This window comes from Chelmon rostratus, chromosome 8, assembly GCF_017976325.1.
Source record: "Chelmon rostratus isolate fCheRos1 chromosome 8, fCheRos1.pri, whole genome shotgun sequence".
Taxonomy (NCBI): Eukaryota; Metazoa; Chordata; class Actinopteri; order Chaetodontiformes; family Chaetodontidae; genus Chelmon; species Chelmon rostratus.
The window spans coordinates 17,954,772-18,098,950 of NC_055665.1; the positions used below are offsets into that span (position 1 = coordinate 17,954,772).

Here is a 144,179-nt window from a genome sequence, read left to right on the forward strand (position 1 = left end):
TATTTGGTGTTCATGAAGCAATTCAATGGACTACACTTAAATGATGTATTCAGTCACTCTAGTGCACAGGGATGAAACCAGTGACATTATGAACAGATTAAACAGGGATGAATATTTGGCTATGGCTGCTAAAAAATGTCCAAAAAACATTCTCTTCAGAGACTTAATGATGACCTTCTGCCACCTTAAAGACCACAAACAGGATGAACCAGTTTGGACTGGTTTGACAGCGGCAGTTACTCTGCATTCGTGTGTCGAAAGAAAACAAGCGGTTAATGTTTTCATAAGAAAAGGAATGATGCTCACCAAAGAGGAGCTAAAAATGTCGCATAAATCAATGATGACTGGATGATGCTAAAATGTGTCTGTCTAATCACTTTTCATTTTTCGAGCTGAAAAAAGTTACATTTATCCAATTTACTCACCCGAATGCACCTGTAATTTGACCATTGCTCCGACATAAAATACAGTAAGATTATGCACAGATTCGGTTTTCTCTGCAGTCTCTTCATCTGCATTTCGAGAATAGTGTGTCTACTGCACATCAGTACAGTATAACAGTGGATCTTCTTGAAGAACAGAAGAATGATCTTCACGCTTATGGATGGAGGAATAGGAGGAAGGTATTGAGGTATGAGATGCTCCCATCCAGCAGCCTGAGAGAATGGAGCTGTGGGGTAGGAGGGGTTTGAGTGTGTGTGTGTGTGTGTGTGTGTGTGTGTTGGGGAAAGGGATGACAGGGTAACAAGGATGTCTTAATTCCTTGACAAAAACATACACACAGATTAATGAAGCCTTGGGTGATTCTGAAGAAGGGGAAAGATTGCTTATCGATCCATATCAAAATTTTCATGCTAATCCCAGCCAGGAGACAGAGTGTCTGGTATCAGAGTTAATAATCTGATTTCTAGGCTGTCCGGGACAATTCCAGCCAACGTGAGGGCCTAATCACAGCGCCGTCTTCCCATCTGAGAGCAGCTGCCTCGGCCCTGCAGCACGTCAACCCCCTTACCCCGCAACCCCCATCACCCCCCTCCCCCTGGGCCTCTGGCCCCTGCCACCGACTCGGACAGTGATGGAGCATATGATAGAAACATGTTGACAAATTAAATTTTTTAAATTTCAGCGCAGATTTGCAGCAGAGAGATTGGTTGGTGACGGTGGTGCTGCTAAGTGCTGGAGAAGCAGTGCTGACCTTCATCTGGGAGCGTGCTCATGGGATTCCTCCCAGTGTTGTTTGACCGGGAGACAAATCCCGTGCCTGCAGATCTGAGGTTGTATCTGGGTGAGGTCCACTTTGGACTCGGCTAGCTGGCTCAGCTGTTTTGCAATTTTAAAACAACAACCAAAAGTTCCTGGAAAACCTGCAAACCTTCAATTTTTAAACACAGACCCAGACATACCTAAAAAGCACAGTACCTCAGTCTCCATCTGAATGCACGTTGTGTAAATACCTCCTGCTTTACTCTCAACATCTCAGATTTTGCGCCCCGCTCATAGTGGCCGCCTGCTGCAACAAGGCGCTTGAGGAAGACGGCGTGGGGCACCCTGAGGAGAGCCAGCTGATGTGTCTTAGTTAGGCTAATATCCTCGCCTCACATTTTTCTCTATTAAATCTTAATCACAGACGTGTCGAGTGTCACTTGACATTTGCATTTTGCCAGGCGGAGCCGCGATGCACACGGCGCTCAGAGGTTCGACAGCTTCCTTCCACTGAGCGCTTTGTTCAATCACCGGCTCTCATCTTCAGCAGGGTCACGGCAGCAGATTGGTGATGATGAAAACTGTGCATATTCCTTTGTGGGCGTGCTACGTTTTGTTTTCCACAGAAGAGAAAGACTAGTGGAACATTTTAAACTAATAAACCACACAAGGTCACGCACGAACACTCGTGCAATACACCAGATCAGGCCGTCATGCACCTAAACTTGAGCTTTACATTAGAACAAATGCTATACTGTTGCCAGCTGCAGCAAATGAAAACGTGAGGCACAAGAACAGAGAGAAATGACAAGGACATGTGAAAAGAAGCACTCGACTCTGCTTTAACTTCTCTCAATAATCAATCTCCTCATCTTGATGTTTACAAAAAAGAGTCAATAAGTGGAGAGGGAGCTTTGTGATTGGCTTTGATTTCTACTTCCAGTCCAAATAAGACATTATTGTCTCTGTCTCTCTCTCAATATGACTCCGATGACAGCGGACGTGACGAAGGCCATCCACATTGATTAAACGCATTCCTTTACTGGCGTCAAAGGCTTTCTGTGACAGACGGTATCATAAGACCCACCAGAGTATTGTGTCGGTGGCACCAACTGGAAGCAGGTTTGTCAGGCCAAAACAACTTGGATGTAAGATGTTACGCCAAAGGTTACCATAAAGGAGCGCTCACTGTCTGCTGCTCAGAACAAGTTCAGAATTGTCACCTTACCACCAGAAGTGTCCAAGCTTAATTTAGGAAATTGGCCTAAATCAATTGTGTTTTAATTAGTGAGGCTGAGGCACTATCTGGGATAACTGGGATTATTTCGTCATAAAAAAAGAAGCGTAGCTCTAATGTAGCTTTAAAATTGTGTGATAGGAATAGTTTGACATTTTGGGAAATGTGCTTGTTTGTTGTCTTGAGGAGAGTTAGATGAGTAGATTGATACCACTCTATGACCTGTATGGTAAATATGGAACTACAGCCAGCAGGTGGTTACCTTATCTTAGCATAAAGACAGGAAAGAAGGAGAACCAGCTAACCTGGCTCAGTCCAAAAGTAACAAAAAGCAGCACCTGTAAAGCTACTTAACACTTGATATCTCATTTGTTTAATGTGCACAAAAACCAATGTGTAAAAATAGCTATTCTTGGCCAGGCTTCCTGCAGTCTTGCCATCACCATATGACAACAGAGCCTGCTGGCATTTTTACATTTCGCATTCTGTGCACATCAAACAAATGAGATATCTTGTTTTCATAATTTTGCTTCAGACATGGTGGGAGATTTTGTAACCTTTGGTCAGGCTGTTAAGACAGGATGACTGCTTCCCCTTGTGTGCTGTCTTAATGCTAATCTAAGCCAACATGCTTCTGGTTCTGGTGAGATATTTTTACCGTCCAGACATGAGAGTGCTATTGATCTTCTCATCTAACTCTCGGCAAGAAAACAAACGTTTCCCAAAATGTTGAACAATCCCTTTAAGTGACTAATGAATAATGATTGACAAGGCGAGGATCTCACCTACTACAATACGTGCCTAAATGCCTGTTATGATTCAAAAACAGTCCACCGCAAAGTCCAATTAGCCAGTGGATGTGGTTTTATTATGGGCGTGTGTGTGTGTGCATGGATGTGTGTCTGAACAACTGTGTGAGTGTGTGTCTGTGGTGTGAATAGCCTCTTGCAGTGCCTGCCAGTAAGAGCAATAATTTGACAGTAATGTTGCCAATAAACAAACAAAACCCGGCCTTTCTCATAATCTGTATCTGTTTGGGAGAGCATAATGATGTGCTAGCGTGGCCCGGTTTTCCATTGTGCTGCAGCCTTGTCATGGTGGCTCAGGGGAAGACTTATCCATATGAGAGGCTTAGGGAAGCCTGTTCAGATCCGCCAGGATTAGGCCCAGGCTAATACACTGGGTCAACAGCATGGTTCTCCTAATGAGACAGGTGTACAGTACTTACGACTGTCTCTCCACGTAGCGGAGGCTCAAACAAAAGCTGATATCATCCCTCCCGGCTTAGCCCGACTCATATGATATCCCCCAGTAGTAAATACTGTCGCTGTATCAACCTTAACGCAGACATCCAGCAAGCTCAGAGGTGATCTGGGCTGCACGGCATGCTGGGGGATTGGGATGCCAATGGCCATTTTTCCAAATAAGAATCATCATTTTGGGAGGATTTAAAATGCCTTTGTCTCTTTTGAAGCCAGATAAACACAATATCCAACAGTCACAGCTGCAGGTAGGGAAGAACTGGGAACACTGGGTAATACTCTGTGGTACTACAATGCAGTGGTTACTGAAGCAATGTACTAATACTGCAAGTAAGAGTCCAGCATTCAACTCTGACAGAAGTAAAAGCAATGGTGTCATCAGCAAAATTAACTTAAAATATAAGTACAAAGATCAAATATAAAGGAAAGATATTCTCAACCTAGTGGTCCGGCCCCATCTGAAGGATCACGCGATAAATCTGGGGGGTCACGAGATGATTACTGGACTAACAAAGAAGAAAAAGAAAGTTCTGATGCACAAACGTCCAGAAAGTTGTTTATTTTCTTTTCTTTTTGTTGTTCTTTGGTCAGATGTTGGATAATTTGGTGAAACTAGCAACTCGTATACCATCTGACACACGACAATGTGCCTGCACAGACACTTCTTTTCAATCAGGGGTCACAAGCCAAAACAGCTGGTTTAACATAAACCTGCAATAACCTTTTTCCCCTCATCACCTTTTAAGTTGAGACAGAGAATTTAGCAAAAAGTTGCTTCTTTACAAATCCAGCAGTTACAGAATAAAAGTCCAATACTGACTCTTTCAGCTCTGTTTTTGGTCGCCACCAACTTCTGAGAAAACTGTCTGGCTCTTTAGCATCGAAATGCTCCACTGTGTTCACCAGCTAGTTGCTAACAGCATCTCTCTGCTGTTTAGGGCTAAGCAAGTTGAACCAACACAGTGAAGTTATGGGCCAGACAGCTAAACACTGAGCTCCGTAAAGCTGAGCCGAGCAGCGTATCTTGTGATTGTAAAAATATCATCTATCACTGCTTTAACAATGTGTTGTATTTTACAAGCTTGTCATAAGTGTTTATTTGCCATTGAAATGTATCAGTCTAAATAAAAACTGATGATATGCAAGTACTAAACTCTAGTACTCTGAAGCATAAGTACTTCTATTTTGACTGTAGGTACTTTGTTACTTTCTGCTACTGCTACATTTACAAAAATGTGTATTTATTTCAAAGTCTAAATCAAATGTATAAGGTTTCATGTTTAGGGCCATTCAGGGCAAGCAAAAATCAAACTGAATTTTGGTTCATCTTCCAGTTAGTGGTTAGTGGCACATTTGAGCCGATAGCTAACACCGATAACACACTTTCAATTTGCACTCCTCTCCATCGTGGATTCAGGGTAATTAATCCACGATCACATGATTCGTTTTGTGTATGGTTGCTTGGATACAAGAAGGGGCTCATCTCACCGCCTCCCCCTTGCAAATCCTCTGTCATGCTGTGATTTGTGTAGCGGAGACGAGACAGTCACCCATATTCAAAAACTGATGGCTTTCACCGCCACCAGGTATTTGATCCTCGTGAGTTGCGTTTTTTCCCACTTTTCTTCACCCCTTTTCATGAACATTGCTCACAAACCATGCATCAAGCCCCCTCTGTTGCCTTCAACACTCCCCTCCCTCCCACCCTGCAACCCCCTCCACCCCTCCTCCCCCACGCTTGTCAAAACATTTGTGAAATCCTATTTTCCTTTAATAAAGTATAGTTCTGTCCTGCAGATGTATGCTTGGATAACATGTCATACTCTGTCTTTGTTGAGACTGGCGCCCCGCTGATGTTCTTAGGCAGTGAGAAAATTGCCTTATTGAAACACGTTGCTTGGAGTGACTATAATGCCACACTGAGGGCCGGCATTATGCACATGACATATTCAGGACCTCGGAGTGGAAAAACTATGAATATAAAGTAATCACTGAAGGCACCTACATGTTTCTCTACCATGATAGCTTTGCTTTTCCTCTAACCTTTGTCAAATATGATGATTTCATGATTTTAGACAAAGCCGTCTGATCCAAGCTGGCTGCTTCCACAATGAATTCTCTCTTGCACCTTTGTGAGGGCCTCTCTCGCTCTCTTTCTCACACACACACACTCACACACTTTATGGCTGTGTGGAAGTAATGAAAATGATAAAGATTATGAGATACACCCCTCATAAATCAATATATTCCTAATTATTAGAAACACCCACTCTCAAAAAAATTGATCTCATGTTGTGCATGGGCTTGAAAATAATGCTGCTATGTCGCAGGCAGTACAAACACTTTGAGTTTAATGGGCCAGGCTGCGTGTGTGTGTGTCTGTGTGTGTGTATGTTTGTTTATATGTGCGTGTGTGTGTGTGAGAGAGAGAGAGAGAGAGACAGAATGTTCTGGGGAGCTGTGTAAACAGAAATACTAAGCTACCCCAAGAGTGCACTTTCTCTGTGAAGTTAAGAGCCGGGTACACATGTTTATTACAATTTCAAACAAAATGCAAATGCCATTAAACAAATGGGGTTGAGGCAAATTAGCCAGGAATTTAATATTCGCGGAGTCTATGATATAGGACATCTTGTTACGAGACAGTGGTCTGAAGTATCAGTCGTGAGCCGAGCCTTTCATCCAGCCGGCTCTCTTGAGGATATTTGTAATTAGCATCATTTGCCTAATACTTCAGGTTAATTAGAATATTTAATTGAATAGCTCTAATCTTCGGAGATGACTATATTATAATCAAATTAGCACCACCACTAGGCTGGCTATTGAACGTGGCAGACTGCCTGGCTCCTGGTCTCTTATCTGCTCCATCTCCATAGAGCATTCTCACATACTTAATGGTCCATTTGAACTATGCTATCAACATTTGATTATTCCTGAACAACAAAGGCAGCCACACAACCAGTAGGCATAAAAGAAGAGATGATAAAGAAAAGCGCTATGGCTCCCATATGGCAGGTTGGGGAGAGCGCTCGCTCTGTGCGAGGCAGCCGAGCCAGGCAGCGGGGCCTGCGAGGCCATCAGGGAGAGGAGCCGACTCAACTCTTACACTCCTCCATCCACCCCTCATCTACTGAGCCAAGTGTTTGCCAAGATAAGCAGATGAGGAGACATATGCTTGAGAGGCTTCTGGAGAACTATTGAGAGAGTTTTAGTAGTCGAACCAGATGAAAGGAGGTCTGTAACCCCGGTGGTATTCACGCTGCTGCATACTGTAACCCTGTCATTCTATTACATACCTTTATTGAGCGTGGATGAGTCGCAGACGTGCATCAATTACCTTCAAATGTGCGACGGCGTTCTATTTTGAATAAGGAAGGTTTCATTATGAAAAATGCACTTAAGCTCCATTATGGAATGAAATCAGTCGTCCTGGCTTTATTGAACTCAAACAGTCTTATGCTCATACACAACGATCTGTCTCGCTGAGAGAAAAACAAACTACTGAAAAGCTAAATATTACAGTGCGTTCAATTGCAACAAACAGATGGCAGCTAAATTAAAAGAAATTACATATACATTATCTTCGCTTTATGGCTTCGCTCTAATTGAGGCGATAATAACTCCTACCTTTCTACTCTATAATGAAGTGAATTCATTCATTTAGGGTGGAACGTGTTGAAATTGTACTTGCCAGTATTTTGTGTTTCGCGTCTCAAGTGATAATTTTTGACAGTGCCATATGTTTCACTGGCAATATTTCTTCTTGGTTGAGTTTTATTACATAATTTTATTTGTCCCTGCGCTGATTTCTTTATATATCCGCAAATGAACTCTTGTTGCAAATAGGTAGCCATATGCCACGAGGATGCAGAGTAGAGGGTAAAAAATATTCCTTAGGCTTTCTGCTAATTTGTTTTCTCGGCTCTGCCTCGTTGTATTGCAGCTGATTGTGCACTGTGGCTATATTAAAATGACAATGAATAAATGTATCATTAATTCAACCCCGCCTTCAGTGGATTCATTGGACGTTGCCACTAGGAGGAATGAAAACATAATTGTGTCCTCTGCCCTTTCGGTTCCGCACGTTGGAGTGAAAAGACAAAAAGCAGCACAGCAGGTCGTCAGGGCACCTTTTATATGGGAAGACAGGAGATCGTTGCTTCTGTGCAACCGTGGACTCATCTATTAAATAACTTTTTTTTAAGTGCACTTTTACACGACTTTCACTCATGTAATGATGTTTTTGTGCTTTTCATGCTGACTTCTGTTTGTCTTGCTTACATGCTTTCTGCCTTTCCTGTTTGCTTTTTATATGTTTCTTCTTTTCCTTTGCAAAGTACTTGTTTTTTGGAAATGTATCACTTACCAGCACTTTTCACCATTCTTGATGTGGTTATTATTACTATAATAAAGATGATTGCTTCTTCCGAGGGACTGATGCCTCCTTGTTTCCATCTGCCTCCGCACCAAAGGACAATGTCAGGCACTGACTGTCACCCTCATTGTTGAATATGGGATAAAGACTAATTATATGTGTCTGTGGGTGTCATGTTGCTGAGGGGTTAGTGGTGCTGACATCACCCCCCGTGGTGGCAGAGGACAGGCTGATGCGTCTTCGGGAGCAGAGGGTTCAGCTCTGTAAAGCAGGCCCAACGTTTCTCGCCGCGGTTTCCGAGTCGGACCCCCTGGGTTTTAAATTGCCACATAACCGATGCGGCGTCGAGAGGTAAATGTTGTCTAAGCAGCACTCACGCGTTTCAATCCATAATGCTGTCATTTTGGAAACAATGGCACCATGATTGGCATATCTCTCCAGCCTTGGAGAGGACAGTGTATGACTGGCTCCGCAGCTCATCAGTGGAGGCAGTCAATTAAATCATTTACAAATGCTCCATTAAGGTGTCTGTAATAGGCGGCTTTGGGCACTAAAATTGTATTTTTGCCACTATTTCTGAAAAGCAATCAATTCTTATTAGGTGTTTGGGGACAAAAAGCAACAAGGCCTCTGATGGTTGGCAGCACCTTTCAAGTTGTTTCCGAAGACACTCGCCATGTTGTTGATACTGTAAAGCTCCTCGTGCACACTTTGACAAATTTTCACAACATTTTATTCCCCGCCTCAGGCGGAAATGAAACAAACACGCACACACATATGCTGAGTGTACTTCCTTAACTATACTACATAATTAGAAGGTTCAACATGTTTGTCCAAGGCTTTCAGGGTTGTGATCATTCCCACAAAAATCCCATGTTCTCATAAACATTTCAATTTTAGAATATATTTGGGTGATTAAAGATGATTAAAGTCAACCCAATTATATGAAATACTTAATTATGTCAAACTAGTAACAGTTTTATTTGGGAAGTGCGGTATGGTTAGTTGACATGCTTGGATTAAAAGTAGTTCAAAGGGTGCAAGTCTTGATGCCACATGCTTTGATATTAAATACTACACAGTGCAAAAGACTGGAAGATCTGACTAGATCCCTTCAAACTCAATTACTTCACACAAGAAATATTACATAAAACTAGAAAAGAGCAAACGCACTTTGAGCTGCTGTGCACATTTGTGTCAAATGGCTAAACAGATGCAAAAGTATAATCTGTTTGAAAAGAAAAAAAAACCTTAAAATGACGATGGTTGACTGGACCTCCTGTTGGCTGAAAACAGAACAGAATTCAAACCTTCTGCAACAAAAGTACACATGCCTCAGTGTGAGTATGGACTTGAAACTTCCTCTAAAAATGCATTTAAAACTCCTGCATTTCTACAGGGAGCGGCAGTGAGAAAGAAACCTCTGTGATCTATATTAGGATTGTTTAAAAAAGCCTGCACCGGCCTACTCCGTGATGTCCGAAGCAGTCAGACCCCAGTGTATGGTCAGAGGCGGTTTGATGCTGGGTTTGATGGAGTATGTCAGTCCAATCAGCCCAACTTCCAGAGTCTGATTGGGTCTGCCAGCCAGCGAGGCAGCCCTGATATTAGCTCCACAGCCAGCTGACAGCCGGCATAGAGAGCAGCTCATACGACAAACAGCAGCGGAGCCGGCACACTGAAGGGCCACACTTTGTCTGGATGAGTGTGAAAGATAGTGGATGCAAAGAGGGGCAAGTGGTTTTCAAGTGCCAAATGTCGCAAGAGTGATCAGAAAGAAATACTACACCCGACAAATTTTTGTTTTACGGATGTGCGATACTGAAACGTGTACACTTTAGCCCTCATATTTGGCTGAGATTAGCTTTAATTCATCATTGCTTGGACCCCAGTGACAGATGCGTTGAAAAGAGCACACACACAAAAACAAGCAAAATCAGTGTTTTGTTTATTAAAATACATTTTGCTTTATTTCTTGTGACCTTACCAGAATCCAGCATATAAAAGTATTAAAGCAGTAACCCTTCCCTTCGCCACAAACTGGACTTTTACATTTAATGAATGTGACAGGACAGAAATGAACATGCAGCTTTATTACACACGCCTGTGTGCTGCCATAAAGCTCCAACGACAGATATTCAAATAGACGCGTGTGAAGCATAAAGGTGAAAACCCAATGTTAAGTATGTTTTTGCAGGTTTGGAAGGGCATCTGGGGTCTCCAGGAGCCAGGAGTTAAACTCAGCTCCATGTAAACGTTCACAAGAGTTATGGCATCTGGGATTTTGGCTTGCGCAAAGTGGGTGATGGGCTGAAACAGGGCGCTGAGTTTGGTTTGTCTCTTGCAGGCATGTGGGAGTCTTAAAGGGTCTGCAAAAGTTCTGGGGAAATTTTCTCTAAGGTTTATGAGCCATAGCAGATGAGTAGATGACCCAAGTTAATTATTATTGAATTTGTTTTCCCTGCTCCACTGATACTTACCTCTATACTGATGCAACAATGACAGTGGGTACTCTCATTAAAGCGAAGGATGAGGCTTGTCTGAGAGAATCGTGCATCTTCTCAGGGGAAAATTTCACTGCCACTCTGAACCTGTTAAGCTTCAGCACTCAGTCAGCTCAGTTTTTACGCCACATCGTTTTCCCAGAACGATATCAATATGAGTATTCAATGTGATAATAGCTTAAAGGACAAAAACAGAAACGGCATTGCTCAGTGGTTCCCTGGCACAAAAACACTTTGCTTTTCTATTTCAGACCATTTTGAAGTGCCTGTAAACAAGCGAGCTGACAGCGCTGACATGACAGCAGAGCATATAAGCAATGAGTAAAAGATGAGGCAAATTACTTCAATCAAATGCATAATCTCGAAATTAGATGGTGAGGCATGTAAAACAATAGAACAACATTACTGACAGGGTTAGGGGCAGACTTGCCTTCTGTTCCGTCTTATAAACTGTCATGATATGCAGGGAACTCTTCTCTCCTGTCATGATTGAATACAAAACAGACGAAACACATGCCATCTGTAGCTTGTCACGCTGGAGTTCACCAACTTAGCTGAAGCTGTTGTGTGCTCAGATGTGAGTTTTATGATTTAACAAGGCTAACATTGCTTTTTAATGTGACTTGGCTGGGAACATCTCTGTTGGATGCAGTTTAATCTTTCATAATTTGAAATAGTCTAATAAAGAAAAAGACTGAAATCTACCTGCCCACTGCAGGCACAGGTGTAACCTGTATCCTTTTGGACACAGACTCAGTCAAAAACATCTTATGTATTTATTACCACGTCAGCTCCATTGAGCTGCACTGATAGCCACCACCCTGATGAACTTTTTGCACTACTTAACTTATTGTTCAGTCTTTTGTTCTTTTTTGTCTTTTGTCTTCGTTGAGCTCGATATCCGTTTTTCCTACGCAAGTACATACATTGGTGCTGCAAAAAAGTCTAATTTCTTCTATGTGCACAGATACTTGCCAATAAAGCTGATTCTGATTCTAATTCTGATTATTTTTTTGCAAATATATACATTTAGTGATCCACCAATTGACAACACTCTGACAAAAACAGGCTTGTTACTTTGGCAAAGGTCCAGACTATCCAATGCAGTGAAACTCCAAAACACATTAATAATCCACAGAAAGATATTTTATCATTTCAGATTAGCTGGCAGACACACCCTCCTCAAGTGAGGGCCCTGTATACTTTGTCCCCTTTACCCCCCCAGTCCTATGCCCCTATGTCCTCTAGCTCTGCTCACTTATAGATATATACAGTAGATGACACATGCAGCTTTTGATATGTGTTCCTGCTGCCTCTTGCAGCAGGTTCTGACCTGTTCAAATTTTAGAAAATGCCAGACTGCTGCTGCTTTTGGATATTCTAACAAAATAAATGCGTAAATCAAACATCAGGGAAAAACATCTCACTGATGCAAAGTTATTCTAAAATATTGTACTGGTACAGATATGTTGGATTTGATATGTCACAATATGTTATCCTAATTTGAGGCTAACATGACTGTCCTGATAATAAGTTATGGTAGCTTATGTCTTATCATGTCATTATCATATCTAGTATTTTGGTTTGAAAACACACGATTTTAATTCAATCAAGTATCCTATAGCATAAATACATAAATACAATTCAGTGAGTTATGATGATTCTGTTCCCAAGGAATTGGTGTTGGATGTATGGACTCTACGCAGCCTGGGATTTTAAAGTGCATGATAGACAACAACTACCAAGTAGAAGAGTGATGTGCCATTGATTCACCACAAACAGGTGGCTATACATTACATGATGGTACAAAACAGTGCTAAGTAAAAAACTCTGTCATGAAGTAATGACACATTCAGAGTACCACCGTAAAATGCACCACCTCACGTTAGGGAACACAAAAATACTAATATGTACATAATAAAGATATATTGCTCAGGACATGTCTGATTTATCAACTGAGAATCGTCAGTGCAGGATTTCTGCAGGGAAATGCCTGAAGGTATGAAAATGAGACACGGGACCTCCCTGACAGAAAAGGATGACAGGGCATCCTGTTCACTGAGCGGCACTGAATCACTGTCATCCTCAAGAGGTCGAACGAAAGCAGGAAAGAATTGTTTCACCCTCGCTGTCATCATGGCTACGTTACAGTTGAGGAGAAGGCTGAAAAAAAGCCCAACCCGACCAACCAACCTAGTCTGGCTCGGCGACGACACTTGTAGCATGCTTAGCGCCAAGACACATAAACCACTGCCGGTGTGGGTCAACCATGATGGCCAAGTGGGAGCAGGAAAAGCAGACTGGTGCAGTCTTCTCATGAAGCCAGAGAAAGTTGTGTTCTAGTCTGCTGATGCTGAGGAGAAGCAGTTATAGAAAGGTTTGGACACTTCCTTTTATGCGGGAGTAGCCCAAGGAGAATTGAATAAACTCTCACTGACTAAACATTACAAACATGCAAAATTACAATATGAAAAAAAGTCAATACTTCAGATAGAATCCATTGATTTAAATGAAAATACATTGTTTTGGTCAGTCAGTCTGACTGCTGAGAAACAGACAGCTAACATCCAAGCATCGTTTTTTCCTGTTCTGTCTTTGCTCTGGGACAATATGCCGGAGCGTTCGTCATTGGTTATCAGGGGATGATATATAGTCTAGCCTGCAGAGAAACATGTGTTGTGCTTTAATCTAGAGTGCATAGGCCAGTATTCATGATCAGCAGCTGGAGAAAATCACAGGAGACGAAGAGTCCACCGTGGAGAAAGGAGGCATGCCTGCCTGCCTGGCAGATGCTGGTTCTTGTTATCAGCCCTCTCTCCACCTTATTTATGTGGTGACTTACAACCGACTCTTTTCCCCCTCGCACACTGCTCCTCTGCCCACACAGACACATTTTCAGATGAATAAATGCCTGTTTTGCTGCTCTCGTTGCCCACAGATATAGCAATCAAGAGCACGTTCTGGTATTTTACCAACAAAAACAGCAAAGATTTTCTGATGATTTAGGAAATGCACAATCCTCAAAATGAGGCGCGTTAAAATAAGATCTGTGAACAGACAGAAGCTAAGATGGGTTGCAAAAACCATGTGTTCTTGTGGCAAACCTGTAAAAACCTGTAAAAGAGCACACAGCCATGCTAGTTACTCTGTGAGGCTGCAGTTAGGCACAGCTTTGAGCTAAACGCTAACGTCAGAGTGTCAATGGGCTCACAATGGAAATGTTTACATGCTGATGTTTCGCGGGTAACGTCTGTCACGGTCACCATCTTAGCTTAGCCGGTTAATACGAAACACAAAGTGCAGCTTAAGCTGATGGTTTAGTCTGGCAGGTATGTGGTCACAAACTGAAGACACCGCCGTCCCTCGAGCCACAACGCTGGCAAGCTAAAGCGTCGCTACGCCGATGGATATCAAGCGTGGTGCAGGAGCATCGCTGAAATGACTGAAACTCATTTTTTTAAGCGATGTTTCAGCTGTTATTATAACGTGTTTAGAAAATCCTCCCACAAGTGCAGGGAGACTTGTAGTTGTTTCACGCAATTCCATTATCTTTAACATCTCCGACAGTCTCAGACGCAGGAAAACATCTGCACAAGCCTCCCATCCATATATTAGCTCCTCTTTTATGCCCCCGTTTCACACTGCTGCTCTCTTATTGACAAGCCCCTACTGTGATATTTATGTCACATATTTAATATGGACATGGGAATGATTATCAAATCCATAGTTGCCAAGAGTGTCCGATCGGCCTTAAATAATGGATGAGCGAGGATGCGACTCAATTTGTGAGGCCGCACGAAAAGACAGGGCAAGCGCAGCCATCGACCTCTCCGCCCACCCCCATCGCTTTCTCCCCCTCCGGAACGTCATTATTCTGGTCGATCTTTTCTCCCCTCGCTTGACATCATTCAATGTAATCATCCTTCAATAAAAAACCTGCTTGTAATAAAAGGAACAACCCGGGTCAATACACAGAATATGGAGAAGGATGACCCTGCGCGAGGAGACAGCGTATAAATGGGCCTCTTTATCAAAGCGGATAGCCGCCCGGTGCCTTAACAGGAATTCGACCGTGGATGGAGTTATCATTACTGTTACCTTTTGTATCATCGCTGTTTGCGCTCTGTGAATATGAGGAAGAGTGATGGCTACATTAATGAATCAATGGGCTAATGAAGCAGCCATTGTGTTGGTTTATTGAAATACACTGAGGAAAATTGAAGACTTCTGCGGCGTCTCCGCGCTGAATGCTCTGCTGTCATATTACCGGATTGCCACGCTCACCCGTAGCAGAGGGAGGAATCAGAAGCGGTGTTCTCTAAAACACAGCGACTGGCATCCGTCATGCTGCGTACTCAGCTGCACTATGTGCAAGGAAAGAAGTGAAAGAAGTACAGAAAAGAGCAAAAAGGAAACGGAGGTCACGCTACTGTCACACGCTGTTCTTCAGCTGCACACAAGCCGGTCTGGACTGAGGATGGTTTGAGGGTCAAATTAGCTGACGGGGTAATTTTGCAAGGGCGACATGCAGAGCTGCTGATTATCCCTGAGCTAGCATCATTTTTGTTTATCAAAAAATGTTAATTGCCTGTTTTTACGAGTAGGAAAAGATTAAAAGTTAATAGGAGAGACTAAATAAACACAATGCAATTGCATGAGGCTATAGAAGATGGTAATTAATTTGTGGCCACCCCTGAGCTAATTAGCTAATATAAAGCAGGAAAAAAGAAGTTAATGAGGCTTAATGCAACTGATACACTGAAAAAGTTTAGACTAATGAATTTATGAATGCGTGAGGAAATCAACTTCATGCTCGCTCCGGTTTTCACGTTGCGAGGCACCTCCTGGAGATGGAAAAACTTAGTCGCTGTAACTTGATCACCTTCGATGTGCAATGTAAGAGTTTGGCTCGATATAAAATTTCATAGCTCTGTCTGATGCGGCGCGTGAAAACAGAGCCAGAAGTGCCGCCTCCATGCCGAGCGAGAGATGGTGGACCATGGGAGGGCCCATCCCGACGCAGCGGTGAGTTTGTTTTGTCAGTCCTCAGGGCGTAGCTGGTCTGAGGATGCAGGAGCTTGTAGATTGGGAGGTCTGGGGAGGTCAGTTTGCCTGCGGGACAGGGAGGAATGGAAAATACTATATCTGTGGGGCTCACGGTGAAGGTGGTCCAGGGGGCTATGTCACAATGTCAGCTGCTACATGCTAATCCCAGCAGCATCCAAACTACACGTCTCGTATCCTCCGCTGCGCCCTGAGTGATCGGTGCGTCCCTTCTTAGCATGCTCATCCCTGCAATATCTGTCACCCTCCTCACCTCTGATGTTCATTTTAAGAAACAGCTTATTATTTCACTTACTACTGTGCTGGCCGCAGAGGACATTACTTACACTCAACAGGGTCACAGTGGCATTTAATGTTGACACCATGGACTAAGGTTCAGGGGTAATTTGAATGAAATTATAGGGCCGTGATGAATCCTGCTAGTGAGTGGGAGCCAGAGCAGCGAGGTAATCAGGTAATTGCACCTTTCATAAATGTAATTTATCACGAAGCCAAAGGCCAGCAGTGGTAGCCGACTGGCTAGCACGCTCGCTGTCTTGCCAGACTGACCTGAGAAGCTTTCACGTGGTGACATATGTCTTTATGAGCTGTAGGGAGGCCTAATGGGTGATAAGACAGAAATACCCCCATCAAAGCATCCCTGTCATATTACATAAATCAGCCCTCTAAATGGACATCTTCCCGCACAGTTTGCTCTCCTGCTCATGGTTTATAGCGGGCGATTTGTCAATCACTTTTTGATGGAGCGGCACTGATGCTGTTAATGACATTCATATAATAGATTTACAAGTGTCAAAGAATATACTGCAGTGTCACAGATGGGGACCCGATGGATGAGCTCTACAGTACACGATCAGCACAGGCGGGGAGCATGTTGTACTTTTTATTTGAAGTTACTCAGAAAGAAATGCGCCATCAGTGCATTCACGTAACACTTTTATGTAAAGAGATTTTCACTTTACCTCGCATTCACCGGCTCACACACACACACAAAGACACACACACCGATGGCGACCAAAGCGACGTTCAACATGTGGACAGGAGGAGCTGCAGGCTGAACCACCAGCCCTGTGATTAGTGGACGGCCCGCTCACAGACAGCCCCTCATATGTTTATTTTTAGGTTAGTTGAAAGAACAGTTTGACATTTTGGGAAACGTCAAACTATTGTCGAACTATTCTCTACTCGCTTTCATGTCAAGAGTTGAGGAGATTCCACCCTACTATCCTCCCATTAGATGTGAGGCAAAAAGTAGCTGTCAAATAACAGCTCACCTCCCTCAGTAGGTCACAAAATCTGCCTAACAGCCCCTCGAAAGCTCACTTATTTCTATGTCATGTCTTCTTTCTGAATGTGTACAAAAACAAACAACCAAAAAGTTGTGGTTCATAGTTTTCTTAACCGGGCGCAGGTACTTCCTGGAGTCTCAGCTGGTTTCCTGGGAGCCTCACAGTGACGAGAGGATGGCGTGTCAGTTACTGTACTGTGTTTTACAGGACATTTTCACCTTCGAGCCGAGTTGAGCTTTCTTCATTTACAATCTTTATGCTATGCTGAGGATTGCTAATTGGAAAGCAAATAACGTGTTTCCCAAAATGTCAAAATATTGATTAACTGAAGAGTTTGGCGAGGGTTGGGGTTGCAGTCAGGCGTGGAATTTCATCATTTTAGGGGCATGGCCGCTTGGCCTGCAGCATGGCCATTTAGTTTTTATTTAGGGGAAAAAGGTCACTTGCAAGGACGTCGAGTTAAAAACGTCATTTTGATTTCACTTAAACAGTCAAATCCATAAAAACAGTAGTTCCTTTTCAATAAATGACGTAACTCTGTAAACACTCAGATTTATGTATTAATATGTTCTCTGTGGGTAAATATTCTGCAGTATAATAACATTGATAACACTAAATCAGCTCTGACGTAAACACATTGGTTTTGTGTCATTTTTTTATGAACTCACTGTAATCGTTTTAAACCATCATTTTCACTCACATGGGCAAGAGAGCAGGAAGGTACCGAAAATAACATAAGTTTTGTGTCAGTCGAACAGTAATTTATTGATGGTCCGCAAGTGAAACCCCTGTGGTTAAGAGCGAGGAAAGCTAACCGTCCTCTCGCTGCCAGCACAGGGTGAAACTGAGTAAGAGGATGCTGCTGGATCCGGAGTGAGTGTCTGTCAGACATCCAACTCAAAGCTAACTTCACTGTGGCAAATTTTTGCTTTCTAAAACAGATCTGTCAGGTCCAGGTGCACAGAAGTAGACCGAGGTCCGATATCCAGTAACATTTACTGTACTTACGTAAGCTAACCGAGCTTTAAAAAAAGCATTTGCAGTTAAAAAGATGGCATGAATGCTCATGCACATCGTGTATGATGTAACTGTAGATGGCATTCTAGTCTGTCTCATGTCAGCTGGCACATCATCGTGAAAAGTCACATGCTCACACATTTCCATGTTTGGAAATCAAGCTCATTTCAAGTAATCACCAGATAACAAGTTCCAGTGATGAAATTTGGGATTCAGCTGGTATCCTCATATTGTTTATTGCGTTGGAGAGCTGCAATGGCAATCTCAAGCGTGGTGCTCCCGGACGGACAAGCACCGCCGTCGACTTAGCTCAGCTCAGATCTATATGAAACGCTGGTATCCAGCCTGTTGAGAGGCATGTCGAAAGCTCAGTCGCAACAATTTGTCCCCTAATTTGAAACTCTACAGATACACCCAAGGCTGATTCGCACATAGCCGGACTGACAAGCAGGTACACATCATGGAAGAAGAAAAGGAGGACAAAACAAAGCAAAATGAGTAGATTCTATACGTGTGGGAGACATGATCCCTGTTTCATCCTCTGTAATAGCCTTTGGTGGATGGTCATGGAAATCACAGGAGAGAGATGACAAAGGCTTTGTTTATGGGTCAGAGACTCATTTCATAAAAGCCTCCTGCAGAAAGCTGAAACATGATAGGTCAAATACAGGTCTAAATGCCTTTTCCAGTTTTCTTATTTTCCCATTTCAACATATCCGTCTGGTGTCCGTGCTCTCTCGCCTCTGTAATGGGAAACTATTGCGGAGGCATTTCTCCGTCAGCCGGGGTCAAGGGGTCATCACTGATGTCACTCTCAAAGTAACCAGTGGCAAATAGGTCCTGACACGTGCTCTCCAATAAGAGAATGAGACTGGACAGCTCCCCTGGCTTCCCGACTGATAAGCCATAGAAAAGAATATGTGAGGCTCGGAGCATCACGGCCGCTGCCTCCGCCTTCCGAGAGACTAATACCAGCTGCTGCATTAAGGCACAAATAACAACTGGGTGATCTGAAGGAGAGGCAGGTTTTGTGTTTTTCTTTTTTTTTTTTTTTTTACCTCCCACAATGCAATATCAGTGTGACAAATTCAAAACATGGCTGTTTTTTTTTTTTAGAACTTCTCATTTTTGCTGGTCAGCTTGTGCGTGCGTCAACATCAAAAGACTTCTGCATTATTACAAGAGATGTAGTCTTACCTCTCGGTTTTGTGTTTTACTACATACAGGTGACACCTTTCCTCTTTCCTCCTCCCTCCATCTCCTTCCCATCTTCGTCTCAAGTGTTAGAGCGAAGCGAATTCCTCTTGTTCACTGTCAGATGCGTGTCGTGTAGAGTGTGATTTGCTATGCACGTCCCGGTCTAGTAGGGAATTCTACGCCTGTTTGTTCCATACAGGCGTGCAGTGCGTCGCCATGCGGCGTGACCGCTCGCTCCCTGCCCTCGCTCCCCATCTCCAGTCTCATCTGCTCCCCTGTCAGTGTGAATGCCACCGATTATGAAAAGGAAACATGGCAAGAGTTCAAATCTTAAAACCTGAATCCTCATATACACACCTGATATTTTAATGAGCGATTTGGTTTCGTTTTTTTTCCCGCCCACTGCTCCTTCCCAATCTCTGTCTCTTCTCTTCTCTCTGTCTGACTCGCCACTCCGCTAGTCAGCGAAAGGATGACTGAATGAGCAGGAGACTGGCGTTTTCTGATTGAGTTACACCCCACAAATGGAGTCAATCAAGGGACGGCTGAAAAAAAAAAATCATTTTCTGACAGATGTGTCAGGAAGATTGTCAGGCCTCCATGACAACAAATCCATAGCACTAAAAAGAAAAAAAAAGTGCAGGGGGATTGAGCGGGGGGGTTGAAGAAAAAGAGCAGAGAGTTAAGGAGAACCGAGAACCCTGACAAAGTGTAAAACAGGAATCCTCCGAGTGGATTCCCAGTCAATCAGAGCACTTACCTTTCAGCTGTCCATAACGCTATTTCATACCAATTATTACCCCCACTGAGCAGGTGACAGGCTTGTGTGGCGATGGCAGCGCCACGCGAACTCCCAGTAATCCCGAAATGACGGATTGGGAGGGAAGCCTTGCAGTGATTTGTGACAAAGTAACTGAACGTAGACTTCTGTACTTAGAAACGTGAGAGCAGTTTGTCTTCATGCTTATGGCAACACTCTCCACTTTGATTTGATGCACGGGTTTTAGTCCGCCTCGCCAATATACTCCGTCGGCTTACGGGCGCCATTCAAGTTCTAAATTGAAAAACTGCTGTAGGGTGTCCATTTAGTGCTTACTGTGTATTAATCAATAAAAGTCGTGTTTTTGTTTGTCTTCTCTTATATCATCATAATTAACAGTAGCGTCATTGATTTCACTTTGTGGCTTCTTTTAGTCCCCTGTTTTGTTGCACTTTTATTCTAACGCATTGAACTTCTCCGGCGTTGTTTCTGAAGCAGGCATATTCACAGACAGACCATAAAGATGGTCGCTTTGTTTGACTGTTACCCATAAAACCCCCAAACCCCTCTTGCTTGTATTTTTTTTTCCTGCCAAGCCCCTAAGTCTTAAAGCTTCCCGCCTGTTATATTTCCCCCACATCAATATGTCACCTAGTTCCGCCACAGCAGGATGTCAGCTTAATGCAACACCGGGGTTAAGAAAACACCGTCTTTGGCCGCTGACTGATCGCCTGTCGCCGCTCACACAAAAAGTTTAGAAATTTGATCCACCTGTCATCTTGCCCGCGATTATGAATCTCTTCCTCTCGTGGCTCCGAGGCCCATTCACATGCAGTCTAGCTTGGCCTCGCTCGGCATTAGTTCCATGGATGAGAGAGCAAACGTCAGATCGCTCTGAGAGAGAAGGAATCCAGCTCATCTTAATGTAAACAACTGGGCCCGGCAGTGAGCGCGCCCAAATGACACCAGGGTGGGTGGGACTGTCTTTTTAAAGTAAATCTTGTAATGAGATTTGACTTATAGAAGTCATACAGCACTCCTAAAAGAAAATCCCTGCATTTCCCTGAAATGCGTGACACCAGATTTAACAAATTAAGACCGAAGCATGACATGTTTTTTTTTATTTTTTATTTTTGCCTCCTCCTGCCTTTGTGTTTGTTTCCCTTTCATCCCCAGAAGACGACAGCAAACACAAGAAGAGAATACGTGTTTCTTTATCTCTAACCTCATGGTGAACTGCAGATGACCTTCTGAGTCAACTGCATTAGCTGTGGGGTGGTGGACTGAGTGTGTGTGTGTGTGTGTGTGTGTGTGTGTGTGTGTGTGTGTGCTTGGGGGGTGCGAGAAGAGAGAGAGGGAGAGACAGAGAGGGGGATTTTTCATGCTCTCCATTACAGTTGTTTAGGTTAGAGGGGTTAACTCAATGAGGCTAAGTAAGTTTGAACTGTGAATCACATCAGCAGACTTGCACATTCACTTATGCACAATTGCAAATGTACAAGGTAATCACGTTACCTCTGCCGTGCCCTTATAGAAAATTCAGGCTGATATTAAGAGGTCCTTAATTTACCAGGCTGCTTTTTAAAACCCCTTGTTATTAAGGCTCAGGCTTCAGGGAGAGTCTTCATGACAGTAGTTACTGATGGAGGGGCTTCACTTCACCCACCGACATTGTCCGAGCTGGTGTGGGGATTCGAGCTCGCGACCGTGCAACCTTAAAGCCATTTGTGTAACCTGCTTTCCACAAACTGCCAAAGAAAATTCATTGTTTTCAGATAGCTTTTCCTTCCCTTTCTTTCTTTTCCCAGATAGAGCCCGAGACTGATTTATTATAGATTTTCTGTGTTCTGATTGTTTTGCTGAGAAGCAGGATGGTAAGATAGGACTTCCAGCTGCTCTGGATGCTTGGGAGTCCTGGGAGTCCTGGCCCGGCTGCCCTCCCGGCTGGCCCAGCCAAGTGGGCATGCGCTGTTGTGGCCCGCGGCGGGGGGTTGATGGGGCTGCAGAGGCTGGGCCAGAGAGGCCACAGATGCCTTAAATGACTTGCCATGATGGGATAGCAGAGGGGCAGGAGCATGGTTCGCAAGTAAATCATAACAGTTTTTCAGCGGTATGTGTCATGAATGTTGTCGGAGTCTGAAACAAAACAAAAGAAAAGCAACAACCAAACAGTGTCGACGTGACGGGAGGGTCACACTTGTGAGTTGCACAATATTTGGCAGTAAGTGTAAGTCTTTCTGTACCCCTTCACACCTGCATTCCCATAAATGTGAGTAAAAATTTTAAGCTTTTAAAAACTGGATTTTGTTCTTTTACTACTGTCAAATACATGAATATTTGGTCTGCCCAGTTAAACAGGTGCTGAAAGGAGATCCATCCCTTTCTCCTGGACTCCTTCCCTTTGAACCAGGATGATCCCAGTTAGTCTTGGCTGACTGTCTCAAACAAAGACGCCCCAGGAAGGGCTTCCAACCTGCACTTGAAGCAAGCACCCATGATACCAGAGCACCAGAAGGGCCCCCATTAGATGGTAATTCATGTGGAAGCTGTGGGACCCCAATATCATTATCGAGGAACCGACCTGCCAGCTTTTTGTTGTGCCTCAGTCTGGTGTGATGACTCTGAGGGAAACAAATCTGGATTTTTCATGTCTAAAATGGAACTATTTGTTCTTTCCTATTTTAAATAGGAACTTTTGTATGTTTTAAATGTAAAATATAGATTGAACCTCCAAAGCAAATAACATGCTGTAAATGCAAAGCAGATCATTTCAGGAGTAATTTATTTTCCTCATCCTTTACATCCTAATCATGGCTTTTTTTTTTTTTTTTTTTTGATGTGCAACACTGGTCCATCAAGTTTTATGGTAATCTTTTTAAACCACAATCAATCCCACTCGGCCCCATTTACATAGCTCAGACTGCACCGTACACATGTGGTATTAATGCAAGCTTTATAAACGGTGGCTTTGTCTGCACAAGTGAATTGACTTGACAAAGTTTTATGCTGTGACATACACTTCAATAGATAGATCATAGTAACACCTGTGACTGGTAGCGCATTCACGTACATTTAAAAACAACAGTTCATCTGTGCACACCGGTACAGAAAAACTGACAGATATGCACCGTTTTCTGACCTTCTGCATGCTCCTCCACTTACAAACACTCTCCTGTGACAGCGCTCAAGCACAGCAGCGCACACAGTGAAACGCAGGAAAAATGTAGGTGATCAGGTGGGGCCCGGGGAGGGAGAGAGACAGAGAGAGAGAGAGAGAGAAAAAAAGCCAAACTAGTCCCTTTAACTTTTTAAAGACTTTTCAGCATTTGTTCTGCACACTTACCTACGCAAACTCCAAGGGGCCACAGTGACTGGGGTCCCATTTCAGGCCCAGCGTGGAGCCGGAGAGCTCCTCAGCTGTAAAATGAGAGCGCCGGAGCGCAGTGTGAAAATGGATTAGCCTCGCTGAGATAAGGGGAGCCCTCAGCGAGCCATGCACGCCTTCAATGGGGAAAAAGAACTGCTGTACAAATTGTTTTTGGTACATTAAGTACCTGTTACTTTATTTCACAGATGGAAAACAATAACACAGGCTCTGGGGTTGGAACCACCGCTGCACTGAGGAATGTGAGAGGTTTAGCCCACCTAGCGCCCTCGGAGTTTGCCCCTTTTTCTTAATATGCAAAGTGATTTTCGTAAGGACTTCTGACTGAAGGAATTCAACGGATTGACAAACATAACATATGATGATAAATGACAAAGTGCCACGTCGGCAGCCAAGAGGCTACTGAGGGAAATCATACTGAATATCAATGTTAATAAAAAATAAAATAAAAAAAAGGCTGAATGTTCCCACTCAGCAAACAGGGCAGGGATTTTTCATTAATAGGCCCGCTGCTGCACCAGGGCCCCCCAAATTAAATGAGTGTGTCAGATCCTGGATGATTTATACATTTGGACTGATCTAACAGCTCTGTGGAACAGCTATGACACCCTGACAAGCCAACAATGGATATGAAAAATGAGCCAATACCAAAGCACTAAATCTGAGACTTTCAAAGCCAAACGCACACATACAATCGAAACCCTCTAACATACTCGCAAGTATAATGAAAATAAAGTGGGGAAAAAAATCCCCATAAGATTCTCTGCACAATTTTAGCTAAATCATTCAGTGTTTATATGAATGGAGTGATGGAGACAAATTGGTCCGAGTGGAGAGTGGCAGTACTTTGCTTTTCTGATGTCTTTTTGTGGCTGCACAGCGAGCACATCACTTTACAGCTAAATGAGATATCAGGCCTATTGCTGAGCTTTGACTCAATAGGAACATGTCAAATCAGGTTAGCGCTATAGGTGCTTTTCAAAATGCCTCAATTCTCCTTGCGTTTCTATCAAATTTGAAATAGGTATGCAATTTATTGTTTATTTTTCCCCTCCTTCTTTTCTTTCTGGTAGGTTTATTCAAAGAAAATGCTGAACGCTGCTCAGCGGCAGCAGAAACCAACCTTTCTCCAGTGACCAGAGCGGTGGCAAAAGCCGTGTTTATAATTATGTTGTGTGGAGGGCTAGTGGCCTTACTCACTTGTTAGATGAAGTGATAAAAACCAACATGATGGACTAAAGCATTTTTGCTTTTCTTAGTATTGTCCTTTTACCCCCTCATTCTCTGTCTGATGAAAAACTGCACTTGGTGTTCCTCAGAGCTCAGCAGATTTAGAGGAAACAATTACCAGTCCAGTGATCTCTGCTTCTCCAGTCCCGCCGATAAACACCCAGCGCCCTGAGGTATGGTCTGAAAATGATACAGTTTTAAACGGGTTAAATTTCATTGTTTCCTCCAACCCCCCCCCCCCACCCCCACCCTCTCTCCCTCTGAGGTTTTATTTCACAAAAGTGTGGACGCATTTTTTTGTTGATGGGGGCAAAAAAAGAGAGAAACAATAAAGAATATGAAAGGCCCATCTTCACAGAACATTAGACATCGCAAAACAACCCAGAGCCACGATCGGATATATCAAAACTGACAAGTAAAAGTTGATTGCTGAGTGTCTATTGATTGAGCTATATATCACTGGGAGAGCACAGCCTCATAGTTGTCTTCACAGTGCACCAAAACCTGCTGCAGAGCCACAGTTAATGGAGATGGTCAGTGTAAATACACAAAAATAGTCCGTATGCTGCACTCGGTAACTTTTATTATTATTCATGCGTATAACAAGTAAAGGCTGATGTGTCACCGCTGAGAATGATGGTATCATAAGTGCTTGCACAGGTGAGCCGATGCTGGTTGTGCTATGCAGGTCAAAATATTGTATTTAAGTGTATCTATTCATGCAGTATACAGACGTATTTGACCAATTGGCAACATTATCTGCCATTATTCAAAATCTAAAAAAATATGACCTTATCTAATATTATTATTTTGTTCTGAACTGAAAGCATCCAGTCCAAACGATTAGGTGTTGAATTTGTAGGATATGAATTTTGCATATATATCCATACACGCTAATATACATGTACACTCTCAGTACACCTAGTTTAAACTAATACAGCTTTGCAATAAATGGTCTCTTCATGAAGGTTATCATTCACTCTTTGTTGAAACTGTGTTAGAGAGGTGTTGATTCAACTGTATGATCATTATGGAGGCTGGAGTTCTCGCAGCTGTTTAACTGTGTTGCGTCAAACTGACAGGTGTTTCGACTGTTTCGTCCACTCCTCTCATATCAGTGCTGTAAGCAGCAGATCGCTCTGTTTCAGAGAAGCTGTTTTTTGTAACGAACTCGCTAGCTGCATCTGATGTGGATGATGAGATGTTTCCGTCCAGTCTCGGTATGATGTTGATTATAATGTTGCACAATTCTGAAGTTCTGAGACGCAAGTGATCGGCTAGCAAAGTCAAGTTAGACTTTCAAAATAAAGTTTGCTGATTATTAAACAGGCGGTTAACATTGTGGAAATGGTCACACTTGAGTTAGGTTTGGGCAACTAAACTACTTGGTTAGGCTTAGAAAAACAATGGTTTGGCTTAAAACCTACGTACGTATCAACGTTCACATTTGGTTTCACGGGAGACCCAAACCCTGGTCTCCAGTGTGAAAGTCCCAACCACCCCAGCCTCCTCCCTTTATATTATATATACTATACAACTAGCCTATAATTGACATGTTGGGAGGGACAACGGGCTGTCTATAGGGGTTGGCATGGCCTCACCTGAGCTTGAAAAGAACACGTTCTCATATTGTAGTCAAATTAACAATAATAAATATGCAATGTCCAATTAGACTTTCAAAATAAAGCTTGCTGGGCAACATTTCAAGTTAGGGTAGGTTTAGAAAATGATCATGGCTTGGGTTAAAACTAAATAACACTGACTGCTGGCTTCAAGCAGGAAATGGACCCTGGCGTCCTGTGTAACAGTCCTGTGTCTGACCCATGCATCCACCTCTACCTCCTCCCTGGACTCTGTCGATCGTCGTACTACTTTGTCTGTTAGCTTATTTAGAGCACAGATATGAGAGTGGTATCAATCTTTTCATGCTGCTCTTATTGAGGAAATAAGAATATTGTCAAAAACTATGACACAAGTGCATCTTCTGAATGTTTTTCCAGCTTCTTTTTGACCATGTGACGCTTAGTTATGACAGGCACGCAGTTCCATGATCTTCTGTAATTTGTGTCTTTATCCCCCCACAAGTAAAAGAAAGGGACAGGGAAAAGAAGGGGATGAAAAATAGGAAGAACGCTGACAGCGAGTGAAACACTCGAGCTGCAGAGAAGGCAAAGAGTACCGAACACAGCACAGCCCAGGAGTGATTGAATGATCCCATTCTGGGCTCTTTGTTAGACACTAGGCAGCGATGTATGAAGATTGATACACAAGTGCTCGACTCGGTTTGCTGGATCATCAAACGGATTGATATTATACTCCAGCCGAGGATGAAGACAAAGTAAGTGTTATCATACTCAATACTGGGGCTTGTCAGAGGCGGGAAATCATCCAGTGTCACCGGTTATGGGAGCATTTCGCAGACTGTCATGAGAATTTATCTGGGAGACGTGGCGCTCTATGGCAGCCTGCAGCTGACAGCGGAGGCCCCGGCTGCACCGTAAAGATCTTAGCTAAAGATTGAATTACAGCATCGTGCTCCGGACTGCATTTATTTCCCGACTATCATGTTTGTCCCCGCAGACACTGTAAATCCCCGCTCTTCTTATCAAGTGTCCATTTATTGTCGTTCAAATGACATTATTCATGGCGATATCATTATTCAGATAACATACGCATTACAGCAAATGATTTGTTTATCTGTTGTACAACAAGGTCTTCCTGCATTACCCCAGAGGTTTCTCCAGGCTCCTCATTATTCCTCAGTCCTGGGAGCAGTCAGTGCAAAGTGCAGGTAACAGTAGATGTCTGTTTGGTGGATCTATTGAGGGTGCTACATGCCGCTTTTTAACAAGATTAAATGATCGCTGCGTTAAACATGAAACAGTGGTTTATAGCAATTGCCATTTTGTATAACATAATGGTCACTGCACTGGATTTAATGCATTTGGATTTGGTTTGGCTCAAGACAAGATCCGGGCCGTGTGTTGCGCTGACTTTTCTGGGATTCTCGTAAGTACAGGTCGTGGATTTGGTGACAGAGATGTGTTGAAAGTGAAACATAACTCCAAACAGCTTCCCTTTTCCAATAAACAAAAGAGAAAACAGAAAAGCTTCGCAAGAGGAAGCAAACACGGTTTCAAATTGAGAAGCAAGTCCGCAGGTGCAACACAGAGGTCTCGTTGCTTTCATTTGACAGTGTTATATAATAATAGGCACTTTAATCACTCTCTCTAATCATTCTCTCAGATGTAGAGAGTGCCCCCTCCTCTGTACAGTGCCATGAAAAATAGTTTATGAACATCAAGAACAGTTACTTCCTTTAAAAGAAGGCCATTTTTTCTCTTTTTTTTCCCTCGGTTTACATGTGCCAATGAAGGTAGCTCTTGGCTGTCATTAAAATATCATGTTCCATCATAGCAGTTTCAGGATAAAGTGTATTTAACTCACCTCATAAACTGGAGCTTATACAAGTTGCTTGCTCATGTGGGACTTGTTGGGTCCCTGTGGGTTAAAGACTATGGTCCTGACCAGCTCTTTATGGAACATGGCCTGATCCAACTTCGGCTGTGACATAATTAGCTCTGTGAAGAGATGTTCCTTCTGTTTATTTGCAGTCATGGCAGAAGTAATATAAGCAATTCCACAAAGTACGGCTTGTGTTGTTTGCTGTTTTGTTTGTGTTGTCCTGTTGAGTTTTTTGTATTTTAAAGGCCCATCAAAAGACAAGCATTGAAACACAGCTCAGGCTATTAGTCTGTGGCCTGTGGCCTTCGTTCATACCATACACTGTAACTGTCAACTGTAAAGGTAAACATTAAAAAGATAAATAGATTTATTTATCCATTATAGTTGAAGTCATTTATTTAAAAAATGCTTTAGTAAAAGTCAAGAAGCATTACTGTAGCAAAATCAATAAAATATACTTTTAAATACTCATTATGTCACCTGCCAGTTTTTGTATATTACAATAATGGATAATTGTTATATGTTACTATCTATTATTAACATTATTACTGCTGCATAATGTTTGTTACTTTGGATCAGTGTTTATTTGCATTTTTAAACTATGCTGTGTCTTGCTGATATGAAACCAGTAAGTAAAATATGTAAATGTTAAATCACAAGTTACACTAATTAAATCAAAATTTCATGCTGGTCTCAGTAAAAGCATTATGCAGTTTGTAATTCGGTTATTTCAGGTGTTCTACAATGCACTGCTCACTATCTGAGTGATTAATTCCAGTCTGCCCGTGCTGCTACCGCCAGAAGCTCCCTGATGCTGTTTTAGAGTTGGAGACACTGGGCAATATAAGTATGTGCTTCTCTCTGTGGAGTGGTTTTATGCACACTGTAAAGCTGTCATTTATGTCTGTGCATACAGTGCCCTCACCATGTCGCCGTGGGCTCTGTAAAAGCCATGTATGGGAAACAGCAGGCCGTGGCACTTATGGATATTTCTCTTTACATTCATCATTTTTACATGTGCTCACTGGAAGCCGAGGGCTGTCAAAAAGAATTACCGCTTTTCATCTTCATATTGAAATACCAGAGGAGGTCGTTGTCCTGCCGCTGGTGTTATATCATTTCTATTGTATCTATCATATAACGTTACACTACAGTTATCCCATCCATGCACAAAGACAGACACATACACACACACACACTCACACACACCTAGTCAGAGTGCGATGCTTCAGCCAAGAGGTGCTTGCTATGATTTGGCCTTGTTAAGCTGTTGACCCTGAAGAGAGAGAATTGCCTCTGTTGGGAAGCAGGCGCTGCGTGTGTGTGTGTGTGTGTGTGTGTACTATATACGAATGTCTGGTGGTGATGGGAGCAGGAGCGGGGTGCACTAGCTTTGAGTTAAGGGCTCTATCAAGGGACAAACTTCTCCGGCACCACAAAGCCACATGATCCATCTCCCTTTTTAGCTCGTGTCAGGACCATTTTATGTGATGATGATTTGATGCTCCTGCACTGGGCCTCCTTCCCCCCCTCTCAGATTGAGCTATGATAGCCAGAGCTGGGATCGCTGGGATCACTGAGCTGCTGGGCTCCAGCCATCAGACCACAGCAATGTGTCCCTCAGCTGCACGAGCACACTGACAAATCCCCTTCCCACTGAACTCACCAATCCTACCGGGCTTCACAACTTCTTATCTTTAACAATGGCATAACTACAATTTATTCATCTGCAGCAGAAATTAGTCAAAATTAAAATAACAAAATGCATATAATGCATATAAAACTGCATGTGTTGTCAGATTTGTTGACAGAAAAATACGCAATAATGTTTTTACCCAGAAGACATTTTATTTCAGTTTCTGAATTGTGAGTGGGTAATTTTTCGGGATACGGAACTCAGAAATTCCCACAATGGAACAAAAAAGTCCCGAAATGCAAAGTATCTCATTGTACAGACAGAAAGTTGCAGTATTGCTACTCACAGACCTTTTTCTGGCCACGGCAATTTTGTCATCATGGTACCCTGAGCCCCCCAGCTCCCAATACAACATGGATGTACAGAATAAGCACAGACACAATGTTATTCTATTATGTTAAAAGATATAGAAATATTAAGTGCAATTACACAGTCCCATTCTCATCATTTAGAATAAGAGCCAACAGGCGCTCAGATTTAGGGATAAATATTTGACTTCAAATCAGCAACTAATACAATTAAATATAATATAGTATTTCTTTCATTTCATTGAAAATTAAAATGAGCTCAAGGGCAAACAAAAGCAGAGCAAAAAAAAAAGGGCTGCAGGCATTTTAATGGGACATGTGAGGCTGCTGTTGATGTGGGGAGAGAAAGCAGGTCAAACTCCGCTGACAGGCGGGTCCTTGTCTTGTTTTCATGAATACCGGCAATGAGAGAGCCGCGTCTCACATATGTGGTGTTGGGAACGCACAGTACCACAGCGGATGCACTGTTGGACATTGATGGATTTCTGTCTCCTACGAGCAACCAAAACCTGTCCGATAAGGCGTCAGCTGACTAGTGTTGAGTGGTCTGATTAGAGTTTTGTTGGTGGGCTCAGATTCCATGGCACCCACTTCAGGAACCACTGGAGTAAAGTGTGTATTATAGGGAATAGTGAATGAGAGAATGAGTCAGACACAGCCTAGGTACTAAATGGATGATAACAGTATATGTTATTCTGCCCTAACAGGTGCAACAAAGCCGACTGACGGGTGAGGGAGATGTCTGATGGAAAGGCAGACACAGTTTATTAAGATATCTGCTCTTTTGAAAAAAAAAGGTATCAGTTTGATTAGACGCTACTACACAGTTACAAATGTATGTAAATTGAGTTTAAAGGGTCAGTTCACCCAAATTACTAATAAATCATATTATGTTTATGTTTATGTTTGTGTATGTCTCCTCATGTAGAGTCATGGGGACATGACTCTACATTAGAACATTACAATTTACACCTCGCTGTCTGTGGCATTCATTGCAACTCATTTTGAAGCCAAAAGAGAGTTCCTGTGAAAACTATTGACAGCATGGTATGTGAGTTATAAACAGGACCCTGCCTCTGCAAAGAGACGCTGCTTTTGAATGTATTCAATATAACTTTTCGGTGCATTCACCTACATATTGGAGTGGATGGCAGAAATCACAGAGATGGATACCTCAAACCTGAGCAGTAAGAGAAAGATTGAAGGTAAATAATAATGAAGATTTGATGTAATGGCTGAACTGAAATTCGACAGTTTTTGTACACTAGCAGCACCACCTCTGCTTTAAGTGCTGCTCATAAACAAAATCCTTTCACACATTGCTATTATGATCATAAAGGTTGTAAATCTACCGTACTGTCCAATTACGTGCAGCTTTTAAACAGTGTCAGTGTGTTGTGTTTGTGAGAGGCCGTGTAACAGTGTAATAACTCTGTCCCCTGTAAGACGGCCAGGGAGGCTGTGTTTAAATGAGACGGTTCTGCTACATTAGCTTCATAACACCATAATCCTTTCTCCATAAACCATTACATGCGCCGCAACATTTCTGATTTATGGGGGGTAGAGAATCAATGGGAAAAAATTAATGCTTGCAAAACGTCCCTGGGACAATATTGAGCAGATTTTAATTGTGATTTCATTCAAGTGGCTGTTAGCCAGATGATGAATGGGAGCTAACCTTCCACTCTGCCACGCACTGGGGGGAGTCTTTAATATGACAATTAAGTGTCTGTCCTTTACATTTTATTGTATCCCTCTCTCTCTATCTTGTGGTCTACTCTGTCTTCCCTCCCTTTTTTTTGTACCTCCCACCCACTCTCCTTTTCCTCTTTCTATCTTTCTCTTCACATCACTTCATCTGTACAGTGCGGCTTTCGCGCAGATTAAATTGAGACTCGAGTTTTCTCCATCTCGGAGCACTTACTTATGTTTTATGACACGCACTAAGTCAATTTTATGTTGTTATTGATTTTTTTTCCCGCCTTCTTCTTATTACCCTCTTGCTTAAATCGACACAAACCATTTTGCCTTTTTTCTTCCCACTCTTGTCTCGCGGTGACCGTAAGTGTACGACCAAGACAGAGAAAATCATCTACGAGGGGGCGAGGTGTGCGTTTGTGTCAAAGCTTAAATAGTGTGGTTCACCCAGAGAAAATCAGAGACTGATGAAAAATGAAAAGGTATGACCAGAAGGTGGCAGGTTAAACTTGGAAGTTCCACTTATCAAAACTTCTTGCATGATTCGAACCAATCTTTCAACAGATTCAGATTTTGTTGAACTGTCTACTTCTGCACCTGACAGGATAAAGGTTTTCATCTTTTGTCTTTTAGTGAAGGTGGAGGACATCACCCACCCAGCCCAAATTGTGGCCCCAAGAGGGAAAATAAACCTTTCCCTTCACTCATAAAGCACAGTGTTGGCTCCAAATACTTTCATAGAAAGTAATTGTCTTCGTGAGTTGTTTTCATTAGGTTGCTCAAAGAAAGAAAACGTGGTTTGGAGGGATTTTTAATTTCACCTTCATCATTAGGAGTGACAATGCCTCTGGCATAATGCAAGCGGTCTCTTCTGACTGCGTGTTTATTCACAAGTGTCTCTGCAAACTGAGCCAAAAGGACTGAAGGCCAAAATTTTCAATGATTGTATAAAGCATTACAGGATGGAACTGAATAGAAATGAACAAAATTGAGTGGAAAAAAATAAGTTTATATAGGCAGCAAACAATAGCATAAATTATCCACCTGCCCTTCAGACTGCATTCCCAATGTTTTTGCTCTCTATCGCTGGCATTTTCCCCTCCGGTTTTAAATATTCCCACTGTTTACCTCCTCTTAAAGAAGCCTTCTTTGGATCCCTCTGAATTTTACACCAATCTCTATGCTGACATTTTTATTGGAAATTTTGGAAAAAAAAAATGTTTCCATTCATCGTCCTGTGGGTCCACCAAGTGCAGGGAAAGGCATTGGTGTTGGGTGCGTTGCAAGCTGGACAGCGTACAAAGGCATGCTGACCCTCGGCGCCACCTCTCTGCAGTACCAACTAGATACAGTTGTACTCAAACTCCCGAAGACGGGCTGGACTTTTCCTTTTTCCAGATGTGCCTAGGGTGAGAGGCGGGTGTAGGGATACTCATGAGCCCCTTGCTGAGTTGGAGAATGAGTGTGTAGCCTCTGACTGAGAGGAAGGCTCTATGTTTTTGAACTTCTGTGCTAGTCATGGATGTCATGAACACCAAATTTGACCATAAAGTGCTTCATAAATTTACTCTGTACCAGAACTCAGACAATGATCAACTCATCAGTCATATCAACAGATCTGTGGTTGTTTGACACTCAGGTGAAGAGAGATACAGAGCTATCAACTGATCACCACCCAGTGAGGAGTTGGATCAGATGGTGTTGGAGGCTGCCGGACAGACCTGGTAAACAGAACATCTGGCGGAGGCCCCTGCCTGCGAGGTCTTTGACTCTCATCTCTGAAGGAATTTCTTGTGCATCGAATTGAGTGGAGCACGTTCAAAGCCTTTGCTGTGGAGGCAGCTGTTGGGAGTGGTGGTCAGGAGGTTGTCAGGGCCTGTTGTGGCGGATCTGCTGGTGGACTGGCTTGGTTCGGGCCAGGGGTCTCCTAAAGCAGCAGACAGGTACATGGAGGCCAGAGGGGCTATGACTTCGGTGGTTGCCGAACCAGTTAGAATAACTTTCAGTTGGTCTTGAGGAAGTTCTGGCATCAAGTCCCCGAATAACCAAAGTGAGATCTTTAAGTGAGAGAGCATGCTGGAGGGATTATATATTTTATTAGGCCTAGGAATGCCTCAGAATGCTCCTGCAATCCATTCCTGGATAAGCGGAAGAAAAAGGATGGAAAGCCATCATATTTTTGAAAAATGTCAATCTTGTTTCCGTTCTCTACACAGCACTGTGATTACTCTGATCACTAATGACTTACGGCTTGCCGCTGACACAGGGTTGCATTCCATTTGAATTCTTGTTGACCACGGCTCAGCCTTTGACACAGTGGACCACATTGTCTTAATCAAGCGCTGGAATTGTTCATCTCCTATCAGTCAAACAGGTCCTTCTCTGTTACACTTGGAGATGCCTCCTCTTCTTGAGTCTCTTTTTTGGGGTCCCCCAGTTGTCTGTTCCCCCCTTTACTTTATTTACCATGTACATGCTACTCCTCCTACTCATCCATAGCTAGGAGGTTTTATTATAAAGCACTTTGTAACTTTATTTTACATTAGATTAGGTTAGACAAGACTTTATTGATCTCACAATGGAGAAATTCACTCTTACAGAAGCTCAGAAGCTATTATTATACAGAAGCTTATTATTGTTACAATCAATTGGAAGCAAATATCAACAATGACACCAAACAATATTTAACGTCAATCTTTTTATTTGAACTTCTTTGAACAGTACCTCTATTTACACTTCCTTTCCAGTTTACTGATGCATTGCTTTAAGCAGAACTAACTGCTAAGAGCAGGGGGTTAAATGTAATAAGAGCTGGCTTGATCTCAATCAATTTGTCCCTGTCTGCTGGCAGGTGCCCAGGCTTTGCTGTGCCCCACTCCCCAGTGTTGGCTCCATCAGGACTCCCAGCAAAGAGCTAAGCAGCAGCATCAATGTGACCATTTAGAGTGCGATCTGTGCAGATGCAGTAGGAAGGTCAGGCCATTGTGCCGGCCTCCTCCCCCTTGCCTTTCACTTCACCCTCTAGGACGCCATCCACATCAAAGTTGTTATTGAGGCCCCTCAATCGGAAATCCCGGTTTGGCAGGGAAGTGAAGTCTTTAAGAAAAGAATGAGGGCCTTGACCCAACATGGGCGACTAAATCGGCCCGCCGACAGCCAAGAGGAAGATTAATACTCATAGGGCCTCTTTACACCTGGTGTTAACAAGCATGTCATATCTGGGCTGGACTGTGTTTACACCTGACCTTAAAATGCATTTCCAGTAGAATCAAGTTTTGTTTTTATCCATAAAGGCAATTCTGATTCATATGTATGCTATTATCAATTTTCCGGAAACAACAATTTATTGATTCTCTATTGTTGTGTTTATGGTCCTGTGGTGTCTGGACCCTCTTTAAAATACATTTTTTTATTACCTTTATACTTACTAATATTTTTTTCACATTTTGTAAGAATTGCTTATAAACATGATTGTGAACTAACAACGCGTTTTAGAGGTCTGTCATAGAAAATGATGCATTAATTCTGTTTAGGGTCTCAGGGTCTGCAGTTGTAAAACATGGTTTAATATGATGGATTTGCATAAGCTCTTTATCTGTGATTGGCAGTGAAAGTACTGTTTATGCAGAACTACCCGTCCCAAATAATTCTATTTGGACTGCTGTTATTGGAGTTTACTACAGCTTGTTGAGGTCTAACAGGGAGTTTAACCCCTCTGGGGTCTAATTGACCTCAAACATAACTAATGTTATGTTCCCACTTTTGAGGCACTGGCACCTGAGTCATTTTTCAAGGCTCGGTGTAGTCTGATAGACTTGTATGGACAGCCATTCTCACCCCCAACACATCACAGTATGTAGTACAAAGAGCAAGAAAAGTACAGGACCCAGGAGACCGGGGTTTGTGTCCTGCATGAAACCAAAAGTTTTACTTTGCAAGTTAAATAACATAATGTATGTAAGTGAGTAACACATAGCTAATGCACTTGTTTTTAGCCAAACCGTCATCCAAAACCGTTTCACAATGTTAACCACACATTCATTATTGTTCCCAGCAAGCTTTATTTTGAAAGTTTAACCCAAAGTTGCTAACTGGACATTGCATATTTATCATTGCTAACTGCAGGCCTCTGCATATTGACAGATGACACTAATGGGGTACCCAGTGCCTTACAATGTGACGCCATGGGGTCCTAACCAAGCGTCCATATGTGATGAGTTGGGAGTGAGAATGTATGGTTTTTTCCTGGAAAAAACTGGAAGATACAAACCCTGCTCCAACTAACATGTAATCTATATTTATTCATTCAAAACTCATATTATATAAAACATGGAATATCTTATCTTATTTGATATAATAGCAGTGGGGTCTGTGGGACAAAACACAAGTGCTAGAACTTTTATTTTAAGTGTGATTAGCACAAATGAAAAAGCAGAAAAAAGCCCAAATCTTACAGGGTTTAACATCTTGCTCATGCAAAAGTACTCAAAACAGCAGCACCTGATGATGTTTCTCAGGCACTAAAAATCAAACTTTCTTTAACAAGTTATTTTATTAAAGCTAAGTCTGTCAAATAACTAACTCCCATGTTTTCCCATAACACTTAGTTATTATGGACAAATCTGATGTCTTATGTCTGACCACATCTGTAGGTGGTTTTGGTGATTACATTTCCAAAGTTTCTTGTGTACATTTACAGCTCGATTTGATGCACTGTGTCTGATCATAGTCCCATCAGCATGTTAAAGGGTGCCATGGTGTTCCAGTTCACCATCTGAGAGGGAAGAGGACACCACATCATCTCTGTCATCTCTGAAAGAGAAAGCAGGGGGAAAAAATGGAGGCAGATTGAGGAGGAGATGTAGCAGATAGTGGCATGTATGAGTTCTTTCCTCTTGCTCTCTCCCTCTGTTTCAGCTCATGCGGAAAGGCTTTTCAAATTATGATGTGGATTGACGTGCAGCAGCTGTCCCCTCTCCTGGGTCCTGTCCGTCACCTCACCGGTCACCGCTGACAGCACTATGATGGATTAGGAATTGTCATCCAGGACGCTTGTCACTTGTTTACAAGTCAGCCATCCCTCATCTCTCACCACAGGCCTTATAATCTGGCCGACACTCCTCCAACCCCACCCCCCGCTGCCAGACACGCTATACAAGACAACACCATACATTACAACAGCTTTTTTTTTTCTTCCCCCTAACCTCTCTCTCTCTCCCCCTCCTACATCCCTGGGCTGAACACAGTCAACACATTTAATGCATTAATATATGTGTTGTGTTCGCCAATCTCCCAGGGACTGGGGCGATCTTCTCCTGTCAACCTCTACCCCTGAGAACTGACTGGGTTTTCTACAAACATCCCAGTGGGAGAGGGAGGGAGGCTCAGATCTAACCTGCATTATGTTATTTGAACAAAGGCGCTTTTAAATCTGTTGCCCAAAACTATGGACAACAAATTCTCTATCAGTTAAACCTCTACCTTTGTGCGGTGATGGTAAATAAAACTCTAAATAATCCATAACCTCTCGTTGGTTATAATCAGGTAATTAAGTATTCAGACTACCATGAACACACTCCTAAAAATACTGTCCTAAGTTAGGTCTACCCTTTTCTACTTCTAGTAAATTAATGCTAAAATGATAAGCAGTTAATTGATTTATTGAATATCTACAATAAAGGTGAAGTGATTTGAACTCATTTATCAAGTGAAAGTGACAAAAAGCACAATTTTCAGCTTCCTTTATGTACAATTGTCTGCTTTTTGTATCATTTTGAATTGAATGACTTTGGATTTTGGACTATCTGTTGGCTAAAACAAGTGAATTTAAAGACGTCACCTGGGGCTCTCAGTTTTTTCTGATGTTTTGCAGACAAAATGGTTCTTTAATAATTTAACAATAATTGACAAATTGATTGATAAACAAATGCTGTAAGAATTTTTAAAACTGTATTATGCATTTTGTGGACAAACAGACACTTTTTACTCATCGGCGTCTTTGCTGTGTGCGCTGATTTGAACCGGTTTTCACAGTTTGAAGCAAAGACAGTCAAATCAAGCTCAGAAGCTTTCAGAACCACCGGTGTCGAGCCCGTCTCTCAGAAATATGGAGGGAGGAAGCCCCGCAGAGCGGACTTTGATCTCTCTGCAGCATCTCTCAGTCTGGGGCCTGCTGTGGGAATGTGTGAGTTTATGCTCCCTCTGCAGGCGCAGTCCAAACTGGAAGACGAGCTAACCAGCCTGCCTCTCTAGCTTGGACTCGGCCCTGCCAGCTGTGATCCTGCAGAGAGGATGAGTGGATGCCATCTACCCTGCACTGCTTAGACCCTCCCTGTGCTCCCAGTGTGGCCCTTGAGAGAGGCCATAATCTTCTCCTATCTGCCTTAATGGTTCCCTCTGTGGATGCCGAGATGGCAGGCCCGGGAGTGGGGGCGGCACGCTGAATCCTACCACGAGCATATTGTCATTAAATTAAAAATTTCCAAACACTCCCTTGCTCGTGGCATAACCGCCGCCGTGAGAGCGATCATAATTGGCTCTGAAAACATGCATAATTGCCTTCAGCTGGCGTTCTTTTACAGTTGACATTGTTGAGGCAGCGGCGGGGTGATTGGTGAATTGAATATGCAGCTTGTTTCACAATGGCAGTCGTAATTGAAATATGGTACGTGTGAGTGGAAGATTACATTAAAGCTCCTTGATAATCACCTGACAGGGGAGTCATTGAATCGACAATCTGCCGTGGAGTTTCGGGGAGCGGGCCAGAGCGAACAGGCCGAGGGAGGAGGGGAGGGAGGAGGGCGCGTGGGGTGGGGGTAAAGGAAGGCATCAGGCAGAATAGGAAGGAAAAAAAACAAAAAAGCTCTTGGCTGGCTCACTTATTCAGAGCAGTCCCGGATTGCCAGCCTGGCATTCCTGGGCTCATTCTATCACCACATTTCTCCCGCTCGCTCCCACCCTCCCTATTCTCTCTTAGATGCTCACCCCTCCACTGCTTTGAGTACACCACTTCCCCTTTAAGAGCTAACAGATGGCTATCCATTGCTGTTGCATTTTATCCTCATTTGCATTCATATTTTTATTGCTTTTTTTTTCCACAATGGCAAAACAGCTCTTTTCTAGTCAACACTGGCTTACAAGACTGTAAGGCATCTCTTTAGTGGTCGTAACACAATTCAAATGGCATATTCGTGTTTTGATCTCTCTGAAACTTCCTCACACCGTTTGTTTGTTTTTTTTTTTCTCTGACAGCCCTTTCACTTCCTCAGCCTAATAGACGGCAGGAAGGGAAGTGTTATTTCACAACAGCGTTGGGCACATTACTGGGAAACTGACAGAAAATGCACTAAAGAAAGGAAGAGATGCTCACATTCATCCCGTCCTCCTGCGCGCATGCTGGCCATCAGTGCTGTTGTTGTTGCTGAGGTAAAAAACCTTGCAGGTGCCTCCTCTCCTTAATCTATCTCTCCCCTCGCCATTATCTTATATTTGGGTATAAACACACAGACTGTGCAACCCGATAATATGCAATTAAAAACAAAGATCATTAAAAAGTTATTGGTGTCTGCCTAATTACTATAACTTTACCCCCCCTTATAATGAGCGTGCATGGGTATTGATTCGAAGCAAATCTCCCTTTCCTCCTGGAAAAAAGCAGGTAGTTACTTTGTGTTAAATCATTAATATAGTAATGATTTTTCCAGAACACTCTCAATTAAGACCAGAGCAGAAAATGACCCAGGGGAGTTGAAGCTCACGCTCTTAAAAGTGTGATGTTCCAAATATATCCCAGCTTCTCTCACCAGAGAATATGGATAGGGCCGAGCCGTGTCTCTGAATCATTTAAAGCGGCGCTTGTTGATTAGGATGTGTGTAAATGTGTTTCTGTGTTAAAGGTCTGCACCCTTAATGTAATACAGTATGTACTAATACACTGCGCTGCATACGCTGTGCGTGAATACAAGGTGGTGCAGTTTGACCTCCAGTAGGTGATGAAGAAAAAGTCTGCCAGGGTGGAAAATGGATGAGAAACACTCATATAAAAGAAAGACAGAGAAATAATTCCATTAATTTAGCTGTAAATGAAAAGAGTGTATACTACAACCTCAACTAAAGGTTGAATAATGACCAAATTTACTTTATGATGAAGAATCAGATCAGTTAAATGTATTCTGTAAATAACAAAATCAAAGGTTTGATCCGAGGGAAGCGGATTTGAGTGCTGGTTGTTTACTAGTCCCAAAGTACCAACCTGTGGGCCATTTGGGGAAATTCAGAGACGTCTGGTGAGAGAAAATTTCCTCAAGCAAATCGTAATGTTTAACCATACAAAAGATTTTCTCGGCCCTTGGTTCGGATGTGAGTGGATACGTTTGCCGAGAAGGTGCTCTGTGCTTTGTCTTGTAGTGGCGCTTCACGTTGCCACTCAACGGTTGCTACGGTCCCGGACGTGAGACGTGCTGGTTTTGACCTGCCCCCGGGAAGAACCGCCACGTGAGAGTCGGCCCGGTCTTGATTAAAAGCTCTGTTTTCGGTTTCCTTCTCTCTTTTTAGAGCACACTACGTGAAACAACTTGTCTCATCTCTCCCCTGTGTGTTTGTGTGTGTCTGTCTAACTCGCTGACTCCAGGTGTAATGCTTATCTGAACGCACTGATTTGATTGGCTGGGTAGCATGGTGTGAGCTGATTTACAAGGCATGCGATTGGTCTGTGGGCCGCTAAACCGGTGCTATGATGGTTAGAAATAGAAACACTCCCGTTAAATTTAATAATTCAAAATAAGTAATTAGTTACGGGTCCAGGTCTAGATAGGATGGCTTCTGGGTTGGGACCTGGACTGCTGTCCACCTATTAGTGACCTCGGGGGGGGATGCAGAGAGATGGCAGGTTAGTTGCAGATATGACAGACTTCCTGTCCAGTTTTCAGGTTTGCATGTGTCAACTCTTTTGCCTTTGAAATTCAAATTCTGCTACTCTGTGATCTCTGAGCCCACCCCCGCGACCCATCTGAGCCCCTCCCCCACTCGATTGTCCCCCAAACGCTCAAACAATTACATCATTTGTCCGGCTATTATCTCAACACCTGCAAGAAAATCTGTCTCAATTTTCCCCTCTGCTTCTGATCTGGTCTCCCACACGTCTTCCCCTGTGGCCCCACTGAGACGCTGGTTTGGCCCCAAGCAGCCTCTGTCTGGAGGCTCCCGGGCACTGCCATCCCACCATGCATTGAGCCATGCCAAGAGCCTGTGCCAGTTCACACCCCTTTAGCACCGAATACTTGTCGTGACCCTGCCTTTTCTTTTCTTTTGTGCTCCTTTGAGGCCTCGGTGCCAAACACACACAGGGCTCAAGTAGCGATATACAAAAAAACATCTCTCTCTCCTTCCTTTCACTCGGACTCATAATATTCACTTAGTGAGGACCAGGAGGGGTTGGAACAAAGAGATCTTTGGGGTTGAGCAGTGATTCGTTATAGTCTCCATAACCACAGTTTACGGCAGCTTTCTTTTGAAACGCTTGACATTTTACTTCCTATTCCTTAGATATAGTCGGCGGGTACAGTGCGTCATCTTTGTTTGACTTTATCACACGTAAAGAGCCGTTTTCACTCAGTTTAATGTCATCGCCTAGGCAACCAGCAGGTTTTTGGCAACAACGCAGAAACGACCAATTTGTCAACGGAATGTGTGAAGTGTCAATATGAATCCATCCAACCCCTCTGGACCCCATTCAGGACATAATTTTTCATATGCATATGAGAATTTTTGGTGTATTACTTTCTCACACTTTCTTTTACAGACAGTGACAGATTAGAAAGGGGCTCCAGCTCAGGGGTCCAGGGGAGTGGGCGGGGAGGTGAAGGCTGAGAGCTGTTTTGTGGGAGGAAGCAGTTGGTTGACCAATAGTTGCATGAATACATTTCAGCTCTGTTTTGTACAGTCGGCACTCAAAGCCTCTTGGGGTGTTGCTCCCGGGGTTTCTGAATTGGTCTCCAGCAAAATGAGACTGTGGTTTGATACTGCAGGTCTCCTTGAGCAGTTCAGAAGAGCCAGACTCTTTTGGTTTTATTATTTCTCATGTCACAGTATGTGAAAACATAGTGTGTGCATTAGAGTAGGGTGTGCATGAAAATATGGGACAAATCGTGTCCCTTGATTCATTAAGGGACAGTGCAAACTACTTTTCAATATGGAACAGTCCCATATTATACAGATGGGGTGGCAAATTCAGAGGAAATGTCACGGTTTGAATCCAAGCACAGATTTAGGATTTCAGCTTGAAAAAATGAAAAACAAATGACTAAACTAACCTAATGATGAAGTCCAGGCAGTAAAAACGCTAACTAAAGCAACAACAGCAGATCTTCACCCTGCTGGGGCCTTGGGATCATGTCAAATGGGGATCCATGACCTGTAATGATTTTTTTTTTTACTTGAGGCTCCGTGACATGAAAATGCTGGAGCTGTACATACTTATGATGGCCGAAGAGCAGCGTGTCACAGCGTGGCATTTATGTTCATGTGACATTATCAAAATGCTCATATGACAGCGCACCAATTATGAATCCTGACGAGATGACACCGGAAAACATTTTGCACCTCCACTCTCGCTGACATGACCTTTTACTCTGATCCCGCGTTCCTCTGCTGATGTCCCCTCCTGTGCGTTTTTTTTTTCTTTTTTTTATGATTTCTATTCATAGCCTCCATCCCAAAGTAAATCCCATTGGGTGGATGCTTTGTCGGGGAAGCTTGTGAACGTTTTCGCCGCGCTGCTGTTATTTATTGCCCGCTGACAGGGCCATGAATTCTGGGCCAAAGTGAAACTCATATTGTTATCAAAAGCATAAAATTCCTATCACTTTAGGTGTCAGAGCAGAGACAAGAAAATGAAACAGGTACTCATAAAGGCAGCGGGTGTCATAAATCAGCCGGAGGGGCCCGAGCAAAAGAGACGCTTGATTAAATAAGGGGAATTAGGTATTTTTGCAAAAGCGGGAAATAACATTGATCTATGCCCCTGTCAGCGGCGAGGCTTGACACTATTGTGTATTGTTTATTTTTCTTGTGTATTTATAGGACGTCAGTCTCCCTCTGACTGAATGATATGAGTGAGAGAAAACCCAGCCCCCTTTGCTGCCATGTGCTCCGCTGCTCGAAACCAAGGACAGACTTAGTCAGGATCTGAGTTTACCTTCTCTGGTTTCCTCAGCAATCAAAGCACCAACCATGTCCTGTCGCTTTGTTTAGCAGGACATATGTGAAATGAGCCAATAGGACTACAGTTTTTCCTACAGCGCCATAGGCATCCAGGGGCAATTTAAGGTCAGTCAGGGGTGAGACACTTCACTGGTTTATACCAGTGTGCAATCAAATTTCATTGCGTTTTCCAGAAAATCACTTTCGTGAAGTCGTTTCTATTTTTCTGCGTCTCAGATATCTGTTTAATAAGGAGAAGTCTTGTTGTTAGAAAAATGCAATGAATCTCCACACTCGCAAATTCTAACACAGCGAACAATCCTTTGCTTGTGTGGCCTGTTTTCACTGCTGCCTCGTATACTCCCTGCACAATCTGTACCAAGAGTTTGCAAAAGTCCAACAGATAAGATTTACAATTTACTCCAAAACCTCACACGTACGGCAAATACTGCACTGATTTTACACATCAGAGGCTGTTTAAAGGTCCGGAGGCGGCTACAGAAGAGCGATGTCACTTGAGGCCTCGTTTCTGCTTAAGGCTAGCGGCTCAGGACTACATTAGTGCGACTGCTGTAGTTGTAACACACCTGAATTGCTGGCTGAAGTGTCGGCAGCTGAGTTGCATTGTGAATAATGTAGGCGCCAGATTTCAGCAAGGATAAGGAATTCATTTAATAAAACAAGCAACAATATCTGTGGGTCTGCTGTGTTGATTTTTAGCTTTATTTGCCCGTTATGATTCTGATAGTCCATCAGAAATATGACTTATTGTCAGTGAAATATCTCTCTAAAAGCAAATTTCCAGGTTGTTCTCCCTAAATGTATAATTTCAGTAACGTCCCCCACAATGATTTGGAGGTGTCTGAATGGCTGATGGGATCAGTGAACTCTGGAGAGTGGGGTGACGACCTTCCACCCCATCCATCACCTAGTGATGGACATGGGAAGCTGGTCCCTGACAGGTTGGGGGGTGTTTGGGGGTGGAGGGTACACATGGGGTTAAGGATAGGGCCAGAGAGGGATCTCGGTTGCGGCAGTATGGTGACTTGAAGAACAAGGGGGAGGTGGATGGAGAGAAGTGTGGCCAGGATTGAGGTCAGGGATATATGATTGGGGTATTAGATGGACCACAGCTAGCCGGGTTAAATGTTTGCGTGGGGGACAAAGATGGATTATCTGACTGTTTTTGCATGTCTTCTGTGTGACAAACAGACAAAAGTGCATTTGGTCATCTTTCTTTCTTCAGCTTTTTTACAGTACAGGACACGGACACCACATCACTAATTTAGGTACAGTTCCCCGACTGACATTTGTGAAACAGCAACCCAGACCAATACAAATGATGAATCTGGTAATCAGGAGCAGTGTCACTCCATTCTCCAAATCTCGCCGAGGTGTAATGAGTCTCTGAGGGCCACTTGTTTCTTACTCCCACTGAAACGAGGACCAACGTCATCAATCTTCAGAATGGCTGAAGTGGAGCTGACTTCTATCTGAAGGTGCTCCTCTTTGTTGATTCCTTCTTGGGTGTTCGGTGGAAAGCCCACGTTCCTGTCGCACGCTGAGAGAGCGTGCGCACGAGAGAGGGCGGGGTGCGGTAGCACGCTGTGCGGACAATGAACAGCAAACCTCTGGCTGACACGGCCAGCATTGAGTGAAACCATGCCGGGAAGCGAGGATGTAGCGCACACACACACTCACAAATGTTAGTGTAGAATGGGTTCAGTGACATTTGACCCCGCGACCCAAACGCCTGTCAACACCATATACTACCATCATTTTGTGCATGACAGTGTGATCATGTTTTCCTCTGTCTGACCTAAATGCAGTCATGTCTAGACGCTTCGTTCTGCTGCTGCCATTGGTTATATTGTGCACCTCATGTCAAAAGTTTGCTTTTTCAGGAAGTTAAACAAGACTCCTTCCCCTCTCCTTTCAGACAGTAGCTTCATGCTTGGCATAGTGAAAACAGGAACAGACCAGGGGTGAACTGCCCAGTTCACTCTCACTCATAAATCTGAGGTTTCGCTGCTAATTCTTTACACGCTGTTTTTTTTTTTTTCATTTTTAACTGCAGTAATTTGTTATTTTTCTATAGGTGTTGTTTTGTCAAAGCTTGTGTCTTTGCATACCCTGACACAAATAAGGATGCTTAATGCCAAGATGACACTAAATCTTATTCTGTAAATAAGGATAAGCTTTTGTTACAGCCTGAAAAACAACAGGGATTGACACAGATACTGCATATTATAATCTTCTTGAAGATTTACTCTGATTGATCCTGTTGTTTCTGACTTTCTTCTGTTCATCAAAATATTTGTGCAAAAGCACTGCATATGTCTTTATAATGTGTGGGGGCGTGTGATCTGTTGCTGCCAGTTATGGTGTGGACTAGGGGGGGGGGGACAACAAGCTGCCCTTGCTTGTCTTCTGCTGGCCAGGGCCTCAGTGGGATGGGCAGTTTGTGAAAATGACAGGACATGCCAACAAATTGCATCACTTCTGCCTCTGTGGCCGAGGACAATGGGCCACCATATGCTGAAGTGGGGAAATGAATGGATCTCATTTGTGCTGGCACCCCGAGCCCCCTCTCCCCCCGACCCTGCTGGGGCCTCCGTGGCAGCGAGGCCGACACAGACAGACGAGGCCACCCTCTGCCACGCCGCCGTGCTGCTGTCCACCACAGGACACCATAAGCCAACTCCAAATGACACATTCTTAGATTAGTTATGGATTTGTTGGCGTATGGGAACTAATAACAAAAGAATAATTCAATATTCTGGGAGCTTTTCAGTCAGTAGGGCTGAGATGAATTTTTTTTAAACAAAATTTTACACAAACTGTACTTTATAGATGTTTGGTATGATTGGAAGAAAAATGTGATAATAACATACGGTGCATCATGTAAAATAATACATATTTACACATGTACATATGTTCTTCATAGCTGAATAGACAGGACGCGTCTGTAAAAGCAGCTCATGTGCAAGTTTGTGTTTGTCTGTCTTTATTTGTGTGTGTGTGTGTGTGTGTGTGTGTGTGTGTGTGCAGGTCTGGGATGATAGCAGATGATTAAGGAGTGGCTGCTCTGTTGACATGAGATACTAATGAGGATGAAATGAGAAGGTCAGGGCTCGTCTCCAGGAGGGGGACACCCCCTCCTCCCATCACCATTGCCACCACAATGCCCCCCCCCTTCTCTCCTTGTACCCCCTGGTTGCCTCCCTCCACAGGATGGACGGCTAATCCCCCTCTTAATCGGCACACACCAGCACACACACTTGTATACAGACACGCACAGACGCAAGCACACACGTATACGCCGAGGCGCCTCTGATCAGGCACTCTGCATCTTCATAATAGAGGTAATTAGCAGCTAAACAAGGCTAGCTCAGCATTATGATTAGCACCTCTTTTTGAGTGCACTCTCAATCTGACCAGCCTGGCCTCGGCTGTCAATCTATTCTGCTCTGCACTGCCAGTACAGCAGACATTGAAATGTTTATTATAGATTAGATTAATGCCATATAGTTTATCAGAATATTCTTATGTGAAAAATCTTTTATTTCAGTCATTAATGTTTAATTTTCTTTAAAGTCCAATTAGCCTGGAGAATGTGTAAGTGAGCAACTGATGGTGACAACCCAAAAACACTCGAAATATCTCCTTTTAAAACCCACAAAAGTCCAATACAAAGGCACATGCAATACTGAGTAATGTCCAGGTGTCATTTTTATTCAAAAACATGTTCACGTTTCTCGGATATTGTGCCATCTTAAACTTAAATGGTTTGTAATTTTGTTTCTCAGAGGCTTTTCCCCTAAGGGATTAACAGAGAGAAAGGGGCTGGCCGTATCATGCCTGCAACACAAACACATAGCAAGCAAAATGAGAAACAAAGTGCACTTAAACGTCTTTAGAGTGATGTTCTCTTATTTCAGGTGATAGCTGCGCAGGTCACGTCACTTATCGCCAAAATAATGGCTGACTTATGCAGCGAAGGGGGAATGTAATGATAGGATATTCAGACAAAGGTAGGAGTGGTGGCCGTCCAGCGGTGCAGCAAAGCGACCTGTGTGAGTGCAGTGGAGCTCTTATTAATGGAGGTGTGAGGGGCTCTATCAGCACAGTGAACTGCTGACCCCGACAAGGGGAAGGAAGTACTCGGCCAGCTGCACGCCATTTTTCATCTCTCTGATGGACCTCAAAAGAGAGACACGGAGGGGGAGAGAGAGGGTGGGGGGGCAGGAAAGAGAGAGAGAGAGAGAGAGAGAGGCGGGTCCAATAATAAAAAGAAGTTGGCCCTGTGAAGTGTGGCGAAGTGTTGGATGGAGGCCCCCTAAGCCGTGACCTCTGTGATTTTAAAGACCGTCTAGCTCACCTCGTTAATCAAAGGCTGATTCGTATCATAGTGACCCCCCCCCCGCCCAAAAAAACCCCACCTCAGCCAGGTCCTTATTGCACTTTGTCATTTTTCACAGGAGGTTCATGGGAAGACAAGGATCCTCAGGTTGCCACACAGTTCAAGAGATGAAATGTTGGGGGAGGTGTGTGTTTGACTTTTGCCTGTGTTCTTGTGCGTTTGCATCAATGAAAGCAGGAGATCAAGATCATGGCCCGTGTAAAGATGACACATATGCTTAATGGTGCATTATATCAGCGCTCATTAAAGAGGAACTCGATTTCACACATCAGAGTCTGTTTACGGGTCTTCAGAGTGCACTACTGCATATACAGCAATCTCCTAAACAGCCTAAACGAGCAGGAGATATGATTTGTAATAAACAAGGAAACTGTCTGTAATTTTACTCTTGCGTGAATCTGCCATGTTTGTAATTTGTAATGTAAAAATTCCTGCGCAAATGACCTACCGCGTGTCAGTGAAACAGAAGTTCTAATTATAGAACTCACGTGCAAATTGGGGTTGAGGAGTAATGTGTTTTTGGCATGCGATTTCCTGTCCTCCTGGGCGTCAGATTTTCCTCTTCCTCCTGCAAAGAAGAATGGAGGCAGTTGCAGAATTTGTTGAGAACGGTTTTGAAAGCAGCAATCAGCGAGCTTTGCTTTGCTTAATCAGGAAGTGACAAATTGTCAAATCTTCCGCAAATATATTTATGGATCATAAAAAACAAAGTTACTCAAGTTTGCATGCCCGCTCTCTGCAACTGAAACCCAAACATGCTCTAACTTCATAAACGTGCCGCATATTAAGTGTTGCTTCAGTCCAGTGTGATTGCTCTGTTTGATCAGGAGCGAGGGGAAGAGAGAGTGCGAGAGAGAGGGAGAGGAAAAATGAGCCTGCCAGTGGTTAATTGAGCATACAGATTCCTAATGTGTCAGGCGGTGGCCTCGCAGATGAGGGATGGCACTTTTTTACGATGCATCTTCCTTTGTTTCCTCTTTAAGGCTAATGAAGTCGGCCTTCCAGTCGCCACCTGGGCCAGACACTCAGACACCAGAGACACTCTCACATCCCATTCACAACGTCTAACAGCGAGTCATCATCTACGACACCCCCCTCACCACCACCACCACCACCTCCCTGAGCCAACCCAAAGACAAACACACACACATGCAATGACACGCAGGCCCAAATGCATGCGCACATACTGTAAACGATTGTGCACGCACGTACGCGCAAGTTGGGTTATTAGCTGGACGTTTGTGATAAACTCACACTCTGGGCTCATGTTTACAGCATATTCATTATCAAAGCCGCAGACCTGTTTATTTTTACTGTCTCAAAACAGCAAGCATCCATTATCCAAAGATTTTTTTTTTTTTTTTTTTGTCTCTCTGGCTTGTCTTTTTTTCCTACATGCCTTTAGGTCACCCACTAATGAGCTTAACACTGAGGAAACGTGGAAGCGATTAGACGAGGCTTGGCTGTTTGAGCAACGGGGTGATGATATTGTTCCTTATGATTACACGCGTTTATATCAAGAGAAACAAGAGGAGAGCTAGAGGGTCCGCGGCTTTTCGCACTCTAGTTCTAGCTGGGTGACTTCACGCGGGTTCTCCTGCGTGCGAGCAACTAGTGAGCGACGATCACTGCTGGCTGGCAGCCTCGCGCTCCCTCCTTATCCTTGTTCTGCTTTGTCAAGGTGAGCCCGAACCTCATTCAGCGCCGCTGTCTCTTTTGCCGCGGCAGCTCAGGCCAAGTAGTTCTGGTCAACCAAACATGTTCAAGGTGCTCCGCGACCATATGTTTGCTCATTGGGGAGCGGAGCGGGGAAGGGCCGGATTCTGTGACCTTCACCCAGGTTGAGCACTGAATACTCCAGGCTCCGCTCGCTTGGGTTCATGCCAGGTGAGCACAGTAGTCGAGAGGCCCAGACATGCGACCGGAGCCCGGCAAGCATTTGACGGCTGCGGACACACAGAAGGTGGAGAATGAGAGCGGGTGGAAAACTGGTTCTCTGCGGAGTTCAAGTTTGTCCAAACTCGTGTTTAGTGGGTAGCAGAATATTCTAAACCATCAGACAGTGCACAAGTTTCCACACACAGCAGAATTCAAATATTTTGAACAGATTCATTGTGAAGAGACAAAGAATTTTAATGCCATATATACATGCCACTAATAGCTACTGCTCTGTTGGAAAACAGACTCGTTGCGACATGATATGGCGTGCATGGCACACGCCGTTCTGTGCGTTTCCGTTACTGTAAACTCAAATCCAACTTGCATTTTGACTTGTTTCATTCAATGATTCCCTATTTAGCAATATTCAGCAGTGCGGCACAAATGCCTCCAGCAGTAGCGACAGTTCCCTGTTTTAGTTCTCTGGGGTTGTAGGCAAAAGTTTTGTGGTTTTACAAGCACTCTGTCAGGATTATAATAATCATCAGTGCCTTTTAGTTTCAGTTTTAACACTTTCACATTCAGAGTCAGGGCCAAACCTAAAAATATATGAAAGTTTAAAAATGCAATATTCGACTGTGTCGTCTTAAAATAAAATACTATGTTTCACATTTTGAACAGAAATATATCAAATAAATATAAATAAAAATATAAATAAATACAAAACCATACATAATTTATGAACACTGTTTTTGATACCTTCATGTAAACGCTTCTATATACAATTTTTCTACTTTTTCTACACTTTTAATTTCAGTTCAAGCTTTAAAAGTTAAGTCGTTCGGTTTCATTGTTCCCCAGTAGATTCCCCTGACTTTATTTGAATGAATTGTTTAGTTTTCACCTCTTTTAACATACACTCCGTCTTGAATTATAGCATCTGTATGGGGGCAAAATAAACAGCAGATTAAACTCAAACTGATAACTCAAAATGTCTGCGTAGTCCAGCCGACGAGGGATCGTTCTGGGGAGGGAAAGGGCTGAAGGAAAGCGCCATTACTCTCCGGATAATTTAAACATGTGTTGGCATTTATCTTGGTGGTCCATGTCCGAACACTAATGACAAACTCTTGTTATTAGTGGACTGAATCAAAGCCAAAGGCATGCCCACCCAAAACTTAATCCGTTAATGTTCCCCACTCTCTAATTTGGTATTACGAAAAAATACACTACATGCATATGTACAGTAGTTCTTCAAAGTAGTGTAAATACAGAGTAACACAACACAAAGTGGACGTGGTTGTTTTTTTATCTTCCTCTTTCTCCCCCTGTCTCTCTCTTCTTCTCTCTCTCTCTCTCTCTGTACCAGTCCTCCGCCATCAAACTTTATTTTCGTGGGAAGATTAAATATTTCTGCTTGAGAACACCCTTTAAACTATGAAATGACTGCTGTCACTGACGGACAGACCCCCCCTTGTACGCACACACACCACGCTCCCTTGATTTTGGATGGATAGATGGTTGTAGAGAGGAGGATGGTGGGGCGGTGGTGGTGGTGGGGGGGGAGTTGGGGCTGAAATATATAATCTCCTGAAAAGAATGAGGCCCTCTGGGATTTTCTCAAAGTGGCCCCTCTTTGCGGGGCTGGAGGAGAGTGGGTGAGTGCTGGTGGTGTGGGTGAGGGGGGGCTACAACATGGCCACTCCACACTGTAACCTGAGCCAGAAGGGGGCCAATCTGTCAAATAATTAGCTGTTGCCCAGCACAAAGGTTTTATTTGCAGGAATTTCATCGAGGCAGGATTGAATAATATGCCTGTGTATTGTGCGGGGTCATGGGAACATCATCTCTTACTGGTGGGCCATAAAAGATGGCTAAATGATAATGAGAAAAGGCTCCGGTAATTCAGTTCCTCGAGCGTCGGTTTCCATCCCTCCCCCCGTCTCTCCTCCTTTCTCTCCCCCTCTTTCTTTCCTTTCTCTCTGCTCGGCTAATTGCGGAACTCCATGTTGATGCTGAAGTGATTTTATTCAGCGCGCAGGAAAACACACGCTGATTTGTGATTCAAACAACAGATAATCACATTTTTCCACCCGTTTGCCATTCGGTATGGAATTCATGAATGAACACTCGCTTTTTAAATTGTGCAACTAGCAGTGAAAAGTGATTCATGGATAAATAAATTAAGTATGAAAGAAGAAAGAAGCGGGCACAGAAAGAAAGAAACATTTTTTCAACAGATCCTACCAAAGATTTTACTATAACACCTTTAATATTTATTGATCGCTAAGCCATAAATGAATAGATAATCAGCAGCATGTGCCTCCCACTCCCAAACCCACTGGCTCAGTTGTCTTTTTGGATGTTGACCTCTGACCTCTGCGAGCAGCCAACCAGGAAGTGGATAGTGTTAAAAGGGATTGATTGGTTTGTGGTCTATAGATGATTGTTTATATCATTCCATACTGGAGGTTTGACCTGTGCTGACCCCTCTGTGGACCAATCTGCTGAGATCCATGACCTGCATCCATTTGCAACAGTGCTAATTAGCTTTGACGGGCCTCGGTTTTGGGTCGGGGTTGTAAAATGAAGCCCTGCCGTGCCCTGATTGAAGAAAGACGCAGCGCGGCTACTCCACTTCATGCCTACCATTTCCTCCTGCCGAATGTCAAACACATTAAACTTAATGTACCAGCAATTCTTACTCAATTATTTGTATGTTGTTGAGGTGTGCGCGCGCGTGTGTTTATGTGCGTGTCTGGTGGCCCTAAATGGTGTTCATATGTCAGTGTATGTTCAGCTGTCTAAGCACACTCAAGCATGCTGGTGTTTACATGTACGAGGGGGATGAAGTGGGAGAGGCAGAGTTTGCCGTTTCGCTGGTATGTCCGTGTGGGACGAGGTTACACATCCTGCAACACATTGCAGAGGGATGAGGAAACTTGCTTTTAAGTAAAATAATTGGATTATTGCATCCTGTGATCTCGCTAATTATAATGAAAGCAAGCTTACAATTTTCCAATTATTATTCTATGCCGATTCTGTTCCTCTCTAATAAAGAGGAGCACTGATGCAAAACAAAATGCCAGGACTCCATTTCCTGCCTGTGCCTTAGAGCTATTCAGAGATGAGGGACGTACACACCCTCCAAATATCGCCCCCAACACCCCACAAAAAACATCTGACTGCAGAACATACACAGCTCCCAAAATCGCATGTGATAGTATGCAAATTGTTGCCAGGTGCAGCACTCTTTCTGTAAATAAAATATAAGATGATTTTAAAAGGGGGAATTATTGATCTGCTTTTGAAATGCATGAGATCCAACGTGAAGTTCGCAACATTTATGTCAGTTTGAAAATATTCAAGTCCTAATGTGTGAAATCAAAAGGGCAGTTTGTGTGATTTATTCTCCACCGTGTCCTTGGTTACCAGGCATCAAAACGACATGAGTCACTGAGTCTGCCTCTGACAAATCATTGTATTCAATCTCCTCCCCTCGCAGTATCTTCCACTCTCTCCCGGCTCCTCCTCCTCTACATGCACACACACACGCACGTGCACACACACACACACCCTCGTGCCTCTCAGTATCAGTCACTCATACGTCTCTCTGCCCTGCCTGTCAGTCTTCCACCAAATTCCCTGGATCACAGTACATCTGACAGTATTTCATCTTGGATTTGAGGATAAGTGAGAGGATTTCAGTTCAAGCTCAGAGCTTAGCATAAAAACGTCGCTCAGTGTGAAAAGCTAAGGGTTTACACAATGTGGGATCCCCCCCCAACCTTTTTTTTCCTCCTATGTCGCTCCCTCACTCTCTCTCTCTCCTTCCCCTTTTTGCAGGCTTTTGTTGATTTAGCTGTGAGTGGCTGCCTGACACAACATTGGCTAACTCCTCAAGGAGCTAAATACAGCTAACCCCGTTGCATAGTTATTCTATCACTGGACTCCGAGGGGAACACAAAAAGGATGTATTTTAATTAAGCAAAACCCAGGGGCTTCAGCATTACTATAACCACATGAAAGTGGAGAGAGTGAGATGAGGAAAACAGTGAGGATGGAGAGAAATTGTAATGTTTGAAGCGGCGCTGCATGATGCACCCGGTTAATGTGTGGTAATTGGAAAATAATGCGTATTCTTGTATTGACTGCTGTGTTTGGACGCTTATAGAACTTTGATGGACAGGGGGATCGGTGATATTTTGTGCACTCTGTCTCAGTGCACATCAATGCTGAACAACACCAACTGGCCATAATGCATGTCCCAAATCAATGGAGCCAACATGTTGTCAAATAAGACCAAAACTAACCATGATCTGATCATGCTAGCAGGTGTTAACAGTGCAGACAACGTTCGAAACCAAAACCATATCAGCGTCTCTAATCTCTCCATTTGGCTCGGTAAGGTTCTTCTGTAATGGAGCCTTTTTTCATTTTTGGGTCTCTAGTGTAAAACAAAGCAGAAGATTTCCAATCAGACAACACACACACAGTAAAATACAGTGCAATGGCTGACATAAACTGCCAGTCTTCTTGGTTATGATCCAATTTACATATAATTATAGTAATTATACTAATGCCTTCAAATTTCTCTTATTATGGTTTATTTTCATGTGACAGCGTATTGAGTGTGTCTCTGTGTGTGTGGCGCATTTTCCTGCAGCATACATGTCTAGCAGATTCTAATAACAGGTGAAGGGTTAGAGTGGACCCCCCTACACACACACACACACTCACACACACAAATCTGCAGCATAGGTTAACCCTGGAAATAAAGAAATAAAGGCATTACATGGAGAACCTGAGGAGAATCTTGAATGCCAGTTGGCGGTAGGAAAGATGGATTGCCTGAATTCTCCACCAATCACCAAACAACACATTGGCTGCAGCATTGATTGATGAAGTATTTAAGTCGTCAATCTCGCATCACCTGCTTTTCTTGTCCACCCTCCACCCGCCCCCACCCAGCCCAAAATGGCAGCAGAAAAGCTGCGCTGTGTCTGCAGATCGGATGAACCCTGACCGACGGGGAACTTTGCAGCCTTTGGGATCATAATTGTAAGAAGCTTGTGACGAGGCTGAATACAAAGTCGGACAAATAAGACCAAAAAGTTACAAATAAGACCAAAAAGTTACAAATGTGCAAATCTGGCAAGCAGATTGTACATTTGTTACAACCTGTTCGCCACAGAGAGGTGAGGGGAAGGCTTTCATGAGGTTCAGAGGTTTGGCATGGAGTCTCTGCATGTGCATTAATGCCGTCATTGTGCAAACTGCACATTACACCTCCACTGCCATCCTCGCACTCCTTTGTGATATGCCTCAGTGTATATAACTCAGCCCAATGCTATTGATTACAAATCATGATTAACAATAATTATATTGACAGAAATGGAACATTAGCCCTCACCTCTGACCCTATTTGCAGACCTCTTTGTACTCTATGATGTATTCAATATCATAATCATGCTTGAGTACACTTGGTTTGAAAAAAAAAAGGGGGGGGGATCAATGAAACTGCGTCCATAAGCAGAGAGAAAACATCACACCTGCAGATATTGTGTTGACAGTGCATTGGAGAGCAAACACAGAGACGCTGTCCTCTTGGACTTATGCTGAAGAGGCCATTGATCCACCGGTTAACCTATTCTCCTGCATCAGTACAGCAGCAAGCCGTCAGAGGAAAGCCACCTCCCCCCACCCCGGCCATTGTTTCCCTCCACTAATATGATACCCCCTGAAGGTTCTCCACAGACCTCATTTCTAATCAATGCATGTGGTTGGTGGGATCATCCTGTCTCTGCAAATTAATGACTTCACTTTTTTCTGTGGTTTCATTCCATTGATTTGTTTTATTAGCCCATTGATCCTCGCACACTCTCCTCCTCAACCCATCCTCTGCCTCACCAAACCCCAACCCTCGGCTTCCTCTCTGTTTATCAATATGAGAGCTGATGGCATCAATTCTGCAAAAAAAAAAAAAAAAGCGCTTCCTTGGTCAACCGGTGACAGGAAAAGAAATATACATGCGGGAGTGGGGAATGGTGCATACTGATGGGACGAGGCTAACTCTTGTTGTCAAATATGATGTAATTTTTTTTGTGAGAAGGAAAATCACCATTCAAACTGCTTAGTCCTCTTATGTCACTTTATTTTCTTTATTTAACACTTATATCTCTAAGATGTAATGCAAGAAAAGCTCAGCATTTTTCACGTTCTCTGTGTGTCGCAAATATGAATATCCAGGCTAAAGTAATCTGGTTTTATTAGTTTAATACAAGTGTCATGGTCTAAATCACTTAGACGTTCATCTGGTCAGGGCTCGGCGGTCTTATTAACAGCCATATCTAACTCTCTCCCCTATAATTCCCTTTGAGATCTGAACAAAGGGATAGGAAGTACTTTACTCCGACAAGTCAGACTTCACTTCACAGGAGGAATTACAGCTTTTCATTTTCTGTCACTGGAGCGTTTTAGCGAGGTGCCCCACTAGCATAACGATGTTCTTTCTCTCTTGTTTTATGACTTGAGCCATGCACAAAGAGTTGATTCACGGTAATTACATGTGAAAACGCAAATGCCGATGTGTGTGTGTGTGGGAAGTTTGGAGTACGCTCGCTGAGAGATACTCGCAAAAGTACACACGCTGGATATCCTGATGCTGAAAGAAATAGAGAGTCAGACACAAAGACTCAGACCCCGGAGCGAGACAAAAACACACAAAAATCCTTACAGGGAATAAAATTCAAATGTGTGGTTGTTCAGGTTAGTCCCCTGTCCATCAGTGCTTCTGTCTGAATCCATTAGGATAAACACTGTTTGCATTCTCTGCATGACTGCAGTTACACATTGTCCTCCCATGGCCACTGCTGTATTATTCCTGTCCATCAAATAGCGACACATGCCGTCTAAGAAAACAAGCTCAAGTCATACTGGAGGCCGTAAAATGTCTGGCCCCACCCATCCTCCCTCCTCACTGACTCCTCCATCCTCCAATCCTCTCTGCAGCTCTCTGCAGCGCCTCAGTTTGTACTGCGAATCCATGCAATGCAGTTCGATCAAAATGGGCTGTCAAACCGAGGAAGCATTAAAACTTGTGGAAGCGAGTGGAGGAAGCATAAGTGTAGCTACATCCAGCCTGCAACATGCAATCGAACATGCACCCACACCTACTTAGGGTCTGGATTGTGTGTTCCTTTGGTAGGATATGGTTAAATCTTGAGAGTGTCCATGCTCAAAGATGAGAGAGAGACTATCAAGAACCCCCCCCATCGCCAGCACCAAACTGCATGTTTATCCAGCTTGTGGGAATTCCTGTTCCTCAGGAGGGATCTGGAGTCGTCACGACTGGCGATGTTCCCGTCCCACCCTGCCGGCCTCTTTCGTGGATATCACATCCCACACAGATAGACGATTACTCACTTTCTCTCTACTTAGACATTACACTGCTGTCCCGGCAGCGGGAGAGATGACTTGTGTGTTTATATTTATAAATAACAGTGAGGTGAACCCTCGCAAAGCTATGCACACCAACACAACACATGCAAACACGTAGACTGAGTTTAGATTTCAGCCGTTCAGGCGAGCAGGCTGCACCAACGACGATGACACACGCTCAGAGCTTAGTGGGCACTCCAGCGATTTTACACCTGGAGTTCAGTGAACGCATCATGAGTAGTTCTACTCAGCCTGTAGGAACAAACAGACAGTAAAATGTCTCCTGTGCCTCTGGAAGGGGATTTCCAAAGTGACGATGTTATTAAGGTCATCTCCGCACGGGCTCGAGAATTAAACAATGTGTAACAGAATGAGACCGTTTTAAACTGGAGATGTGGGGTTTGAAAGAAGTGGGCTTTTAGGGAGTGCGTCTAAACAAACACATCTGAGCTGCATTGTGGGACATGTAGGATCAAGCAGTTTTGTAGCTCGACCCATACCTGTGAATAAAAAGCCAGGATATGGAAATGCAACACCAATTTACTGAAGGAGCCCTTTAACACAAACAAACAAATTATACGAGAACTTATTATGCATGACTGGACCTGAGTTTTTTTGTTTTGTTTTTTTCTGATATATACACAATGCATATGCACTTCCTAAAAGCATTCACACATATGTACCTTCACAGACCTCTAACTTCCATCATCTTGATACTATTATCTGTAATTTATACCCCGGATTCCGGTCATAAAGATTTATCTCTGTGATTAAATGTGGCACACTATTCAGCAAATAAACAGGTAGGTAACTTTAGGTGGGTTTAGCCACTGCTACATCCCTGCATCTCTCTCCTGTCTTTACATAAATCCTTTCAGGGCTTCTGGCAGCAGTTTCCTGCTCTTTCATCTGGCTCCCTTGTGGTAGGACTATTAGCCCGGCCTGTATACCTGCAAGTGTTTGGGAGGCAGCTGGCTCTGGACGCTCGGTGCCTGCACGGGCCCAGGGGCTGCTGGGACCTGGGAACGCTGGCACCAAATACCGATGGGTAATTAGACCTTCATTCAAGAGCAAATGTGGCAAGCATTAGACACAAGGCTCTTTCCGGTTCAATTCATATCTCCATCCTTCCTTCCTTCCTTCCTTCCTTCCTTTCCCTCCTAGCAACCTTCACATCTTCACTTTTTCCCCTCTTTCTCTTGTTTTTGTTTGTCCACTGTTGGACAATCCTTGATCTCAGGCCACTATCTTGAGCCAAGATTGTCTGAGATGTGGAAATTTTGGGTCTAACAGAGAGACAAAAAGCTGTCAGTCAATGAGAACAAAATAACTCCAATTTCTGTCATTTTGGAAATCAAAGCCAATTAGTTTGACCAGAAAAGGACATTTTGGAAACCAGGATGATTCAAAACAGCAATCTAACAGCACTTGCTTTTTAGTTTTAATTTGTTACCCCAAAGATACTTAATTTAACCAGCAAAGCGATGCAAAATGATTACAGGTATGACAATATAATCATCCCTGCTCATTCAATGATTTTCAGAAAATGGCATTTTTTTTATTATTATTATTAAAATAGAAGTCAGCCATGACAGACATAAATACCATCTTCTCACTCACTACAGACATGATCATTAAAGAAAGCTGAAGTGCAACATTCATGGAAAAAAAAGCATAATGCTGTTACAGTTTCTGGGTCTCACCACAGTCTCAGGTGCCCAGACATGATAGGCGCTGAATATATTTACATGACTCAGTCGATGTCATGTGCCACTTCGTCTGGCTCAGTTGTGAGAAACATGACAGCGGTTGTTTCTCATGTGAGAGGAAAACTATGAGAGGCCCCTTCTAGTTTTGTGGCGAAAGGTGACATAACCCATAATTCCACTCCAACCACAATGTCCTTTTATCAGATGTTCCTCTCTGATACTGCAAGGGTGGTTCACATGACACAAAGCAGTCGCAAATGACAGCAGTGCTGTGAATGTGCAGATATGTGGAACCCCAAAGTGGTCAGTGTTGAATAACTAAATAAGACCTTATTAAATCAAGAATAATATGAATTAAAAGTGGAATATTATATACTAAGAAACAACTAAATTGGGGAATTCGAAAACTTAGTTTATTTCTCCATCCCCTTTTGGCTAGGAAAAAGCTATCTACCTCGACAACTGATGAGCTAAGCTGGTTTGTAAGGTGATAGACTGAACTCAAGGCATCACAGCTTAAGAAAATACATGCAAATAAACAAAAAGGAAGCAACTTAAGTGATCATTTTCATAAATCTGACAACCCCTGCACTGAAAATACCACATACAACACAACCAAATATACAAACACACTGCAAATTCTAACAACACTACCAAAGAGACAAATACTGTTGGGAACTGCGCAATGTTGTGCTAACAATATCTTGAAAGGTCACAAACCAAGGCAGCAAAATGTGTCCCAGCTGGGTTCTTCACTTTTTTGTGTCCCCTGGAAAAAGATCTGTTGTCATCTGAGCTACTTGCAGCGGGCTACTGTATTTGCTTGGCTGTATTTGAAAACGCAGGTACTGATTTGGCCACAATGTAGCGTGCATGGTCGGTATGCAATATGCAAACAAGCAAAATCTGCAGTATGCCAAAAATATTTTGCAAAAATCTCCAACCGGAACATTCACAACAACCAGCTGGGCCAACAACACGTAGTTTATTTGATTTAATTTTTTTTACAATTTTCCGATGCTATTTCCATCACTTAACTCATCTCTGACAATTTTTGAGGCGAGAAATCAAATTCCGAATATTGGCAGCGGTCCGAAAACCGACGATGAATTGAAAAAACATCTTCAAAGTAGAGAAGGCGTAGACATAGCCGGCCAGCCATTAACAAGAACAAAAAATACCATCGATCAACAAGTTTCATGAAAAGGCACCCAGCTGGACTGTAGCAAGGACAACAAGGATAATGTTACGCTTCCAAGGCAACAGAAATACTGGGAGGACGAGCTCCATTTGCAGTGAAATAATGTGACAAAGCGCTCGTGAAGCTGGTTCCTTCCAATCGTCAGATAGTCGTTTCCCATCTCTCAGGTAAATGTTCATCTTTTGGAAAATCGTGAAAATCCATATTTGGTGCATCAGGTGACGACTACACAGTAGTGGTGGTTTGCCATCAGCCATGCTATTGCTTACTTCCACTTTCCAAAACCAGAAACCAGCTAACCCTGACCGAGCATCCCTCAACAATCAACTCAACAGTTTCATACTGCAAGTGTTCGTGGGAAAAAAGCACATTTAAACAGAGTTTTGACCATTTTGAAATTGAATTTCTGTGTTGAAAATGAGCTCCAGAAATACGTTAAGTTTATAATTTCTTGAAGTATTTCACAATTTATTGGTTCATTGATATAGTTTATTTATCCATGTGCTTATTTATTTCACGTCTTATTTTTCTGTGTAATACTGAGCACTTTGGGGCTCTGTATAGAAGGGCATAAACGTGTGGATGCGAAATAGATTTTAATCAAAAATACTGAATTTTCTCATTAAATGGTTGTGTCACAGGTACGGGAGGCTTGAATAGGCTGACGGGTTGCTCTTTGCTGTGCAGTGAATGGACTCATAACGCTGCGGAGATGCTGCTTTTAGCGGTCAGGGAAAAACACTGGGTCCAAATTAGCATAAACAGAAACACAAAAGAAAAAGGGGAGAGGAACGAAACAGAAAATAGTGTTGTCAACACGACCCCCCGGTGAGGAATTTCAATTTCATATATCTAATTATCCCTGTCAGATGGAAAGAAGTGACAAAAAGCTGTCTTTGTTCTCTCTCTTTATCTCCCGCATCTCTCTCAATTAATTTCAGCATACGAATATGACTAATTGTCTCTGTGCGGCTCTGCAGCCACATAAATAATAATTTCGGCCCATGTTGGGGTGGGGGGGTGGGACGTTCCTGCATCAATTTATGATATTTGAACACAATGGATTGTGCATAATTCAGGTGATCACGTTAGCAGACCGATGCCACCTCTCTGTAGGCATCACCCTCTGCCCCACAGTCTTGTAGCCCGCATAATACCTCTCTGCTTCCCCGCTTTGTAAACGAGAGCATCACGTCTCCCATTTCTGTCACTGCGATTGTTTCTTTGTTTAGAGTGATGATATTAGCATCATAATCAGGCGGAAAGAACGAGGCAGCGGTGATGACTGATTTATGCGCGGTTTGTGTGGAGAGACCAACAAAACCAGTCACCATCCACTGTGCATTTCAATCAGATATGCGCATGTTTATTATTTCAGGCATTCATGTGCTAACTAACTTGAAAAATCTGATTTCCCCAAATACACTACTTGAGTAGCAACACTTCATCAATGGGTTGGTTGTCAGCTTTTAATAAAGGGCTTTTTTCTAACAGTGAACAAACTGGTACTGGTGGAAAGTAACAAAGTACATTCACTTGAGTATACTTAAGTACAATTTTAAGGCACTTGTACTTGAGTATTTCCATTTTATGCTACTTTATACTTCCGCTCCACCGTATCTCACCACTACATTTCATCCCCAACTTTAGTAACCAGTTACATTGCACATTACGACTGATAACACACACACAAAAAAAAAACAAAAAAATAATTATAATGTAATATTTAGAGTAAGATCAAACTTTACTGAACACTGATGAGGGTATCTCTAAGCTGCCCAGGAGATAAAATATGTAATGTAGTTCAAATTTGCTCCATCCTTATCAGCATTGAACATACTAATGCTCCAACAGTTCTAATCCATTAATATTCTGCATAATGAGTTCTTTCATATGTTGACGCGCATACCTTTGTACTTTCACTTAAAAAATGTCATGCAGGACAATATTTCTACACTGTGTTATTGCTACTTTGACTTAAATGCAAAATCCGAGGGCTTCTTCCATCTTCAAGCACTCTGGTACAGAAAACTGAGAAGTTACAAAGGAGTACCGAATCAGGAAAGACCTGATAATTGGTGCATTGTTAATAAGTAGTCCCTGATTAACTGGAGGACTGGAGTTACTAGAAAACAGATACAAGAGTGATGAATCATCAGATAATAATTAGTTCATAACCATCTGTGAATCAAGACCAACGTCTTCTTGAGCGCACCCATTAACTATGAATCAGCCACTCAGCAGCACAAAAGTAGAAGCAACTCGTTAGTTACTCATTACTTAATAAGTACTTAGTTGTTGTGCACCCTCAAGTTGCCCCTTTTGTTTTCATAGATGCTGACGATCATAAGGAATCACTTATTAATAATTCACATCCTTAATCAGGTGGCTCCTGATTGGCTCCTCTCTTGTTCCTTAGTAACTACTCACAGTTTTGTGTATCACATTGCAAAGTGTTACCGCTCTTTATACCGCTTGAATCTAAATGGCAGTGGCAAAGAAACACTCAAACTAGTCTTAATCAAAACGGAGTGTTTTTACCCTTCTTACAAATTGCTTTGCCATAAGAGTATTGCACTCTGGTTTACATTTAACTCACATCACAAGGTTTGTGACTCTGACAATGATTGTATAATTAATTGGTGTCCTATTCACTCCAGGAGACCTTGTCTTTTCCTGCGTCTCAACAAAAGAAAAGAGGGAAGGCCAAAAATATGCACTCGTGCTGAAAGAATGTTTTATCACTCACTGACACTGGCATAAAAAGCCTTTGAAGGATAGCGCTAAAGTGATGACATTTTTGATTCAATCAAATCCTTCGAAAAAAAAAAAAAAACAATCAGCAAATAAACCTAAACATAAGGAACCAGGAAAACATCCAAAACTTGTCGAAACAAAGCAGCAGTGGAGTCGTGGCACTCCAACCATAAAGCATACTCACTCATTCACTCACGTGGGGGTGGGGTAGGGGGTGTGGGGGGCTGGTATTGTTACATTTCATCAGACACATTCCTTCTCTGTGGACTCGTGACCAGTTGCCATGTCATTTTATATCAGCCTCTCTCACTGTTTCTCTCTTCGTTCATCCGTCTCAATTCCAAAAGGCTTTAATGACTATCTATCTATCTATCTATCTATCTATCTATCTATCTATCTATCTATCTATCTATCTATCTATCTATCTATCTATCTATCTATCCAAACTAAGTAATAAGGCGGTTTACTTACATACAAAGACAGGCTAATATACTTGTTTAACTTAAAATGATCAGAGCTCGATGCAACACACTTGCATGAATTTGATTGGATTGTTGGTAAGTAACATGACTGCTGTGTTTAAGTTTTAAAGTTCTGACTTTGGCCAGAGGTGCTACTTCCTAGCTGAGACCTATGTTATGAAAGAATGACATTGACATTGCTGTCGCTGCTGTGTCCATCGTCCATGAACCCTGCTGTCCAACCCTATCACCCCAAATTAATGTCAATATGGGCTGATTTATCGCGGTTCAGTCCAATAACTGGCTGAAAAGTGGTGCTTGAGCTCCTCCCACTGAGGTTTAACTAAACCAGTAAGATTACGTCTACTTCCAGCGTATCTCTTCGCAGGAGAAATATTTGCAGAACTACTCCCGTATGCAAAAACACTGCAGTGTGGAGGTTATTACTGACACCTGTTGCAGAGGAGATGGCAATCAGTTGCTCTTGGTGAAACAGGCTGCGTCATATCTGCAAAATGCAACTGGTAGAGTAGAGTTTTGTCACAGAACTTTCCATACGTACATGCATTAATTAGCATTTTTCCATCAACAGTCAAGTGTCTGCAAGAACGACGATAACAAAAAGGAGGAAAAATTGATTTGCATTCGGTGTACAAATAGTTCCAGGACAAGGGCTGTTAAGTTTGAAATTAACATGTAAACAGTTGGAAAGTCTGCCCTGCCCCCCCACCCCCACCCCCTTCTCCTTAACCCCCACCCCGGTTCCCTTTTAGCGCCTTGATAAATATACATAAAGCCTCGCACAAAGACCGCCTTGTTCCTTCAAATGGGCTACTTTTTAATGGAGACATATATTTCCAGGATTATATCAGCATTCAGTTGCAAATTGTGAGTTTTAATACTCCAGTTGGGGCAGTCTATGAATAAGAGTATCACTTGAATTCAGGGAGCACCTGGTGCCGAGGGCTGGGCTGTGAGGGGGCTTCGAGCTGACCTGGTGTCAGTGCCAAGGCTTCGCTTGTTCCCAGCATTCCCATTCAGACTCTCAGCGTGCCAGCCTTCACTCTGATACTGTAGACCGCTCACTGCACGTGTAATTTCATGCTGCTGGTGAAATTCAAGATGAAGAAGACATGTTTGGAGCTTTGAGTGCAAAAGTTTTTGTTAAAACTTTTCAAACTGATATCGTATACATCTTGCTATTAAATTATATTCCAGGTAGCAGCTAAGAATGACTTTTATTCTGACAGTATTTCAGAACTGGTGCATGTTCATCAGCATCTATTCAGCATTGCAGTTTTGTTGCACTTCATCTCATTGTCCTCAAAAAAGACACAATCTCACAATTCACTACTGTACCAAGAAAAACATTTTAACAACAGAGGCTTTTCTTTTTTTTTCTTTTTTTTAACATTACTTACTTGGCTGCATGAGAAAAGACAGGGGTCGGGGGAGGGAATGAGTAGTACTATTTGGAGGAGGAGAGAGGAAGGGGTACAGGGTCCATTCGTATGCACCCCACATCCACTCAACACACAATCAGGCCTGTATTGCATTTTGCAAATTTATACCCAGGATGTTGGTTTAGAGTGTTTCCCTGAAAAAAAAAAAAAAAAAAAGAAGGAGGTTTTTTTTTTTCAAGTAAGTGTCTGCTTTCATGAGCAAGAGTGATTGAGGCACACAAACAAACCTTTGTTTCCTAGCTCACAGATGCAAGGCCCGAGCTCTGATTTACGCCCCACCCAGAGACACATTTGCACTTTTGTAATACTTTGAGACTCAGACTGTATGAAAAAAACAGCGTACTACTATGAAAAAAGAAAAAAAAAAACAATGTAGGATAAAATATTTATCTAATTGAAAGGTAGATATCTTTTGTGATTCCGGCTACAAAACGGTAAACATTTCTATATATTATATAAAATGCATTATCACCGTACTGAGTGGTGACATTCTGCACTATACATCCACAATTCAAACCAGCCTCTTCTCTTCCTCAAAATATTTGCACAGCCTCATGTTTGCAGTGGCCGGAGAGCTGAACTAATGGCAGGCCAATCTATAGCCAGACACAAGCAGTCAAAGTCAAGGGCAAGAAACACTGAAGCTAAGAGACATCGAGCTTGATCTGGAGTGCTCAAGAGGGTCTTGAGCGCAGGTAGCAGGTAATGTCCACTTCCCGGTCTCATTCTGTGCCGGCGAAGCTGTAAATCAACACGGCCGAAAGAGTTTCTTCATGTTAGCTGACTGTCGCAGTGACGCAGTGGCACAGTGCCGGGCTGACAGCAGGGCGGCACCTTCTACGATACCGGAGTGTTCGGACGAGGAAGCGACTGATGACGAGGATTGTCGTCTCGTGCCAATCAGATCATTTAGGAACACAACTGGAGCGTGGAAGAGGACTTGAAATTGGCCATGAGACGGCGAGCGTGTGGGCACTGTGATTCCTGTGCTGCATTAATGTGTGGCAGTCATTCAGCAGATGTATGCGTGCATAAGCTACTTTAAAAAAATATTAAAAAGGTTTGAAAAGGACAATGAAAAGTTATTGAAACTCAACATCACTCATCCAGACATTGGAGGAAAGTGCACCATAACTGTTTATTTCTGTTCTATGAACGCAGCTTTTCACACAGAACTGGCTGCTCTCCTGCACTGGGTTTGCGTTGGAGAAATGATAGGTTTGTAATACGCGCGCTCCATCAGGTCAGTGTGTTATATCCGCTGAGCAGAGAGCACAGTCCAGTCGACAGGCTGCTGACAACTTGTTTACGTCAGTCCCAATTAATAATTAGTTTAATGATTTGAGCGCTTGACATGTGCCCCGGACAAACGCGGGCAGGAAAATGCACACACGGTGCTGTTTGCATAAATCTGCCATTTCAGCTCGGGCTGAGGGGGAACAGAGGGAGAGAGGTGGGGGAATTATAGGACTCAGATGTGTGTGATTGGCGGTTCCCTTGGCTCCCAGGGTTAGAGAGTTCAGAGAAAAGCCGATTATTGCTCTCCCTCAGGTCAAGCCTTCATAAATAAACAAGGGGAGAGCCTGAGGCACCGTGTTTTAGTATGATTAGCATATCATACAGCCTATCGACAAGGCACTTATCATATTACAGCAGGGCCGTCCTCTGAGCACACAGAGGTTACATGTACAGGGCTGCTGAGCATACATCTCTGTTCATTAGAAGGGTCCTCCGGGGAGAGAATAAATCATATCAGCACGTGGTTATGGCAGCGTAGGCGTTTGACTCCTTTAATAAGCCAGAGAGAAGCTGACAGTCGGCTTTACGCTGAGGAACAGGACGGGAGACGAGTGGAAATGATGGGGAGGACTGATAGTGGGAGAGGAGAAGAAGAACAGGCAGAGCTGTGGCACTAGAGGCCCCCTTTTCTGCCACCTTAGACCTGTTTTACTCTGCTGTGTATTTGGACTCAAACTTGACTTCGTCTCAGACACTTTCAGATCCTGGTGGATCCACTGTCTTCAGCATTACAAATGATTCTTTAATGACTCCAATGTCCTGTGATCTTCTCAGGATTAAGGCCATGGTTGGGGTTTGGTTAAAGATGTGGAGTTAGGATCAGGGTTAAAGGTTGAACTCATGCTGAAGACTGAAATACAAAGATATATCCTGAATTGTCTATTTGGGCTTTGAATGAGATTCAGTTTCTTTGGTTCTGGCCTCAACTTTTAGTCTCGCTCCTGGAGTTGGACTTGCCAATCGCGGTCTCGGCTACCTGCGAGGATGATCCAATGAACAGCGAAATGGAATGAAATAAGAGGAAAGGATGATAGAGTCCGGCACAGCGAACAGACAAAATAATGTTTCTTTGGATGATGAAATTAGCCCAGAAGGAATTATGACGGTGTCTTAAAACTGCATCCACGACGAAGTGGAAGTCACCCCGACTCTCAGACACGCTGCTCAGATTTCAATTTGGGCAAGCCTTTTCTCCTCAGCTACACAAGCTCAACTCACAGACCAGGGGCCACAATTAGCAGCTAGCCACTCTGACCAGGGAAAAAGAGCAAATGACATCCGCACCTAAGCCCTCCTAAGCCTGGGGAGCCAGAGTACCGAGTTGGATCTGTGCCCCCCGCCCTCCAGTCAAGCATGGCATCTTTAGGTGGTCACACACTAGGAGGGGAGGTATATTTTAACTGTCATTAGCGCTGTTTAGCTTCCCTCCAGGAGGCAGGAGCGCCGGGGATGACCAGCTGGGTGGATATACAGTAGCTATAAGACGGTGCAATGCAAAAAAAGTGGCATATTGGATGGGTGTTCTTCGTGTCTCAGCTTCATGGTGGTGGCACAAAGCTGGGATCAGTCTGGATGCCATGTCACTTGGATAATCACATCCACCACTGGCATGGATCTTATGGCACAGAGAGGGACAGCAGACGTCAGGAGCATTTCAAACTTATTGTTTAAAAATGACTCCAAGAAAATGTCCTAAATGTTTCTAGTAGAATATTTCCATCAGTTATTTACTTGACTCTTTAAGGGCTGAATTTGAAGGTTTTTGTCTATATACAGTACAGCTCCTAAGCCTTTTTGTCAACCACCCCACTAAATTTATATGCACCTTACTGTGTGTGTGTGTGTGTGTGTATTCACATGTGTGTTCCTAAGTGATGCCATCCCCGCGCGCCCACCCCCCCAAATCCCCCCCCCCACATGCAAATTAGAACTTCACACACGTCGCGGCAAGCTGCCGGGTGCTCTGTGATTTCACACGACCAATTAAGGCCCTCTTGGCAGTTGTGTGAACAGTTTCATTAGAGGAGATAATATTGCAAAGTGAAATGATAAGCAATCATTATGATTAATTCCCAGACATTACATTGCTCGTTAATGAGGTGTAAATGATCTCATTATTTTTTGAAAGAGTACAGATTAGATTAAAGTGGAGTGGACAGCGCTCCTCTGTGTTCAGACAAGTTAGTGTTAATTAGGCCCAATCTCCAGGAGCAAATGAGCCGCAACCCTTTGGTAAACAATTAGGCTTCCATAGCCCTGGGCTAGATGGACAAGGATAGGCAACTGAAAGGGTAGATCGCTGCAGAGATGACGTTATGAGAGGGTTCAGATCTGAATCTAATACATCGCTCTGCAGCCACGCAAAATTAGACAAATCGTTTTGCTTCTTGCGCTGAACAGTGGAGTTTGGCAAATATTTGAGGTTGATTTTGGGCTTTTATTATTAAATATCAACCCAGTTCGTCTTGTTTACAGTCATGCTGCAGCCATGTTGGATTACAGGCTGCGTCATTTCCTGCGACTCTTTGGTGAATAGGCAGACAGTTTGTCCTCAACAAAAGCCAACATATAGAAGGGTAATGGCAGACTGGAAATACACTGAATGGCTACTGCTCAAATAATAATGACAATAAAATAGTGATTTCTTTCTTTAAAGAAATTTAATCCAGCTGGTTTTAAATGAGGTGTATAAAAATACTCACACTGGTGAAATATTTAAAATGAAAAAAGGCTGCAGACTGCACATTAATAGCACATCCGTGGACCGTCCACACCATCAATGCAAAGGTGGTGGAATGCTGGCTAACATGAGGATCATGTCGGGCTGCTACACCCACCCAAGAAATGATTTCCTGCCCCCAGTCTCTCGTGTTCAGGTACGGAGGCCATGCAGCTGCTTTCAAGGTAAAAAAACTCACACCTTTCAGGTGCTTTAAATGACTTTTTGGAAACAAAAGTGAAAAAAAAAGAGGGATTATTTTGAGGTGTTTTATCTTCATTTCAAGAAAACCGACTTCAGCCCATTGATGTCAACTTGCTATTCATTGTGTGTCTTTATTGATGCAAGCAACAATTTTGTGTTTAAAAAAAAAGTTTTTGTGTAATGTGCAATTTAGCGAAACAAAAAGGACACAAAGACTTTTATTTTGCCGCTTTTGTTTTTGACTTTAGTGATGAAATTCATTCATTCAGCGGGACCCAAGTTATTATTGCGCCTTATTGAAATAATTATGCCTCATTGTTGCAGTATAATGTCGGTAAACATGAGGACAAAATTGATTTAAAGGTTAGAGCTGTGCTGAGAGTGAAGTTTGAAGAGAATGAAGAAAAAAAACCTTCTTTTATTTTACATTATTAATTAAAATCATTTCGAGCGGCGGCCCTTTGATGTCACAAAGGTGAGAACAGTGTCCCTGTATCTCATCTAAAGGCAGACTGGAGCAGCCACAGTGGGAAATGTCTGCTTCTGACAACATTGATTTTACCATCCTCTCCCTTTGTCTGAAAAGATATGCTTAGATTATGACAAGAGAAGCGATGCTGTAATCCCTCTGCCATAGGAGTTATGTTTTAGAGACATCAGGCCCTTATCGGTGATTGATAACGCTTAACTCAAAAACATATAGAAGCATTAGGAACGTCAATATTTTGCCGGCGACTGAAGGTGACCCCTGGTTCCTGTGTTTGCAGTGTGTGCGCGGAGGGCTTTGATGGTAAATTTGTAAGGGTGGTTATGTGGGGAGGCTATTATGGATTTGCTATCTTGGCCTGAAGTGTTTGCGGCTGATTATGTGATTAAATCAATAATAATTTCTGTTTGGGCTCCTTTGCTCCTCTGCTTCATCTTCTTTTTCCTGTGTAGTTGAGTGGAACGGTGGGTGGGGACTGGTGTACACAAATACAAGTGCAGGCGCAAACACACACACACACACACGCATGTATAGTACACACAGCAGAACAACTGTGCAGCAGATGGCATTAAGGGCACAATCCAGGGTGTAGAAAGTCAACAGGAAGGAATTCATCAATAGAGAACACATATGAAATGGGGAAAAAAAGCTAAAAGTCTGTATGTTTCAACAGTTTTAAAACACATTTGAGTGATAAAAGGACACAAATGCATCTTTAACACAACCGGACCAATAAACACACTTACCTAACTTTTACCTGAGATTTGTGAACCTCCTCAGTGATGCAGAGCTAAAAAAAAAAAAAAAAAGAAGAAGCCTAAAGAAGATGCCCAACGCCTCAGCTGCTTTTGTCTGAATGCTCCTTCCTCTACACCTCAGACCCTAGTTTGTTGCCGACTTGTGCCAGCCACTCCTTAGCAACCGCAATCGCTCCCCTCTCTGGTTCTGCCAGGTTTGTTGTTATGTCTAGACTGCAGGAAATGCAACATTACATTTGTTTACAACCAACAGGAACTAGAACCAGAAGCTGTTACGTGATTAAAGAGTGCTACCCAGAGAGAGCGTGTGTGTGGCTCAAGCCCCTGGGTTTGGCAACGATCGACTCGATATAGGCGAACCAAAATGGAGAAGGAGAGCAGAACTGCTGTCCGCATCGCTTAGATGAACAGATTACATTCAGCACAGTATTCTCAGATTCCAGATACTGAAAGTAAGTTGGAAGAAGCCAAGTTTGTGTCTGTTTTGTATGTCCTGTAGCATTTACATTGGTGCTTATTTGAGCATGTGACTATATAGAATATGCATTTAGTGTGTCTGTGGCTGCGCGTGTGTGATTGCGTGTGGCTGCCTTAACTCACAATCCCTCAGCACCCTCTTAAATCTATACCCAATAAAAATCAGCGCCGTCTCGAAAAACAAAACCCAGGGAAACATCTGTAAAACATCGATTTCGCAGATTGCAAACCAACTGCATGGCTAATGAGAAAAGAAATCATTTTTGATTAATTAACCTAAAAATTGGAGAATCTAAGCCGCCACCAGGGAGATGACAAGCGCTGCGGGCCCGATCACATGGGAGGCGGACATACTGTAGAGCCAGCTCCGGCCCGCTCGGGGAGGGAAGAAGGAGAGGCTTTGGGAACACTGAGGTACATACTTGAGGAATGGCATCCATTACTGAACCAAAATCACCAAGAGTCTTTGTGGTGATCACATGCTGGAATAAAATATTTTCCACTCAATAATTGTGCCCATTTATTCATGGGGGGGGGGGGGTTGGTTAGCTATCAACATACTGTAGGTGGAATTTATTGCTTTTACAGTACTACGTCAGTTTCATTTGTGTGTTTTAAAGGGTTGGTTCACCCAAATTACACACACACCTACACACACCTACACACACACACACACATAATTTCTCCCTTACCTCTTGTGGTATCTAGCTATGCAGACTGTTTTGGTTTTATTTGAAAAGGGTATTTTTGCAACACCCCAAATACAATGGAGGTGAATGGAGTGCTATGTGGTCACCAAAGTGCTGGAAAACTCTGGAATAAAATAACAAATACAATCCTCCACACTGTCAACAGTTTGTTACTTTGTTCCTCCCGAGCATTTCCAACGTTGTAATGTTGAAAACGTTCGACGCTGTGAGCGCCATAAACAGAATTCCATTCACCTTCATTGTGTTGGAGCAGATTAAAATAATTAAGCGAGGTCTGCTCGCCATCTTCAACAGCTGCATGTGTCTGTGGCTTGAACAAGTCGAGCAAAAAGCAAAAGTAATTATTTGTGTAAATTTTAGACGCCCAGAGAGGTAATATTAGGTTGTGATTCACAAGATAAAAGCAAAGTGCATGTGTTTTTTTTTTTTTACTAAACTGACCTTTATTAATGCATTTTCTAAATATCACTTTATTGTAAATCATATGTTCAACTCTTGAAACAATCCTTTTTTATTACACTGTAATATATACATTGCACTTAGTATCTTTTTATTGTCTTCGGAAACTGTATGTACTGAACATCTACTCTCAATATATGCACATTAACCCACTTCTGTAAATACAGTGAGCTGTGCAGTACTTATTCCTGTATTCCTGACACTGTCATACACTTCTCTACTGCTCTTGTTATTATATGATATCTTTGTTGAGCGGCGTGTCTGTGTGTAAGAGCTATGCCTTGCATGGACACATTACTATCATTAATTAGCATCCATACTGTACTTGGCCGACACAGTTGATTCGGGTAATGAAATTACTTCAAAAATAATGTCACACTCTGATCGTTGCAACTTGTTTTCCACAAGGCATCGTGGCCGTCGTAGGCCAGGATGTGATGCAGCAGATATTTTACTTTCTCCTACTAGAAACATCCCGTTTTAAGTCTTATTTACTTAAATAATTTTCTTGTGTCTCACAGACTCACTAACTTGACGTCATTCATTTATTTTAACATGTATTATGTCGGGACATCGTGACTGTTTTTCTACATGTAGTCCACTGAGGGAACGGCTAAACACGTTTGACCTCTCTGGCTTGTATCTCAAGACTACAAATGGCCAGCTGGGACTTATGGGAATTATCAATAAGTGTGATTGTTTTTAACCAATGAAATCACACAGCTGCAGCCATTCATTGCACGCACACACACACGGATTTTGAACAAAAACACACACTTAAACTCAAGAGTTCTATTCTGCTCTGTCTCTCAAACACAAACACACACACACACACACACACACACACACACACACGCCAGAATAGAAGGAGGGTATGGAAGTTGAGCTGCACTCACAACACAGCTGGTTCTCCAAGGTCAATAAGAAACGTGGAGTGTTTATTTGTTCATGTGTTTTATTTGCTTTCTAATACAGCCGAGGCTCTGATTTGACAGATCTTCTTGAAAAGAATCATAGCGCTTTAATGTCTAAAGGGCGTGGGAAATTTCCACTCGCCAAATACTTTTTCTCCCTTCCCTTCTTCTTTTGCATTCTATTAGATTTTCATAATTCATTACCATCCTGACTATTTTCCCCTGGTGTCTTAATTTTCCCCCCTTTCCCCCTCATGAAAGCCCCTGTTCCCCCCTCAGCTCACTGGGGTGATGCAGTAACAACCTCCTACCCTCTGATGGCTAGACAGTAGGCCATTGTAAAGCTGAATTGCCGTGGATTTATGGCCATAGTCCTGGTTCCCTGAATGCAATGTCACTCTGCCATGCCATCATTAATCTGCTGTCTCGGACCAAAGACGAAGAGGGAAAAAATCACCACTGAAAAGTATCACAGCAGCAAGAGTGATACTTCTTTATGCATGATGTCATTTTTATCAGCTGCCTGTCTGTCATCGGTAAAATGTGTGGGCACAAGGAGCACCATTTACTCAAGGCAGCCTGGGCGCAGCCACGTCCGACATCATCTACTAGTTCCAGATTGCACAATTAACAAGGGGCTGGTTGAGTGCCAAATGTGGCCATTGCAGCAAATTAATACACCTTTTGATGCCAAAGCTTTTCCAAGACATTTAATCTTCATTAAGCTATAAAACCTGCAGTCCTGTAGCCGCTTTTCACACGTTAATATCGGTCTGTGTGCCCTCCGTCCAAAGCTGTGTGCAACTTGTTTGATAACAGGATAAACGAGTATACAATGCTTTATTTTGTTGTTCCATTTTACGCGTGAATAAATAAAAAAAAAGAAAAAGGAAATGGAAATCTGTGTGCTTTTCCCGATTTCATCTTCAAAATGCAGATTTGAATAGAAGTTAAACCAAAACCAGAAAAAAACTTGAAAAAAATTACAAGTTGTGCTGAATGGGACAGCGTGTAAATAAGCTACCACTGATTGCCATCACTAGAATGAAAAGAATTAGGGTGTGGGCTTTACTTTAACCCATACAGATACTCTCAGGTGAGCAGTGCCATGAGCCTGTGCAGCCGATTCTGTACAGATTAGGCCTGATCTCAGCACTGTTGCTCTGCCCGTTAGTCGTGTGTGGCAGCGAGCATCCCGCTGAAAACTGAAGTCAAATTGCAGTCTTTGGCTTGGCAAACAGTGCGACAATTGAAAAGCCTGCTGTCGTCCTGTGCTGGAAGCAAAAGGAAATTAATTGAAGATTGTGATCACTTCAGATCTTCCCACGTGATCTATCAGCTGCCCAAACCTGGCAGTTGGGTCAGTTGGTTCAGATGTGCAGCATGGAGGCACAGGTTAATGACACTGGTCATCCTATGGTATATATATATGGTTTAAAACCGTAAAGCACAATTTATCATTACTAGGATCATCCATCCAGGCTAGAGCGAGCACAGCCAATGACAATGTTTTTGTAGCAATGCAGCATGGTCAGATAATATAAATATAACAAGAAAAGACAAAAATAAGATGCCTGATTTTGGTTTAACTCCTGTTTTAACTTTATTATTTTTATGTTTTACTTCACACAAAAAAATAGAAAAATAACATAAAACATTGCATACTTGTTTAACTAGATAAACGCAGGTTTGGATGGAAGGTACAAGGACCGATATCCACTCATCACAGCATAAATCTTTAAAATGAAGAATAAAAAAGGCGATATTTAACAATCCAAATGCATTTCTGCTTCTCTGCTGCATATTAAATCCGTCTTTACGCCGCTAACTGTGCTGTTTTCTCCTAAAACACACGTTCTACAACAAAGGCCGTCTGCTGACAGAGGCTTTCTGAGCTCTCCTCCCTCGCTCCGACACTGTTACCTTTCAGAGTCATTTCCCATGATCTACACACAGGCAGATATTGAGCATCATAAATCAGCTTCATAAAGGACGTCTGAGCAATTCTGTGTCTTTTTTTTGGAAAAATAAAAGAGAAGGAAACCTAAATCCTGGTGATTAATGTGCTCTCAAACTCTCTCATAGCCATGGTAACCGGGGCAGTTTGCCATGCCATTTAGAGGATCCAAGCTCCGACATTTTCCAAGTCTCTCACTGATGCTTCTCCTTCGCTCAGAGCAGTTCAAGTTTTTCAGTCCCCACTGGTTTCATGCCGAACATATTCTGCTTCATTCCACGATAACGTAATGAACATCAAACAATCCCACTTTTCAAGCCCATTTACGACTCTGCTGACCACACTCACCTCTCTGTCCTTAGATACCCTTCAGAAACTTCTGGAAAAGGTTTTTAGAGCATAATCGAAATGAAAGGCCTTTCGCCATATAAATCATAACCTCTCGTAAGAGGAGGACATAATGCCATTCCTCCTAATGATCACATACAGAAACAAACAGGGCTGAGACAAACGTCTTCGCGTGGCATTCCTGAGCTGAGGTTTCAGGGGGGAAATTATAAAAGTGGAAAGACTAAGAGGCTTTTCACCGCTGGAAAATGCTATTGTGAGACACAGGAAGGTCAAGTGTTGACATGCAGAGGGGAAGAATTTCTCTGCTTTTTTGCCAAAATTTTCCCATCAAGCTCAATAATGTTGCGTCTTTTCTCAGAAAACTTTGAAGTTTCAAGTTTATTAATCAACATTTTTCAAGGGAAGCAGTAAGAAACAAATTGGAGAAAAAAGAACAAAAAAATACCAGGAAAAACTGATATTAGATTACATAAACCAGGAATATGCTTGCTTACAAATATCATTAAGTATCCAATATAAAAGCATAAATAAATCAACTGATTACGTCAAGATGGATTCAGAAAATGAAGAGCAGTACTATTTCCCTTTGGTACACCTAATAAAGCTGAATATTTATATGCTGAACAAATGCATGCTTTCAGGTAAAACAGAGGTAATATACACGCAATAAAGTAGGGCATACTTTTTTTTAGATGTGCATAAAATAGAATGGAGAGGGAAATTACATTGTAGAGGCAGAAGTAAATGAGAAGTATGGACATAAAAAAAAAACAGAGAGAAACTCACCCACTGTGACAGAGCTGCGATTATAAGTTTGCTGTTGACGCCTCGGCTCCGTCAGCTACCTGATGTGTGCCTTCTTTAATTTACTGTGTCAATAACGCTGCTGTGGAAACCCAGACAGCATGATAGATGGAGACGTTTTGCACGGACTTCCCTCCGAAGTGCCAATTCTTGAAAGTAGAACGGAGAAAAGAAAGTAAAGTTAATAAAAAGTACCATTTCTAAATCACCTTACGTGTCTTTGCTGCCACATGTAGCAACTGCTTTTTCACTCTTTTGGGAGCTGGTGTTCACTTTGAGCCTTTTCCATTTATGAGGCATCAACATTCTCCTCCAGTAATTAGTCTCCACAGTCACGGGTGGATGTGAATGCTATTTGTTTTCTGCTATACCAACATAATTCTGTAGTTTGGGCAAAACGCAGTCAAATTGAAGATCAATCTTAAAACTTAAGCATGAAAGTGCTAAATCTACAAGTTTCTTTGCTAATAATAAATTAAGCAGGAGAGCTGCAAAGGAAAAGCGTGCATTCGTTAGTGGGAAAACGTTCTTTCGGCCTAGAAAATCACAAGTCAAATTTTGTAGATGCCAACATAACCGGCCGCAATTAAATGGAAATTTGCCACGACAGGAAGGAGTTTGAGAAGTTTGATTTAGCTCTATTACAGCAGAGGACTTGGCTGTTTTCTTCAACAAAAGGACCTGACAGGAGGCCACAAAGTTCAATTAAAGGAAGAGTGGAGAGGTGAGCATTGATTTAAAAGACAGTATTTCAAACTGCACCCCAGAGTGCAGGGCAGGACTCTCACACTGATGACACTAATTCTTCAGGGAAATTCATGTTAGTTAGTGTCTAGACATTTTATTACTTGTCCAAAGCACCCAAAGAATGGCTGCCTCCCTATTTAAAACAAACAAACAAACAAAGAAAAAAAAACTCAGCCGCTTCCTTAGAGGCAAACAAGTCTGAACAAACTGACATCTTTCAATCACATCTGGCTCTTTTCAGGACCGGGTCAGTTTGGCTTACTATCTAATTGGTAATCAGCAAAATCCACGAGCAAGTTATTGATACAATCCGAATTTTAGTCTAGACTCAAAAACTGAAATACGGTGCACGTTTTGATTGAATTACCCAACACGAAACACAGAATAGGTCATCTCAAAATGAGTTTTTTGACTTTTCTCCAAAATGAGACTGAACACGTGGTCAACATTGTGAAACGGTCACAGTTTGGTTCGGCTCAGGCAACAAAACTACTCGGTTAGGTTTGGAAAAAGATTGTGGTTTGGGTTCATATAAGCAGACTGGCTGCGTAACCTAAGTTACATTATGTGTGTGATGTGAGGTGAGTACGTTACGTAACTTAAAATAAGTCGACACAAGCTCCAACGATACAGTCAAGTGACGTTAAACCACCGCAGGCGACAAGGAGATGACACGATGAGGAAACTGAAAGAGCGTCAGTCAAAGCTCAAACAGTGGAAAACAGTGTGGAGGACATGCCGACATACGCCGTTTGTGTTACACTCTGCTCATCGCTCCAGTTATTTTTCATGTCTTCAGTGGAAGCTTGAGTGACAAATGTGCATCATGATTACTTCACATTTAGGATATTTGGATTTTTTTTTTTTTTTTTGAATTTTCAGGGGTTTTTTTGTTTGTTTTGTTTCGCTGTCTCCACACACAAAGTGGAAATGTGTATAAACATGTATGGTTGGAAACACACAGTTTGAGTTTTCTAAATCTATCTGAGACCACCAATCATCTACCGCAGTGGCTTCCTTCCTCGTTCGCTTGTACAACCTTCCATGTCACCTTTCGACCTCTCAATCTAAGTGTGAACATTTTAGAGAAAAGGAAAGACACACACCACACACAGAAATATCTCACTTTTACTCATTTCCTACCCCAATCATTTTCTAATGACCTCTTTGATCCGTTTTATGAACCGCTGATGTACTGGACGTCAAAGGAAGCCTTCACCCAGCCTGCTGTCTGTGGCATTTATAAGCAAAACGCTCTGGATAAACTTTGTTTGACTGAATTATTCAAATGTTAGGATTACTGTGATGGACAGACACGCTACAGTACAGAGACCTGCGCACTTCAAATATATTTCAGACAAATTGCCGTTGTTGCTTCAGAAACACAAAACAAAACACTTGTGAGGGAGCAGAAGATCAATGTCCCACACCCCCAGAATTTTACTCTGCACCTCACTAAATGCTTTCGCTATCATTTAATTTGTATATAGCACAAAGACTTCAAACGGACACACACACTCTGTGTCTCTCTCAGACACGCACACACACAAACACACGCACACTCAAGTTGATTAGCGGGGCTCCTGTGAGTGTGTGTCACGTTTTAGTGGAAAATTACAGCTCTTTCAACAATTCCTCAGTCGGAATCCCATTCTAAAGTGGATTTTATCTGCAAATCACAATTATTTTGTTCATGCTCTGTTTTAATGGGCACACCCGCTGGGCTGAAGAAGACACTTCTCTATTCATAAATGTATTACTGCTGGGGAATCATTAACTTATTGTTAGCGGCGCGACTGATGGCTTATTGACATGACAACATTCAACCAACACTTTTGTCTTTAAGCCGTGCATCCATATCACTGAAACAATGTCATCTACCCCATTTCCACCAGTCCCCCTCGTGTGTTTGAGCTTAGTGGAAGGCTTTTCAGTTGCCGGGTAAAAAAAAAAGAAAGAAAAAAGTACCCAGCGAGAGATAAGTGCAGGCCGGGTTTCTGGAAAGTCTGAAGAGGTTTTCTTTATGATGAGGAATAAGAAAAACAAAGGGGGCGCGAGACGATGTTAGACAGAAATGACTGTTTGCTGAAAACGGCACACTACTCCTGTTTGAGTCAACTGCAGAGAACAGCGATAAAACCCCCCCCAAAATAGGGCAAAGGCGATAAATTCGGACGTGTGAATTATCTGAGAAGTGAAGCCTCGTCTGATATTTATGGCAGGAGATGCAGGAGAGTCATAGTCGGGCAGTTTGCACAGATGGTGGCCATCCTCGGTCAACATTCAAATAAAAAGGGAATGAGCGTCTCCCCCTGTGTCCAGCTATTCCTTTCTCAGTGAATGCAGACGCAGATAAAAGGAGGGGGTGTAAAAGTGTTTAAGTAGGCAGAAGTCGTAAAGGGGAAAAAAGCAGAATCGCTTTTCACTGCTTGTGCAATCCTTTCTGCCTTGTTGAACTTTATTAAATTCTGTCGTTCTCTCCTTCCCGTCTGGCTCTCTTTGTCAGCTTCTTCTCATGCGTAACTCTGTTTTTTTTTTTTTTTTTTTAAACAGAGGTGTTGCGGAGGGCATTCAGTCTGAAAGAATGTGTTGGTGATAATCATCCCGCAGTGTACCAATAAGAATCCCACTGAGATGAATCACTGTCAAAAATCTGGGGTGAGTGAGGTAACTAAAAGTCGACCATTTGTAGTTCAGAAAATGACCTACTGAGGATTTCTGTACAGCAAAGTGTGTGTTCACACTGTGGGTCCAGCCCTGTGTCAGGGCAGCTTGTGATATAATCCCAAAATTGAATCTATTAGATTTGTGCACATGGACACACATTTTTTCATGACAGTCATCGCGACTTTCAAACTAAAAAGGGCGAACATAGTGTAAGTAGCAAAAAAGTCCACACAGGAGACCAGGTCTCTATTTCAGCGTGAAACCAGCAGTCGGCTTTGATAGTTTAAAGGAAGAAGCTATTTTACCCCAAACATCATCTTTTCATAATCTAACCAACAAGTTTTGGTGCCTAAACCTGATCAAAGTGCGACTGTGACCAGAAATGTTTCTCAGCGAGCTTTATTTTGAAAGACTAACCAGATGTTACATATTCGTTATTGATAACTTGACTGCAGATGCAAATACAAACACTATTAAAAAAAATCATCTTTTTGACAAAAAAAGTCTAATTCAACACATGTTCCAGTTGGTGACAAACGTACACAGCACAAATCCAGAAACAAGACACCTTCAGTTGAAATGGAAACATCACTTCAAATAATGTCAGCAAGTGAGCTAAAAATATTTAAAGATATGTCGAAAAACACATCTGGGCTTTTTTTTAAGAGCTGAACGAATGTGATTTGAATCAACAACAAAACGTCAAAGAGGTCACAGCCTGGTAACAACGCATGTAGGACAGAAACCATTTTTAGTGATCGTGTCTGTGAAGTCGTAATGTGTTCATGCCCAAAGTGGCAGCAAAATGTTCTATGACAACGTGTTTTCTTTATTTAGCCCTAACTTTGAGCTTCTGCAGTGTGGTACATTCATAAAGCACTTTTTGCGCTTAAAAAAAGATCACTTGGTTAACTATTGAAAAAGTCACTTGAGATATCACATTTATCAAAATTGTATCAAAACCCTTCTTTTCAAAGGTGCTTTGTTGCCTAAAACACAAAATTAAGACACAAAATTTCCACATGAAAAACGGACAGTTCATGTCCATGTACATGATTCCTATAGATTAAATTGCTTGAGTACCGTACTGTAACTTGTAAATAAAGAAAACATTGCCACTAAACATGATCCGAGCAGCAAACACATGTGACAAAACAAATGAGTAGAATATAACCTTATATTTTAGGAAACACTCTCAGGCATCTTTAAATAATGGACCCAGAACAGACACAACATGTATCTCCAAGGTTTAGTCATTAAGAGACAGTGGAATTATTTGTAGTGAATTAAATCATGTCATTAAACAATTCCTCATGTTGCCTTCGAGGTGTCTTGACTCCACTGTGAGAAGTTCAGGACACCTGCGTAAATTGCAGCTGTTGTGCCTTTTAATTTTTTTTTTTTTTTTTTTTTTCATTTCTGTCTAAGAGACAAGTTTGGTCTTGAAGTATGTCTGTAGTCTGGCCATTCATTACAGCGGCTATGAAAGCCAGGCTAATGGATATGAAAGCCCAATCAATTGTCCAGGAAAGGGAGATTAGGGAGGGATGAGTCACCATATTCCTCCTTCTTGACAACCATGTCATGCCTTACAGCCTCTCCAGAGACGTCGCTGATTGATGCCTATCTTTCATCAGCCCAGCTTTAATCTGACATTCCACGTGTTTTATAATCATATCAGCGAGAAAATCTATATCGCATCAGCCTCTCTCTCCCTGCCGCCCACCTGCGGAGCAGAATATACTTTTACTTTTACAAAAAGAGGCAGGAAAACTGACAAAGCTGACAGTCGCAAGAGTCACATCTTTATCTATTGATCACATTCTGAGAGAAATCAAGAAATAAAAAAAAAAAAGTGAGAGGAGATGAAGACGAAGCGTAAGGAAAAGGCTGTTGCGTAAAACAAACAGTGATTGTGAAGTGACATTCTGGGAAGGAGCGGCAGGCTCTCTCCTGGTGCCGGCCAAACAAACAAACAGAGGAGCGAGACAAAGTGCAATCACTGACCTTTGTTCAAAGAAGCCATCTAATCTGTTTCCACTTTACTTAATTAGAAAAAGCAGAGGGATTTTTAATGTGCACAGTGTTAATGGGAAACAGCTCACAGGTGCTAATTAAAAAGAAAAAAAAACCCCTGATCTCTTTGGTAACTTTGAGTCCATTAATCTATATATTCATCCATCACAAACTTGGCAAACTTATCTCTGATTATGTGTACACTGTTTTTAAAGCCAAAGAACGGACAGAATCTTACAAAATCCCACATTTGCCAGCGTATTCATTAATAAATGGATGCTTATTCACCAAACGTATACACGCTTATAAATGGAGAAATATACAGTGTCTGGCCTTTGTCAAACCTGAGAGCTCGGTAATCTGAGCTCCCCTCTGAAGGCTGCACAGCTCCATACAGACAGCGATTAACCACTGCTTTACAGGTTCGACAGACATGTGTGCCCTTGAGCTGGCAAATACATTCATTTCCTCTTCGACTTTGACTGCTAGAAGGAGCTGCCGAAACAGTGTTTCATGTCATGTAATCCAGGAAGTGTCTGACGGGGGGCAGGGGGTGGCCAACTTTTAACATCAGCTACAAATTATGGAAATGCCACAAACTACAAACTCAAAATGATCACAATAATAATGTTGATTTGAGTCATACTAATTTTAAAACTGCTTCATTTTACAGTTGTTCGATGTTCAGGCTGAAGTTTTGCTGGAAAGGTTAAATGTGTACATGAACACACACACACACACACACCACACTCCTGTGTATCATTTAAAGTATGTCTATACAGTTTTCAATATAAGATATTACTCTATGCTGAGAATATGCCTGTTGATTAATGACTACCCACAAATCTCTGCTCTCCTCAATCACTTCTTCAGATTGATAACACTTTTAAATTGAACTTGGAAAGGTGTTAAGACGCCATATTCACAGTTTCCCATAAATAAAGGCATCATAATCGTAGCACAAATACAGCAGTGTAGCATAATTTAGCACATTTAAAAGTGCATTTACATGTACTGTACTCTAGCACTTGAGTTTACTTGCTTCAATTTTGTGACTTTATACTTTATGTCTCTCATGTTTTAGAGTTAAATATTGTACTTTTTGCTCCACTTTACATTCATCTGGCATTGATCGGTAACAAATTATTATGCAGATTAAAATTGAAATAACCTACAGTTTCTATAATGATCACTACACAGTCCCATTTAATAGATAATAGAAAGAAATAGCTCTGCCATGAGAAACAACACAATTAAAATTCTGCTTACATTGTAACACAGCAGTAATAAAAACAACCATAATTTCCATCATGATGCACATTGATCTAACAATGACAGGGGCCATCTTGCATGATGAGTCCTTTTACTTTTGATACTTGTGGTGCATTTTACTAGAAATGAATGAACCCTGCATGAGAACATTATTTTTTTCTAAAGATTTTGGTTATTTTATTTGATCAATTGCTCCGTTGTTCACACCGGTCTGACGGTCATGTACTTCTGCAAAGCACATTTAAAACATAATCTGTTTGTGAGTTGTTCGATTGCTGCTTTTCTTAATGTTCACTATAAGAAGATAGTGAGAAACAATAATGCACAGATTTTTGCTTCCTGTGTTATGTGGGACCCAGTAGCTGGAGTTCAAGCTCCTGCTATGCACCCTGAACCACATTAAAGCCCCTCTCGTATGGGCAGTGTGTGGTCTGCCTCTCAGGGACGGCAGGGGACGCAGGAAGCAAATTAGCTTTCTTGACCTTGGCCCAAGCTTCCCTTCCACCCTTCACCCCTCCTCCTCCCTGCCCTTCATCTGGCCACTTCAAGGGTCAGCTGGATGACAACGTGCCTCCGTTGTCCTCCGCAGCGGGGATATGTTCAGATGAGAAGCTCATATAGGCCTGACGTGCATCGTGGAAAATGGGGTTTACGAGTTCGGTTTGTGCATGAGGTCGACTGGATCTGGATGTGGTCAAAATGATTACCAGACGAACAAATGTCAGGTTTATGATGCAGATGAAATGAGCAATTTTGAGATGGAAATACAAGAAGGGTTAAAAAAAACAAAAAGAAGGAGAAGAGGTTTGACATTTCTTTTGAGTTTCTGCAAATTGAAACAAGCTCACACAAGGGTTAATATGAGGCGGTAAATGAAGACAGCTAAATTTCAGCATGGGATTAAACAGCGAAATCACCGTTAGAGGGAACATTTCCTGACAACATGAAGCAGTAACTCAGCCTTTTTTACACCCTCAAGGTCAAGATTGCTGTCATACACACACACTTAGACACACACACACACACACACTGTTAACCCCGCGAGTGAAAAGCAGGTTTTTGAGACCCGCTAATAAGTTTAAAATCTTAAAAGAAATGCAATTTTGGCTGCCACGGCGGCCTCTGCCTGAGCCTAAAATGAGAGACCTTTGGCTATAGGAGTGAAAAGAATCCTTTCAGTGATAGATATTGGATTGTAACACCAACAGACAAAACTAATTCTCCCAGTTCACGCGAAAGCACGTCTATGTGCATCAGTGTTCAGCCCGAGAGCAAAAATAACCTGGGATGTCCAGGGGAGGGAAGTAGCAGCACTATATTAATGCTCATGCTCTTCATTGATCTATGAGGACTCCTTAATCTTGCGGGCGGCGTCCTCCTACGTATATTTCATAATGTGATACGTCGTGCATCGATATCACTGGTAAGGGCCTATGCTTTCTCATGCTGGCTCACAGCATTTATTGATCCCCGAGTGAAGTAAACATGTCTTTAACACACGGGCCTGTCACTCCTCACAGATATAACAGAATCGTCAAGCCACGGTCCTCGCTATTACAAACTGTAATGATGACAGGAATCAATAGCTAACATGACAAGATATCATCTGCAACGCTGATAACTGCTTAGAGGGAAAGTGGGGAGGTTAAACGAGGCGCCTCTGCATGCTTAAAGGAAAGCGAACACGTCTGAGACACATGTTTGTTGCTCACCACCTTAAACTCTCTGTGCTGGGGATTATTTATTTGCTGTATGATTCAACTGGTGTTCTGGGAATGGATGAGGGAAAATACATACAGTAAAGTGACTCAGGAGCATGGCTTTGGCAGTGCACCAAATTGACCATATCCTTATGACTAAACGGTAGCTTAAGTCAGAGCAATTTCCTCTGTATTTTCTGCAGGCAGCCATGTAAAAAAAAATGATGATAGGTGTGAGCTTTGAGTTTAGCCAGTATGGGTTTCTGAGAGACAAAGCTGCTGGGTAACGGCTGCCAACAGCTGTTGTGTTTTTACAGTCTTTGAGCTAATATTCTCCATTTTTTAATGACAAAATACAATATGCACTGAAACCTGGGCTGGTTATTGTTAGAGCTATCCCATTTAAATTTCTCTTACTGGTAAAATAGTCTTATTTTGCATTGCCATTATTTTCTTATTTCAAAAAGAAAAAAGGGTTTTGACTAAATATATCATTACCAATTTGTTAACTGCAGTTGGTTCAACCTTTTTCTTTTCCCCGATTTAATTTGACCTCCCAGGTGTACATTAGACAACAACTAGCATGCCAGTGTATGAAGAATGCAAAATTATTTAAACTTTTACCCTCTAGCAGGAGAAAGAGCCCCATTAAAACCTTCACTCAACACATTAAATCTCTCATCTGCAACCAGGAATAAGAAATTAAACCGCTAAATGCAACAATGTGCAAGAATATCAAATTTAAAGGAAGCTTATATTTGGGAGAACAGACTAGCTGGTATCAGTTAGTTTCCGGACCAATTCAAGAACCTGAAATAATTCACGTAAACTGGAGGCTACACCATAAGCCACCAGTTGCTGATGACACTGGCAAGTGTGTGTGTGTGTGTGTTCGTGTGTGTGAGTTTGCGTGTGCGTGTTTGGATTCCTCTAAAGTGAGATCACATGGCCGGCAGTCTGAGACCAGACAGTAGGAAGTGAAAGTGCTACTGCAGCCACAACACAGGTCAGATCTCAAACATGGCTTTCCGCTGTACAGTGCAATCACTCTTCTCGTTTTACTCACCAAACTGCCGCAGATATTTGAAGACCAAGGACAGAGGATGAGCCTGCGCCTTCTAATGATGTAACGAGAAGACGACGAGGAGGAATTAGAAACTGTGAACATGCACTTTTAGTTAAGATCCGGCGTGAGGAATGACAAGAAGCAAGAGGTGCTTCCTAGAATAACCACCAATTATGCTGTTACCTCAGCAAAAATAGCACAGATTTCCAGTAAATATAAAAAGTTTAACAGAGAGTGTTTTGAGCATGCATCGTTAGTGATGAATAGGTTTGAATCAGTTTTTAAATTGGAAAGAGTAACATAGAATATTAAAGCATTACCAATGTCAGCATTTGTTAAAAAATAAAAAGTTTGTTCTCGTTTGTTGAGCATGTTTGTGTTGTAAAAACACAAGCGCTCGACGCTGCGCCCACTGTTGCATTAGAAGCCCTTATTTTTTTTCTGCAGTTTAATGAGCTGAACCTTGGAAGTGTTGCAGAGATAAAAGGGACACACTATGGGTTACTCCGTTTGATTTTATTTTGACATCAGGGGAGGGAGAGAAGAGCAAACGTGAGGTTTGACAAAGACACTGGCAGATGTGGAAGTGTGAAAAATAAAGCGAAAGGGGGATCGCTATTTGTGTGCAATGAAGAAAGACATAAAAAACAGCCTCGCACTGAGATAGTTGCTCTAAATGAAATACCTGGAGATTGCATGTTGCTTTGCATTTGCAGGGGTATTCAATTTTAATTAGGGTTTCGGAGACATCTTTTATCAGACTGTCACTAATCTCTCTCTCTCTCTACCCCACCCTCCCAACAACACCACCCCTGCCCCCCTCTCAAACACACATACACACCCACATCCTCTTATCCCAACATTTGAAAATGCAAATACACAGCCACAAGAGAACAAAAAAAAAAAAAAATGAAGAAGAAAAAAAGATTTTATGGAATAGTACAACAATTTGTCTGATACACACATTATCAAAAAGCAATGAATTGGGGACAAAACCATCGCCCCATTTCATTTTGGAGAAAAAACCATTACCTCTACTTTTTAATTGCATTTTCTTTGGGGCAAAGGTGATAATTAATTTTGCTCAGGGAGACACAGATGAACCAGTAACAATAATATTAAAAAAAAAAAAGTTAAATAGTATTCTTGCCTTCAGTCTCAGAGTAACTATTTGAATTCTAACATGGTAACTCTATGAAAGCATATTGTGGGACAGGATGAAAGCAGATAATACATTCTAGCCAAACACATGCTCATCCTAACCTTAAATGACTTTGTGAGTTAAAAGAAAGAGGGGGAGAAAATCCCAAACTCCTTGTGGATACGATATATTTTCCGATAAGCATCAGTATGTGTAATAATCCCCATGAATGAATTTTATATGATGATCAAATTGATCCGACTTTATTAAACAAATGACAACATTTATCCCTCAATATATCCCTGGATGTTGTTAGAGCGATTTGAATTGTTATAATTAGAAGCTCTGAAGCTGAACTACAGCACACACTTAAAAAAAAAAAAAAAGTGTCAACATAACCGTAAAACAAAGGCAAGTTCCCGCTACAAAATGCCCTCCCCCCTGCCCCAGCACCCCCACACTCTTTATGTGTGTGGTGTGGTGGTTAGCCTGTCTCCCTCTCTTCATTCCCGGCCCTCTTCCATTGTTAGTCACCTTGTTTATTGGCTGGAGCAGCCGTGGCGTACTGGACATCATCTGAAACTACAAACGACAGGATGCAATAAGCTGGAGAATAGCAGCAATCTGAGGAAAGTTCTCCATTCACCAGAGCTCCCTAACTCTCTGTCTTCTTATCCTGGGCAGAAAATAAAAAAATCAATACGGGCTCACAGGGCTTGATAAAAGTGCTGGACAGGGAGAGAAGCAACGCTGGATATAGTAAATTAAAGTGATCAAAATTTTCCAGTCGACTCAGCCCACAGCCTACATAAACTAACAACCCTGTCTCCACAACTGTCCGTCATCCTCTTCCACCCACCATCTTCATTCTCTCCTTCAACTTTATTCCAGTCTTTCAATTACGCTGTTTTTCCACGGCATTAATTTTTCCTGTTATTGTTTTTCAATTGCTTAATACTGATGTAAAAAAAAATATTACATTAGTAGTTACTGTTGTAAAGTATTGGCTTCATTTTTTCTGGTCTTGGTAGTCAAAATACATGAAGCAAGTTGAAGTCTGACAACTGCAACAACTGCAAAACACCAACTCACAAACGACTCCATGTGAAGGTGCAATAGGTAGCAAGGCGAGACTACAGCTGCAACTACAGCTGTAATTGAATTACGCACTGCTTGTGGGGCATACACACAACATCATCATTTCATTAGAAACTTATTGTAGTGATAGTGTTGGCACACAGTTGCCTATTTCCACGTGCAGAAGACACACAACAACATTTTTTAGGGCTCTGCTATTGTTAGCCTCGTACGTGTAAATACATTATCCACTGTCCTTTATCTCGGTTTTGGTCTCCACCAAACCCTGAGGGAAAGATTTGGCTCTTTAGCAGCTAAATGCTTCACTATGTTCACCGGCTAGTCGCTAACATTTCCCGTCTGCCGCATGTGGCTGCAGGTTTATATTGTATTAGCCCTTTCTTTTTTCTGAAAACAGCTGCCTGCTGCTGTCACAGAAAACCAAAACAACAAGCTGAAAGAAGCTAAAACTAAAACACACTAATGCTCTGTTGAGCTGAAGACTGTCACTAGGAGCGCCTTTCAAGTTACACATAGTCAATTTCAGATTGTTACCCTTAAAATATTAATTAGTGCAGCTTCAAGTATAAATAATGGAGGCAAATTATACCCTGGTAGCCAAGACGACCGCTCTCACCGCAGAGGCATTGCTAATGCTAGTGCTCCTCAAAATTAAGACCATAAATCCTGTTGCCACTCATGAAAATTAGTGTGTTGCTGCCTTCCTGCCCTCCCGTCCCTGAAAGGAATGAAACTGTTGGATTTTTTTTTTTAATTCTACCTTTCATTCCTTTTACCATCTATCATTGCAAGAACACTTAAAGCATTTTAATACTCTTGTTTACTTGTTTTCTTTCGTGCTATAAAGCAACACAGTCAGTTTTCCATCAGAACATGACTCTGTAGCTCTGTTTGTAATATCTCAAAATAAATGTTTTAATGTAATACTATGCAGTCGGTAATTTGTGAATGGGCACAGAAGTTGACAAATCACCACAGCTAATGCACCGCAAATACATGCCTTCACCTCCGCTGTTAGAAGTGTGTCCGACCACACATACGCTAATTCAATTACAGTAATGCCGGCAGCAGCTGACTCACTCTGCTAACACACACACCCCATGCCAGCCCTGCGCTGGGCCCCTTTGGCACCTTGTCGTCCTAACAGTAAGAAGGGATTAATAGGGATTGGCCAATCCAGTCCAGTCTCATGGTGTGTGAGCTTTACCACAGAGCAAAGCTGACATGCCAGCTCGACACCGATAACTGCAATTTGATGGCCGTGCTGTGCTGAGTGGGAAAATGTTCCAATCCCGTCATGTTTTTGTATCAAGGTTGTGATGTAATTTGAGGGATTTGCGCTGCATCTCACTGTCGTCTTCAACATAATTTTATCTGCATTGCCTTGTATTGTTTGTGGCTGGAACATCAACTAAATCTAATACACTAATCCGTAAAACTGTACTTCTGTTTGAACAATGTGATATCATATATATCACCAAAGCTATTCACTGAGCTAATGTGTGGCAAACAGAACGCACATAACAACCGCAACTGACACCCAAGCTGCTTAACCTGACCTCCGCTGTTTGTGTGTGTGTGTGTGTGTGTGTATGTGTCTTCCTGTACGTGTCAATGTGACAGTGGATGTGTGTGTCGGGGATCAGCTCAAAAGAAACACCATCCACTCGGGCGATCATTTGCTGCGGCCCTATATCCTGTTGACCTGTTGACAGCCCTGGGACACTTAAATCCAGCCGTAACCCTGAGCAACACGTGCATGTCCCCGTCAGCTCGCACCACATCTTGACTTTCCGGGGACAAGGGACACGTAAGCAGCAGTACAGGACGAGGTTTCCTGAGATGTACAAAAATAAAAAGGAAAAGTGAAAGGTGAAGTACTGTGGCTCCACTTCACACTATGGTTACTTTCAGTTTAACACACTTTTAACACTAATGTGGTGGTCAAGCTTTGGACTGGGACTGTTTGATGTGTCCTCACTATGAATTCATACGTTCTAATTATTATGTATATTGAAGAAATGCAAAATATTACCATCTTTTTTTTTTTATGAATGCATTTGCTTATTTAAGCAGGACAGGAAGCGTGGAAAGTTGCAAGTCAACAGATTACAAGTCAAATGCACTAGTTCAAAGGAGGATTAGCACAGGATCCTGTTTGTCTATGCGTCTTATTAATCTTGTGTTAGCCATGCAGATCCTGATGGTCAAACTCTGCCTGTCTGTTTCTATATTTATCTATTTTAATCTCTTTATAAAGCAAAAGGATTCCAATTACAAATGCCACAAGAGTCAATCCAATTGAAAAACAGTTGGCAGTCCAGTGTTTAACACTTAAAACCTTAAGAAAAGATTACAGAGGGGCCATCGCGTGCATATTCGAGATGCAATGAATTAAATGCATCTCTCAGAAACTATTTGCCCAAGTGTTTCCGTCAGAGTTGCACGACAGCCAATTAATTGCTTTACTGTAGAGTAGAGTAGTTCAGACAAACAGGCACAAACCTTCTGAAGTCAAACAGTGTTTTCAAGAAACCTGTATCTGCTAAGGATTACTACAGTTTTAAGAAAAAAATGTCAGTGCAGTAAATTGTGTTACACTGTTAAAAAAAACCTAAAACATTTTAGAAATCATAGGCGAATCCCAAAAGGCTCTTTGCGATCAATACGAGCTTTGTTTGCTGTAATATTTCTTTCTCGTGGTCCAACACACGATGTTAGTCTGCGATCTTCTGCATGCACAGGTCGCAGCAGGTGCCTCTGAAGCTTGGCTCATCCCTACGAAGCATGATCGATGAGTGCGTTGCCATGTAAACACACTCATCCATACCTCCCCTATGCATTGCACACACAAACGCGCGTATGCACACACACACACACCAAGCTTGATTTTGAAGGGTCCTTAATCACAACTAAGCAATTGACTGATCAATGACAGATATGAGGAACAACTGTGGAATGCTAACAGGGCCGTGTTCGCTTTTATCAGTTTCTTTACTCCGGCCCATTTTTATCACAGATTATATTTCTCTCTGTGTTAACAGGCTCCAAGCCCCGCCGAGGTATTAATTAAAATCTAAATACTAAATATTGATTGATACGTTATCAGGGCATAGCAGTTGGTCCGCAGGCTATTGATCCAGCCTGTGATTTATTATCATATTTAAGAAAAATCATTTTGCGTGATTATACGGGGTAATGGATTTTTAGCGAGGGGTGTAATTCTTTTTTTTGTATCGTGTTTGTTATGTGGAAGGTGGAGCAGATTTCTCAATTGCATTCGGAGATCACTGATATCCTTGGTGCTGCACCCCCCCCCCGACACAACCACCCGCCCGCCCTTTTCAGCCCTGCGTGGCCTGTGAGGGGCTAAAGCTTGTGTAAGAGAACGATCCCCGCTCTTGTCATTGGGAATAATGGCTATTGGGATTACCTCTTTAATCACAACAAAGATTAACAGATGGTATGAGAACAGTTATTAGCAAACATCTTGCACTCATCAAATCAATAAGATGATTTGTAATCAGGCTGTCGGTGCAAGTGAAAAGGGAGCCGGGGCTGTTCCCAGTGAAAGATCCTGGCAATCAGAGGCTAGTGTGTAGCAATTACCTCTCCACAAAATAGGTGCTCTTCCTCCACTGGCTGGCAGTCCTCCAAAACACACGCCAGACTGATAGCAACATAGGGCATTAACACGGCAAAACACAAAACACTGCATGGGTAACCTTGTATTTGATCAGGTGTTAGGTTGCTCCGTGATTTCATTTCACTTTGTGCCTTTTAATTTGGTGGATCTCGCCGTGTACTTGAGGGAAAAAATCTAAATGTTTACACACGCTGTCGCTCACTACAAAAGACCGTGTAGCTCATTAGCAGGTTACCATAAATAAGTCAGTGTAGGAACAAAGAGGGAAGAGCATAGAAACTATACAGAGAAGGGTTCACTGTGCAAATATTTCTCCCTGGAGACGGAGGGAGACAGAGAAAGGCTGAAGGACTGCAGACATGTAGCGGTGCATCCAGTACTGTAAATGGAGGAATGTGAAATCTGTTGGAAGCCAGCTCTGCCCCGTGGCAATCAAGACCTTTTGTTTCTTCACCTTTAAGAGCTTTGTTACTCACACAAGCCATATTTTCATATTTTTCAAACAATAACTTCACTTTATCCTTCACACAGGTGCACAAAAAAGGTGTTTTTCCTGTGATTTCCAGTCATGTTGCGTGCAGGCGTCTAGAAGAATCTGCAAAAACTGTCCTGTGTTTGCTTTTAAAATGTGTGTGTTTTCTTTCCTCCGCATCCATCATTATATAATCACATTTGGTATATTATGTCATATATAATATTATGCTTTCCTGTCTCAGTAAAACATGAAGCACATTTCCTTTCATTTTGTTCTGCCTGTTAAATGAGAAAAACAGCACATTCAGGCCCACAAAACAGGATCAAGCACAAACCAGTCACCTATTTCATTATTAATTCCACAACAAAAGTCAGGATTTGCCTTTTTTGGTTTCATTTAGGGGCAAAACAATACGGTTTTTACACCATCTCAGCTTGAGATACCTGACTAAAAGGTATCAGTTTAACTCTAATTGCTGCTCCTGAGCTCACAGGCCTTTTGCAATCGACCTCACCTCATTCACATTGTTGCATCTTTGCAGTTGGAGCAGCGAGCTCGCACTGATGCTCTGGAAGATAGCGTTGACTGAAAGCAAGCAGTCGTTTTAGGAGCAAATGCGGAAAACACACACTTCTGACCTTAGCGAGATGTCGCATTTGTCAAATCCTGACTGGCTTTAAAAATGTAAGGAACCTTGCGAATGCTGAACATTATTCTCTTAATCTTTTGTTTTCTGTCTTTTCTTCCTTTCAGATGGCGTCAAGCACTCTCACATGCTCGCACAAGCATGCACTCAAACCCACCTACTCACACACACACACACACACACACACAAACGTCTAACGGCGGTTTAATCACTACAAAGGACACACACACACTGTACATTTATCAGTATGCTAACTTTCACTGGCTTTGAATCACGATGCGACATATCAAATCTATCTGCGCCCCCTCTGCTGAGACACACACACGTGAACATACGCACACCTCTACACTGTCACTAAGACAGTGTAGAAATGCACTTACCAAGATTAAGCAAGGCAAATGGTGCCAAAACAATGGCAGTATGAAGTAACTGATGCTGTTTAAAAATTCAAAGGCCTCTATTGAACAGACAATGTGGCACACATATCACTGGGCCACAGATCCCTGCAGCCCACTGGTCTGGCTGCTGGTTGCTTTCAGGCACATGCACAGCACAGCCACCTCTGCACCACCCCCCCACCCCACCAGCAACACATCAGGACCACCATGCAAATACTGAGAAGGTTCTCTGACCCACAGTTGCACTCAAAGAAGGGAATCTAAAATTGCCCTAAAGCGCATTTTACCTGTGTTTAGTCCTAAGACATTTCATAAAACACACACTCTGTGTGTGCACGTACACACTTGCAATCACATAACTGCAGACGGAGACACACAGGCACCTCCTTCCTCCCACACAGACACACACACACACACACAGTCACTTGTCGAGTGGCTAATATCTTCCCAAGGTCAAACCTGACAAGGAATTCCAATGAGATTAAGTGTCATCAGTGCGACTTTAGCCCCCTTCTGCTCATTGTTCTTGGAAATGGCATTAGAGCCACAGATGACCAAGGCCTCGGAGCAGTAAAACCTCTTCCTTTCCTGCGTGGGCCAAGCTGATATGTGAGATATTTGATACAGGGCCTCCAATTCAAACATCAAATGTATTAATGTTCTTACATATATCTATATCTGGGAGGGTTAGGCCAATGTATTGGTGTAATAAATATCAGAAATCAGCCAACAGTGTTTTTCACTTCTGACTGCCGCAGAGTTGTATTTGACTTGCCTTCAATTGTTTAAAACATCTCTCATCAGCTGATTCATTATTCATGAGTCACAGAGTTTCTCAGCTATGGATTAATAGATTCATTCTTTATTTAAGAGCTGCTAACAATGTAATTTCAGTATTTTGGAATTCACTCAAAAGTTTTACGGTCCCAGGAAAAACAGTAGTCTGAACTATAAAAGCAGTGGTTGGACCGTATATCTACAGGAAATATTCTCGTTTCCACATATGCTGCATGTCAAGTCTCCTTTAAGCACATGTCGGCAGATCTCCACATATTTCGCTCAATATGAGGCAGTGTTTGAGTCTGGCAGATAATCGGAGGGCGTTTTGTTTGCAGACTCTTCTGCTAAAGCACCAGCCTTGTCAATGTGTCAGCCAGCCTTTGGTGCGCCGCCTTTCACACTGAATTTGACACATAGTCCTTTGGTGGCAGCAATGAGCATTTTGTCATCTCCTCTTGAGTGCCAACTCGATGTCCAATTACACCCCAGCTACTAATTTAATTACAGTAGCAGGAGAAATTGGTTGATTCAATTCATTTCAATTAGGCCTGCTTGGACCTGTCAGATCAAATTTTACTCATCTCAGGTACAAGCTGCCTGTCACATTTTATCTCAGCTTGCCTCATTTGAAGCAAGATAAAGCAGGTCACGATATGATAGCTGAAAATGTATGGCTGAGTTCCCTGACGTCTGATGTAAAAAAAAAAAAAAAAAAAAAAAAAAAACGAGTTCACGGATCACATGGATTCAAATGCCTCCTAATCTCCGACTCTGAGATAAATGTGAGAGTGAAACACTCCACTTTTAGTGTAGGATCACAGCCATTTGCCACTTAGTAGAGGCCCGGCTACAATAGTCATTACTTATACATGATGTCCACAATTATGTATCAAATTGTGTGTGCATGTGTGTGCATGTGTTTTACATATCCAGCTAATGGACGTGGAAACGCCGAGCAGAGCTAGAAAACATGTCACGAAAGAAAAAGCGCTCTTATATCATGTCATTCAGACGACCAGCTGCTATGGTTTCGCTCAGTGTCTAATAACGCTGCACACACTTAGAGTGGCTCCCTCCTGAATAGCTTCACCAACACTTTACTGAAAAGACCCTTAGTATAAGAGCCAACATTAAGAAGCAACCCATGCCATCATTAACCTTTCGAAAAGCACTAGTCATCCTATTTTAAATGGCAAAATAAAGCTTTCTCACAATAATTTATACCACAGGGTCAGTATAAGAATAGAGAGTTATAGGAATATTATTAGAATAGACAACCACAACATAACCAAAATATTTATTAGCTTAAATTTACTGTCTGAACTTACTAACACTTTGCCGAGTGGACCCTTAAGACACTTCTGTAATATGTAGCACATGCCACCATAATCTTTATGATGACAATTATACTATAGTGATCCTATTATAGGTTTAAAATGACACTAACACAGGACAAAAGAATGAATATAATATGTAGCAAATAATATAAGAATAGATTAGCATGGAAAAAAAAATTACCGTAATGTGATCATTTCAAACTCTATCCAGTACTGTTGAAAACAATCAAGTCTTTATAGAAATATAATGGAACTATTGAGGTGTTGCTTAATACATGAAACTCATTAATAAGGTCACTAAAAACAAGCAGTTTGACCTATCAATCTTACCTGAAGTGTTAAAATAATCTTACAGTAAAACCATACAAAGCATGAACTTGACTGAATGTAATAATTACAGACACAGTGTGTGAGATAAAGTAATGCAAGTGAATACTAAAAAGGTCACTATAAGCCGAATAATGGACTTATAATCAAGCGGGAATGTAGTAGAAATGTGTGATAGTGGCTTGTCTTCAGGGCTGGTGTTATGAGCAGCCAATAGCAGAAATAACAAAGTTACATCTCGTCTCTGATTGGTGCAGATGGGAGCCTCAGCAGTATGCCATAGGCTGCCATAGGCTGCTACAGTAGCCCGCGGTGTGTGTGTGTGTGTGTGTGTGTGTGTGTGTGTGTGTGTGTGTAGAAACGCGTCTTGGCACCAGTTGCGGCGGCGCAAAGGCGTCTGATTGGACGCTGACGCGGGGGACGCGTTTTTTCGGACAGCGCCGCTTGAACGGTCTAATCACACGCTTTAACAGCCTAAACATGAAACATCGCGCTCCCACGTCTGTCGTATTTAAAGGTGCGTTCACTTCACGTCTTCTTGTACAATGACGCAGATCCACAGAAAAAAAGAAGACGAAGAATACATTGAAACCGCGAGCGTCATTTACCTCTTGGCGTCTCCCTCGCGGTCCGGCCTCCCTTCCCGGTATCCGCAGTGAAAGACAGATAACCTCACGGCAGACTGCAGAGTGAGAGAGAGAGAGAGGAGAGAGAGGGGGGAGAGAGGAAGAGGAGTTCTTCCAGAAGTCAGCCGATGCACTTTATGATGCAGAGAGGGCCGGCGAGGAAGCCGAGCAGCCTCTTTCTTACCTTGCGACACAGATCCAGAAGGGGTGAAATGGGTAAAAATGGTTGTTTGGGTGATTACACGTCCCTTCTCTCCCACCCTCTCTCCATCCCTCGCCCCCACCCCTCCTCCCCTCCCCTCCTTCCCCCTCCCTCCACCCCCTCCACTCTCTCGGTGAATAGGGAGAGTGGCCCCCGCTGTAATAGCCGCTACGGGGGCTCCAGCTATGCAGCAAAAGCAGGCCGTCCTTTAAGGTTAAAAGACACCTCTGAGGCGCATCCGGCATCAGCTGTGTCATAAAACAAGCGCGCCAATTTTACTTTTCCGCCGCTGTCAGAATGAAAGAGCTGTGTTGTGTGGCATTAAGCTCTTCCAATAGTCATTTTAATAGCTCCATATGGGCGGGTGGACCTTTTTCATCCTGTCATATCAGTTGGAAGAAATTATGGGATAGGTATGGAGGCAGAATGGAAGCTCGCGTGGAGCCTAAAATCAGACAGAAAACCTTCCTGTCATCAAAAATCTCGCACCAAAATTAATGACTTTCCCAGAAGTGCGAGCAGTTTGGCAATCCTGACCTGATCCTCCCTCCCTCCGTGCGTGTGTGTGGGTGTGCGCGCGCGCGCGTGTAGTCTATACCGGATTAAATGGCACGTCGTCTTAAATGGCACCTTGCCTCGTTTCCCCTCTCCTTTCATCATCAGCAAAATAAAGATTAGGCCTACAGAGGAGATTGTAAAAGCTCTGCGCTCGCGGCGCGGGGATCTTCATTCCTGCGCCTTTGTGATGATATTGATGATGATGATGGCCAAGTGGACAGTTTGATTTTTGTGTGGCGAGCTAGTTATAAAGAATCAATATTATATCAAGGGGGTAACTTCGGTGATAAAGGACTTCAGCCACTCTGGCTATTCATCATAAGTCTGTAGCAAGCAGATAGGTCAAAAGAAATTATATTGCTCTAAAGAGTGTGTCTCCTTATCTCTCAGTACCAGGGGAGTGGAGGACACGCCGATCGATACAGTAGCTGCCGTATACTCCTTGCAATTATCAATAGCTGATTTTGTCTTCCTGGGGCTGCATCTATTAATACCAGATAATAACAGCCTTTTGGACATAACTTCTAGGCGGATGATGGAAGGAGAAGGAGAAGGAGGAAGAGGAGGAAGAGAGAGAGAGAGAGAAAAGAAAGTTTTGTTCACAGGGCGACCTTGTTGTCAACAGATTTGTCTCTCATATGAGGTGGACACAGGGGAATAGACAAGTCAAAGCGACAGGAGGGAGAGGGAGGGGGAGCGCTAACTGAGCCCCCTCCAGCTGAAAAAAAGCTCAGGCTCTGTCAAGTAAAATGCTTCTAATTTATTTAGAAATGCACGTTAACAAACACCACATGATCAGCATTGTTTTTAATAACTTATTGTATATTAAAGCACGCAATTATTTAGATTAAAGACACCTATCATGTGAAGCTAAAATAAAAAATAAAAAAAACAGCTTGACGTTCCTTCATAAATGCTGTTTATCAATAAAAAAGGACGCGCGCGTCATCTCTTATTTACATGGCAGCCGGCCTGGCACATCTTAATCCTTCCAATCCTCTCCTCATTAATGTGACCCCATGCATCCAGAGATTTTAATGCAAATGGAAATGTGCGAAGCAAAGGGTTAATGTGTTTATTCAGTAACACAAGGAGCTGGCACCACCGCGCACCACCGCGTCTCTTTTCACCTCTTTTCATTGTAAGCATGTGCTAGAAAGATGGAAAGAAAAAAGCATGAAGAATTGTGTTTATGTGCTGTTTTCAATTGAGCACACGGTCTAACAGGACGCTGCAAAATAATTTTCACTTTTTATTTTCACAGTAAATCACCAGGATGTGATTACCGTCAGCAAAGGACAAACTACATGTCCAGCGGTTGCCACCGTGCGTAAAATGTCCATAAACTAGAACAAAAGTTAACATAAAAGTAGGAGGCTGTGATGGAGAGCCTACCTTGGAACCACAAAATCGCCGCTCTCATAAAAAAATATATATACTCTGCCAGATTAATATGACAGGCGAGCTATTACAGCTAAGAGCTGTGAGATATTATATGATGGGAGGTCAAATCTGGGTGTTCACACCGGAGTCTGAGGGCGATCCATTGAACAGTAACGTGGTGGTACATCCTAGTGGTGGCTGAAAGCAATGGGCTGAACCTCTGCTTGGGGGTTAACTCTCACACACAGCGCAGTCCCCCACATACGGAGCCATGCCCAACACCGACAGACCGAGCGCGCTAGCGGGCTGCCAGAAGATAACTCCAAAGTTGGCTTCGATGTGAGCCGGCGAGCCGACTGAAGGGGAGACACCGGCTGATGCTTTCACTTGGACAACGAGCGGCGTTTGAGTGTTTTGGCCATCAAACATCCAGAAAAAGCCACTTTTGGAGAGCGCACCGAGGCGAGGGCGCAACCGGGAGCTAAAACACGGCGAGAGGAGGAGGACGAGGGGAAGTTCGCCGCGATCAGGAACACTGAAGCGACTTGTCTTTGTGCGGGACAGATGAGTTTTTGTTTTTTTTTTGTTTTTTTGCTCACACTGACATTGGTGTTGTAGCCGAGAGGAGGACTGCTGCTAATCGTGGCGCCGTTTTCTCGGAAGACGCGCGTCAAAGTTTTTAGAGCGGAGCTGCGCCATTAGAAAAAAAAAACAATTTATTGTGATTGTCAAGAACTTTACTCGTCCCGTCGACTTTCCGGTTATCAAGTCAAAAGGCAGCTACTTCACCGGGAAGATGCCCATCATGAGAAAACTTTAAAACCCTGAAACACCTCAGACCGTAAACATCGCTTCATTTGAGTCCAGTTCAGAAGGAGGTGCGTGTTCAACCTCGGCAAACACACACTCACACAAAAAGTTACCGAGGGAGAGAAAGTGCGAGAACTGAACCAAGCTCTCGAGATAAGACTTTATGAGAAAGACGCGAAGTTCTGAGCTAAAAGTGGGATCGCGAAGGTCAGAGTGATGAAGATGAGAGATACTTCGAGAAGAGACGCGGCGGTGAATCCTCGGCACTTGTGAGTCGGTGCGCTTCGCGAAAAGGAGGGGACAGAAAGAGCCTGACGTTTCCCTGCTGAAGACCCCCCCACCCTCCCACCTACCCCGTGAGCTGGGCATAACAACAGATTTGGTGTGTTGTGTTGTGTTGTTGGGGGAGGCTGGATAGTAAAGAGAAAAGAGACGGATAAAGTCTGAGAGTGAAGCGGCTAATTGCTTAGTCCGTCCCTCATTACCATATCCAATGCGCGTCCGCTGGACTCCAGCCAATCCTCCCCACCTTCACACGGTGCCATTAATCGCGAGGCATTATTCACTATCATAATTATTATACCGACATGCGCAATCCAACGCACAGCAACAGCAGCGGCGGCAGCAACACCGGCTAATTTCAGATTTTCTTTTTTTTTGTCCCCCCCTTCTCCCCTCTCCGCTACCAGACTGTTTGCGAACTTTTTTCCCCCCCACCTGTGTTGATTCATTCGCTCTTCGCTGATGTATCTGCAAAACGCAGAGACATCTCGGAGCGCAAAATCAGAAGCATCGCCAGCACTGACGCCAGCAGCATGTCCCGACGCAAGCAAGCCAAGCCGCAGCACCTCAAGTCGGACGAGGATCCCGCACTAGCCGGGGTGGTCTCCGAGCACGGTGAGTGGACGCGATCAGCTGAGCTCTCTCCTCCAGGTCTCCGTTTCCAACAGACAACTTCCTCCTTGCAGCTCTGCTCTGCTCCTCACACTGTTTTAGAAGCTTTTTTTTTTTTTTTTTTTTTTATAAACTCCTTTCTTTAAGTTTGACCTTAAATGGGGCGTTTGGATTTATTTGGATTATTGTTGGCTTTCCGATTAGATTAATTTCTTCTATATACATGCAATTATTTTGTAATAAATCCGCTGTGGTGCAGTTATCAAGTCAAACGTCGCTCCTTCAGTTGACAGGGAAGTGTGCAGCTCTCGTTGCAGAAGTTGGGTTTTATTTCGACCTGCATCTCGCTCAGGCTGCATGCACTGTTGCGGCTGTTGGCTGACTTTTAACGTGAATATAACCGATGCACATATTCATCTGCAGCACTTTGCACTTACAGCATTTATATTGCGTGCTGGAGGCCTTTTTTCGAAAAACCTGTTTGGAAACATTTATTTGAACACTCCGCTGTGCGTCGGATATGGGAGCTGTTTTCTTAAATACCTCTTTGAAATCTTATACAGTTGACTTTGTATGTGCATGCGCGCACGCTTAAAATACACGGGCAAACGTGCATACACACACGATATGAGAAGTTGAAAATTATTTGACATTCACTCACAGAAGTGTAAAATTATTATTCGGCGGATATAAAAGTAAATCATGCAACTAATGTATATTTTTTATTGAAAAAAAAAATAAAAAGCGTTCCATTTAGTTTTTACTGTTTATTCTGCGTTAGTGTCTTTTGTCCCTGAGCGCCTGTCTTGCTCTGCGAGGAGCAAAATGCGGACTCTGTTGCAGGTCGAAGCCTTGTTTTGTTATGGAAATGTTTTTGTTTACCCCCCCCTCACATAAATTTAGCACACTTGATTTGTTCCCTTTTGCTCACAATGTCGACAAGATCGGTTGACAGAGCTCGTCCTCGCTGTGGAGGGGAAAAAAAAGGCTCATTCATGTTTATTCTGTAGACTCAGGCTTTTGCGCAATAAAACGAGCATTATAGTGCCAAAGTCACGTCTTAAGCGAGGCGTAATGCTGGAGGAATTGTATCAACAACATGACAACTGTAGGGTTATTATTTATCTTACGTAAAATGCAAAAAAATCCGCGTTATTCTTTTAAAATTTGCAACATTTTTGTAGTATTTTTAATAGCTGTGTTTTATAAAGGCAGTACACGCAGAAGGAAATCAGATTTTGTCCACGAGGATAAAGATAAGTTAATATAGTAATTTTAGATAACTTGAATAAACACCCTACACCTATAACAATGCAGTTTTTACTATGAAAATCATCACATTTAATGGCATTCACTGTAAGAGGTCTGTTTCTTTTGGGGCATCCATAAACCTGGCTGCTCCTGACAAATCACTGCTTTTATTTGCACCTCACTATAGGCTCATGTTAGCCAACACACACACCCAGTTGCATGCACACACACTCTTTGCAGGGCTTCTTTACAATAGAAATGCGTGATGTAATCTCTGGGGAGCAGCTCTCTTTGCATGGGGAAATGTTGGCGTGATGGTGAGGGGGGGTCAGGCCGTTGACTCTTGGCTCTTTTGTCCGGTTTGCTCTGTGCATTTTTCTAATTTCAGGGCGATTCACGTTTGAACACAAACATTGTTTCTGCTTTTAATGTCGAGGTCACCTTTCCCAGATTTTGGTCAGAGATAGGAAACATCCAGCAGGTTGCTGTCCTGTAGGACCATGACAAGAAAAAACTTCCTTTCCCAGACATAAAATTTACATTTCATTTGAAAATATTTTTTGCAATTTGTGAAGCAGAAAACAGTCTGAAGACGGATCCACCAAGAGAGGAAATATGTGTAGAATTAGAAAAAAAAACATGCTTTTTGCTTGGATTCTGTTCTCCATTATTTTAACACACACCGTCCTGCATGGCTGTGTAGCTTTAGAATAAACACACACACACACACACACACAGACTGCGTTGTGGGTAACACATAGCATCCACACCATTGTGCTTAAGACTGGAAGTGGCCGTGGAATGTTCTTGCCTGTCCTCGCCGGAGCACTATACTGGCTCGCTTGTTTTCAGGACAGACGTCGCGGTGAAACAATCCCAAGCCTTTGGCAGGGCACAGCGAGCCCATACACACTTAGATAAACCTAATAATACCATGTCTCATCCAAAGCTACCTTACAGACAAGCTCCGAATATCAGGCTGTCAGCGCAGCATGATCAGATTCTCCTATTGCCGCGGTGCAGCTCGTGACGACACTATTGATCGCTGGCCTTGACAAATCATTGCATATAATGTTGAAGGAATTCGGAAGTTCCAATTGTCGGCCGCTGCTTGATTTAGACTTTAAATCCATGTATGTCGGGCCAGTGGCAAAGAGAAAGTCAAGCATTCGAATTGTGCTCAAGGACACACACTCTGTCTGCAGCGCAGTTCAAGAAAATAGCCATCAAACAAGGAATTAAGCAGAGCATTTAGCAGCTCGGGTATAAACCTCACCTTGTGTGTCCAGGTTTTTCCAAGTCTTCAGTTTGATCTGACCTTTATTTATTTATATTTTTGTGTGAATTTCTCTCACTTGTGTCCACTGCCGCTCAGTGAGGACCTCTTTATCATGCTGCATCCCTGAAAAGATGAAAAACTAAAATCAAGTGCCAACAAGCTCGTCTGGCATATCATCTCCCCCCTCAGGCCTTCCGGACATTTGCCCCCTGGGGGCATGGGGGGTTGTGTGTGTGTGTGTGTGTGTGTGTGTGTGTGCGTGTGTGTGTGTCAGGATGGAGAGAGGAGAGGTGGGGGGAGTCTGCTTAGGAGTGCTTTTATAAAGCTTGCTGACTTAACCTTTGTCCAGCCCCGGGCAGCCAGGTCCTCCTGCTCGATGTCAAGCTCCTTGTACAATTAGAACATGCGTGCCGTTGACCTTGGCAGCACAGTTTACTTGTGTCCTAGAAAGTGTGAACAGCGACGGGCTTTCCATCTCGCCGTTGCTTCCTCTGCATCCAGTGTCTCTGGAGGTGTGCATGTGGAATGTGTGGGAGGCGGTGGCGTACATATTGCATGTGAATACACTTGTGCTGACTCCTGTTTAGAGGAATTTCCAGAGGAGAATTTCCCCAGCTATGGACGTATATGATCAATTTCAACCAAGAAAAGGACATTTTATCGATGTTATCAAAATTATATTTTCGACATCTCAGGGGTCATCTCCGGAAAAGCAAGCTGGTTGTGCTTTCAGTGAACAGGTGGACGACTGCGAGCAGGGTTCATGTTTTCATTTTTTATCCTTTTTTCACACACATATTCACATTTATTCAGTGTCAAAATCTTTATCGAACTCTCAAAAACACTCACAGTGTTTAAACTTTTTCTCCCATCCGTAAGCGAGTGTTTGAGGCAGGAGTATGCATAGTTATGAGGTGCAAAAAATATAATATAGTGAGGAAATCCCTCCTGACAGTGACAACATGGTTCCCCTGCAGTGGGGCTTTGTTTGGCTTTTGTTTTAATCCCCTCTCACCATTGGGTGCAGGCCTCTGGACCACCCACATAGTTGTGCCAAAGATGTCTTCAAGAAGGCACTCAAATATGGCTGTGTCTTAATTACTACTCAGCACTGAAAACACACACGAACAAGTAAGATCCTGATTGAGAGGAAGGACTAGTCAGGAGAGAGGAGGACTATTTAACATTAGACTAAACAGCAGATTTTAGGGGGATTTAAGAGAAAGCTAACACACCATGAACTGAAAAGGTACATTTTCTGATTTTTATCAACGTCAGCTGTGACGTTTCTGTTTGTCACTGATGGTGCTAGGCTTTTTGGGTGTAAAAGGTGAACCAGTTTTCTTATTTGAAAATTAGCATCCAACGCTCTAGAATCTATTAAATATGCCTTTGGCCTGCTGAGGATGAGCGACCATTAGATCCTAAAGCCACGTCCCGAGCTGGTTTGTAAATCCACACCCGGAGACAGAGAGCCGTCTTGACGGGCGACACAGTCATCTGGACAGAGTGCCGTCATTGAATACTGTATTGCAAATGCTTACACAAACAAATCGTTAATGTTTTGGCTGCTCCACATCTGCAGGCGATGACAAAGGCCTCTCTGTTAGCGCAGATATGACTGTACCACTCTGCAGAAGGGCTGACCAGGCCGATGACACGCACACACACACACAGCGCTGTGCTGAGGACGCTCGAGCCTCTGCAGGTCTGAGGATGCGTGGAATCATTGGAGGAGACCTTTCTGTGGTTATGGACAAGATATTTCTGTCCAGGAACTGCGCAGTAGCAGAAAAAAAAAGATCATTTTGTTTGTTGTTTCTGTGGGTTTAAAAAAATACAGCGAGAGATAGAATTAGTGGAGTGAAATCAACGCTGAACCAGTGACCGCAGTATTTTTAAAACAGGAATTAACACTTCACAAAGGCACACGATCAAAGTAAAGTGTGATTTTTCTTCTTCTGCGTCCTGAGTGATCCTGTGCTGACAGACCAATGCCCAAGTTAAAATGCAGCAACATACACACGATCAGTCAAAACAGTTGTCTGTCAAATCAATTTAAATAGAAAAATAACTCCAAAATTCATGGCTCAAATAACTCATTTATGACAGAGTGGAGCCGTGGATGCGTGATCAAAGAACACAATGGAAAAATGTTAAGTGGCGCAAGAATTCCAACATTGTTGAACCCAGCAGGCCTCTTTTTTTTTCGCCCTCCCTTCCCAACTTGGGCAGGACCTACAGTGATGCGTCTCTCTTTAAGGGTCCTAAGCTATCCTCAGATGCTTGAGAAGAATGCATTTTAAAGGGGCAGAAGGGGGGGCAGTTCTGGTAAGGCTGCAAGTGCAGACACTTTCTGGAGATGACCGCTCTCACTCTGTGGAATAATGAGAATGAAACGAAAAATATCACAGCTTGACAGAGTGTGTGTGTGAGCTGAGAATAGTTTAGGATGCAGTGTGTTTGAAATGACCCCTTTTACACGAGATACCAGTGACTTTACCTAAACCGAGTAAATGCTACCAGTGTCATTGTCTGTGTGTGTGTGTTCATTACATGAATCTGGAAATTGTTAAGAATGGGAGAATTAATAATTGCTCAATGCTTCGCTCAATGCTCGTCTCTGTGGCTTTCACAGGATCGGTGGAAAGCATGAATACCTCATCTGATATAATATGTCAGATTAGTGGTTTCAGTTAGCATGCCAAAGATTGCTGAGCAAGATAGCGGACACACAGATTCAATGTCTACAATCCCCCTATTGACTGCGTTCAGCTTAATATTTGCATCTGAGTAAATGAAGACTCTTAAAGGAATGAGAAACGGATTGGATTTTTTTCCATCCTTTCCTTTCTCATGGTATAGGAAAATCAATACACCCCCCCCCCCCCCCCCCCCCCCCCCCACACACACACACACACACACACACACACACACACACACACACAGACACACACACACTTTCACTGTCTTGCAAACACAGAACAACCACAAAATGTCGCCTTCACACAGCTGCACAGCACAGTGGCACCTTACTGTTCCAGGGCCATCTTAAATGCAAATAGAAATACTTTGAGCTCATACAGCGTTATAATACTCCCATCAAAAACAAAAAATAATAAGTAAGTAAAGTAAATATAAGTAATAGCAGCACACCAGTGTGGCCTGTATTGTAATACTTTGTAATTTCAGCAATGTTCAAACCGTCAGAAACCAAAGCAAAATCCCACCTGAACGGTTTCTGAAACCTTTTTCAAAGTGGCACAGAGCACATTTTTAAATGAGTCAATTATGTTATCAACGGTGCAAAACTTACAATAAATAGATAAAAAAAAAAATCTTTGACTGTGCTTATAATGAATGTTGCAACTGGAAATGAAAAGTGAGGACATTTTCAGATCAAAAAGCAAATTTCAAAATTAAATTCACAAAATGTATTTTAAAGTAGGACAAATTACAACGTCTCCACTTTAAGGTCAGAAAAAATCTGGCTCTTCAAAGGGCAAATTTGACAAGGAAGGCCTGTACAAGCACACTGCCACGCACTCGAGATAGATGTCCTTTACTGACAGCAAGAAGCATGCGCGTGTGTGTTTTAGGTGTTTATCCCTATAGATACGCGTGCACTGTGTGTGTATTCTTTGTCTGTCTACATGTGCGTGAAAAAACGTGTCAGACTGTGTGTGTGTGTGTGTGTGTGTGAGGTCAGAGGCATACAAAGGCCCCCACTTGTAATTGTATGAATGAATAAAAGAGATTGACAGTAATACCATTCTAATAACTAATCAGCTCAACACAATGCCTACTCATTTGCGTTGACCTTTCAACCCCCAATTATGGAAATGAGTTCTGCTGTCCGCTGTTCGCCTAAGGAGATTTTCAGCCTGCTGTCACGTGTCGCTGACGTTCCCACTCACTTGCTCCTTTCCACTCCTCGATTCTTGTTTAGGATTCGAGCCTTTTAGTGATGGTATCTAACAGAATTTAAGAAAATGATGAATGTCCCTTTTTTGTTGTTCTTCTTGTTTTAATGGAATGTGTCTGGAGTTTGGTGGAAAGGGAAAAGGAGGTGACATTGATATCGCAAAGTGGAAATAATGCACAAACAAAATGAAAATGGAGGATTTTACATTTTATTTTCTTTAAGTTTTTTTCCCCTAATTTAACCTGGAAACATACGTGGTTAAGTAAAATAATATCTCGTTTCGTCAGCCCTGCCCCCAGTGAGGATGAGACCACGGAGCCTGTCCAAAGCCTTTGTGCTGATCATTAATTAAGTTACAGACACCTTGATGGCTCATACCCCCCTTGGACAGAAATTACAGGAGGAGTGATGAATTTCTTTGCTAATGAGTCACTGTAATTGGCACGAATGCTTCATGTCTGCTTCAACATGTCTTACTCCTTGAACCTTTGAAACGAGCATAAGAATCTCAAGATTACTCACTTACAAAGCATATCAGGAGCTTTAATGTTGAGTGAATGTGCGGTCTGTGCAGTTTTTAGAGGTAATGTCTTTTTACCTCTTACATTCATAGCTCAGGCTGGTTCAGTCTATTTGGTGAGTTGAACGCCTCTTATTAAATGTGTATAAATGTAATCAGTTACTGACTTTATTCATGACAGTTTGTGTGTGTGTGTGTGTGTGTGTGTTTGTTAAGACATATAGTCCCATATGCAGCGTGCAAACAATTATAAAACCTTTCTTTTTACTCTTTTACTAGCTGTGAGCCCCTTTTAAAAGAAATTATTAACTCACCTAAGAACTATTAACTTAACCTTGTTTTATGGCAGCTTTTTTAAAGTGGCCATCTTTTCGCGTAATGAATCACTTCTATTTGCAAAAATGCCTATTAAATTGTCCAAACATTTTTTATAGTGTAAAGTGTGTATGAAATTGTTTAATTTGTATATAAATAATTACATTGCCAGTTATATGCCGGGTCTTTGAGTGTAAACTGAAATAAAGTACGTGCAGGATGCTGTGGTGGTGACTGAGCACACTTCCTACTCGTAATGAAAGGGAAATATGTATACGGCCACGAGCAGCACACACCCACCCACACACACACATGCACATACACACACACACATAGACACACACAGAGTAACTGCTTGAACACAAAAAATAAACATACAAGGGAGGCCATTTTTACATGGTTTTGATCAGGTGTGAATTAGGTCCATGTTCAGAGCTCACGCTGGCTTGTTTGGCTCTTGATGGTTGCATGTGGAAGAGGAAGTGGCTTCCTACAACTGTGATTAAACATGTGTAACTAATCAGAGTCTTTGCTGCCATGGCACTAGCATGTAATTTGTTGAGTCTTATTTCAGAGACCATGGGAGAGGGAGAGAGAGAGAGAGAGAGAGAGAGAGAAACACTGGGAACTTCTCAACTGACAGGGAATGTTTTGTATTTCAAAAAACACTTCAAAGTGGGAATAATTTTAAATTAAAGATTTGGTTGCACATATTCTAAATGCCCCACATGAACAGTGACTAGTGCAGGGACTGTATAAGGGCTTGATATTCAACAGATCTGGGTATTTATTGTTGACAACACAATTTTCCTGACTTCATAACAAAAGAATATATTCCAGTCTAAAGTCATTTGCTTAGATTCAGGGCTAAAGTATTGCCTTTCCAATGCTAACTGAAAAGGCCCAGGCATTTGAAATTCAGGTGGAAATGGCTGGGCTGGATAGCAGAGGGGAATCCTAATGGGGCCATCAAAGTCCTGATTTGTACCCAACTGATGAGGCAGCTGTGAATTGTATGAAATATTGGAAATCAATAGGTTCTATGGAATTTCATTAAGCGGCAGTATCCACAATTGATAGGCCCTCATAATTTGATGGATTGCACAAAGAAAATTATTAGCTGGCTCTATGGAGAGGGTGTGAATGCACAAACCTGGGTCTTGAGAATTGGTGAACTAGGGCAATTTGTTCGGAGTGAAAAAAAATAAAAAAGAATATTGATTTTGGTTATGTTAAAAGAGAGGAAAAAAAATCAAAGGTTAAATCTTTGCAGCAGTGCACTGCAAAATATGTGTGGATTCTTTATTGACTATTTATTCATTAATTCTTCTTTTTTTCTTTGCTCCCACCTCCCTCCTTCCCTCTCCCCCTTCACTCCCCTGACCCTCTCCCCTCCCTTTAGCCCGAGGTGTTGTGCTGGATGATGCCGACAGCGGGAATGAGAGCCGCAGTGGCAGTGAGGAGACGCATGTATGTGAGAAGTGTTGTGCTGAGTTCTTCAAGTGGTCAGACTTCTGCGAACATTTAAAGAACTGCACCAAAAACCCCCTGGTGCTCATAGTGAATGACAATGAGGACACACCTAACCCCTCCCAAGAGTACCCTACAGAGCCCTCCCCTGTCCCCAGCTGCCCTAGCGAGCAGGCTGACAGCGAGGACCCCAGGGAGGGGAACCACAGTCCTGCTGGTGAGGGGGATGACATCCCAGAGACAGCAACCTTAAACGGGGTCAATGTCCTAGAAAAGGAGGACGAGCAGATGGAGCTAGAGCTTTCTCCTGAAAAAAATGTGGATCCTGAAGAGAGAGATGTGACGTCCCCTGAGCCAGACAGCTCTCTACCTCAGCTCAATGATGTCATCCCCTCCACTGTCACGAACTACGCCATGCCAAGCACCAATGTTACCTTGGAGACACTGCATGGCACCCGGGTTGCAGTCGCCCAGTTTTCACAGAGCGTAAGGGCAGCGACGGGCAGCGGTGTTTCCACCATGGCTATTCCCATGATCCTGGACCAGCTGATGGCCCTCCAGCAGCAGCAGATACATCAGTTGCAGCTGATAGAACAGATACGCAGTCAGGTGGCTCTGATGAACAGACAGTCTGCCTCACAGCCTGCTCTCAACCACCATCACAGCAATGCTGCTGGAAACCAGGGGCCTGTATCCTCCTGTGTCCCCTCTGTCGCAAGTCAGCTTCAACTACACAACTTCATCACTCCCCCTGTCCATCAGCTGCCTGTCCGGTTGCCAGCTACTCTCAATGGTCAAGGCCCTTCACCCCTGACCTCAGCAATAGAAGGGCCTCTTTCTCAAACACCACAAAGTGGCAGTCAGCAGTCTAGCGCCTCAATCCCCAACACATCCTCAAATAACTCGGCTTTTCCCCCACCCAGTGTTACTGGATTGTCCTCTCTACTTCCCTCCTGCTCATCCTCAGTCACAAACAACAACATTAGCACTAGTAGTAGTGTAACAGGAGGCGCTGGCATCAGCAGCAGCTCAGCTCTTCCCAGGAACTCCACCACCCCTCCCTCACTCAGCCACAGCAGCCTCCTGAGCTCTGCCTCCAGTCTACCGCTGATACCTCACAGCTCGTCCAGCAGCGTTATCTTCCCCAACCCACTGGCCAGCATAGCAGCCACAGCCAATGCCCTCGACCCCCTCTCGGCTCTGATGAAGCACCGCAAGGGGAAGCCCCCAAATGTGTCTGTGTTTGACACTAAGCCCAGCTCCGAGGACCCCTTCTTCAAACATAAGTGTCGGTTCTGTGCCAAGGTGTTTGGCAGCGACAGCGCCCTACAGATCCACCTGCGTTCCCACACTGGAGAGAGGCCCTATAAATGCAACATATGTGGCAACCGTTTCTCCACCAAGGGAAATCTGAAAGTACACTTCCAGAGGCACAAAGAGAAATACCCACATATTCAGATGAACCCGTACCCTGTACCAGAGTACCTAGACAATGTTCCCACAAGCTCAGGCATCCCATATGGAATGTCTTTGCCCCCAGAAAAACCTGTAACCACATGGCTTGACAGCAAACCTGTCCTCCCCACGGTTCCCACCTCAGTTGGGCTCCAGCTGCCTTCCACGTTGCCGAGTATGATGGGAGGTTTTGGCGAGTCTCCTAGCCTCACTCCGCTCAACAGGTCCCCTCAGAGGCCATCTCCACCGTCAAGCGAGTGTGCATCTTTGTCCCCTAATATCGTCTCTGACTCTGGCATGACCACTACTTCACCCTCCCCAAAACCCGTCCCAGGGAGTGATGCACCTCCTCTCTTGAAACCTGAAGGTGTTCTCCTGCCCCCAAGCTGCTCTACTAGGCCAGGAGAGAACACCACCACCACAACCACAGTAACTCAAGTGGTCCTTTCCTCTACCGTCACTTCTACCACATCTTCCAACAGTGGCCAGGTCACCGAACCCATCACTAGCCCCAACTCTGTTTCTAACCCCATCTCCCATCCTGTCCTTCCCATGCTCTCAGACCAGTTTAAGGCCAAGTTTCCTTTTGGAGGCCTCCTAGACTCTATGCAAACCTCAGAGACATCAAAGTTGCAGCAGCTTGTTGAGAATATTGACAAGAAGATGACTGACCCAAATCAGTGTGTTATCTGTCATCGCGTCCTGAGCTGCCAGAGTGCTCTCAAGATGCACTACCGCATCCACACTGGCGAGAGGCCTTTCAAATGCAAGATATGTGGGCGAGCATTCACCACCAAGGGAAACCTGAAAACACATTTTGGTGTCCATAGATCTAAACCTCCACTTAGGGTCCAGCACTCCTGCCCTATATGTCAGAAGAAGTTCACCAATGCCGTCGTCTTACAACAGCATATCCGTATGCACATGGGTGGGCAGATCCCCAACACCCCAGTCCCTGAAAGCCTGCAGGAGATGGACACTGACCTCTCCTATGACGAGAAGAGCTTAGATGCGATGAGTAATTATGATGATGACCTTCTGGATGAAATGGAGCAGGCTATGGAAGATGAAGTTGACTTAAAAGAGATAGAAGAGGACCCATCTAAACCATATTCACCTGGGAGCTCCCCACCAATTTCCATCATCTCCAGCATTGCTGCAATGGAGAACCAGATGAAGATGATTGACTCCACTGCCAACATGACCCGCTCATTTGGTCAAAAGCTTGCGCAGAATGGCAGCAGTTTTGGAGGAGAGACCGACTGCTTTGCCACGGATTCCCTGTCTGTCGTGGGGGATGCTGAAGGTCAAAGCTTGGGGAGCCCTGCTTTGTCTGAGTCCTCTGGCTCTATGCAGCATTTGTCCCCAGCTCACAGCCACTCTGAGAGCCAGCTATCCAAGTCGCCAGCTACACTCAACAATAATAACAACAGCAGTGCCACGACAGCAGAGGATGGCCAGGAGAACAATACAGCTGGCTTGGCAACAGTGAAGTCGGAAAAATCAGAGACCCCCTCTCCGCTTTCGGCAACAGAAGGTACTGGGGCCCTTGACCTGACTGCCACTCAACCTGGCAGGCACTTTATCAAGGAGGAGAGCCACTTCAACATGCTATTTATAAATAGAGATCGAGGTGTGTATACGTAAAATCAGGAAAAACTGAATGCTTTATATAAAGTGAATTAAATATCTATATAGATTTACTGTGCAGTTATTACAAAAAAATAATGCAACCACAATGACATCTGCCCCATATGTGACTCAGTATGTTGTATATTGATATATATAGTGCAAATCTGACATGATAAGAGATGATATATAGATATTCAGAGAAGGAGCATATACACTTGGAAGTATTCACTCATTTAATTAATTTATAAATAAATTAATAAATGCCTTGTTCACTGTTAATGTTAACTGTCTGTAATTAATGCAGTGGGCTTGAACAGGGAAGGATAATTTATATGTTTTCAAGTCTGACAAATTCAAGCAGCTACCTTGCAGCCATATGAGGCTCACAGTTTACAAAATTACCCTGTACAGTTTTTATATCAGCGTTCTAATTTTAATTTGACCTCTTCCTTCTCAGGGCTGAGCACTCCTAATTTGGCCAGCACTGCATCAAACATGATCAAAATGGAAATGAACGGACATGGGAAGTCTCTGAGCGACAGCTCTCACCTGCCTGTGGGCATCCAGGTTCCCGCTGCAGCGCCCCAGACCACCATGAGTCCCAGCATAAACCCCATGTTGGCTCCCCCGCCTCCGCGACGCACTCCTAAGCAGCACAACTGCCACTCATGTGGGAAGAATTTTTCCTCTGCCAGCGCTCTGCAAATCCATGAGCGCACACACACTGGGGAAAAACCTTTTGCCTGCTCTATTTGTGGAAGAGCTTTCACCACAAAGGGCAATCTGAAGGTATGAGTCACTTTAATATAGCATTAATTAAAATTTTACGTAAATGAGGTCATTATGGTTCCAAAGATGCTTACCATACCACGTTATGTGTAATACGCTGGGATCAATTCCAGCCAACAAGCTTAGGAGGACTCTATGTCCCCATGGGTTAAATCACTAAACCTCTTTGAGGCTGTATATGATATTTCCAATTCTTTTCTTTAAATGCTGACATCGCTGTTTACACGGGCTGATCCGCCTCTTTAGGAAACATATCAACCAAACACTGAAACACTAGGATTGCATTCCTGAGGTGCCAGACAACCTTCACCAAGTATAAAAATATCTCATAATAAACCCATCACTTTTCACATTTATCCATTTTAGGTCAGTCCATTTCATGTGTAAAAGTACACATGTATTCAGAATTAAATGGTCTAAAAATTAATTTTAGTAAGCTGTCCCTTTGCATGATTTAAACAACACAGAGTAAGCTGAAATGTACAGCTTCTGGTTTTGAGATCTGTTCATTTTATAGCGATTTCCAACAGTTTCAACACTCTAACATAAAATTTCAGTGTATTACAAACTGTTTGTTTTTATATTGACTTTCAGCCTTCTCTGTTTCATTCCCATCCACAAAATGTTTGTTTTTTTGTAGTATTTTCCTTGGAAGTAGTATTTATGACTTATAACGACACACTCATGATGTTTCTTTTTATTGTCTTGCTAATTTTAGGTTCACATGGGAACACACATGTGGAACAACGCTCCGGCCCGAAGGGGTCGGCGACTGTCCGTGGAGAATCCCATGGCCCTGCTGGGCGGGGATGCCATGAAGTTCAGCGAGATGTTCCAGAAGGATCTGGCGGCTCGGGCCATGAACGTCGACCCGGGCTTCTGGAACCAGTACGCAGCTGCCATCACCAACGGGCTGGCCATGAAGAACAATGAGATCTCTGTGATCCAGAACGGAGGCATCACCCAGCTGCCCGTCAGCCTCGGCAGCGCAGGAATCACTTCTTTGGGAGCCATGCCGGGAGGAATGGACCGCGTTCACACTGGCAGCAGCCCTCCCATGACGGGTATGGAGAAGGCTGGTCTGGATGTCGGGGCCAGCCGCCCCTTTTCCAGATTTATGGAGGAGAACAAAGAGATTGGGATCAATTAAAAAGACTTTTCTGTATTATTCCAAGGTAGGCGTTTGGCAAAGACTAAGAGTCTAACAACATGGAAAGAAACTGCTGATCCAGTCTGAACTCATGCGTACTATATTATGTACAGATTAAATATTTTTTGTTTGGTTTTGGAAATATAGTATTTAGTATTGATTAGAGGTCTTTGCCTTTCACCCATCCCCTCCTCACTTGATATTTCGCCTATACGAAGAATACTTTGTCTCTTGTTTGAGAATATGTCGTCTTGCAAGATTTGCATGGTACTTATTGGTTTTTATCAGTATGTTTGACTGCTTTTATGAATTCCTTTGAAAACCAGGATCCTGCCTCATTTACGATGGGCAAACATCTTGTCTGGACTGGACTAAAACAGAAAAGAAGAGATATTTGTTAAAAGACAGTCTAGCCTTTGTCTGGCAACTCTGTTTATGATTGCTCTTTTAAATATAAAAGGGCCATGGATAGACTGAAGAAAAGACCGAAGTATAGTGTTTCTGTGCTCGCCTGATTTTTTTTCTCATGAACTAGAAAACTTGAAAAAAATAATGTTTGAACTATTTTAATCTTTACATTTAGTCTCCCAGCATTGTCTTATAATATTGTCCTGTGTCTTTAGTATTTATGATATTGACAAAAAAGCGGGTATACAAAAATATATTTAATGGCCCAAGCATTTTATTGATCCATTTTTTTTCTAAACTGCAGGCTTCACTGATGAATATCTCTTTCAATAAAGACAATATGTCGTTTGAGTTGAACAACGGAATAAAAATGGTAGGTTTTATTTGGATATCTGTTGAGACTATGTGTATCACGTTACACGGTAAAGAGGCAAGAGATATCCGAAGCTGCTATGACCACAACCCTGCTTTTAACCTTTGTAAAAAGAGAAAAGAAGTGATCCTTTTGAAGAAATATCTATGTATAGAAATACAGACAAATCTAAAACAGGTATGCATATTTTGTATCACATAAAAATAGACATCATGAGTTGAGAGTATTTGTCATGTTTGTGAATGCACTTTTTAAAAACGAGACGTTTTGTCTGTGAGTTACCGTTAACCTTTTGACTGAGCTATCTATCACATGCTGTTTTCATTGTTTTCAGCGTACCACTCCTACAATTTGCAGAGTCGGTTCTCTGTTATTGCATCTGTGCTACTTGTCAGAGTGCAAACTCATCACTCAATCAAAACCTTCTTAAATAAAAAAAGAGAACAGGTGTGTGTTTGGATGGTTTCCTTATCTGCATCACGTCGACCCTTTCTCTGTCAACCTTTTATTTCCATAAATTAAAATTGAAATTTCAGATACATACAATCGAGTCGATGACAAGTTCTATTTATTATAATTTTTATTGTTATTTAAATTCCTCTAAATCCTTATTTAGAGAATTATTCAATACGCTAGAGCTGGAAAGATCCAGTCAGAAGAAAAGGTCCAGGCAGGATATCTGGTTTTGTGTGGGCCTAACTGACCAACAAAGCATCGAACTGATTTTGAAAAAAGTGTAATTAAATACAAATATTTTAAAATCATTATGCAAACAACAACTGTTGTATTTGACATTTCACTATTCAAACAATACAATTAATTAGCAAGAAATTAATATATGCATTTCAAAATCAATTGGTTCTATCTCTGCCTTCTCTTTTGGGACACATTTCTTTTTAATTATAATTCCATAATTCCTAAATAGTTCATGGTGACCTGGAAAAAGAATTATCTCTAAAACTTCTTGGCCTTTGTTAAATCCTTTCTTTACTGTTGTTGCTTTGCGATGGGCTTTTTTAAGGGTTGAAAAAAGCTCTTGAATAACTCATATTTACTTTGAATTAATACTACGTCTGAGTGTGTATGTGTGTGTGTGTGTGTGTGTGTGTGTGTGTGTGTGTGTTCTCCTGTATGGATATATATCAATCTATACATTACTAAAAAAGAAAGAAAAAAGAAAAAGATCAGATATTTGCAGTTGCAGCTGATGTAATGTTGGCCTTCCTTTACATCCTGGATATCCACTGATCTGTGCACGTAATGAAACATATCAGAATCATAATGATATATTCATTAGTCAGATGCTGCATTATGAAAACTAAACTTTCCTGAAATAGACTGAGGAGCTTTTTCCAGGTATTTATTGAGTCTACAACAATGACAAAAACTTAAATTCCCTCCCTTATATTTTCTACATTTGTATGATAAAAAAGGACTATACGGCTGGAATTAATGTTCAGCTGAACTCATAAAATCCACGCTGAAACAAAACCATAATAACCTTAAACCTGCCGTGGCTGTTGTGTAATAGAACAGTAGATTAAGAACTCACATGTGAACGTGTGAGACAATCTGTGTTTGTCCAGCAGTGTGTCAAGACATTTCACTTCCGAACTAAGACGCCTTCCTGTGCTGCTGTGGCAGTGCAGACGTGTGAAACACTGCTGTGTACGCCGTGTGGAAATCAGTGAAACCGTGTGTGTGTGTGTGTGTGTGTGTGTGTGTGTGTGTGTGTGTGTGAATGCGAAAAGAGATGGCGGCCTCCTCCCAGCGTTCAGCCCCCCCTCCGGTGCAGCACAGTTGACACATGGTCCACATGTGGCAAACACACACACACACAATCTCACACTCCCACACAAATACCCATGTTCTCACTTTCTCATACATAAAAAAAGACAAAAGCAGAATTACACCAAATATTCTTAGAGATGGAGGGAAGAAAAAAAAAAAACATCCCTGCTGCGAGGACCGTGCAGCCACATCAGGTGCAAGATGAAAGTTAATGTTAACTTTAATCACTGAGAACAAAAGAGTTTTTTTTAACGCTTATCTGTGGCAACTGGACGGGCAGATGTGATCCACTCCACTAAAGCCTTGATCGTGAATTCCGCAGTATAGAAAGTGAGATTACTTTAAACTCATTTTCGTGTCAGCCTGTACAACATGGCAATAAATCACTCTCGGAGGCAAAAATAAAACAGTTGAAGCCTCTCCAGGACAACAAACCTGAAGATCTGATTTCAGAATGTCCTGTGCGTTCACCCATCCTGTCAATTCAAATGAAAGCCTGTGGGGTTTCTATCAGGAATTTCAGAGCGGCTGCCATGTTTGAGCTACTGCTATTAGATGTAATTACTTGAGCCACTCTGGAAACCTCAACGCAGCAAAAACGTAATAATATATATTAGGAGACAACGCACGATCACAGCAACAATGTACTCCTACTGCAAAGCCACGAGGCCAATCGGCGAATTATCCACTGCGGCCTAAGTGATGATTGGTCCGTCAAAGTCCGGCTTACATCAGCTTTCACCGCTCAGCCATAAGTATTTATTTTTGTGTTATTTTTCTCCTGACTTTCGCGGACACGGACATATCAGTTTTCATGTTGGTGAATCAGAGCTAATTCTGCCCTCGGGAGCTCCTCGGACTGGCTCGGTAATGCGCGCTACCGTTTGTGAGCCCATTGTTTGACACTGCACCGTCAGCTGATCACGCAGGCTTACTCAGTGGAATTGTCGAGTAATGAAGAAATTTCATACGGACTGTTTTTCTCTATGAAGGCTCTCATTTTGCTCATATTTGAGTGGAAACAAAATACATTCCACCCATTCTTCGACTCATGCGCACGCATTTAGCAAAGGGTTTTGCAGACAGCCAGTATACGTGCATGTAAAGACTGTTGTTTGACTCTCTAAATGGCGATTCTTCTCAAATTTATAATATAATTCAATAGGCTGTTGCTGTTCATAGAAATCCTCTGTGAAGGAGGACTGTTTCACCTCAAGTGATTTCAATTATGATGCCTTTCCAGCTCAACGTTGGGGTTAAACGAGGTTTTAAATATGACACTGCTGCATTGTTATTCCCATAACAAGTCTTCAGCATGCCACCCAGACTTTTTTTTTTCCATTGAGTAATACATTACAATAAAATGTCTAACATGTGAAGTGTAATTTCATTTTACTGTCAAAAACAGAATGTTTATGAGCAACCGGGGAAACGCAGACGAGGAATTATTTGAGGTGTATCCATTTAAGAGGACTTTAACAAGTATAATTCTAGACTAAGTTACAATTCTACAGTAATTGTCTGAAAGTAAACGCCACATGCCTTTGCATTTCTCCTGGATGTTTTTTTTTTTCCCTTTGCTTGAAATGTGGCAGCTTTCCTCTTTGTTCAGCACACACAGCAAATTGCCTGGCCTTTCTTGTTTTATCTGCACTTCACTCGTGTTTGTGCGCTATCTGTTTGAAGTGAATATGTGTGACATTTGGGCATGGCACAGTGTGAACAGACAGGCCATCATTGGGACGGGGCTGTCGGCTGTTTGTTTAATGCCCTGCCTACTGTGAAAGTCTCCCTGAAACAGGCGCAGTAAATATCCCCATTGATCCAGAGGCAGGGGGCCCTACGATGATGTAGTGGCGAAGAGCCACAGGAGTAAATCTAGCCGACAGTAATCCAATCCCATTCTCGAGGCTCTGGGATCTGAGATATGTGCTTTAAATCCAAAAGTGTGCATTTTTGCAAAAATTCCCTGCCTTTGTTGGTGCTGCGTCTCTTGTTTTTTTGTTTTTTTACTTCCGTGTCTCAGCTCTTGAGTCAATCCGTAGCTTGCTGAGGTGCTTCGCTAGCTATCCTTTATATTTGTGCAAAATCAAAGTCCCGTAATGATGCCACAAACTCAGCCTCGTGCTCATTCCACTGTCAAACTCACTCCCACACTTACTTTTGCTTGTCTAAAGCATGTGCACCCACCTGAAGTACAAACTCTAAAGTTAAGAGAGTGTGAAAGGGATGTGTGTGTGTGTATGTGTGTGTGTGTGTGTGTGTGTTTGTGCGTGTCGTGTATGTATGTGTGTGTGTGATAACACTCCTCAGGTAATCACTGTTCTCTGTGGATGGTAGAGGGATACACTGGAAACTCTGAAACCCCATTAGGCTGGAATTTCCCTTTGATGGCCAAAAGCTGCCTACCTAGCGCTTGACTGGTTGCTTGGCTGCTCCAGCAAGTGTTAGTTTTCATGCAGGCTCTCAAGATGACAAAGTTACGCACTCCAGATCCCCTGGAATAGGATTGTGTGGTTTACAAATTCAAATTCTTTCCTGTATGGATTGTTGAGAGTCGCTGAAGCGTGGTGCACTTTAGCCCGGTGAGCGTTTTGAAACATTAACAGTTTGGTGCAGGGAGGGATCAACAGTTGGATACTGCTAACCAAAGAACATGCCTGTGGTTACTAGTTCACATCAGGATTCTTTTCATGCGCTCCCACTGTGTGCATCCAACAGCCAGCCGCTGTTAGAACCTGCATGTAACCCCACTCACCACGGAGAGCTAAGAAAACGCCATTATTACTGTAAGTCACTAAACCTGAGTTCTAATTGGCATTAGTGCTGTGACAGTTGTGACATTCATGCACGTCTGACATGAAAATGAAACTGCATTGTGTGCCTTTGTGTGTGTGTGTGTGTATTTCTGCACAACTGTCAGCTAACTGCTCCATCTCTTCTTTGAGGAATGCGACTTCTGCTCACTTCTCGTAATGCTTTCAAGTCGATACACCCAGCAGGCCTCTGCACTCACAAAGAGCCACTGTATATCCATCTCTGGAAGTCTAACTGGCTGGTCAGGAGCAGCTTGAAGGACGCTCCCCTCGCCACGTTGCCGAAGTCTAGTATAGTCAAGGTGGGGTCGGGTTTATCTTCCGCAGTTCGGCGCTTAAAGAAAGCTGGAGAAAGAAGCTTGGGGAGAGGTGGGGGTGTTTTGGAAAATCAATGCATGCGTGGGACATAGTGGTGGTCCACCTGAAAGGGAACACGTCATCAATTAAACAAACTTGGCGAACAGGGCCAATTCATCAGAGAGCGGCGTGGATCAGCTATTGGGTTCAGCTTCGACGTGACAAATGCCGGACCTCCTCTGTGTGCCCAAGGTTGCCGATCGATAGAGATCATCATTGTGATGTGGCCTTTTATCTCACAACCTGCTCCCTTAAGCCTTATATTATTCTATTCCCAACACAGAGATCTCACAGGAGGAGGGGGGTGAGAAGGGCACGGGCCTGATTTTATCTTTTATTCTCAGGACGTATGTGTATCATTTGTTCAGACTGTTTTCAGAGTTTTTGATGATCACCTTGTCCTGAGGCAGGAAAGTTTGCAGACTTCCCAGCGGGTTTCGTAGCTGCCGTTGCAGTTGTTTTGGTCCTGGGATCGGTCTTCGGCAGATGAATATCATTCTGGTTAACATGTCGTTGCTGGCCGCGGGATTGACTCCTCTCAACACGAGCCGGCTCCCCCTCGGCGGCACTTATTCAAATGTGTCAAATCCGGCTGAGAGGGAAGCCTCCTGGGCTGCTATTGATCTGTGCCATTATGGAATTCCATGCCAATAAACTGTCAAGGCTTACTGTAACAGTCCAATGATTAGGCTCCGCTGCAGTCACGTGACCGCGGAGAGCTTCCTCATTATCAGAGGCCATTATGAGAAAATGGAGTTTTGCAATTGAGTTATGCAATGATAAATATTGACTTATTTCAGCTTTAATCGTCTGGTTTAACTGTGTTATTGGTGTAAGGGGCCTATAGAGTTGCCAGTAATTGCAGTGCTGTTATGCGCATCATGATCCACTCTTTTGACTTTTTTTCAGCCCTACTCCTTCTTACCCGCCATCTCAGGCACACACCAACTTCGATGCTATGTCTAATTTCTGAAGCATTGCTTCTGAGAAGGTTTTTGATATGCCGCGTACATACGAACAAACCACTAGATATACATCTAGTGGTTTGTTCAATAAATCCAGTAATTTTTTTCCATATAAGAGAAATGGAAAGTGACTGCAAGGTGCACAGCTGAAGGTGAGAGCGGATCACTTTCAGCAGTCGAGAAAGGTTCACCATTTAGAAAAGCTCGAACTGAAATAAACTGCTTTTTTTTATGGCAATTTCTTCAGTCCGACCTAATCCAGTCATGTTAAAAATGTAGCCAGAAAGCAACAAAACATGCAGAAAGTGTTGGTGGAGAAACTGCTCACTGCAAGTGGAAATGGAGCACTTTCATCCCATGCTATGCATATTCTCTGCTGCACTGGACGTGGTGTGTTTCAGGATTAAAGTTAGCATTATGAAGCAATGCAGGGAATTGGTAACTTTCATATAATGTGAACCTGCCTCACCAAGAAGATTTTGGCCATAAGCTACTTGCAGTCTCAGTCTTTACATGCTAATTTCCTACGTATCCTACGGTCTAACGTTGTCAAATCTGTTCGGCTCCTTGCAGGCGCTGAAACTGTACACCTGCGCTGTAGTGTAAAATATGCATGCGGACACTATCAGTTACATGCTTCTAGCCTGCTCCAGCTGGGAGAAATTGAGGATATTACAACTCACTCTGTGTTTCACCAGCCAGTCCCAGTTTCCCAACACTGATTTGAACCAGTCTCTGCTATCTGCTCTTCATTAGGTGATTTCGGCCCCCGCTAGCTGCGGGAACGAATAAAGGCAGGGCTTGAAAAATCACTCCAGCAGTAGCAGTGGACAATTATAGCAGAGTGGGCTCTTGTTCTGTTCCTACTGAAATCAAATGCTAACATGTGTAGCTCAACGTCTAGCTGTTATTATTAGAACAACACCATATAATGCTGATTTCAGGTTTCAGATTTTTAGAGATGCCACAACCTCATGTTGACTTTACAGGGTTTTTTTTTTTTTACACACCGTTTTATTTAACTTATGCTATTACAGCTACCAGAGTAAATAAAGTTTGCTATGTCCACCCCTCCATAAGTGATCACAATATGCTTTTGTTAATGCAGTGTTGCTTACTATATTTTTTTTACTCCTTTTTTGCAAAATTTACTCCTGAAAATAAGATTCCATCGGCCCTCGTTGTGTCTGCCAAAAGCAATAGAGAACTAAGAATGAATGATGCCGAGCTCTGAAATTGCACCGGACCTTGAAATGTATTGCAGTGTGCATTAAAATATAAGAAGCCCAGCCTCAGCAGGTCCTGCGACAACATCCTCTTGACTCACTCTGTTTTTGATGCTGCCAGATTGTGAGCACCACTTGCTGATGTATGGAATTTGAAGAGTTCAGAGTTGTCACTGTCAGTGATTGACATGATGAGAGGATCAATGTAAAAGCCTTCCTGCCAAGCAATAATCCATCCAAACTGATCACGCTTAAAATTGCCCGGGGGTATTGATTACATGTGCAGGTCCAGAAAACACCGTAAGCACTGTGCAATAACAATCACGTTGGCTAAGGAGGCAGATTGTTTTCCCCTTCCCTCTTCTTCTAGAATTGCTCATTCTCGTCATTTCGTGTACACGGTGCATTAAAAGCCTTTCGCTTAAATAACCGGGGTCAGTTGGTTACTTTGCCCAGTTTGTTGTGGATGTTTGGCAGCATGAGTCATTCACACTAAATTACAATGAATATGTATGAAACTATACAGTCACCAGTGTCACTGGTCATGTTAATGAATTATTAGAATTATAAACACAATCGAATGCCGGGAACAAGCTGAGTGTGAACATTTGCTAATATTATTATCTGTTACCTAGCTTAATATCTGTTTTAAAGAGTCAGAATAGACAGGACCACAGATTAAGAAGATACACAAACATGGCAGGAGTAAAGCATTTAAAAAAGAAGTTGTAAACGCACAGTTTCTCATGTTGTTACCCTGGCTATAATTGCTGAACAAACTGAGCGGTAAAGACTTAGCATGCACATGCAGAGCTGCTGAGGTGCTGAGAAGGTTTTAGTGCCAATGCCCTCATCAGATACAGGATGAGAGAAGCAAAGGGCCAAATGCCAAACAGTCATTGTAGTGATTTAAAATTACTTTTCAAATATTCCAGATTAGTCAATTAAATCTACTGGGAAATAACTTATCTCCTACTTGCTCTTTGGCCCACATGCGACAGGTTGAGGACCTGGAAATTATTGTGGCCATTAGGCGCCATATAACCCGCCATGTAATGATTATTCTCACCATAGTCTAAATAAGCACATAAAAGGTGATAAAAAAGATACGGCGTGACGGCAGGTTGCCACCTTAGGAGCCTGCGATACAGTATGTAGGACAAAGCTGTCCATGATCACAGTAGACCATTGCATTACACCTTATCATTTCCTCTGGAGCTGAAACTCAAACTGAGACTCATCAATAATGCACCTATGATCTCCCATTCAGAAGATCTCAATGGCAGATCAAGCTACTGTAGTATCTCCTCTCCACTCTCCGCCTCGACTTCTTCCACATACTTTCTTTAAGGCGCTCTCCATACATGGAAATTCACTTTACTGACCGCAATCTCCTCACTAATGACCTCAAATGTCCAGGAGCCTCATTTGGGAGTTTAGTTGTCCGCATGGATTTTCCCATTAGTCCAGTGCCTAAGATTCATTCTGTCTTTTTTTATTAAAACCCACACAAATGGATGTCTCCATAATGAGTCTTTTTTCTTCTGTTGGCTACAGCAATATAATGTAAACTGTTGTCTCTGGACAAAATGATATGCCTAACTATACTGGGTGAGAGATGCTCCTCTATTAAGCACTCTTACTCCCTAACTGAATTATTAAATACACAGAATCTGGTTAAGCAGTGTACATTTTCCTAAAGGTCAGAAAGTTCATTAACTATGGACTGCCATTGATTGTATCCTTGTGTAGATCTCTGCTTGGTGTGGTGGCTATATATATATATATATGTATATATATTTATATATATAACAACAACATTACATTATTTTAATTACTTATACTGTGATTTCACATGCTTTTCAAAGAAGTACTGAAGGTAACAGTTCAAAAGGTTGTGCTTTTCTCCTCAGTCAGTTTGAGCCAGGTTTCTGAATCCTTTGCACTTTTGTGGGCTAAAGAACGCTTCAGTGTAAAGGCCTCATGCTCCCCCCGCCCCTCCTCCCGTAGCTGTATCTTTAAACAGAAAAATCCATAACGACCATGACAGCCACAGTATCTGTTTCACAACAGTCCGCTCATGTCAATCAGCATGATGCCGATAAAGATCTGTATTTTGATTGAATGTGTGCAAAACTACTCATACTTTACACAAGCGACTTTGATGCTAAACCATTTGAAATCATATCAGATGCTGCACGACGAAAGAACACCCAATCAACAGAGATGATTTCATAAAGAGGGCTCTTGGGTTTCAGCGTCATAAATAACTCATGGTAATCCCATATTTCTCTGACTTCTCTCATTTGAGCTTGGGATGGAAAGAGGGCAGTTGTGACAAACATTGTTAGCGCGGCTGCCAAGCCGTTCTGACCTGGCTTTATGTGTCTTGGCTGCTCTGGTTTCTCTGCGTAAGGACCTATGAGGTGATGTCCCAAGTTATCCATATCCTTACCTTTTCTAACCCATTACATACTCTGCATATAGGGGAAAAAAATCCTAACTTGAGCCTCAAGGATGATTTTAAATGCAATCACGGAATGTTGTTTCCTTTTTAAGCAAGTGAGGCTGTCCCGGATAGAAAGCATGAATTTTGTATAATCTCCTGGCTCTTTCATACTGTAAGTAATGTTGCTGTTTTTGACTGCCTGTTTTACAATGATGATAATGATAATAGTGTGTGAGGGCGTGTGCATGTCAGTGCACACGTGCCACTCTGGAAGGATTTTTGAAATGGCTCGATTCATAAGTCATGGGTACCCCTGCTGAGACCTCTTCCTACACGTGCAATTTTCCGAAGCCAGCCACTCACCAAGCAATAATTATGCTGAAGTTTTCAATTACACTCCTTCCATTTCATTAACAAAAAATGTTTGGCTATTGTATAATTAGATATATGAGCTTACCACCTACATTTAACATAGCCACTACACAGCAGCTTGATGGAAAACAGAGAAGGGTTTTAGCATGTGTGCATTTACGGCGGTTTAGTAGTCTACTATAAAGCGAAATCAGCTAGACGTTATGCAGCAGGCTCCCCCCTCCTTTTTTCCATCATTTGCTACGGTCCTCTAATCTACAAGACGTATACAGACCTGTAATTGAGTATTATGAGATGTTTGATGAAGTATGGGAGGTTTTGTTAACATGCAAAGTACACATGTACACTGGCTACATGTTAGTTGTCGGTGCCTATAAATTTATATGAGATCAGACATCTGAACCATGTGCGGCCGTGATTATTAGTTACCTTAGCCCCAGCGTTAAATTAAAGCAGGGAAAAAATATATAATATCGTCCCAAGTGAATATTTATCCTCCATTAAATGATGCTCTACAATGTTTACACTTAGACACCTCCCCTCTGTCGCCCCCCTCTCTCTGCTGCAAAGTATAACCCGCTGATAATATTATATAAAAGATTAAACTGTCCATCATCGTGGCTATCTTGCCATCTTAAGTGGCTGTACCCTGTTACCACACAGGCTTGAGTTTCAGCGCAATGCAATCCAATACAAGCCACAGAAACTCTCCTCAGTCCTGTCATTTCGTCTGTTCCCTTTCACATCCCTCGCAACAGGTTTCCACTGGATGCCAAGATTGTTCTCAGTGGAGAGGTATGTGTTGCCGCTCTACCTACATTAGCTGAAAACCGCAGAGCTTATTGTGTCTGAAAGTAACTCGAACCCTGAACTTTGTGTCTGCAGCAGGTATATCAAAGGCTCGCCAGCGCATGATGGGCTGATTCAAACTGATTTGGGAGGTTTCTAAATTGCATATTACCACTAAGTTATTGTTCACTTGAGATGTGGTTGACCTATTTGCTTGACGCCAGTGCATCGCTGACGGACAGCAACGCCTCTAGGTGTGCGCGTGATGTCAAAAAGCTTACTGAGACCATGCTGGAGACAAAAAAAAAAAAAAAAAGAGAGAGAGAGAGAAAGAAATGGAGGAGGGAAGAGCGATCTGATGACGCAGAGATAAAGTCAGCGGGGGACAGAGTTTTAATGAGGCTGGCCTCTCATTGGAGAGATGGCTGGATGTTCAGTTCGGCCGGGCTGTAAAGTGATCCCAGCCTGATATTCCCCGGCCCTGTGACAGAATTATTAAAAGCTCATCCTCTTAATGCAGCATCCACAGTGTCACCTTTCACAGGTCCTCAGAGACACTTGCCCAATAGGACTGCCTTTTTTTCCACAGGTAAATTGGCATAGAACAGACAAGCACCTAATCCAACATTAGCGACTGTGCGTGGTGACGGTAAATTGAACCCTCTCACCACCGACTTGGAGCATGACTTGCTTTCAGCCACACTTAATGCTCTTTTCTATCTGTCAAAGTTAGACATGAGTATTATGTATATGAGCCCTAATTCCCTGTCATTAGTGATACTAATTGCATTATGGTGGTCATCAGTTGCAAAAATGATCTCAAAGTGGTGTCCATTTTTAAGGCAATTTTGATACTAAATGGATTTTGCCTCTTTGTGTATAGGAGCAAGTCCCCTCAAGCCTGTACTAATTACATCCATAATCAAATGCATTCTGTGCCTCCTTGTTAATGACATTGATCTTTTGGAATATCCGAGCCTATATTCTGTGAGATTATTGGATAAAGTGCAGGGCGAAGTCTGCGTGACCCCAGGAGGAAGACGTCGCTGCAGACATAAGTGGGTATTAAATGGATATAATTAACAGTGACCCTTCCTGGCACTCTGCGCTGCCGAGGCCTCTGGACCGTGGATCATACAGCAGAGGGGATGAATTAGCATGGGTTAGGAACAGGAAAGCTAAAATTAAGAAAAGGGAGATGGACTGAGAGATAGATCTGTGTTGAGCCAGTGGGCTTATCAGCTGATAGGGGCCACAGATGTAGCGGTCAGGTTTCACCGACGAGGCGAAATCCATCATTTACAAACTTCTGCTCTTAATATCACACCAAACTTCGCCAAACGCTTCATCGGATACTCCTCCCTCTTCCTTTATGTTTGCATCAGCAGTCACAGATGCATCCTGGGTGGGCACTGACCATTGTTACTTATTGATCACTCAAAGGTCGCGACCTTACAGCCCTAATCCACTGAGATGATGCAGACAGATGATTTGGAGCGAGATGAATCCAACCTTGCAGCATATAATTGGAGTTTTCCTCCTCACAGCGTAAAGACTGATCGAATCAAGCGCTGCGTTTGCAAATGCATCGAAATCCAGAGCTGAAAACTTCAATTTCTATGACACACCGACTTCTCTTTACAAGTCTATCTGGCAACCGCCCCACCCCTGCCCAGGTGGGTCCCATTGCGGTGTGTGTGTGTGTGCTGTTTGGTTTTCTGCTGTACTGTTGGCATGATGAGGGTAATTGGAGTGTTGGTCTGGTGAATCAGTGCCAGCCTGGGTGGGCAGATTGCATATGATGATCATGTTCTAACCAGATGGCTAGCTGGCAGAGGGGCTTGAATTGGCGGGGTGTGTATGTTTGCATGCGTGCATGTGTGTGTGTGTGTGTCCTCGGGAGGGTTAAGTGGGTATGAATAGCAATTCATTTTGACGGCTCATTTAGAAGCATAAATCATCCCCCAGATACTCATATAAATTACAAAATAAAGAGAACTTGAGGCATTTTCCTGTACTTCGAATTTTCGTTTTTTTAAACATCAAAGTACGAACAAAATTTCTAAACAGTCCAGACCTGTGCGAGTCATGTAAAGATCATTTGCCTTTTGCCACAAAGGGAAAAACACTTTCAAGACTTAATAATTATAATGACTTAATCTGAACAAAGCTGGAGTTTAAATTCGATGCCAAAATCAACTAAAATAAAACGTCAAACCAAAAATATCTTAGATATGCTGCTCTGACGACGTGTAATTGACAGCTTATTAACAATATGCTGCTATGGCTATCTGTTGATTTGCAATAGCAGAATTTCAGCAGTTTTGTGAATGAAACTTGCCCACAAATGGAACAGAACAGATAGCATCATATAGCAATTTTGGGGAAATTTATCATGCCAGTGATCAAATCTCATCAACAACCACCTACTCAGTTGCACAAGGTTTTGCAATAAAAAGAATTTGGTGAATCCGACTTTAAACATGCATGAACAAGCCTTGCAGAAAGAAGCTGGTTCAGGATAAGACTATGAAAATGCTCTTACAGGAGGGCGACTGAGTGCTTTTGAGCTATAGGTGCTTTGGAGCTATGTTTCCTAAAATCAAGGAACGCATAGCAAATGTTTGCAAATGCAGGGGTTTTTGTTGCACTTTTTTGGGATGATTTCAATTCATCATTCTGCATCAAAACAGTGGACCGCTGGCAGACCTCAGTGCGGTGGCCAGTCTCATGTTCTTGTCTAAAATCCAAGCCACTTGGAGATGTATTACTTTCGAAGATGACAAATGGCTCCAGCAAAGTTTTGCACATGCGGCCGGATAAAGTTTATCTTTAGGGCATGTGCAGCTGCCAGCAGTACTTCCAGAAAACTTTAATCTTTCCTTTCAGGGGCTCACTTCCTATTTCTGTGCCGGGGACTTGATGGGAGGCAGACCGGGGGTGTTTTGACACCCGTCTGGGGAAACGATCGCAGTGAGTGGGCCTGCTGCTGCCGCTGCTGTTACAGTGCAGCCTGTCTCCTGTGGTTCCTGCTGGCCGTTTCTCTGCAACTTACTGCCCTGGCTACTTAATTAGAGCTTTAAAGTTGGGGGGGGGGGGCAGTCGGAGCAGAGCGCTTCTCCCAGTCAGCAAGCCATGTGGGTAACCAACTCGAGGAAGGTGCTTTTATTGAGAATAATCCATCAGTGTGATCTGATGAGGGGTTGATTAACCTACAGGGTACATGATAAGCAGCTTATTAAATGTTCCAGATATGTGATCCGCGAGCAGCCAGATATTACACCAGGTCGAGTCGCTCGCCCTCACACGTCAGCGGGGGCAAACATCATTACAGCGATGCTGTGCTGCTGCACACCAAACAAATAAATTAAAAAAGCATGGAGCAAAGCAAACTGGCAACAGTAAACACTATTGATGTGGCCGGCAGATTTCATTACAACACTCTGCTGTTTCAACTAATGACTAACTTCTTCAGCAAAATCTAACATTGTGAGAGCTGCAGCGGCAGGAGAGAGAGAGGGAGGGAGGGAGGGAGGGAGCATTGCTGGCGTTGCTGTCAGTAGGGGGCTCAGGCCAAGTGGGAAAACGTCAGCACTGTCAATGGGAAGGAGGGCTTGATGTTGCAATGATAGGCCTCTGTAATGGGCACTTTGAAAGAACAATCAGGGCCTTCTGTGAATCATATAGCCCGGCATGTAATTCATGTTTGCGTCTCTGAATTTGTGCCAGACCATGAGAACAAAAACTATTTGTAGTGCGTAGAAACTAAGCTGAAGGTTATGCACGTCCTTTTATGAGTCGCAGCATCGTGGCTCAGTCTGACTCACAGCAGATCCTGACGTGTTCCTCTGCTGTTTATTTCGTGTGTTTTTTTGCTTGTTTCCTTTATAGAGTCTCTATTTTTATGCGAAGAATTTCCTGTTACATGACTTTGCTGTTTTATTGTCAGATATTTTGCTGCGGCCCACCCCGGGAAGTATCGGTTTCCAAGGCTGTTTATGTGTATTTACAATATCATAACGTTATACTAGGAACATTTTGAGCTTGTTAGGGTGGATGTCAAAATGAACCACCACCTGCGTGTCACTGCCAATGCATCAAATGCTGGCTGGGAAAAGTCGCTTACTGATGACATCATAGACCAGTGTGAGCCAAAGTCCATTTTACATCTTCTCATACTCTATGGGGTAGCTACTTCAGCAGATGCCAGGGGGAAGATATGTGGAAAAATTGTAGAGGAGCTCAATTAATTAAAAAAAAAAAAAACTATATAACCTGAACGCTGCATGTTACAATTGAAAGTGTGTGACAGCTATTTAAAGCTAAGATAATTAAGCCAAATGCAGTGGACAAATGGTTCAAATAATATATACATGGTTAGAATAAATATCTAAAAGTGATGGATGAATGGCTGACGTACAAATAGTTGAAATACCTACATGTATCAGATAAATGGTTGATAGAAAACAGCTGAAAGTATTAAACAGTTGCAATAATTAGCTAAAGGTCATGGATAAATGGTTGAAATGTACAGCTTCAGCCACTCCAAGTGGCAGGCAAATGATTATTATGCACGATTATGCATAATTGCTTTGTATAATAATACTGTCAAATGACATCCAGTCTCGAATCAGTTCATATGAACACATTTGGATGAGTGTTGCTGATGAAGGGGAAGCTGAGCTACTCTGCATTTACAACACCGCGTGGCACGGCGCGCATGGCATGCGACGTATGAATGAAAACAGTCCCTGTCACCATATATCTGGCAGCAGCGAGACAAAAGATGGAGGATGATAATTAATAATGGATCGTTCTTCCAATCCTGTCTTCAGTGCGCTTCACCTTAAGGAAAGAAAGAGATAAATCTCTATTGCTTAACCCCCCTGCTCCTCCTACCGGATTAAAAATTCATAAGATATATTGAATTGGTGCGGAAATCCCAAAATATATGCAATTTGATCAAGTGGGGATTAAAAGTGTCATTGCGCTTGTCAATAAGGGTTGGTGGCGACGCGGCAGTATCGCATTGACTCCTGTGTATTAATACTCAGTGTCCTATTGGGCCATCAGCTGATTGTTTGGAATGTAAATGATGCTGCTGATGGCTCCGGTGACTGATGGCTTAAATTCCAATTAATCAATTGCTTCATCAGTTTCCCTAATTCAGATCAAATATCTCCTGAGTGCACACTCTTCTTTCAGTGGTATTAGAAGAAATAAATGCTCTGGAAGTAATTTTCATCAATCTCGTGTACATGCCAATATCCCTCACAAGCCCGGTCCAGGTTGAGGACTTAATGTCTTAAGTGTGTGTATGTGTGAGTGTGTGTGTGTGTGTGAGAGAAAGAGGGATTTGCATATTCGAGAGGGATGTAGGGCAGAAAAACAGGGCTACATGTTTATTCGTACTCATTTTTCTTCACAGGTATCAGTTATAGTTAACTTGACTTTAACTCGCCTCACACATGCAGTGTCTTTAGTTGTATATAGATGATGATAAAACGGCCTTTCATGCACATAAGCATGTCACACACTCGTGCTGCGTGATATTCCACCGCTCCATAAGGCGGTTATGACAGGTCACAAGATCCCACCTGTAGGGAAATCAACCAGCCGCGTTAAATGAACCTGACGTGAGCCGGCCCTTTGTCCGACAGGCCTACACGTATCGCCACATCTCAAAACCCAAGCTGCCACGGCAAGCCCCACTGTACGAGAAGCCTTGTCAATTATACAAAATAAAATCAACTATTCATAAGTAGGCCGTAATAGGATATTGGCTGACAGATTTAATAATTCAGTTTTGCTGCGGCTTAACTGGTATTAGTTTGTAGCTAATGGTCGCCTTTGTAAAAAATTCATTGAAGACAATGCCGGAGTGAGAAGATACACATAATTATGCCTACTTCATTTACTTTAGCCCCCCTGCAATTTAAAAGCGACTTCTAAAGAGTCCTCGACTGCTTAAGCAGGCAGAAGCAAAGGTACTGTAATTTGATTTATGAATTTGATCCCACCACCCCCTAATTTAATTCATCAATGTTTCAGAAGGAGCAATTATGCATTGTGCTACGGCTCTTCATAGATCCATTATCCAGCCTGAATATCTTTGTCAGAGGGTGTGTAATGGTATTGCTACATATTCCATAATGGCTAGACGGGGCCTTGTCCCTCACACCCATTATTAGTGTGTCCTTCTCCTTAAATTGAACTTCTTTTTTTTGAATAATAGCTTTTGACAACAGCAGATAACAAGGACATGACTGAAGTTTAAGAGGCTGTGCAGAGCTACGGCGTGCACTCACGGACCTGGACGAGTATGTTTTTTTACTGATCTTTTGTTTCATGTTAAGAACAAATATGCCATTTGCCAAACTGAAAGCCTTGTTTGATGTGGCCTCTGCCTGCTGGCGTATGGGCTGTAGTGAGTATGCATAATGTCAGTGATCCATTTCACATAGTGTTTTAATTTGCTCATAGTGGAATAATGGCAACCCAAGTGTTTTAATCTAATTAAAACTGAATTCCTGCACACATGGGATTAGAGCAAAATTAAAACATTTTCATGAGAATGGCTCCGTTCAGTCATTTCCATTCATTTTGTGGGGCTGCAATAGTGTTTGTTTGTGACCTCTTTGCATCGGTTCTAGTTCGCAACTGCGAGGAGAAAGAGCTTAATGGCGAGGAAAAGTGTTCTTTTGTTTGCACTACATGGTGTGAATTATCTGAGCATGAGCGTGTGGCCAACCAAAAGTAGCTATCAGACCTCTGAGAACATGCAGCGACGCACACACCCGGCCATCCAGCCCCCCACCCACCACCCCCACCACCCCTCGACAAACGCTCAGCGGTCGTGAACTACATCGATCTGGGGTATAATTCTCTATGAAATTGATGGATGAGGGCAGCCATTGACAGAAAGGGTAAAGACCACTTTGAGATGTCCCCTGTGAATAAGTATGATGGAAAATAGATTGTTGAAGAAGATTTATGTTTGTTCTCCACTGCCACAGGAGAGGGCTACCCTCCTCACACGCCAACCGCCCGCACCCACCCGCCCCAGCTCGGACCAATCAAACATGTCATGTGGTCAGATTCAACTCGCCGGCCCTATTCAGCTGCCAGCTTCGCAATGATTAGCTCGTTCTCGAGACACAAAAAGGCAGAAACCACTTTTTTCATTGACTGGCATCTCTTTATGACAGTTATGACAGGACAGATGTAGGTGGAAATCACACTCTGGTTAAACCTGAACAACCATAAGATACAAATAATCAGATTTTTAGACCAGCAATATTTTCAGTTCTGTTTGTTCAAAATATCCTCACATACTTAACATCAGTGTAGTGTACCACTGAGTTAAGAAAGAATTGTGAGGACAGTAAATTAAGGGACTGTATGAAAATTATTGGGTTTGGAAGGAGTGCTGAACCTTCCCTGACACTCCACTTGACTTGGCTAAAAATTCCCAAACTCTTCCACAATTATCTTACAAAAATATACTATAATGATAACAATAAGAATAGTATATCAATAATAACATAATACTGAGTTGGTAAAGCTTATTTTGCAAAAAAAAAAAAAACTAAAGGAGGAAACGTATAACAAATTTAAGATAATGTGCAAATGAATTGGCAAATTTATGACAAACAAATGATGTTTGACATTTACGTGATATTACAGTCACACTCTATGTTTTAAAGCGAAAGTCACTTTGCTGCTTCACAACCAGTAAGTTCGGGGTAACTATATAAATAATATAATAAATATATAAAGAAAACTGTCAGTATTAAGTTTTGTTAACTATGAACGAAAGTCTGTTCAAATTGCAGATGGACTGAAAACGCACAAGCAGAACTGATCATTTTATCAATCTACTGCTATAACATAGCACAACACACATATCATAACTCCCTCAAGCCAAAATAATAATTATAAACTCCTCTCCCACCCTTCCTCCCCAAACTATTTAATAGAGTCTCCAGTGCTAGAAGTATTATTTCTTTGGTTTGTTCAAATAAAGCAGTTTAGTTCTCCTCCTTTATTTCTAGTTTACCTCATTTATGATGCAATGCACTATTCTGCATCATAAACAAAATAACTACATACTGTTTCCATTTGCAGCCTCGTAGATGTATAGTTTGTCTTTCTCTCGAGTCTATATTTTCATACCTATTTCCACACAGGACAGGCCTTTTCAGCCTGTGTGTTCCGCTGCACATGCTGCATTTCTCTGAGAAGAAAGGCATTCACTGGCTGAGCTTAGTGAATGTGTGTACAGTATGTCTAGCTCCTGCCCTGGCTCCTCTGTGGCATAGTATTGTTTGGCTGCCAGCAGTGTAATCAGATAATACCACTGAGAGGTCAAAAGCACTGCAAGCTTTAGCTTCAGATTTCTGTCACCTTTTACAAAAACAACCAAAAGAACTGTTTCAGAAAGTGTCTGTACCCAGCTGCAGGTACGGCTGTGAGTCAACTTTGAAAATAGTTTTTCATTGCACATTTACAGCGCAGTTACTGTGTGATTTATTATGGGAAACAAATAGAACTTGGAAAATGCATTTTTTACTTACAAGAACAAGGCTCCGAGGGCGGAAATGTTGGCGTGTTGGTCAGTCCACCTCTGTGGTCCACACGGGAATATCTGGACTTTTGGAAGGATGACCATAATTTCTTTCACGGACCTTCGGTGTCTGCCCGCTGACTTTGGCGTTCCCCTGATTTTACCTTGAGGACCTCGTTCCACTTTGAGGCTGACATTTTTGGTTATTAGTGACAGCTGTTTGTGATGAATACACACATACATGTCATCCCCCTGGATGAAAAAACAAAATTGGTTATCCCTTCACTTATCTTTATCATCAGGTGAAACTTTTTATTCCTATCAACCTCAGCTGGGCTGTTTAGTGCAAATGTTAGCATGCTAACACGCGAAACTAACATAGTGAGCATGGTAGACGTTATCTTCTAAACACAAGCAACTGCCTTTGTGAGCATGTTAACATGCTGTGCTAACATGCTCACAAACATGCTAACATGCTCACAAAGATATGCTATTTTTGATCCATCTGATCAGTTTGTCTCAATTAATTTAAGTTGAATTAACATAACATACATCATAGATATAGATTTTGCTGTCTACTTGTTCTGTAGTCCTTTATAAATAATTGGCTTGTTAATTGTCCTTTATGCAGAATGAGGTTAAAATCCTGCATAAAGGACATAACGTATGCACTGGCAGACCTTATACGCCATGCACTGAAATAAGGCATCAACCTGCTGACAGTCAGTGCACTGTATTACATATATATATATATATATATATATATATATATATATATATATATATATATATAGTTCAGTAGTTGTTCAGCATTTGCAACAATTTTGTGCTACTGCAGCTTTTTCCAAAAATGCCTCCTACAACATCCCCATCACATCATCTTTTCACAGGGGAAATGCATTTTTACATTATTTATGAAACCCCCAACAAATAATCTGCACTGCAGACTCACTTCACTCATTTCATTTCCCTCAAAGTTCGGACACTGTTCTGATTGTAAGGATCCAGCAGTGCACATTTCCAAAGCATACTTTCTCCAATCAAACTGTAGTCCGAGGGTCAGAGGGAAATCAAGCACAAGCACGATGTCCATGTTTAACCTTTTGGCGTCATGATCAACGTCTTGTGTGGGCTCTGCCTGTAGCCCCTTCCCATGATGCTCTGCTGGTAGGGGTCCTCTCCTTGTGAAGCCTTTATTTACATGATCCTCTTATGAAAACATCACCTTTGGCTTCCCAGAGGGTTGAAACAGGATAAAACTAGTATCAATTAGGCCAAGAAAAAACTCTTCCTACAAACCAAGCATCCAAAACTTCAGACCTCAGTGGGTCTCCCTTTCATCGGGTTCCCAGAGGGCAAAGAGGTCTCTCCTCTGTTTATGTTTGATTTGGCAGCCGTTGCCAAGCATCATTTGTTGTCAGCAGAATATGGGGACAATGAGGAGTTTACCTTCACTTTTTTTTTTCAAACTAGCTTGTAGCAGTGAGTTCAGCTTCCTTTCACGATATGCAGAACTGCAGCAAGACCCTGAATGATAAAACATCAAAAATATTGACAGAAAATTGACCCTGTCAAGCACACGCAGGACCAATTTCCATAATGCATGACCTGTAATTACTGATGAGGTCAGAGTGGATGTTAGAAGGGCGGTGTATCTGCACGACCTGGACCAGCAAATCCAATGTATTGAAAATCAGAGTGTGAATGAAAAGAGGTGTTTGATTTCTTTTATGAATATGCTGTTTGATCAGTTTAAGAAGTGCCACAATCACTTTGTCACAAATATGTTCAGAACATATAGAAAGATGAGGACACGTTTTAACTGAGGATGTTTCTTTGTTTCTAATCCTTAAAAGGACCTTTCTTAGCTTTGGAACGTTACAGTAAGGACTGATATTAATAATACGAACCCTTATTTGATGAGTTAAAGCTGTCTGGACTAACTGATGTGTTAGCAAACAGTTACCTATTATGCATGCAATCGACAATGTCAGATAGAATTCATTTGGAGTTGAACGTAAGACCAATATTCACTCTGCTTTTAGCTCTGTTTTAGTCTACACCAACTCCTGAGGGAAACATCTGTCTCTGCAGCAGCTGCATGCTTCATTATGCTCACCAGCTGGTCACTAACTTGGTCTGTCTGCCCTGTAGTATACAGTGGGTTTATTCAATCCCAATCATATCAAATCTATTTATGTAGCACATTTCACACAAAATAGGCTCAATATGTGTCACAAAAATATAATGAAAAAATTATTCATCCCTGCACACTGACGCCTATCGAGAGATAGAGAGAGATGGAGGCACTGGTCACCTTGAGAAAACAGGAAGGCCTCAAGCTTGCTTTTAAAAGACGGCACAGTAATGGTCCACCTTATATTATCTGGCAGTTTGTTCCAGAGTGGACCCATAGTATCTGAAAGTGCCAGATTTACTTCCGACGGTGGGTTCAGTTCGGAGACCAATGAGCTGACTGCGCCTCCCCAACCATTGTCTCACTCAGACTTGTTTCGCCCTCTGCTTTTGTTTTTGCTTTCTCACTGCAAAGCACTACGACAGCAAGTTGCTGCACCACCTCCTCAGTTTTTTGTACATCTGCTTTCCCATGAGATCACGTGAGAGAGATCACGTGGAGGTGGTGCATTGCTCCCTCTAGCACAGCAATCTTAATAAAACGTAGTTTGTGATGCACCATTACTTTCAAATCTTGTCGAGCGTGCGCGTTTGAGATTAGAGAGAAGAACATCTGTGAAGTTTCTCTTTATGAGCGTGATGCAAACCAATTTCAGAATTGGTTTGGATTTTGAAACTCCTCTAATATATGAGAAGAAAGACTCCATAATCATCCCTGTGTCTCTGCCATACATCTGTCTCCGGTGAGCGGTGCTTGTTCGGGATATAGTGCAGGTCTAAGGTTTGATGGTTGATTAATCCGTCTTCTGGGACTGCAGGTAATTGTGACCCATATTTACATTTATAGTTAGGCAGTGACAGTATGATGGCAGCAAAGAAGGAAGGCAGGTGATGTAGTATAAAGAGTCACAAAGTCCGGAGTTGGAGGAAGGTGGGGTGCACAGATGAGTCAAACAAATACATGGTTTTCACCCAGAAGACCACTGTTCATGTTTCTCATGAAACCGACACTCAAAGTAGACTTATTTTATCTTACGCAGCTTTCTGAAATTACATAATGTATGTAGCAGTATGTTTGTAAAACAAATCTTGACCTTTTCACATTAACCATGTGATGCTGAAGCTCTGATAGGCCCGTGACTGGTGATATAAGTCATTTTGGGAGTCACTGGCAGTTGACCAATTAGGTATGAGGACGTTTTGGTTTTTAGTGACAGATGATTTGTCCTCCTACATGATTTCAAGCATTTTCAAACCTCTTGAATAAAAACAGAAAAGACACCTTCATTGTTTATGCAGTAAGAAACAGACTTAAGGTCCGACTCCGGGTAAAGTTAAGGAATATTATTTAGAGCTAGGCTTAGCATTAAGGCATGTAGCTCTGAGAGTTGGATTCAGGGCTCAGCTTGGAGAACGTCTGTAGCGGCAGTCCTCAGGAGTATAGTGATGCACTTGTGTGTGCAGGTCCCTGTGGTGACCTGTCGCCTGTTTGATTTCATGCTGCTAAGAGATGAACGGGACAGTGAGGATGTCCGGGCGGTGACACAAGCTGTCACGCGCAGCCGTCATCTTATGCAAAGGTGCAACCTGAGCCCTCATAAGACACCAGCGCTGAAAAAGGAACGAGCGTCCTTATACCGAAGGACCTTTATATGCCTCTTCACGAAGAGATGACACCGCCAAGATCTGTGCCGCAGAGTTTGTTGTCTTCCCGAAGCACTTAATGTGATCAGAGAATTAAAATTTCAGCGAGTCGTTTAATGATAGCACGGGGCCAAAGGGCCTGCAACGCCAAGCTAGAGTTTCCCGCACTTCTGCAGTCATATCTCTGGCATCCCGCGCCCTCTCATTTTGTTCGTGCTGAGTACATTACAGCCCTCGCTCGCTCCCTGCCCCTGTTTAATGTGATCAGATAGATTTATTATGGGCCATGAGGTCATCAGGATTTTCTGTAATTGGAGTCAGGCTGAATTGTATTAACAGGTCCACAACACTGTAAAGCAGAAGCATTTATATTTAATTACTTTTATTGAGCCCCTACTCATTTCATTTGTAATGAAACACATGTTGTGATAATAAGATAAGAATAAGAAGAGCAACTGTTGCCCTTGAACTGACAGGTCGGGTTCATGATATCTCTTTTTATGTCTTTTTTTTTTTTTAATAAAGACGCAGAGAGCGCCCTGGGAATCTTGTAAATATGTAAATACAGACATTACAAGGACATTTTCCGAGGATACTCTAACAGCTTAAATCCAAGGATTAGCTGGCATCTCTCGCTCGCTTTTTTTTCCCCTTTTTCTTTTCTTTTTTGTTCTTTGAAAATTTATCTGCTGTTCAAGTGAGCGAAGGACTTCTCAGTTACACTTGAATGAATGGAGCATATCAGAGTAGCAACACTTTGATGAGCGTTTTATGTATTTCAAGGGATTAGTGTTGAGAGACTTGGAATGCTCAAAAACAACTCAAAAATGGGATAATTTAGCAGTTTCACACTCGTTCATTTTTTAAAAAACCCTTTGCAGTGAGTTTGTATGGATTGGAAGCCGGCCAGTGTGTGTGTGTGTACAGCTATGAAACATCAATGTCAGCAGCACTTTTGGCATGCATGTCTGAATGTGTGTGTGTGTGTGTGTGTGTGTGTGTCTGTGTGTGTGTGTGTGCGTGTCAGAGTTTCTCTGTGCGTATGTGTGTAAATGTGTGTCAGTGTGTCTGTATCTGTGTGTCTGGGCTGTAGATGCTTTGTCTCGTTAATGAGAGGCGTTCAGGGCCTCCACGGGGGCCTGTGGAAGATAATCTTCTCCTGTTTTGCTATGAAAGCTCTTCTCAACGTAACCGAAGAAACTCACTCAAATGGCGGAGGGCTCGGTTGAATAATTCAGCATTTACAATCAATTTCGGTCCCCACCTCATCTCGACACCTCTGTGGACCACAGGGCCTGCAGGCTCATCATGGGAATGTTGACAATTCCCCGTACAATGCACTCTGTGGCCCCGTGGCAACATGAGAGGCTATGGGAGCATGGATTTTTCTGTGAGTTTGCAACTTAGTATGTTGAATTATTAACCCCCCCCCATGCTGTTTTATTGTAGAGTAAAAGCATGTGATTCTTTTTCTTCTCCAGGCTCAAAAGGAATTTGCAGGGCTTTTTTTCCCTGAAGCTGACCGTATTGTACTAGTGTCAGGTGGAGACTGGATACACAGCAAAGATATGTTTGATTCAAATATAGATCGCCTGTGCACTTACGATTTGGTCTGTCCATAAATACAGTTAGCTGACTCTATATTCTTACATAGTACTAAACACATTTACTAAAGCACTTTATACTTAGGAAAAAATGAGGTACTGTACTTGAATATTGTTTAGCTATTTTATACTATTCTGTATGTCTTCTTCACATTTCTGATGCACATATCATACTTTTTAATCCACCACATCTATTTTACAACTGTATAACTATTTTACTACATTCAGACACAAAACGCATAATCATCATATAACATATGATTTATTGCAACAGATTAAGCCGTTAAACACCATGTAAAGTAGTTGAAACATCAAACACCGGATTTGACCGCTGCCTAATGAGAGCATTCACACTTTAAGTACATTTAGCTGATAATATAATGTAATAAGAGGAGTAGTAATCGCATTGATGGATCTGTAACAGCTTCATAACCATTTAACAGTGGTGGAGAGTAACTGACTGCATTTACAGTACACTCAGAACTGTACTTAAGTACGATTCTGAGGTACTTGTACTCAGCTCAAAACAAAATACTGTAGGCTTACTGTTTGCTTCACCACATACATGACAGCTTTATTCACCGTACATTAAAGATCCGATTTCTACATACTTTGCAAAACATGTGATCACCTTATAAAATATGACACGTACCATAGATTACACCTCAACCAGCTGCAGCGATAAAATGCTGCTTACACAGTAATTCAGCAGGAATAAACAATTTGCTTCCTGATGATTACACTTTCCTGCTGATACTTTCATACTTGTGCTGTTTTTGAAGGCAGGAAATTTGCTTGTATTGGTGTGATATTTTTATAATGCGGTTTTGCTCCTTTTATATGCACAAAATATCCCCATACTTCTTCCACCGCTGTCATGTAATACTTCAAACAGAGCGGCTTTCTGGGTGATTCAGTCTTAAGTGTAACACACCTCTTTGTTCAGGTATAAACTATGAACTTCAGCTGAGTGTGTTGGTCTGGTGGGCCTCAGCTTCCCAGAAGTACGTATTGGCTGTGATGAAGTGAGGAGGTGGGGGTGTTGTGGTGCAGCAGGCAGCTATATTCTCCTGTACAATAAGATGCAGTATAATAGTCCCGTGGATTACCTCAATTGCAGGTGATAACAGACAGGCAGCGGAGCGCACCGGCTGATACAGGACACCCACTCCTGTGTGGGAAGCCGTATGAATTATTTCTTGTTTCCCTGCAGACTGTCTATGGGAGCTGGGGGCCAGTGATGGGTGGGTGTGTGTGTGGTGGTAGGGGGGGTTGTCAATGCTATGACTCAGTTTGACTTTATAGGTATGGCGGATGGAGCACATCCAAGATTGCTTCTGTGAGTCATAGCTGTTACTTTATACTTTGCACTTTTTAATGTTTTATCCCCAAATGTTATAGATTTGAAAAGTCTGGACTCTTTCTGATGAAGAAAATCTTGTAAAAATGTTTTTTTTTTGTTGTTTTTTCTTTTTTATCTGCTGGTTTAGGGTGAGGTAGTGCTTGGTCCCATCTTGGATGTCCCCATCCGTCAAATGCTTTGCTGGGAAGTGTTATGTGTGAGTTTGTGTGTGCGTGTGTGTCAGTGAGCGCGTCAGTCACAGATACCGTATCAAGCAGGAGGCCCGTAGCTGCGCTCAGTGCAACGCAGTATGCAGGATTCTTTGTCAATGGCGGAATCATGGAGGAAGGTGATACCTGGCTTAAGCATGATTAAATTGACACCCCATAGAGTGTCTCAGATACGTTTTTGTGCCCTTGATACTGTTGCGGCGGCTTATTCAACGCTGTCTCGCGTTCAGTCTCACCTGTCATGCTGACATCATTGCATTGCAATTACAGTGAGTGAGAGGGAGAACGCATTAGGCCAGCGCGGTGGCAGGAGGATCAAGGCCATGTTATCTCTTTGTCTCCTGGCCGATCTGTCCTTCTCCTGCCTTTGATTTTAATGAGTGCCAATATCAACTCCTTCCCATGGTTATGTTGTTTGTGTACTAATTATAATGCAAGAATTAGCACAGTCACCACGTAGATTTAACTTCAGAAACGTCTTTGAAACACCGGCCCCTCATAACCTCTCAGATAGATTGCCCTGCAGGCTTTTAGACAACTTTTGCTTTCAGTTTTCCATGTTGTTTTTATAACTGTGTAAAAGCTGAATTAAAAAGCTGATGGAAGAATGCTTGTGTTAGCTTTTCCGGACAGTTGGGAGACAGAACTAGCTCATCTTCCCCAAAAAATGAATTAAAATCTCTTTCCATACAGTAAGCACAGGCCTACTGTGTGCATGGCAGCCTCCCAAAAAGCATTCATCTTCACTGTCATCTGTGGACCTCCAAAAGACAAAAAGAGTAACTTCCTGCACATCTGCTCCCAAGATCAGAGCTCCCTGAGACTATTTTGGTGTTTGCAGTTGCTCAGAGGTCTGGAGTTCATGCTCCGTGGCATATTTATTATTTACATATTCAGATGCAGACAGTATTTATTTGCTCTTTGTTCCAGCAAATGTCCCGCATTTCTATCCAGGCACGTGTTTCCCTTTCAGCGTAGCTGCTTGATGACACCGGACTCTTAATGTGACTTTTTTTAGAAATCGTTATACGTTGTAGTTTTGTGAGACTCAGAAAAAGACCAACTGTTGGGTATTAAATGAGAGACAGAGAGAGTGAGAGAGAGAGAGAGGGGGGGGGGGGGGGGGGGGGGCACAAGAGAGTGAAGAGGAGTCACAAAGAGGCGCTTTGTTTATGGCCGTCTCTCTTGGCCACACGCAGGGCTTAGCAAGAGAGCATTTCCTGTACTGATTCATTCTCCACTCCATCATTTGTGTAACTCACATCTCTGTTAACAAAGGGGAATCAAACACGTCTGTGGCTGCAGACGTGCATTATTTTTCATCGACATGCTCATTTTGCAAGATTAGCGTGCCGTTCCTTTTAATCTCACCAGTTACTGTATGAATCACCAGAACAATTCAGCATGAAGTTAAAGGAGAATGGACTCTGCGTGACACAGGTACGCTCCATGTAATTTGTTTTTGGTAATTAATTAGTCGGGAAATTTGCACCACTTAAGTCATGTGTGCTGCTTGAAAATAAAAATGACCAAAAGAGGACTCCTGAGAGTTTTAAAAAGGTCTACCGAATTGTCTCTAACAATTGAAACAAAAATGAAAACCTGAGCTTCATGCTTTATACCTGTCCAAAAGCAAAGACATTCAAAGCATCTGCTCCTATTGTTTCTATGCAGTACAGTGCAGAGTGTGGGGATGTGTATATTTACTGAAAACTAAGCCTGGGCCAATCCCCATGTAGTTAAGCGAGGGCCTCAAACTTCACCACAATGTAAAATTCAAGTCAATTTCCCTAATTTACACTTATCTAATATACACAGTAACAAAAGTGTCACCTAATGTATTTCAAGAGCTGTATTATCTTACGTTGGTTTACATCGTGCTCACATATTATGCATTTCTAAATCTAGTTGTGTGTAATCAAAGTGTGACACATAACTGACCTGACCTGAGTAGTATTCTTATGTTATTATTTAAAGAGAAGTTCTGTATGTGTCTTAATGGGGGGTCTGCTATTTGCACAGTGTTTAATGGGGACTTGGAGGTGACAATGCACCCAGTGTGGTAGATGGGGGTCAGTAGGGGCCCCTAAATCCCATATTGCCCTGAGGCCCCTAACTGGTTAATTTGGCCATGTTGAGTATTGAACCTTTTGATAAGTAGTTTTAAAAACAAATCAAACTGAAAGCAAAAGCAATGAAAAAAACATCCAAATAAACCAAAAGGGGAAGTTTGAAGAAAACTGGTGAATTCCGTAAGTAAAGAAGTTGATTTTAAGCTGAAGTGGTTTAAAAGATGATCGTGATTGAGCATCTTGACATCCTCAGAAAGGCTCATCCTGAGAACCAACAGATTTTTATGCAGAGTAAATGACATCAAAATGCTCAGGCAGCCTCTCTGAGCCCCTTCCCGTAACTTGTTTCAGTTTTAAAAGTATTATGTAGATTCTGATTGGATTCTCGGTGAAAGATCTTCTATTTTCATTAAGATAGACAGCTTTTGCTGTTGTTGACAGATTATATTACTAGTTACAAATCCCCTGCTTGACGCAGTATTGGTGAGTATGTTATAATCAGGGGATGCCAAAGAGTTTGATGGACACTGTGGGCAGGATATCCCAGCCCTGGAGCTCATTTTGAGGACATGTAAATATGCTCATTTGCAGAGAGTGGAAGAGTAATAAAACATGTGGGCCATCCTTTCACCAGAGCCTAGTTACGCTTGGCTCTGCCTCTGTGTTTGGGCCCAGCAGGCAGTGTGTCACAGCAGCCTCTCTGTGTGTGGCCTCGTTGTTTTGTCATCATTTCTTATGTGTTTAGGAATCGTCGGCAACAATCTGACCGCAGCGTGTCGTCTTGTGAGCTGAATGTGGAGAAAGCGCACACGTGGCCTGGGTGTCCCCTGCTCCGTTTAGCTGTAAACAAATGCGAACGTGCAAATACAAAGATACACGCGAATGTAAACACACACACGTACGCACATGCACACTGGGTTGCCGCTTCCTCGCCTGATTTATGGAGGCCATAAAGATATAATTGCTTCGGTTGCATATGGAGGATCAGAAGTGCCACATGCAGAGAGTTGTAGCTGTCCCAGTGTCAGCTGCTGCCCTCTGTGCTGCAGTTGTCCTCGAGCAATTGAGGGGTACACCTGAGCCGTTTTCCATATGATGCCAGCATCGGCAAGGAGGGGGGAGAGGAAAGCACCAGGACATGGGCGGCTGTCTTGCTAATGGGACACTTAGACGTCTGGGCTTATGTCATTCAGTCCCAGCGCGCTGCATCCAATCGCCCCCCTATCGCTGGGATCCAGCTCCGCGGTGATCGATCTGCGGCTAGCCTCCTCCACCCCGGCGGTCATGGCTCAGGCAACCGGAGCCGTCAGGGTCCTGAGGCGTCCCTCTCACCGTCTACCTCCCCCAGCCCCAACGCACACACACACACACACATGCAGTACTGTCCCACTGCCCCTGCAACTCCTGGCCTGACCTTGATCTGCCTCTGGAGAACCCAGCAGGAGCGCTTTGTAGTTGCATTCTGAGAACTCAGACAGAAGCATAACTACTCTGACGAAAGAAGAGAGAGAAGTGGGACAAATCAATTCCAAAGTCACGCTTAAGATCATCTCCAGTCATCTGAACAGAGTGTAGTTAGGTGCATTCTGCAACTGGTCACGTCATGACGAAACAAAACGACAGTTGCGCTCTGACCACCAGATGATGGACATTATACGGCAAACAACCACAAAAACACAGAAACAGTTGTTCGAGTATACACAGAAACACCCAGCAAGCATTACACAAAAGTCTAGTCTCATGATCTGATACAGCTGACAAAAGCAAATGACTTTTTTTACACAATAAAACACAGGATAACATGTCTAAGTTCGCCCTCTGCTCCATCCATATTTGCAACACAGGTGTTAACACTAAGGCTCACCACCTGTCAGTCAAGTTTGGACAGCACTGCAATGTCTAGGAATGGCAACGTCAGTCATCCCACACTCTGCTCCAGACTGAAATATCTCAACAACTGGCAAGAGGATGCCATGAAATTTGGAACAGATACTCATGGTGCTGAGAGCACAAATCCTAGTGACTTTACTGGTCCCCTGACTTTTCCTATGGTGCACCATAAGGCTCACATTTGTGGTTTGGAGTGAAATATCTTGACAGCTAT

General features: G+C 42.7%; 1 protein-coding gene and 1 long non-coding RNA gene across 2 annotated transcripts; one reads left to right on the top strand and one right to left on the bottom strand.

The window, feature by feature from the left end:
• Nucleotides 1-35,795: 35,795 nt before the first annotated feature.
• LOC121610996 lies at nt 35,796-95,348 on the bottom strand. The gene is made up of 4 exons (XR_006007059.1): nt 95,285-95,348; nt 75,343-75,509; nt 47,801-47,880; nt 35,796-36,502 (listed from the first exon to the last, which is right to left on the bottom strand). It is a non-coding gene; the product is annotated as an uncharacterized LOC121610996 (long non-coding RNA).
• A 2,721-nt stretch (nt 95,349-98,069) lies between these two features.
• sall3a (spalt-like transcription factor 3a) lies at nt 98,070-114,164 on the top strand. The gene is made up of 4 exons (XM_041943174.1): nt 98,070-99,152; nt 107,842-110,997; nt 111,454-111,785; nt 112,504-114,164. The coding sequence occupies exons 1-4, from the start codon at nt 99,071-99,073 to the stop codon at nt 112,933-112,935; spliced, it is 4,002 nt and encodes a 1,333-aa protein (XP_041799108.1). The 5' UTR covers nt 98,070-99,070; the 3' UTR covers nt 112,936-114,164.
• Nucleotides 114,165-144,179: the final 30,015 nt, after the last annotated feature.

Excerpts from the sequence above, each read along its gene's own strand:
- sall3a (XM_041943174.1), top strand. The coding sequence starts at position 99,071 with ATGTCCCGACGCAAGCAAGCCAAGCCGCAGCACCTCAAGTCGGACGAG. Across the intron at positions 99,153-107,841 it reads CGGGGTGGTCTCCGAGCACG|CCCGAGGTGTTGTGCTGGAT; the intron begins GTGAGTGGACGC and ends CCCTCCCTTTAG. Across the intron at positions 111,786-112,503 it reads CCACAAAGGGCAATCTGAAG|GTTCACATGGGAACACACAT; the intron begins GTATGAGTCACT and ends TGCTAATTTTAG.